General features: G+C 54.9%; 3 protein-coding genes across 7 annotated transcripts in view; 2 read left to right on the top strand and 1 right to left on the bottom strand.

Moving 5' to 3' along the window:
- The window catches only part of CARD11 (caspase recruitment domain family member 11), a 103,224-nt gene extending 90,906 nt beyond the window's left edge, over nt 1–12,318 (top strand). For all 3 annotated transcript variants that reach the window (XM_065920199.1, XM_065920197.1, XM_065920198.1), the window contains exons 15-25: nt 524–656; nt 1,222–1,423; nt 1,821–1,947; nt 4,061–4,301; nt 5,112–5,208; nt 5,561–5,656; nt 7,099–7,234; nt 8,342–8,521; nt 9,018–9,142; nt 10,781–10,896; nt 11,688–12,318. In XM_065920199.1, the coding sequence (XP_065776271.1) occupies nt 524–656; nt 1,222–1,423; nt 1,821–1,947; nt 4,061–4,301; nt 5,112–5,208; nt 5,561–5,656; nt 7,099–7,234; nt 8,342–8,521; nt 9,018–9,142; nt 10,781–10,896; nt 11,688–11,892 (1,658 nt within the window). In that variant the 3' untranslated portion in view covers nt 11,893–12,318. The remainder of the gene's footprint in view (nt 1–523; nt 657–1,221; nt 1,424–1,820; nt 1,948–4,060; nt 4,302–5,111; nt 5,209–5,560; nt 5,657–7,098; nt 7,235–8,341; nt 8,522–9,017; nt 9,143–10,780; nt 10,897–11,687) is intronic.
- A 28,043-nt stretch (nt 12,319–40,361) lies between these two features.
- On the top strand, nt 40,362–111,914 carry GNA12 (G protein subunit alpha 12). Of its 3 annotated transcripts, none has more exons than XM_065923719.1 (4): nt 40,362–40,769; nt 80,256–80,471; nt 108,053–108,103; nt 109,119–111,914. In XM_065923719.1, exons 1-4 carry the CDS (start codon nt 40,458–40,460, stop codon nt 109,686–109,688), a joined length of 1,149 nt encoding a protein of 382 aa, XP_065779791.1. In that variant the 5' UTR covers nt 40,362–40,457; the 3' UTR covers nt 109,689–111,914. The 3 variants fall into 3 exon arrangements, with proteins under 3 accessions (XP_065779791.1, XP_065779792.1, XP_065779793.1); XM_065923721.1 differs by lacking the exon at nt 40,362–40,769 and adding an exon at nt 80,015–80,124; XM_065923720.1 differs by lacking the exon at nt 80,256–80,471.
- Nucleotides 111,915–119,385: 7,471 nt separating this feature from the next.
- On the bottom strand, nt 119,386–128,843 carry AMZ1 (archaelysin family metallopeptidase 1). The gene is made up of 6 exons (XM_065920196.1): nt 128,473–128,843; nt 127,704–127,871; nt 124,767–124,895; nt 124,341–124,510; nt 123,735–123,911; nt 119,386–122,420 (listed from the first exon to the last, which is right to left on the bottom strand). Exons 1-6 carry the CDS (start codon nt 128,804–128,806, stop codon nt 121,875–121,877), a joined length of 1,524 nt encoding a protein of 507 aa, XP_065776268.1. The 5' UTR covers nt 128,807–128,843; the 3' UTR covers nt 119,386–121,874.
- Between the last annotated feature and the right edge of the window lie 11,258 nt (nt 128,844–140,101).

Genomic DNA, 140,101 nt, shown 5'->3' with positions numbered 1-140,101 from the left:
CAGCCAATGCAGGAGACACGAGATAGGCCGGTTTGATCCCTGGGCAGGGAAGATCCCCTGGAGGCAAAAATGGCCACCCACTCCAGTATTCTTGCCTGGTGAATCCCATGGACAGAGGAGCCTGGCGAGTTATGGTCCACAGAGTCTCAAAAGAGTTGGACACGACTGACGCGACTTAGCACACACGCACGCATGCCGATAACAAAAGTCAAACAAGCGCCTGCTGAGAGAGACCCCTTTCCAGAGTCTCCGCCTGGAGACAGGGGAATGGCTGTGCCAAAAAGGCTGCCAGGACTGAACCCTCGATGCCCCGGGACCTCAGGGACCAGCTGACTGAGGCTGCCCCCTCCCCAGGCTCCCTCATCAGTGGTGGGGGGTGGGATTTCCCAGGAGGCAGGCAGGCAGGGGGGAGCAGGGGCAGGAGTGCCCGGCCTGACCCTGGAGGCCATCCCAGCAAGACCAGGGGCCATCCCCCTGCCCCGGGGTCCACTTGGGGGCCTGAGGGTCCATCTGTCCTTCGCAGATGACAGTCACGAGCGGTGCTCCTTTGGACCCCCCTCCATCCACTCCTCCTCCTCCTCCCACCAGTCTGAGGGCTTGGACGCCTATGACCTGGAACAGGTCAACCTCATGTTTAGGAAGTTCTCTCTAGAAAGGTACCGGGGTCGTGGGACAGGGGAGGCTGAGGTGGGGGGCTTGGGGGCTGAGGAGGGGGTGGGGAGGAGGTGAAGGCCACTTGCCCCTGGATCCCTGGATCCCTGCAAAGGGGATCGTCCGCGTTCCTAGACTGGACTCTAGAATCAGGGTCCAGGGATCACAGGGTCCCAGAGTCAGGAATCACTTCCCCTGACCCCTCACCAGACCCAGAGAGGAAGGGGCTTGCCGGAGGTCACACAGCCTGGTAGAGACCAGGAACGGGACTCCAATGTCCCACCGGGCCCAGGCCGTGCGGGTGACCCCCTGAAGCCCCGTGAGCTGTGCCTCTGAGCCTGCCGGTGTGCGAGGAGGGGCGGCCAGCCATCACACCCGATGTGCACGCAGCCAGGGTGTGTGTGATGCCAGGCTCACAGCAGCAGTGTCCCCGGGGCCCCTGTTTCTGGTCTGTGCCGTCACGGTGGGAGCCGCTCTCCAGTTTCTCCTAAGATGTCTGCTCCTGTGACTTGTGCCCCCGCTGGGGGTGCTGACCACAGCTGCCTTACCCCCTCTTCTCTCCTGCCCCAGACCCTTCCGGCCGTCGGTCACGTCCGTGGGGCACGTGCGGGGTCCCGGGCTCTCGGTGCAGCACACCACGCTCAGCGGCGACGGTCTCATCTCCCAGCTCAGCCTGCTCGGGGGCAACGCCAGCGGAAGCTTCGTCCATTTTGTCAAGCCGGGCTCCCTGGCCGAGAAGGCTGGCCTCCGTGAGGGCCACCAGCTGCTGCTGGTGAGGGGGCTAGGGGCCCGGGGAGGCGGCAGCTCTGTTTCCTCTGCATGCCTGCTGCTGACAGTGCAGGGACCCCAGCCCACCTCTGTACTGAGCGGAGAATGCCTGGCCTGGAGCGGGGGGGGGGGGCGCTGAGGACCCCTCTCTGGGCCCGTCTCTTCTCCACTCTTGGCTCGAATGTTTTTAGAGCCTGGGCGCACGCACGCTCACACTCTGGGCGATGGACGGAAGGCACGTGAACCCTTTCAGTGGCGGGCTTCCTGCCCTCGGCAGCACTGAGCCGGTCTTTGCTGGGGACGGGGGCTTCTACTCACGGGTGGGTGGGGCAGCCTCGCCCTCGCAGCTCTGCCCGCCTCGCCGCAGAGCCCGAGCCAGACCGTGTGTCTCTGACATCCAGCTAGAAGGCTGCATCAGAGGCGAGAGGCAGAGCGTCCCCCTGGACGCGTGCACGAAGGAGGAGGCACACTGGACCATCCAGCGGTGCAGCGGCCCCGTCACACTGCACTACAAGGTCAACCAGGAAGGTGAGCTCCCGGCCGGGGCGGGGCCGGGGTCGGCTGGGGCGGGGCCGGGAGTCAGACGGGGCGGGGCCAGGGCCGGCCGGGGCGGGGCTGAGAGTCAGACGGGGTGGGGCCGGGAGTCAGATGGGGCGGGGCAGGGGTCGGATGGGGCGGGGCCAGGAGTCGGACGGGGCGGGGCCGGGGATGTGCGCCGCACCCTCGTCTGCTCTGCGGGAGGTCCGGAGGACGGAGCAGGGCCGCGGGCGGGGAAGGGCGGCTGTGGAGATCCGTGTGCGCACACCCACCGTGACCTGCATGAGCCGCTGACCCGTTTTTAGTGGAAGATAGCATGTCCAGCCCCAAGCAGACTGCTGGCCGACAGCCCCGTCCCTGCCTGGCCGGCTCCCACCATCTCCCTGCCAGGCTGAGGTTTGCTTCTTCTCCCCGGCCTCCCGGCCTTGACGTGGACGCTGAGTCTGGGGTGGCCACTCCAACACCAGCAGGCCCTCTGAGCCACACCGCAGCCAAGACAGCCTGGCCTCGCCCCGCCTCTCGTGTGGCCCGTGGCCCTCCTGGGCAGTGTCTTCTCTCTCCCAAACTCTGGGTTCCCGTTCTCACGTCTGGGTTTTTTTTTTTTTTTTTTTTTTTTTTCCTGCATGATTATCTCTGCAGCTGGATCTTATTTTTAACCGCCAGGGCTCATGAATGTTTCAACAGAGCATAAATAGCCACTCTAGCCGTTCCCCACTGCTGCCTGCCTGCCGGCGCTCCTTCCCGGCAGCGCCGGGTCCGTGCGGAAGATGGTAATGATGCTCTGTCCCCAAACACAGTGTCAGCCTCCTGCTCCCGCGGGCGGGCAGGTAGGCGCGCTGCTCTGCTCTGCCAGGCCTGACGTCTCCGGCCCAGCCCTGCCCGCCGGCCCCAGGGTCACGGGATGCGGGGTGAGGCGCGCCCCTGGCTTTGCGTAGCAGCAGAGCCCTGCAGTGCAAGCATTCCCTCCGGCAGCATCCCGTTCGGAGGGCCTGTCCTCCCAGGTGGGGTTGGTGTTACCTCCGACCAGAGCAGTCGGAAGGGCCGGAGTGGGGGCCCCCGTCTCCCTAGGAGATGCGATCAGAGGCCACCTGGCCTGAGTCTCCCTGCCGTGTGAGGTGCGGGCATTTAGCAAGCTCCTTCAGGGCCTGGCTGTTAGGACTGTTTTAGCTTCTGCTGTGTTCCGGCTCTCTGCGTGTGGGGCCGATTTCGGGATTTATGTTATGGATTTATGCCTTGGACATTGGTTGGAAGTTTACTGTCTTTATTGTATTCATGGCGTTATGCCCTGCTTCCTTCCAAAGCATTCATAAAATTTTACACTAAAGGACAAAGGTGTTAACTAAGGTTTAAAACATGTGCCATGGTCTTACCACTTTGGAAAACCATTTGGCAGTATCTACTCAGGCTAAATGTGGGCTTCCCCGGTGGCCTGATGATAAAGAATCCACCTGCAATGCACCAGAGAAGGGAGGAAGCAGCAGCCCACGGAATAGTTTACAGCAGTGAAAAAGAACACGCAATGCTCCATTGCAGCATCAGACACATCCCACAGGTGTGACGGCGCACGGAGAACGCCAGACACGCAGAAGCATGCCCGCTTCCGCTTCTGTGACATGAGACCGAGCTGACCCATGTGCTGGCAGGCGGCGTGGTGGTTACCCCGCAGGCTTCTGAGCGGTGTTTACCCAGGCGTAGACATTTGTGAAAACCCATCATGCTGAATACTTAAGGACGATGGGGTTTTCTGCATACTCTGCTTCAATTAAAGAAAATATGATAAAACACAAGCCTGGTGTATGGCTGGTGAGGGACATAGAGATCATATGATGCACATCTGAGGGCCCTCCGGGGAGGCCACCCAGTGCCCCACCCCACCAACTTCCTAGGTTTGTTGCAACTTGGGCAGAAAATTTCTCCTTGAGCTTCTTGGCAGCCAAGACAAAGAGGGAATCCCATTAGTGACTCAGCTGCTCACTCATCGGAGAGGACAGACGTTTCCCTAACCATGAACCATAGGAGGACCACACCCCGGGGCGTCTTCTGGGGGTGGCCTGGCAGCAGGAGGCCCTCCGCCGACAGCTTGAACCCCCTCCTCCTCCCGCAGGATACCGGAAGCTGCTAAAGGACATGGAGGAGGGCCTGATCACGTCGGGGGACTCATTTTACATCCGGCTGAACCTGAACATCTCCAGCCAGCTGGATGCCTGCTCCATGTCCCTGAAGTGTGACGATGTCGTGCACGTCCGTGACACCATGTACCAGGACAAGCATGAGTGGCTGTGTGCGCGCGTCGACCCCTTCACGGACCACGACCTAGACATGGGCACCATCCCCAGCTACAGCCGGTGAGGCCGGGACCGGCAGGGCCTAGGGGGCTCACAGGGGAGCCTTTGCCTGCTGACCAGTGACCCCCCTCCCTGCCACAATTCCCTCTTCCTCTTTGAAGCTCTCTGTGCCCCCAGAAGGGCTTCCCTGGTGGCTCAGTGATCAAGAATCCGCCTGTCAATGGAGGAGACGTGGATTTGATCCCTGGCTTGGGACGATCCCCTGAAAAAAGAAATGGCAACCCACTCTAGTATGCTTGCCTGGAGCATCCCATGGACAGAGAAGCCTGGCGGGCTGCAGTCTGTAGGGTCACAAAGAGTCAGGCGTGACTTGGTGACTAAACAACAACTGCCTCGGGGGTCGTTGTTTTCTTAACTCCCATTGCTTCACCAAATCCCAGATCACCCCCTTCCCATCCGTGCTGGACGCTTAGAGCCTGAATTTGTGCTTCTCCGTCCCCCATCTCCCTAGCATCATTCAGTAATTACACAGCAGCAGCCGCCAAGGGCTGAGCATCATCTTCTCCCTGGTCAGACGTCCCAGGCACCTGTAAATGATCAAGAGACTCCAGCCCTGTTGCCCAGGCCAGCCCTGCAAGGCCAGCAAGAGTAGACCCAATTTACAGATGAGGAAACTGAGGCTCAGGGAAGTTAAGTGCCTTTACCCTGGCACCAGGATGAGTCAGTGGCTGAGAGGGTTCAAGCCCAGAAGCTCAGTGCCCAGTCTTCCCTGGGGCTCAGAGCTCACAGCCTGCAGAGAGCCCCCTGCCCCGTCCAGGCCCCCGCCCCGGGCCCAGCCCCTGAGGCTCTGCCCTCCCCTCGCCTCCCCAGGGCCCAGCAGCTCCTCCTGGTCAAGCTGCAGCGCCTGATGCACCGGGGCAGCCGGGAGGAGGCCGACACGGCCCACCACACGCTGCGAGCCCTCCGGGTAGGTCATCCCTCGCCCCGCCTGCGTCACCCCACCTCCTGGGGCCTTTCTGAAGGGAATCCCGGGCAGGAGCCACCAGTCTGGCTGGGATGATGGACCGCAGGGGACCGGTTTCCTCAGGAAAAGGGGGGTCCCCCAGAAGGAGCCCCACGTCCGTGCCCTCGCCCCGCTGAGGTCTCTGCTGGAACAAGTCCCCAGGCCCTCTTATGCCCTGAGCTCCCGCATCCGGGATGCTTTGATCCACGCCGAGCGCCTTCCCACGTGCCCAGGGTGGGGCTGGGCAGGAGAGGAGACTGCCTCCTGCTCTCAGCAGCCCGCAGGCGGCTCTGACCAGTTGATCACCTGATTTCAGAATACCCTGCAGCCCGAAGAACCGCTCCCCACCACGGACCCCCGGGTCAGTCCCCGCCTCTCGCGAGCAAGCTTCCTGTTCGGCCAGCTCCTTCAGGTAAGAGTACTCAGCATCTGCCGACCTCTCGGCACTGCACAGCTGGCCGCGGCCCTGCCCGATCCCTGCCGAGAAGTGGAGGCTGTGTGCCCGCCGCCCCTCGCATCTCCTGCCCGCTTTATCTTCACTCTGATGGGTCGGGGACTACTCTGTGCCTGTAGGAAGCAGACCACGCGTTCATAAAAGATGGAGCACAGTTAGGGCTGAAAGAAGCTTGGACATCTGAGCTGTTCAGATATTCATAGAAAAGTCAGGAGAGACAGACCTTCCAGAGATCCCGGTCAGTTCAGTCCCTCAGATTCAGCAGTAAGTTGATCTCTGAGCATCCCAGTAGTCCATGAGAAAGGGGATTTCCAGCAGATTCTTTAGCTCTTATCTGACACCAAAGCGTTTTAGCTCTTTGTGACCAGAAAGAATTTTTCCCTCGTACTTGATTCTAAAGTTTTTTTCTTTTTTTGGTGGGGGCAGGGGCGGTGGATCATTATACGAGGAACAATGAACAGCCAATGGGTGGCATAGTCTGAAGTGGTCTCACACAAACGTGAGCACCTGTGCAGCCTTTTTGTCTATCGCCGGCCGGCACAGGCCAAGAGTCCTGTTCAGACGTCGTCCGGTGAGGGCGCTCCTGAGTTGGCGCTGTGCTAGTGAGGCCCCAATGGAGCCGGTGTCACTGCACCGCTCCAGCCTCGTGTTGGAACATAGGAAACCCAGAGAAGTGGTTGACGGTGGGACCTCGAAGACCAGGTAGAGGCGGACAGGTAGCAGAAAGACACGGAGGTGGAGGGGCGCCTTGGTGAGGTCAGAGTCAGCCCGGGAGGCCTGACCACGAGAGACCACGCGTTACTGTGCCCGCACATCACACAAGTCCACAACCCTGAGCTTCGGGGCTGACTTGCTCAAAGGCCGGTTAACAAGGGAGCGGGCCTGACAGCCCAACGCCCTGGGCTTTCCTCCCTGCAGAGGGAGGGCGTGAAGGGATTCGGAGCAGGGCCCGCCATGGGGCGTCCCTTCCCGCCCTCCGGGACTCCGTTCTGAGTCATAGCCGGACGCAGGCACCCCCGCAGAAGACTTGGGGACCCCAGGGAGGGAGGTGATGTCCTTGCACCCGCCCTCCAGGTGGGCCGTCTATGGGCGGTCCTGCCAGTGAAGGCTCCCAGACATGGGCCTTAGGCAGCCAGAGCACGCCAGGCCCTGCAGTGCCTGCGGAACCCCCAGGTGTGGTTGGGATTGTGGGGGCCTCCCGTGGGGGCCTGCCTGGGACCACGCCGGGAAAGCAGGCATGGGCATTTATCCACTTACTTGCCCACTGACAGCGTCCCAGACGCCTGCTAGGTGTCCCCTGTCTGTGGCGGGGCCAGGCCCCGGGGCAGAGCTGGGATCTGAGCGGAGGTCTCCCGAGCTCTGAGGGGAGGCCGTACCCACGCCCCTCCCTCTGTCCCCAGTTCGTCAGCAGGTCTGAGAACAAGTACAAGCGGATGAACAGCCACGAGCGGGTACGAATCGTCTCGGGGAGCCCACGGGGCAGCCTGGCCCGGTCCTCGCTGGACGCCACGAAGCTCCTGACCGAGAAGCAGGAAGGTGTGCCGCACATCAGGCAGCCTCGGGATCTGGGTGGGCCAAGTGGGTCCCCGAGAGCGGGGAGGAGCCACTCTGGCGTGGCCGGGAGGACCAACAGCCTCCTGGGCAGCGTCCTGCCGGGCTCCCCACCACTGATGCCCCGCGGTTGGTTGGAGCCCAGTTGTTGTTTAGTCTCCAAGCCCTGACTCTCTGCCACCCCAGGGACTGCAGCGCCAGCCTTCCCGGTCCTTCACCATCTCCCAGACTGTGCTCAAACTCATGTCTGTTGAGTCGGTGATGCCATCCAACCATCTCATCCTCTGTTGTCCCCTTCTCCTCCTGCCCTCAATCTTTCTCAGTATCAGGGTTTTTTCCAATGAATCAGTTCTTCAAGTCAGGTGGCCAAAGTATTGGAGTTTCAGCTTCAGCATCAGTCCTTGCAATGAATATTCAGGACTGATTTCCTTTAGGATGGACTGGTTTGATCTCCTTGCGGTCCAAGGGACTCTCAAGAGTCTTCTTGAGAGCCACAGTTTGAAAGCATCAATTCTTTGGCGCTCTGCCTTCCTTATGGTCCAGAATCTGTACATGATATAACTACTGAAAAGCCATAGCCCAGACACCCATGTTAATTGGAGCTGTTTGCTACGGAGCCTTTACTTACTGATTCCCCTCTGAGTGCCTCCTCCCACTTATCCTAAAGCCCGCAAGAGGTCACTCAGTGTACTGTCCCCCGGGGCAGGCCCTGCTAGGTGGGGCCCAGCCCTCCCAACCGCCTCCTGGGGCCAGGCTGGCCCTGTCGCTGATGCTCCCAAGGGCCGGGGCGCCTCTGCAGTGCAGCCTCAGTCCAAGGCCCTCCCTGGAGAGCTGAGCAGACTGTCTGCCTAGCCCAGCATTGTCACCCCAGCTCCCAAAACAGGGCCCAGCCCCCCGGTCATCCCTAAACTCTCCTGGTGGTGGAAGGCCATCCCAGGCCTCGGGCATACGCCACTGTGTGCAGTGCTTTTAAGAACTACCCCCTGATGTCCCTTCCCCAACCCCCAAATGGTTTTCAAGGCTCTATGAGGCCAGGAGGGCCCCCGGGTGCCCTGGCCCAGCTGTAACCAGCCCTTGCCTGCCCCCTCCCAGAGCTGGACCCAGAGAGCGAGCTGGGCAAGAACCTCAGCCTGATCCCCTACAGCCTGGTGCGTGCCTTCTACTGCGAACGCCGCCGGCCCGTCCTCTTCACGCCCACCATGCTGGCCAAGGCGCTGGTCCAGAAGCTGCTCAACTCCGGGGGCGCGATGGAGTTCACCATGTGCAAGCCGGGTGAGCCCCCGCAGGCAGCCCCGCCCCCCTCCTCCCCACCCACCTCCCTCCCCTCCTCCCCACCCTCCCCGTCCCACCCTCCTCCCCCTACTTTCCCCTCCCCCTCCTCCTCCTCCCGCTCTTCCTCCTCCTGCTCTTCCTCCCACTCTTCCTCCTCCCACCTCCTCCTCCCTCCGCTCCTCCCCACCCTCCTCCCTCCTGTCCCTCCTCCCCTTCCTCCTCCCCTGCTCCCCCTCTACCCTCCTCCCCCTACTTTCCCCTCCCCCTCCCCTCCATCAAGGGCTCCGGGGCAGCTGGAAGGGTGCAGACAGCTGCCATGGAGAGTGTAAAGTGGGGCCGTGACCTTGCCCTCAGTTGAGAAGCCTCAGGCTCTAAATGTGGCAGAAGGGGACACAACGGGCAGCTCCATAGAGTCCAGGAAGCAGGGCAGAGCCCGGAGGGGACAGTGGGCCCGAGACCCCCGAGCGGGCCTCAGGACCGGCCTCTCCTCCCGCAGATGTGGTAACCAGAGATGAGTTCCTCAGGAAGCAGAAGATGGAAACCATCATCCACTCGCGGGAGAAGAACCCCAACACCTTCGAGTGCGTGGTCCCCGCCCACATCGAGGCTGTGGCGGCCAAGGTGAGATGGGCTGGAGGCTGGCGGGGCGGGGGTGCAGACCTGCTCCCCACCCCTGGCCCGGTGCACCCGGTCCTCGCTGCCTCTGCCACGTGCAGGCTTCTCCAAGCCCTGCCCCCCGGCTCTCACAGGCACTTAAGTTTGCAACCTCCTTCTATTTCTTTCTTTTTTTTTTTTTTTAGTAATTTTGTCTTTATTTTCGTTTATTTATTGGCTGTGCTGAGTCTTCATGCCTGTGCAGGCTTTCTATAGTTGTGGTGCTCCAACTTGTCATTGCAGTGACTTCTCTTCTTGCAGAGCACAGGCCCTAGGCACCTGGGCTTCAGTGGTTTCGGTTCCCAGGCTCTAGAGCGCAGGCTCATGTGGGATCCTCCCGGACCAGGGATCGAACCCCTTCTTCTGCGCTGGCAGACAGATTCTTTACCTCTGGGCCACCAGGGAAGCCCTCCCCTGTTTCTGGTGGCTTCCTGGTGCTGGTCCTCTGGTCCACGTTGTTCTGGGATGTGTGCGCACCTGGCTGTGATAACAGGGGCCAGAGGTAGCGAGCGAGCGGGCAACAGGGACCCTGTTCTCCAAACTGGGGAGATGGACCATCAGGAGTGTTCTAGGCAGTGGTGCAGGAAAGCTGTCTATAGGCAGTTTGGAATCTTCTGGACCTGGGCTTCATGACCCTGGCCAGCCCTGAGCACAGAGTTCTTCCTCGATCTGGGTCTGAACAAAAACGGGGCTCTCAGCCTCTCTGGGGCAGCAACCTGGGGGGCGGCAGGAGCAGGCATCCAACCCGGAACTCTGAATTATGCCGTCCAGCCGACGGTCTCTCCCGCACCCTGCCGCCTTGTCACACCAATCAGAGCTCGAGCAGAGCTGTCAGCTAGCCTTAAACAGTTTGTTGGGTATTAAAGTTCAGGGAATTCTGACAGCTGGGGTGGATGGGAAACAGTGGGCAGGGTTGGGACTGAGATCGTTTCAGCTGCAAAGGAGATTGCATTCAAGAATCTGTGCTGTTAGAAGTCCAGGAGCAGCTATACTGTCGAGACGGGAGCAGTGACCAGAAGGGCTTGGGGGCCGGGGGATGGCCATCTCTGCTGCTGGACCTGGGGGCTGGTTCCACCGGCACGCTCAGTTTGTGGCAGTCCACTGAACTGCCGGCGTAGGAACCCATGTGCTTTTCTGTATTCAGATTCTCTTTCGGTGCAAAGGGGTTTTCAAGTGGCACCTTCAGTAAAACAGGGACCATCCTGCAGAAACGATGAGCTCCCAGGCCTCAGGAAGTTGTGCCTGAGAACCCCTCCATCCTCGCGGGACCCTCCAGCCCACCCCACCCTCCAGGTGTCTGACACCCCTGGCCTAGTACCACGAGTGCTTCTGGAGGTGGAATAGAGAAGCAGGTGTCCTCCACGCTGACTTTGATTTTTATTAAGACTCATTCACGCCGCTTGATTCACCCCAGGCTGGGTGCTGGGCTCCACCCATTGCCCGGGCCTGTGCAGGGGAGGCAGGTGTCCAGACGGGTGGGCTTGTCTCTTGGAGGTTGGGTTCCGCTGGTGGCACTCGGGGGCTCTCTCGCCCCATGGAGCCTGGCGCCCAGGTGGGCTGGCAGGGCGGTGGGCCCCTGCTGACCGCCAGCCACTGTACCTGCAGAACAAGCACTGTCTGCTGGAGGCGGGGATCAGCTGCACCAGAGACCTGATCAAGTCCCGAATCTACCCCATCGTGCTCTTCGTCCGCGTGTCAGAGAAGAACATCAAGAAGTTCCGGTAGGGCTCTGGGACCCCAGCCCCAGGTCCTCCACTCCCCAAGCTCTGAGGTCCCCAGGAAGAGCTGCTGGCTGTGTCCAGCACACCCCCACCCCCACCCTGAACATGCCTTTAGTGTCTGTCCCCAGCCCAGGGGGACATGGCCCTAACCCCCAAGACTGAAGACAGTAACACACACACACACACATCCCCAGGAGGGTGAGCACCAGGGGCCCCAGGTGCTCTGGGAAGCCAGCACCTCTGGAGCAGACCCACCACAGCGAGGCCAGGCCCGGACCTGTGTGGGACACCAGGCCGTGCGGGACATGATGTTCAGTGAAATAAGCCAAACACAGAAAGACAGCTGCTGCCACGACTCCACTTGTCCGAGGGCCGTCTGGAAGTCAGATGCACAGAGACGGAAAGTAGAGGGGCGGGTGGGGAGTGATGGCTTAATGCACAGTTTCAGTTTTACATGAAAAAGTTACGGGGATGGAGGCACATCAGTGTGAATCACGCACCGCTGCTGAACCATACCCTTAAAAATAGTCAAGATGAGAGGTTTTGTTTTCTTTGAACTTGATCACAATTAAAAATTAAAATGGACCTTTTTTTAAAAAAAAAATAGTCCGCACCTCTTAGACTTCCCTGATGAAGAGAATAAAAGGGCACAGTAGAAGGTGCAGAACGTGGACACCTGCAGAAACACGGCCGGAAGGCGGCGGGGTGGGCCGGGCCGGGGGTGGGCGCCTCCAAGCCACGCCCCGCAGCCTGGCCCACGCCGCGGTCTCTCCCCGCCCGCCCGTCTGCAGGAAGATGCTGCCCCGGCCCGAGACGGAGGACGAGTTCCTGCGCCTGTGCCGGCTGAAGGAGAAGGAGCTGGAGGCGCTGCCCTGCCTGTACGCCACGGTGGAGGCCGACATGTGGGGCAGCGTGGAGGAGCTGCTGCGCGTCATCAAGGACAAGATCGCCGAGGAGCAGCGCAAGACTGTCTGGGTGGACGAGGACCAGCTGTGAGGCGGGGCCGCCGCGCATCTGAGCGGGACTCGGGGCGGGGTGTCCGGATCCCGAGGGGCGAGGGGCACCCTGCTGCCTCGATGGCCTGGGGCGGGGGCTGCTCCGGCCTCCAGGTTAGAGACCCCTCCAGGGAGCCCCGGGGCAGGTGTGTCTCCGGAGGGAGCAGGAAGGCGTCTCCTCCACCCGGCACTGACCTGCTGAGTCGGCCAGCCCGTGCTGGCCTGAGAGGGGAGGCAGGACCCCCAGGAAGGACGCAGAGCCGGTTGGGAGGCCGGTGGCCCTGGAAGCCAGGACAGCAGTTGAATGTAACGCGTGGAACAGGAGGGCTGCCTGTTGGGCGGGCGCTGAAAGCCAGGCGTCCCCCAGCCCTGGGACACAGGAGAGGCACATTCCCAGGCAGAAGGGGAGCGTGCTGTGCTGTTATTTTTTTTTGCATTAAAATGTCTCTATTTCCTTATTTTCAACCATTTGTTTGATAGTTTGCTTCCTGGGTGGCTCCGCTGGTAAGAGATCCATCTGCGATGCGGGAGACCGGGGTTCCATCCGTGGGTTGGGAATATCCCCTGGAGAAGGGACCGTCTACCTGCTCCGGTATCCTGGACTGGAGAATTCCATGGACTGTATAGTTAGTTCATGGGATCTCAAAGAGTCGGACTCAACTGAGCGACTTTCACTTCCACTTTGAGGGACTTTCAGCTCTTGCAGCCTTCCTAGCTGCAAACCACCCCCAGCAAGCTCAGTTCAGGCCCCGAGTCATGTGCAGGGTGAAGGTGGGGTGACGGTGCACCCGTTTTCCCGGGATTTACACCTGATTTACACCTGGGTTCGGGGTTAATAACTGATGGCACCCTCTGACTAAGATGTGTTCTGATTTGGACGATGCCATCATACCTGGGACGGGCCCCTCTTTCACGGGCTGCCTAGAAGGTCTCACTGTCCACACCCCTAAGTCGGACATTTCTGAGCAGGTGCACGCACAGGGCAAGAGCCAGCAGGCAGTGCTTCCTCCAGCACGAGCCCCAGAACCAGGTTGGATGTGCCGGGTCTGGAGAGACCATGATCGCAGTGGTCCCGCCGAGATTATCCAGGGCCAGATAAGCCGTGTGAGGAGACGGCGAGCTGGAGGGTCTTCCCCTTCCATCTTGTTAGAGCTCTACGAGAAACAGTAAATTTTCCCCAAGCCCGGGCAATCGTGTTTCCACTTAGAAACCATTGCCTCCTCGTAAGTACTTAGAGCCAACGGGGACAGACGTGACTGGAAAAGAGTCCCGGAGTCAACAGCCTGCTGATTTATTTATATTTACTTATTTAACTGCAGAATTCTCAGGCTTGTGCAGAATAATCAAAGCGGCAGCTTGCATATAATTGGGGATGGTGGGGGGGATGTGGACAAAGAGGGGTGAAGACAGGCCACGCTTGAAATACCTTGAGAGAATTTGTAGTGGGTTTTCCCCCCAAGTACTCTTCGGCGGGACGCAGGCTGTAGGGCTGTATGCATGTTAATGACCTGGGACGGGAGGAGAGAAGGCCGAGTTCTGTGGTCACTCCCTGGGTAAAAGCGGACGCCCATGTGTACCACCCATGTGTACACTCACACTTTTCTAGGGAGAATTCCAAGCTTCTTCAGATTCCTAAGTGTCATGTAATTCCTTCCCCCCACGCCAAATTAAGAACAATCGCTCTTGAGTTGGGCAAATATTAGCAACTATTTTTGCGCTCCTGCACTGCACCAAGCACTTTATAAATGTTCTCTTGCTTACTGTCCCCAAACTCTTCTCCATGTTATACAGAAGAAAATTGAGGTTCAGAGAGGTTACATCACTTGGCCGAGGTCTCACGGCTGACGGCCGGAACCCCGCCCAGGCCGGGCTGACCTGCCGCCTGCAGGCCCTTGGCTGGATCTTCCAGCTCAGAGGTCCTGTTCGGGGCCCTGGTGGCTTCTCCCTGCCTGCATGGGGAAGTGGTTGGCATCCAGGGCAGTGTCTGGACCGGGAACAGGTCGCCTAGCGATCGGATCACGAAGACGTGGACTTCCTCTTCTGGACCAAGGCAGCCTTCTGCCCAGCCGTGCCACCTGGGCTGGCCCTGGGTGTCTGCCTCCCCAGGCCGCTGTCTGGGGATGAGAAGGGGGCAGCGCAGGAGGGGAGTGTCTGGGCTCTGGAGCCGTCCCGCTGCACTCGAACGCCGAGGGCCTCGGTCCTCCTGTACACGTGTCCCCCGGCTCCCTCCCCGCCCGGGGTCTGTCTCTGGCGGCCCCCACCATCTCGGCCAGGCCCGCATCCTGGACTCACCAGGCTGTGTGTTGCTGGGGAGAGGCAGCCCAGGAATGACTCCATCCTCAAGAGACTCTGAGCAGCTTCAAGGAGGCCGCAAGTGCAGAGCACCTCCCCGCCCGGCCCGAAGCGGCCGGGGGTCACGGGGACCGTCATCTGCAAGGGACCAGGAGCCTCAGAAGGGAGAGGCTTCAAGAAAGACGTGCGGGTCATCCTCGTTTCCAGTCTGGGATTTTTGTACCTGTTTTTTAATAAGGCATTCAGAGGTCAGAAGCTGCGCCTTCTAAGAGGCCACCCTGTAAAATTCTCAGCCCTGCTGGTCCCCATTCCCTACACACAGGAGCCCCCCCTTCTCAGGTCTGTGAACCTCCCCGGTCCTCCCGCACAGACAGGCAGGACCCGTTCCTAGCCCCTCTCTGTTGCACAACCGTGAACACATTATTCACACTGTTCTCTGCTTGCTTTTTTTTCCCCCCCTTTTTACTGAAGCATGCGTCTGGGGACCCTCACAGCTGTCTAGCATCCCTGTCTGGACCCATCATTTCCTTGGCCACCCACACCAACAACCCCAGGAACAGCTGTGCCCTTCACCCCGATACCCGGAGTCCCCGCAAGACATGCTCCCCAGAGAGGGATTTGCAGGACGGCTTCCCTCCCCCCGCGGTCACATCACCTTCCCCAGAGGTCTTCCGCTGCTGACGCCCGGCCCTCTGCTCCCAGACCCCTCCATTCCTGCTCCCCCACCCCGATCTGCAGGGGCCACTGGCATCTGGAGGACCCTCTCTTCACCACCCTCAACAGTCCCGACACCCTGACATCTGGTGCTGCTCTTGCCTGCAAAAGGATGCATGTGCTTTGTGAACTGTGACCGTTCCCAGGGGCTCAGGGGCGGCCTTTGGTGCTGGGACCCTGGTCCACCTCCACGAGACAGGTGCTGACCCTGCCCCCGTCCTCTCGAGACAGTCGTCCACACAGGCCCCAAACTGAATCCACCCCTCCACCCCACCCTCCCCCTGACACGGCCACTCAGCCAGACACCTGGCTCCCATTCTCTCTCTCTCTCTCTCTCTCTCTCTCTCTCTCACACACACACACACACACACACACACACACACATCACCACGTTCTCATCTTGTTGATTAAACTCTCTGCTCCCTGCCAAACCCATTGGCCTCTCCCATGTCCCACGGCCACCACACGGGTCCAGGTGGACCTCGTCTCTCCTGGGACGACTCCCCACGCAGCACGTACCACACAGGGCCATGTCAGCCCTCCGGCGCTCCCCCTGGATGCTGGGGCCTCACACACTGTTCCTCTTCCCTGAAGTACTTCTTTGCACTCTGCCTGACCAGCTCCCACCCATCCATCAGGTGTCACCGGACCACCTGGGGGAAAGGCATCTCCCTTCCACACCCCGTCACCCTCATCGTCCCGCCTTTGGGCCTTTGGAATGACTCTGTCACCTGTCTTGACCTCTCGACTATGAGCTGCTCAAGGGTAGGGAGCATGCCCGTCTCATTCACCCCTCGCCTCCAATGCCCAGGTGCTGGCCGCCTGCTGGGATTGGACACACAAGAAAGCAAATCATTGCATTCCATCAGAGTTTTCCAGGGACCAGCAGGGATGTGACGGGCTTCTCAGGTGGTGCTAGTAGTAAAGAATCTGCCTGCGATGTAGGAGAGCTGGGTTCAGTGCTTGGGTCGGGAAGATCCCCTGGAGAAGGAAAATGGCAACCCGCTCCAGTATTCTTGCCTGGAGAATCCCATGGACAGAGGAGCCTGGCGGGCTACAGTCCATGGGGTCACAAAGAGTCGGACACGACTGAAACGACTTGACACACGCACAAGCAAGGATGTACAAGAGTGATGTGAGCCAGAGGAAGGCAACAGGTGGGGACCATGGCAACCTGGGAAACACACAATCCATCTGAGAGCGGCCGCTGGAACTCAGTCCCAACTGCTTGGTTCCACTTAGGAAGCAAGCTCTGTCTTGCCAGATCCTCTGGTCACTCAACCAGCGTGACTCCTAAGTTCCTGCAGAGTCTGGACCAGCCTGCGTCAGGCATCCGCCCCTGCTTTGACCAGCCAAGGGTACTGGCCGACCGGGATTGGGGGACCTGCCATTTGTAGAGAAGGGGTCATAAGTGGGGGTCCCTCAAAGACCCTCCCCACTCTGTAATTCCGGCTTTCCTCATGGCCTTAGGCTTTGGAGGAGAAAACAATAATCCAAGAAAGACATCAGAGATCATTTCCCACATGGGCAGCTCAGAGATGCAGCTCGGAGACGAAGCTCAGAGACGACAGTAAGCGGCACACAGCTGATACCCTCCGTGGCCCTCCCTCGGCTCACAGCTAACTTTTCTCTGGATCCAATCGTGTTGTTGAATTTTTATGCATTTTTTTTTAATATAAACTGAAGGCAGATGTCACTTTTGCTCTCGGGGCTCATGGGGGTCTCCAGGGAGCTGGGCCCCCCGTAAGCTTCTCCTAAGGGGCCAAGTCCTGCCCCACAGGCCTGGGTGGGGGCATGGTTGGCTGGCCCAGCAGCTCCTTGGCGCCTTGTTAGCAGAGCTCTGTTGATGGATGAAGCGGCAATGGCCGGGCTGGGGAGCCGCGGCCACGTCGGCCAACCTGCCTGCGCTCACACCGATTCACCACCACCTCCCTTTAGCTATCTGCTCGTGCCCGCCTCCGAGCGCCGCTGCAGGTGAGTCTGGCGGGGATAGCCGCTTTGGGGGGTCCCAGACCTTCCAAACTAGCCAAGCAGCACCTCCCATGGATGAGCACGCCGACTGTGTGCTGGGAACCTTCCCGTACGTCATTTCCAAACCTGGCACACAACTGTGCCCACAGGAAATATCCCCCGTTTAACAGCTGGGGAACCTGAGGCTGGGAGGGGCCTTGCCGCCACCCCCCCAGCCCAGGAAGGGGCAGAGCTGAGACTTGAGAGGGAAACCTCAGGATGTCCCTCACAGTTGCCAGGGGGCTTCCGGGTGTAGACTCACCAGGAGCTGACATCAGGCTCCAATTTAGGGGCAGGGGTCAAGGTCAGACAAAGGTCAGGGAGACCGGCGTGCTCATGGGGGAGCACCGAAGAGGGAGAGGGCTCCCCTCACCCCTGCACAGGTCACAGGGGTCACTGAGATGCAGGCAGCTTTGACTTCATCCGCCCTGGCCCCTCACCGGTCACCCACCCGTGCTGACCCCACACCCCTCACCCCCTGCACAGGCCTTGGTGCCAACAAAGCCTCCCGCACCCAGGAGCGCCCGGGGGCCCGGGTCCCTGGGGCCTGGGCTTGCCCTCCCCGGCTGAACCGTGCAGGCAGGAAGTCTGGGTCTCTCGGGCGTAGGGGAACCACCGTGAGGCTGCTGCCCGGGAAGGGGGGGCGTGCAGGAGAAAGAGGAGAGGAGGGTTTGGGCTTTCTGGTTTGTTTGGATTCTAAAATTAGCCGCTGGAGAGTGAGGGGGCCGAGGGCTCACACCCCACTCTCGGCCCAGGCTGCTGCGAAACCCCAGGTGCTTGGCTAAAAATTGTATTGAAAGTTTCCGAGCCGGTTGGGGTGACTGGAAATGAATCTGTGATACAGGAATTTCTTTCTTTCCTATCACATGTCGTGCTCAGTTCTGATCTTGTTTTGACCGCCGCGGCGTGTCTCCCCCAGCCTTCGTGTCTCTGACTGGACGTGAGTGTGGGTGTGAGGCTGCGAAATCGTGTTTGCCTTGGGGTGGGGGTGGGGGCAGGCGGGGTGGGGGAGGTGGGAAACAGAAAGACAGACAGGCAGAGAGACAGAGCTCGAGGCCCAAAGACTGTCAGCTCCTCCAGAACGAGGGCCGCTCTTCCCCTTGGGTGCCCCCAGCCGAGGTCCAGCGCCGGGCGGGCACCTGGCGTCCCATAGACTGTAGCCCGCCAGGCTCCTCTGTCCATGGGATTCTCCAGGCAAGAATACTGCAGTGGGTTGCCATTTCCTTCTCTAATATGTTTTAAGATACGTTTATGATATGTTTCATATCTTTTATGACATGTTTCAGATATGTTAGTATGAGATGCTGAATATAGTTCCCTGGGCTTACAGTAAATCCTTATTGTTTCCCTGTTTTTATATAGCAGTATATGTTAAACTCTTAATTTGTTCTCCTTCTTTCATCTTTGGTAACCATAAGTTTATTTTCTGCATCTGTGAGTCTGTGTCAGTTTTGTAAATAATTCCGCTGTATTATTTTTCAGATTCTACATATAAGTGATGTCATATAATATTTGTTTTTGTCTGACTTACTTCACTTTGTGTGATAATATGTGGGTCAGATTACCATGATGCTGCAAATGGCAACATTTCATTCTTTTTTACGGCTGACTAGTATTCCATTGTGTATATGCCTCATCTTTTCTAGCCCATTCCTCTGTCGATGGACACTCAGGTTGTCTCCATGTCTTAGCCATTGTGAACGGTGCTTCTATGCACACAGGACTGCATGAATATTTTTTCATTATAGTTCTGTCTGGATATACACGCAGGAGTAAGCTGGCTGGGTCATATGGTAACTCTGTTTTTAGTTTTTAAGGAGCCCCAATACTGTTTTCCATAGTAGCTTCACCAATTCACATTCCCACCAACAGTGTAGGAGGGCTCCCTTTTCTCTACACCCTCTCCAGCATCAAAATAACATTTCTAGATGCATAAAATAAAATTCATAGGCTTGCAAAGGAAGCTGTCTTTGTTGAAATATAGTTATCAAAATATTTAAAGAGCAAACCCATAATTTGGTAACTTATGTGCTTTGCTGAGAAGATGTTAAATAACAATATTCAACAAGAAGACCCAGTGATGGGGCGGACCACTGTCATTATCCCAGGGTCGGGAGGAGCACAGGGGGGTCTCAAGTCTCCTGTGACAGCAGCAGGGGACGCGGGGACCCCGGACTTCTCCATCAGCCAGTCCCAGAGGCTGTGCCCACAGCCCTGAGGCCACCGTGTCCACTCACAGCGGAAGGAGAGACGCGCTTTCAGTCAGGGGTTCAAGAAAATGAAGATGTAATTTTTCCAGTCAAAACTCACAGACCCCGCCCGCACCCCCTCCCCCGGATTCTGTGCACCGACCCAAGTGCAGAACCCCTGGCAGAGGGGGGTCTTCCTGGAACACGACTGGGTCACCTCACTCCCCTGCTGCAGACCTTCCCACTGGGAGGTGCGGGGGGGTGGGGGATGAGAGTGACCGACCCTGGCTTAGCAGCCGGCCCCGTCTGGCCCCATCTGGCACCTTCTCCACATCCAGCCAGGCTGGACGTGCCCCTTGGGGGCATCTCCCCCAAATTCTTCCCATCTCCTCTGCTGGGGGCGTGTCCCCTCAGCCCTCTCTAACCCTCCTTGTCCCCCCCACCGGATATGGTGGAGAGCCAACCCCCATTCACATGCAGGTGACCTTGTTTGGAAACATGGTCTTTGCAGATGAATCCAGTTAAGATGAGCTACAAAGCTTCAGGTACGCGAGACACAGGAGTTCTGGGACCTGACTGACAGCGCAGTGAGACTGGGTGACAACACTGCATCGTATAAGTGAGTTTGCTACGAGGATACATCTTAAATAAAGAGTTCTGGGACTTCCTCGTGCTCCAGTGGTTAAGACTCCACACTTCCAATTCAGGGGGTGAAGATTCCATCGACCCCTCGTTGGGGTCACCAAAGCATAAAACAGAAGTAATAACTGTAACAAATTCAGTCAAGACTTTAAAAATGGTCCACATCACAAAACTCTTTAAGATAAAAAGACTTCTCACCACACACTGGGCTTCCCTGATAGCTCAGTTGGTAAAGAATCCACCTGCAATGCAAGAGACCCCGGTTCGATTCCTGGGTCGGGAAGATCCACTGGAGAAGGGATAGGCTACCCACTCCAGTATTCTTGGGCTTCCCCGGTGGCTCAGCTGGTAAAGAATCCGCCCGCAATGCGAGAGACCTGGGTTTGATCCCTGGGTTAGAAGGATCCTCTAGAGAACAGAAAGGCTACCCACTCCAGTATTCTGGCCTGGAGAATTCCATGGACTGTATAGTCCATGTGGTCACAAAGAGTCGGACACGACTGAGCAGCTTCCACTTTCACTCACCACACGTACGCATGCACACGCGTGCACACACACACACACACACACACACACACACGGGCAGCCACGCAAGGGGATGGATTAGTTAACTTGATTGTGGCAATCTTTTCATGATGAATGCATATATCAAAACATCAAGCAGTACAACTTGGATGTTTATAAATTTTATATGTCAAAGAACTTCTCTGAACACAACAAAGAATCAATGAGGTTGTAGTGGGCCAATGGTGTCTCTAATCCAGTGACCGGAGTCCTCAAAGGAGAAGCAAGGAGGAGAGTTGGACACAGAAACTCAGAAAGAGCATCACTGTGTGAGGACAGAGGCAGGGGCTGGGGTGGTGTGGCCAGAAGCCAAGGAAACTCCGGGGCCGCCAGAGCCGGAAGAGGCGGGAAGGACCCTCCCCTGGAGCCCTGGACGGAGAACCAGCCCTGCGGCCACCTTGATGGTGGACCTCTGGCCTCCAGAACCAGGAGAGAGGACGTTTCTGTTGCTTTAAGTCACATGGCTCAAGGTCATTTGTTACGGAAGCCACAAGAAACAGACCCAGGATATAAACTCCAGCAGAGCAAGGACGTTTTCTTGGTCGCCTAGTCACGCACGCAGTCGGCACTCAGCAAGTGTTCGGAAAGGCTGACTGTGTTCCCAGAGATGTCCAGGTGGGGGCGGCACTTGCGTCCATGGCGGCGCAGGCCCCCAGGTCTCACGCTGACCACCACCCTGGACTCGGACTACCTCCCTGCTGGGTCTGCAGTTGGTGGGGGAGGTGCTCAGACATTCCCCACACCCCTGGGACCTCCTCCTGGGTCTCTTTCATCCTTCTGTCCCCAAACCTGGATCATGCTGGGAGTGCTGGCGAGGAGCCAGAAGCCCTGCCTCCAGGGTGCAGCCCCGGCGGGGGTGGGCCAGGCTCACGGCAGAGGCCCCGCAGCCTCCTTACGATGGCCCTGAGACTGCATCTGACCTTGAAGGTGTGTCTGACCTTGAGCGTAGCTGGACCCCAAAGCAGGAAGGAAGGCAGACCTTCGGACAGAGCTTGGGCCGGGGAGGTCGGGCCCAGAACTCACCCCAAGGAAGTTCATCTCCCACCTGGCCCCGAGGCCCTGACAGCTTAGAGCAAACAACTCCCCAGACGTCATGGTGGCCCCGTGCTCCAGAGGAGAGGGAGGGGGAAAGACAGGCCGCCAGCACGGGTACAGTAAGAGCAGCTCGAGCTGACCCTGGTCCTCCCGGAGCGAGGGCGAGGGGCTGGGGGGGCCTGGCCGCATCCACCCGGGCAGGGAAGTCCCCACGCGGCCACACCTGCAGGAACAACTTCCAGGTCGTGAGCCGGAAGCAGGGTGGCCAGCCTAACCCGTGGGTATTGGCATCTGAAATGCAAGTTCTGATGCCCACCCCCTCCCACAGCTCTTAGTGCTGCAGAGAGAATTGAGGAGGGTGTGGGAAGAAGGTGCCCAGATGCCCCGAGCCTGGAGGAGGGGCTGAGGAAGCCGGTGTGCGCTTCAGGAGACGTCTCAGTGCCATCTACTGATCTGGGTTCTTGTTCTTTAGTCGCTAAGTCATGTCTGATTCCTTTGCGACCCCATGGACTGTAGCCCGCCAGTCTCCTGTGTCCACGGGATTTCCCAGGCAAGAACACTGGAATGGGTTGCACTTCTTTCTCCAGGGCATCTTCCCTGACCCAGGGATTGAACCCGCGTCTCTCGTGTCTGCTGGGTTGGCAGGCGGATTCTTTACAGCTGAGCCACCAGGAGGCCGCTGATCTGGGAGGAAGGCGTTAAACGCGTCTGCTGATCTGGCCCAGCCTTGCTCACGCTGTCATCGTCAGCCTCAGGACTTACAGCCGTCGTCAGCTCGAATTACCATCAACTGGTATATTTTTCCAGACGTTTTCTTTCCTTTTGCTTACTATCCTTTTTGTTGACTGTGTGCATGTGTGTGTGCGCGCGTGCACATACGCGTACATTCATCAGTTTCAGTAAATGAGTTTCTAGGCTGGGAAGACTTCTAGTGCCCTCTAGTGGTGAGAAGGGCTTCCTTACGCTGTGCGTGTGTGTGCAGGTGTGTGTACGTAGTTGTGTGTGTGTGCGGTGTGTGTGTGCGTGCGTGTGTGTGTGGCTGTGTGTGTGTGGTTGTGTGTGTGTGTGGCTGTGTGTGGTTGTGTGTGTGGTTGTGTGTGTGACTGTGTGTGTGGTTGTGTGTGTGTGGTTTGGGTGTGGTTGTGTGTATGTGGCTGTGTGTGTGTGGTTTGGGTGTGGTTGTGTGTGTGTGGCTGTGTGTGTGCAGTTGTGTGTGTGTGGTTGTGTGTGTGTGACTGTGTGTGTGGTTGTGTGTGTGGTTGTGTGTGTGGTTGTGTGTGTGTGTGACTGTGTGTGTAGTTGTGTGTGTGTGGTTTGGGTGTGGTTGTGTGTGTGTGGCTGTGTGTGTGCAGTTGTGTGTGTGTGGTTGTGTGTGTGTGACTGTGTGTGTGGTTGTGTGTGTGGTTGTGTGTGTGGTTGTGTGTGTGTGTGACTGTGTGTGTAGTTGTGTGTGTGTGGTTTCGGTTTGGTTGTGTGTGTGTGGTTGTGTGTGTGGTTGTGTGTGTGTGGTTTGGGTGTGGCTGTGTGGTTGTGTGTGTGGTTGTGTGTGGTTCTGTGTGTGTGTGGTGTGTGTGTGGTGTGTGTGTGGTGTGTGTGTGTGGTTGTGTGTGTGTGGTGGTGTATGTGTGTGGTTGTGTGTGGTTGTGTGTGGTTGTGTGTGTGGCTGTGTGTGGTGTGTGTGGTTGTCTGTGTGTGGTTGTGTGTGTGTGACGTGTGTGGTTGAGTGTGTGTGTGTGTGTGGTGTGTGTGTGTGGTTGTGTGTGGTTGTGTGTGGCTGTGTGTGGTGTGTGTGGTTGTTTGTGTGTGGTTGTGTGTGTGTGAGGTGTGTGGTTGAGTGTGTGTGTGGGGGGTTGTGTGTGGTTGTGTGTGTGTGTGGTTCTGTGTGTGTGTGTGGTGTGTGTGGTGTGTGTGTGTGGTGTGTGTGTGGTTGTGTGTGGTTGCGTGTGGTGTGTGTGGTTGTGTGTGTGTGTGGTTGTGTGTGTGTGAGGTGTGTGGTTGAGTGTGTGTGTGGTGTGTGTGTGGTTGTGTGTGGTGTGTGTGTGGTGTGTGTGGTTGTGTGTGTGTGGTTGTGTGTGTGTGGTTCTGTGTGGTTCTGTGTGTGATGTGTGTGGTTGAGTATGTGTGGCTGTGTGTGCACACGTTTGTGTGCATATGTTTGGGTGCATGTGTGTTTGTGTGTCTGGACACGTGAGCACACGCGTCCCCTCGTGCTGGGTGGGGGGTCTGTTCGGTGGTGGTGGCACACACGTGGGTGCTGGCCCCTCGGTCATAGGTCACACACATGGGTGGAGACCCCGCCCCGGCTTTGCCCCATCACCCCGGCCCCGTTGGTGGCCCAGTTCCCTCCAGGCTGTGGCTGCCACCTGGCCCCCGATGCCCCTCGCCCTCTTCAAAGTCTCCCAAAAAGGCAACTGCCCGCTTGGCAAACCCAGCCCCCCGCAGATCGTCCGCCAGGCCGCGACCCTGCCCTCCATCAGGGCGACACGAGTCTCCCTGCATCCGCAGGGGAGGGGCCCCCCTGAGCAGCTCAGGCTGCAGACCTCCCGCGCGGCTCCTGGAGCGGGAACCAGGGCCTCCCTCCTGGGCAGCAACGCGGAGCAGAAGGGGCGAGCTCATCCCCCTGCAGCCACCTGGGCCCCCGAGGCCTCGTACCGCCCGGGAGGCAGATCCGTCCCGACACATCCCGCGCCCCCATCGCTGGGCCAGGGTGGCCTGTGTGAGAAGGAAATGCTCTCAGACTCCCCGGGGTTACTGACGCCCCGGGAGCAGGGTGGCCCTGAGGACCACGTGAACTCGAGAGCTGTCTCTGTGTTCCCAGTGTGCCCTGGGCACGGATCCATGTGAAACACACCGCATGTCTCATACACGGTCACCAACATACACAGTAACAACGTACATTCGTGCAGCAGAGAGGTAAACGGTCAATGGGGAACGTGGCTCCTTCTTGGGAGGGGGACGGGACACGATCAGGGCAGGGGCTTCACGATCACGGGCGGGGGGCTTCAGCCACACCTGTCAGGGTCCACCTCTTTCATGGAGCCTCAGGGAAGGACCTCCATGGAGCTGGGCAGGGTCCAGGCTCAGGGGCACCAGGCTCACGTGGCATCTCTCGGTGGCCTTCTGTATGCTGGAACTTTTCACGAGAAGGCAGTACAATGAAGTGGGGCATGGAAACCCCTCCGAGAGCTGCTGGGGGATGGACGAAGCCCCCAGCCCAGGGCCGGGGTCTCACTCGATGCCCAGCCCACACCATCCACCCCCGCCCCCCACCACAGCCGACAGCTCCCCACCCGCCAGCCCTGACCCGGGCCGGACTCTCCTCCCCAGCCTCAGGGTCAGCGCGTCCTCGTGAGTGGGTTTGCTTGCTCTTGAGCTGTGAACGTTTTAGCAACATACACAACGACCAGACTCTCGCCTGAAAGAACTCAGCCACCCACTCAGACAATGGGGTGTTTTCAACATGCAACACATTTGATCTGAGACGTATGGGGCTTTTTTTAATAATACAAAATATACTATAACATCATGTATGTGGTATATAGAAATAGCATCTATATACACTTATGCATACATCATATATGTGAGGGACATGACAATACTCAAGATGTGTTGGAGAGACTTATTTTTGTGTTATTGTCTACTTGAGAAAACAGTGCTGGCTTCCCATAAGTCATGACAATGACTTCCTTTTATCATTGATTTGTGTATATTGGGAAAAAAATAGACGATTTAAAGAAAGATGCAAGAACTCCCTTGGTGGTCCAGTGGTTAAAAATCTGCCTTGGAAGGCAGGGGACACAGGTTCGATCCCTGGTGGGAGAACTAAGATCCCACTTGCCTTGGGGCAACTAAGCCTGGAAAACTACTGAGCCTACATGCTCTGGAGCCCAACGAAAGAGCTCACAAAACAAAATGAAGATCCTGCATACAGCAACTAAGAGCTGATGCAGCCAAATAAATGCATATATGAAATATTTTTCTTTAAAAAAGAAAGATGCAGCTGGGGTCAGGATGGTGTGTCTGTGCTGATCAAGACCCTTTGCCCCCCGCCGGGGGTCCATGTGGGGCTGAGGCTCCCGTGCCCACTGACCAGGCCACCCTGGGGTCACCCAGAGGATGGGCATCTTTTTCTGTATCTGAAGGAACTATCCAGGCACCAAAAATTGTGAGGGTGGGAGTTGATCTCTGGAAGAGAAATGCATGGCGGACACTCAGCCTCCTTTCTGCCTGATGACTCAGGAACCACCTGTCTTTTCCACCCTCTCCATTCCATGGGGTCCACAGGCCTGAGGACCCCACAGTCAGTCCATGCCCAGGTGCCCGGGCTGGTGCCAACTCTCCTGCTCCCTTGCTGTGTGCTCTCAAGGACCCCGCCCCGGGCGGGGAAGAGCCCAGCTCCCAGGATGCCCACATGCCCACGCTGCTGTGTGAAGCCCCTTCTCACTGGGTCCAAAAAAGACCCTCTTATCATCTCAGCCACGGGGGTAGGACTGGGGGCACTCACCCTCCAGCCCCAGCCCCCCACCCCAGGGAGACCCGAGCAGCCTCTGGGGAGGCTCCGTGAGAATGCGGCCCCCACGATGAGCCAGACACTTAGGAACACAACCCGCGGAGCCCCCGAGGCCCCTGCAGGGGAGAAGCTCTCATCGCCTCTGGCAGAGGACGGGGGCTTGCGGCCGGCCGGTGCTCAGCGGTCCATGATGACCCAGGACGGGAAGCACGGGCTGGGGTGTGCAGGAAGGCCGGCCTCACTGCACGCGTGTGACCTGTGCACCCCGCAGAGAGGCCAACGCCCCTCAGAACGCAGGTGCCCATGGGGAGGGCACCCTGCGCTTGGCCTTCCAAAATACTGCGTCAACGTGGCAACCAGAGGCAGCACCTGGAAAGTGTCATCTTTGGACACGTGGGACAGGTGAGTTGGGGACCCCCAAAGAGCTCCCGGAATCTGGAACTCTCCTCTCTCCCCAAATCTCATCCCCACCTGGTCTGAGTATTTCATGTGGCTTTCAGCACTCTCCATCACTGAGCCTGCTGGAGGTGGGCACCTGAGCCAGGCAGGTATGCCCAGATGGGAGGAAGCTCAAGGAGGTCCCACAACTTTCCAAAGCGCCCCGGGTGGCAGGCCAGATGCCACCTCAGGTGCCCATCATCCCCTCCTGGAGCATTTGGCTGCAGCCCACCACCCCTCATAAAGAAGCCCCCACCCTGGGGCTGAGCCCACTTCTGACAGGCATGCCCCCCACCCCCACCGTGGGCCGGGATATAAATTAAAATTCAATTTCATTAAGCCAGTGAGCAATCAAGCCCTGGCTCTGGCTGACAATGCCGGGCAGGGGGCCTCGCTTCCTCGGCGGCCGTAATTCACCCGGCCTCCCCCGCTCTTGTTCGCAAACTGCTAGAGCTGCACTTTCCGCCCAAATTTATGGCGCTGGCAGCGTCTGGGCCTGAGTTACAGCTGCAGGTTTGATCGGGGACTGCATTATTCTGCATCTAATCCTCATGCCCTGACAGCTAGGGAACGGCCTGCTGCTCCCCCGGCGCTGGGCATTGTTCTCTGGCCGGCCCGGAGCCGGGGGCGGCCTGGATGCTGGGCCCAGGTCCCAGCCACCTACGCCCAGGCAGAGACCTGAAATCAGAGAGCCCCACCCGCGTGGGAGCAAACAACTGCAGAACACTCGCCCATGTCGTCCCGTAAAGGAGGGCAGGGAGTCCCATTTGTCAGATCAGCAAACCGAGGCACAGAGTTAAGTCACCTGCCCAGGAGATCTGGGCCTCACTGCTCAGCCACCGGAACACCCAGTGTCCATGGGTGCCTGCTGCAACCCTGCTTGTCAATGCCCCCCAAAAGAAGAATTCAGCAGGACAGAGAGAGAAGGGAGCCCACGGAATGCCAGGCTCGTGAAGCGAGCAAGGCAGTCCAGGGTGTCCCGAGGGGCACAGATGGCCAAGATGAGCTGTCACGTGGAAGACGCTGTGTGTGACGCGTGGGCAAAGCACGCAGGCATCCACGTGTGCGGGCTTGTGTGCTCACAGAACACCCGGGGCTGGAGATGCCCCGGTCAACAGGGCTCACCTCTGGGTTTAGGGACAGAGGGAGCAGGGCAGGGCTCGCCTTCCGCCAGGCACAAACCTGAGTGCTGCCATGAGCACATAACACTTCTGTAAGGTAAACACCATAAAGCTTTCCTCAAGGCCCACATCCCTGCCCGCAGAGCATCTGGCTGCATCTGGAAGTTTGCATACCCCCATCTGGGCTTCAGGTGTTCATGCGGATCCGCGGGAGGAGGGCTCAGCAATTCACGCCCCCATGACACTGGAACCCCTGGGCACCTCCCACAAGGACTGGGGCGCCCAGCCGGCCTCCCTGTCCTCTGACCACCCTGGCTGGCTTTGTGGAGGGGAGGGGATGCTGATTCGGGGACTGCAGAGTCTCGGGGGGACGTGGGGATCGGCCAGAGGCGGAAGCCCCATGCGGGCAGGAGGCAAGTGCAGCCCTGAGGGAGCATCTCCCAACCTCTCTCAGAGATGCTGCGAGTCCTTCGTCACCATTTCTGCCCCAGCTGCCCCTCCGGGCCTCCGCCCCTGCCCACAGCCTCTGAGAAGTGGGCTGATGGCTCCCACCACGTCAGGGAATTCTCAGAGCGTTGCATGCCCAACTTTGGCGGTCCATAGCAGGTGGTTCCTTTCCCATTTCCTGTTTTTCTGTTTGGAAAACCTGTATTTAACTAAAGTCTCTTTTGCATCCCTGAGCCCTACAATTTTCAGATAGGATCCCTGCCTCCAGGGACTCAGGGGTCAGAAGAGAAGCAGAACCAAGAGGGTGGAGGGTCATGCCAGGGCGAGCCCATGCCAGCCTGGGAAGAGGTCCAGTCCTCAGTGCCTCGGCCAGGAATGCTCCGAGGAGGGTCTCACGATGGGGGTGCCACGCACCGTCCCTCTCTCTCCATCGTGGCCTCCGCCCGGCTGAGTCCAGGTCACCATCACTTCCGGCTGGACACAACAGGGGTGTCCTGTCCACACCAGCTCCCTCCACCCCGCTCTCCTCTCTGACATCTCCGGGGTCCTGTGTGTCCTTTGAAAGGAGGGGCGAACCTCGTCCTCTCCCTGAGAGAGAAACCCCCCGTAGGGGTCGAGGATGCTCCTCGCTTGCTCACAGGGCTTCTTTGTGAGTTGAAATGTATTTTTCTCATTCCTAATTAACTCCCTGCCACCCCGCTCGCAGGAAAGCCTGATTTATTCCAGCCTTTCTGTATGCAGGGGACGGGTCATTTAATCTCAGCCAGTGCGGACTCCAACACACCGTCTCCATGAAATGCAGATCCCTCATCCCGTTAGCAACCTGCCAGCTCGCTTCCATCTTCCCACTGTCCACAAGCCCGGCTGTCCCAGGCCACGGCGGCTGTAAATCACACAGTCTCTCTTTTCTAATAGCACCCTCTGCCCTTCTGCGCACCTGTCAGCAGGACTCTGAAAGCAGCAGCTGGGTCCTTGCGCCCGTGGGGAGGCCCTGGCGGCTAATCCCCTGGGAAGCCAGGTGTTCTCACAGTCTGGCCCCCACAGCCACGCCCAGAGCCCTCCGCCAGGGAGCCCCAGCACCCAGATCCAGGGCTGGCCAGAGGCGGCTTGGACCCTCAAACAAGGAGCAGCATGAGCAGTGTGGTGAGTTGGTAAGAGAAGGGAAAAAATAAGACTCCTGATTTGAAAGGTTCCCCAATTTCTGTAAGGTCAATACTCCTCTCCTGGGCCAAAGCCAAGCTTGCGCCATGCTGCTGCTGAAGGCCAAGTTGAGAGGAGATACTCCCTGAGCCTCAGAGACTGGTCCAAGCGAGCTCCACTGGGTGGGAGGGGGTGGGGGTACACCCCCAGCCCTCACCTCTGGGGGTACAGTTCTGAGGAATGTTCCAGAAGACTCATCAAGGTCCACCAACAAGCCCGAACCCCCAAAGCCCACAGCCGTGAGCCCCTCGGTTGTGAGTTGAACTGTGTCCCCCCAAAAGATAGGCTGATGTCCTAATTTTCGGAGCCTGTGCTTGTGACCTTATTTGGAAACAAGGTGTTTGCAGGTGGTAGTTAGTTATGATGAGGTCACTCAGGCATAGGGAGGGCCTGAATCCAATGACCAGCATCTTCATAGGAAGGAAACTGGGGCACGCAGAGAGGAAAGCCCCACGTAAAGACACATCCGGTGGCTCATCCAATCCAATGATTGGCATCTTCATAGGGGAGAAACTGGGGCTCACAGAGGACGGCAAGCCACGTAAAGACACATTCATCGGCTCAAGTGGGAGGAAGGGGACATTTGGGCCCGGCGTGAAAGGGTAACTAGGATCCTGGCAGACCGAAGAGGAGGGGGTGGCAGGGCACGTCTCCAGGAGAGCGGGGACAAGCCCAGGAGTGCCAGTAACTTTCACAGCAAGTGTTTAGCTTGTTTCAGAAATTGTATGCAGGGCAGGACAGTCTTGACCAAAGCATGCCGTTACCATAGCACCCAGAGAAGCATCTGGTGTTGCATGAACACCCTCCCCAGACTGCAAACAGATGGATGGATTTCTTTTCTGGAAGAATGAGCCTCTGAGCTCTATGTCGTGATGACAACCACCCAGGTGGTTTTTGACAAGTCCTAAGTTGGGTCCCCCGGACAAAATTTTTTTCCTAGAGGTGTTGAACTACATTGTTCACAGTCCAAAGGCCCTGGTGCACTCAGCCACCCTCCAGAAGGTGAACCCAGACCAAGCCTGTGGACATGAGTCCCCACGCCCGTGAAATGCAGATGCCCTGGGTCAGTGATGTTTCTCTGGGCATGGACTTGACTGGGCATGAATCACCAGGAAAGCCCGAATAATGCCGATCCCCGGACTCTGTCTCCAGGATTCTGATTCCACCATGGGACCTGACATTATGCATTTCTCCTAAGTGCTCAGGTGATGCTGGTTCTGTTACACCACAGATGGCGTTTTGAGTAGCTTTGGACTCCAATCCTACCCCTGGTTCCTGCCTGGATGTCTCCAAACCCCACCCGGAAGAGAAGGTTCTTAGACGTCATCAGTGGCTGCGCCGCCATGCCGTCCTGCCAGCAGGAGGTGAGTCCCGTAGCTCTGCCTCCTGGCATCATCCACACGGTTTCGCGGTTACCATTCTCACAGGTGTGTCTCTCCTGGTGTCTCCATCTGCCTCTCACTAATGGCTAATGACAATGAATGCCTTTTCTTGCACTGACATGACATCCAAATGTCATTTTTAGGAAAATGTCTGCTCAAATCTTCTGCCCACTTTTTGTGAGGTTGTTTGTTTTCTTGTTCATGAGTGTTGAGAGCTCTTTGTATATTCTGGATACAAGTTCTTTATCGGTTAAATGTTTGGCTGCAGCCTCATCTTCAGAGGGTGGTTTTTCCAGTAGTCATATAAGGATGTGACAGCTGGAGAATTGATGCTTTTGACCTGTGGTGCTGGAGAAGATTCCCAAGAGTCTGTTGGATTGCAAAAAGATCCAACCAGTCAATCCTAAAGGAAATCAATCCTGAAAATTCATTGGAAGGACTGATGCTAAAGCTGAAGCTCCAATACTTTAGCCAGCTGATGCAAAGAGCCGACTCACTGGAAAAGGCCCTGATGCTGGGAAAGAGTGAAGGCAAAAGAAGAGGGTGGCAGAGGACGAGATGGTTAGATGGCATCACTGACTCAATGAAAATGAGTTTGAGCAAATTCCGGGAGATGCTGAAGGACAGGGAAGCCTGGCGTGCTGCAGTCCAGAGGGTCGGACATGCAAAGAGTCGGACATGACTGAGCAACTGAACAACATTTTCAGATCAAGGCCCAGGACCCAAGGGTGTGTCTCTGGGTACCTCAAAGTCACAGTCAATTATTTTAAAGCAAATCTGCACTGGTGACCACTCAGTGGTGTGGTCAGAGCACTGAGGCCCGGTCTGGGGAAGAGTCAGTAGGGGGGAAACTTGGGCATCTGAGAGGAGTTGATGAGTCCAGTTTGAAAAGAAAAAGAAAAGAATGTGCTGGGAGGAGAGAACACTGTGGACCCGCTCTGTCCAAGATGGTAGTCGCTGGACCCAGGCAGCTAGTGAGCACGTGACATGTGGCCTGTGAGACAGAAGAACCACGTTTTTTATTTCACTCCATTTTAATTTTAAAACTGACACAGGATTCAATTACTGGGCACCTTTTAAGTATATTTGGCCAACTCGTGCATGCTAACCTACTTTTGAAACTATTTTGTGAAGTCTCAACACAAATCAGATATTGCTGGTTAAAAGGTAATGTTCAGGTTGAGATGTGTTGCACTTGTAAAAGTCTCTGCACTTCAGAGACGTCACAGGAAGAACTTAAGCTATGTCACCTATAACTTTGATACTGATTCCATGTTGAAATGATGATATTTTGCACCTATTTGGTTAAAAGAAATATATTCTTAAAATTCCTTCCACCTGTTTTTATAATAAGGTGAGGAGACAGTTTTAGGTCAGCTACGTGGTTCACAAGGCTTCCCTGATGGCTCAGATGGTTTAGAATCTGCCCACAATGTCTGAAACCCAGGTTCAATCCCTGGGTCGGGAAGATCCCCTGGAGGAGGGCCTGGCAACCTACTTCAGTATTCTTGCCTGGATAATCCCATGGACAGAGGAGCCTGGCGGGCTACAGTGCATGGAGATGCAGAGAGTCAGACGTGACTGAAGCAGCTGGGCATGCACGCACATGGTTCGCGTTAGGGCATCCCGAGTCTGAGGTCAGATCTGCTCTGGGGGCCGGAGCAGAAGCCCAGCATGCTGGCAGCATGGACTCGCGGCCTGGCACACACCTGCCCCAGCCTGGGCATCCAGAGGTTGGGAAGGAGGCCACGCCCAGTCATGTAGAACAGGAGCCATTCGGGCGGACCAGGTGGAAGGACTTGGAGCGTTAACACACGTGATACACACACACACACACGTGCACACACCTCCTTCAGACCCTCCCTGTGGGGCAGGCAGCTGTCCCCTCAAGGCAGAGAATGCAAAATCTTGACCATTATTTTTTTTTTAATGTGGTTCTAGAAAGACGTGGAAAGAAAATCAGATCCTGAGGACACCCCGATTCTCCCTGCTCCCAAATGAGACGGAGCTCCTCCCTCGGGGGATGAGGTGAGGCCCAGGGGAGGATGTGCCCGGGGCTCTGAGAGGGGTCCTGCAGCCCGGCCCCCTCGGGCAGTAAGGGTGCAAGAAGCCCCGAGAGGCTGGACACCCGAGGAGAAATGAGGAGAGATGGAGCCCAGGAGTGGGTATGTGGAGGTTCACGGTGCTGACAGGGAGGAAGCTGGCAGCGAGGCAGAGGTCAGACCGTGCCGGCGAGCCGAGCGACGCAAAGGAAACACTCCCCGCGGAGGACGGGCACCTCGGGGCCGACACCTGGAGCAGAGGGGTCAGGAGTGAGCGCTCCCTTCAGGGGACCCCGGCGCGGGCGTGGGGCGGTGAGCACCAGGTGCCTCCCCAGCGCTAGTCCCCGTCGTTGTTGTTCAGTCACTAAGCCGTGTCCGGGTCTTTGCAGCCCGCCAAGTCCCTCTGCTCTCGGGATTTCCCAGGCAAGGATACTGGAGCAGGTTGCCATTGCCTCCTCCAGGGGATCTTCCCGCCCCAGGGATCCCTGTCTCCTGCATTGGCAGGCAGGTTCTTCACCACTGAGCCACCTAGAAGCCTGTAAGTCCCCACCACCCCCTAGAATGTAGCTGTCACTTCAGGTGGAAGGAAGGTCAAAGGGACACCCCCAAACTGTATGAGTTCCAATGACCATGTTTACCTGGAATTGGCCAAGATGACATTATCTGCCGGCAGTGAGGACGGCTCCGTGGCCACAGGGCTGAGTGTCAGAAGCACACAGGCCTGGTTCTCTTCCCCCGAGTCCGAGCAGTGGGAAATGCATGCCCACTGCCCAGGGGACCACTTCCTCCCCATAAGGCCAGGAAGCTTCCAGATCTCAGCCGTGTGGCTGAAGGCAGGAGTGGCCCACCCCTGGGGCTTAGCACCCCGAGCTAAGACCCTGCAAAGGGAACAGGGCCAGCCACCTTGGAGGTGTGTCGGAGGCTGATCTCATTCCTCGGGGCTGGCTGAGGGTCCAGGGAGGGAGACCGGGGCTGGGGGTGTTGGGCGGCTGATGAGAGCCCTTGCACATGCAGCCTTCCCTGAACGGCCAAGGCCAAGGCTGTGGGCAGGAGCAGTGGGCAGTGGTAAAACTGTAGGATGAACCGAAGTGACGTCACAGACCTCCCAGGCCTGGCTCCAGCACTCCTTCCCCAAAGCCATCCTGCCTCCTCACCTGCAGCTGCCCCAGGCTAGGGACGGAGGCCTCTCAGCCCAGCCCTCGACGCTGGTCACAGATGTCTGGTCCTGGAGGAGGGACTCCGGGCGCTAATGAGGACAAATGGTAGCCTGGAGATGCTGTCTCTGGCTCACTGATGACATTTCCCCCCCGGCCCTCTGTAGCTGCAGTTCTGGAGTCCCACGCTGGGTTTCCTGGTGTGGTGTGAGCGACCCCTGGTGGTGTTAAGTGGGAACTGCAAGTCCTGTTCTCTGGGGTTCCAGGGACACCCCGTCCAGCCAGGACTCCATCCTCTATGCGCCACTGTGAGACCACCCCTGAGCACCTGCCTGAGGACTTTGCAGAGAGGCAGCAAGGTACCGCTACGGGGACCACACCTCCCATTCAGGTGGCATTCATCCTTTCACCCGCCCCAACCCATATTGAGTGTCCTTGCATGCAGGGCATTTGGGGTAGAGGTGTGTGCCTGGCTTCACGGAGCTCACACCACCTTGGGGGAGGTAGAGAAGCATAAAGTCAGGGCTTTTTCACATGCTGTTCCCTCAGCTGCAGTGTCTTTCCCACCTCATCCCCCTGACAAATCCCAGGGACCCTTTACAGCCAAACTCAAGCGTCACCTCTCCCGGGAAGCCTACCCGGATACTCCACGGGCAGAATCGGCCCCCTTGCCCCACCCCATGTTACTCATGCACCTTGTATGGACTCTTCCAGAAGGAAAGCGAGTGGGGTGAGCCTGAGCACTGGACGTGGAGTTTGGGAGACCTCGTGTCTGGCCCCAACCGTCACTTCCTACTTCTGTCACCTTGGGTGCCTTTCCTAGCCTCAGCTTCCTTGCCAGTGAAAAAACGGGACTTGTAGTAGCACGCATCTCCTGGATGTGAACATTTAATGCTTTCATGTCAGTAAATTGCTCAACACCCAAAAACCACGTAAGCTGCAGTTGGCATTGATCTCGCTATTGCTACTGGTATTGGTATTGATACTGGTATTGCGTCCCGAGGCCAGACAAGCGGCTGTTTATTGTCCGGCTTCCCCGAGAGGCTCTGAAAGTCTTACGTGCTTGTCTCATGGAGGGGGGCCTCTAGCTGTTACCCCCTAGCTGTGGCCTGGACCTCCAAGCTGGAGGCAGATACCCCCAGGCAGCGGCAAAGGGGGTGGGAAGTCTTCTCAGGGCTGAAGACGGGGTCAAAATGCCCTCCCGCCCCCCACTCCTCCATCTGCCCCCTCCCTCCACTCCCAGCCCCCCTTCCCACCCCACTCCCCACCCCACCGCTCCACCCCATCCGTCCCCATTCCCTCTCCCCACATCCCTGCCCCCTTGGTCCACGGAGAAGAAGGAGGAGAAGCCCCCTGCAAGCCCAGGGCAAGGCCTGGCTGCTCGGCAGGGTCAGGATGAGCGTGCGACTGGATCTAAGGCTGACGTTCTGGATTCAACCAAACGGGCCTTTTCATTGCTCAGAAGTACCGGAGAATGACCGAGTCTGCCCTAGGAAGGGACAGGAAGGGAGGCTGGAAAGAGCGAGCTGGAGAGGGTGAATCACAGCGGGGAAAGACGGAACCATTTCCTGTCGGGAACCTTCCCGACAGGCGGCGGACAGCTCGGAGCAAGCTGGTGCCCGACCATCTCAGCCGAGGCCGGCTCACACCCCGACCCGGGCCTTCTGTGCTCCAGAGGCGCTCCCCTGAGGCGCTCGGCCGTGGACGCCCCCACCCCCGCCCCCAGGGCCCCTGCACAGAAGGGCTTGGTTTGAAGCTCTGCTGTCCCCTTCCCGAGACTCTGAGGCCTTTGCAAACAAGGGCCCAGCATTGTCCTGTGGCACTGGACCCTGCAAACTGCAGCGCTCCAGAGCCGGCTCCGCCCTCCAAGGTCACAGCCAGTGAATGAACCCACCCCTCCCGCCCCAGGGCCCCCTGCCCGCAGCTCCCCGCGGCACCTTGGTGGGGTGGTCCCTGAGGCAGTAACAAGCAACCCCAGAATCTTCCTTATTGTGATGCAGTTACAAACAAATTGAACACACTGGCTGAGTTTATTTAGACAGTCCATGTCTATGAGTTTGGAGTTTTCAGAAGATGTATTTATGTTAGTGATACCAAATCTCACTGTACTATGATCAGAGCATGTAATCTATATGACACCAAGCCTTCAAAACATAAATGCTGAAACTTATTTTATGGCCTGCTATGTGATCAGTTTTTGAAAGCATAATATTCTCTAATTACTGGATAGATGGATAGATAGATATAGAAAGAGACATATATATAGATAAAGATATGCATGCGCGCATGCTAAGTCACTTCAGTTGCGTCCAACTCTTTGCGACCTCGTGGGCTGTAGCCCACCAGATTTCTCTGTCCATGGGATTTTCCAGGCAAGAGTACGGGAGTGGATTGCCTTGCCCTCCTCCGGGGGATCTTCCCTCCCAGAGACTGAACCTGCTTCTCTTATGTCTCCCGCGTTGGCAGGTGGGTCTTTACCACTATTGCCCCCTGGAAAGCCCAAATGTAGATGTATGTATGTATAATTTTTTTAGGCCAGACTGGTTCCTTGTTGCTTCAATGATCTAATGGTGTATAACAAGGCACTCCACAACTTAGAGGATTAGCACATTTTATTTGGTTGTGATTTTGCAGCCTGGGCGGGTCTCAGCTGGGCAGTCCTCCTTGTCCTTCCAATGGCCGGACTCAGCTGCACGCTACTGAGGGCTTGCCTCGGCTGTGGTGGTAGGAGCTCTTTCCAAGTTGCATGGCCTTGGTCTTTTCCCGTGGCCTCTGCAGCCACCGAAAAAGCAGCTGAGCTTCTAAAATGGCAGCCCAGGACTCCAAAAGCACAAGGACAGAAGGCTTTCTTGAAGCTTAACCCTGGAACTGGTGGGTTATCACCTCTGCCAAACGAGATTCAAGTGGAAGAAGAACCAAGAGAAGCAGTTCATTTAGGGGCTACTAATGTGGTAGTCAGGCTTCCCTGTTGGCTCAGAGGGTAAAGCGTCTGCCTGCAATGAGGGAGACCCGGGTTCGATCCCTGGGTTGGGAAGATCCCCTGGAGAAGGGAATGGCAACCCACTCTAGTATTCTTGCCTGGAGAATCCCCATGGACAGAGGAGCCTGGCGGGCTAGTCCATGGGTCACAAAGAGCTGGATACGACTGAGCAACTAACACACACACACACACACACCATACAACAGATTATCACAACTGTATTCTTCGGCTGCTTCAACCATCAATTACTAAAAGAGGCCTATTTAACCCACACCCGCATCTCAGCAATCATGGTGGATTCCTCAGTTTCTCCTTGAGATTTGGTCAACTTTTTCCCTTACATGTTTGAGGTTGTGCATTTCTTTGCAACATTTGTAAAATAATTTTTATTTATGTGTGCACTTCTTGGGGCTGTGCTGAGTTGAGTCTGTTGCGACGAGCAGGGGCCACTCTCTAGTTGCAGTGCATGGGCCTCTCATTGCGGCGGCTTCTCTTGTCGGGGAGCTCTAGCCCGAGGGTGCTCAGGCTTCAGTAGCTGGGGCTCCCGGGCTCTAGAGCGCAGGCTCAGTAGTTGTCTCACACAGGCTTAGTTGCTCTGAAGGGTGTCAGATCCTCCTGGACCAGGGATCGAACCTGTGTCTCCTGCGTCTCCTGGCAGGTGGATTCTTTACAACTGAGCCACCCCCCTGTTTCCTTTCGTATGGCAGTCCTTCCTTTGGAGGTCATGTTTGCTTCTTCCTGAAGCACATCGTATCAGATAACCAGGGCTGCCATAATAAAATATCACAGACAAGAGGGCTTGACAACAGAAATGAATTTTCTCAAAATTCTGGCGGCCAGAAGCCTGAAATCAAGGTGTCGGCAGAGCTGGTTTCTCCCAGACCTGTCTGCCTGGCTTGTAAATGGCCATCTGCTTCCGGAGCCTTCCTGTGGTCTGCTTCCAGGTTTCCTCGTCTTACAAGGCCCTCAGCCATGTTGGATCAAGGCCCACCCTAAGGACATCATCGTAACCTAATCACTCTTTCAGGCCCCATCTCCAAGTGCAGCCAGCTTCTGAGGTCCAGAGGGTCAGAATCTCAGCATGTGTATTTCAGGGAGGAGACACAATTCAGCCCATAACATACATTTATAGTATAAAATAATCTATTTTTATTTGTTTGAAATGCCCTTATTGTTTCCACTTTCTCAAAAGGTATTTTTACTGACTTTGCAATTCTAGGTTAATGGTTATTTTTCCCCCCTCAATATTTTTAAGATATTATTTCCCATGGGATTTTCACTTAGGTCCTGAGGTATCAACTCTTCATTTATGTTGTTTCTGTGAAGATTCCAAGAGATAGTACATGCAAAGTGCTTAGAACAGTGCCTGGCCACTGGTAACTAGTTTATAAATAGTAGCTATTGGGAATTCCCAGGTAGTCCAGTGGTTGGGACTCCGCAGTTTCATTGCTGAGGGCCCGGGTTCAATCCTTAGTCTGGGAACTGAGATCCTGCAAGTCACGTAAGGTAAGTAAGGGTTATTTGCTCAGTTGGGCCTGATTCTTTGTGACCCCATGGACTGCAGCCCACCAGGCTCCTTGTCCATAGGGTTTTCCAGGCAAGAATGCTGGAGTCACGTGGTGGAGTCAAGAAAAAAAGTAGCTATCATAACTTTCTGGAAGCCTTCAAGATCTTCTCTTTGTCTCTGATATCCTTGAATTGAATTCATGATGGTGTATCTTGGTCTGGATTTCTTTTTATCAAGCTAAGCATTTCATGGCATGTGTCAATTTAAAATTCGCAGCCGTTATCTCTTTAAGTACTGCCTCTTCCTCACTCTCTCTATCCCCTTCCGGGTCTCTAGTTAGGTACATATTCGATATTCTTACTCTGTCTTTCTTGTTTCTCTCTTACCCTCTGTATCTTTGTGTTGGATTCAAGGTAATTTTTTCAGATCTATATTCCAGTTTACTCTCTTCATCTATTTCTTAATCTGCAACTTATCTATTAAGTACCTATTTAAGTCATTATATTTTTTATTTTTAGATGTTTCACTTGGTTCTTTTTCACACCTGCCCAAACATTTTTAATATTCTCTTATTGTTGCTGTTGTTGTTCAGCTGCTAAGTCATGTCCAATTCTCTGCAGCTCCATGGACTGCAGCACACCAGGCTCACTTATCCTTCACTGTCTCCCGGAGTTTTGTCAGATTCATGTCCATTGACTTGGTGATGCTATCTAGCCATCTCATCTCATCAAATCCCCAACTGAGTGTGTGCATGCTAAGCTGCTTCAGTTGTGTTCAACTCTTTGGGGCCCTATGGACCATAGCCTGCCAGGTTCCTCTGTCCATGGGATTCTTCAGGCGAGAATACTGGAGTGGGTTCTGATTTTCTTCTCCAGGGGATCTTCCCAGCCCAGGGATCCAACCCACTGTCTTTATGTCCCCTGCATTGGAGGGCAGGTTCTTTAATGCTAGCACCACCGGAAGTTCACCCCAACTGGGTACCATAAGCTAAAGACAACCAATTACGAACAGCTAACTAGACTTTAAGCTGTAGCCAATCAAACAATTTCTTTGCTTCCCAGTTTCTATGTTTCCCCTGGCTCCCTTATGCAGAGTGCCCCCCACTGGGTTGACACGGCCTTGTTAGAATCGACTTTTGCTCAAATCCTCTCAAAAAATTTTTTTAATATGCCTTCATTTATTTTTTAACAGATCATGGCTCCCAAAGCCCACCAATCACCTGGAGATCAAGAAATACCTGAGCTCCTTCCTGGAGGTTTGACTCACAATAGCTCTGGGACAGGTAAGAATTAGTAATAAGATCAGCTAACACTTAGCAAGAACTTGCTTGGGTCCAGCCACGGTGCTAAGTGCTTTACAAGTTCAAGTTCTCAGCTTACATCTTCACAATCACCCGAGATAGTTGCTATTTAAGGACCCTATTTTTTAGAGGAAGAAATTAAAGCTAAAAATGGAGGGCGGGGCGGGGGGGGGGGGAGCTGCCTAAAATGTTATGTAACTAGTAATGGGTCGACAGGAGATTCCATCTCAGACCCAGCAATTCCAGGCCCCATCACTGTACTACATGGCTTTTTTGGGGTGGGTGGGGGCGTTCCTGGTGATTTTGATTATCAGCCAGTTGTGGAAAAAGCCGCCCCGAGGCCCACGACACTCTTTAAAAGATGCCATCTGTTTGCAAAGTTTGGCCCATCCTCCTCCCCGCCCCCCCGGCCCCAGTGTTTCTGGAATGCATAACCTTCTCTCTAAACCTAAGACGAGCAGCTGGACCTCTTATCGACATTCCCCAGCTTTCGGGCAACGCCGAGTCCGCTTCGCGAGCGTCTGGGTCTCACAGGTTGACCCAGTCTGGGAACCCAAGACACACTCCCTCTGTACACCTGGCACTTCTGGTCCCGCCCCATTTCGCGACATCGCCAATCCTAAGCCCATTCTTTGTGATTGACGTGGCCCCAGAGCAGTTCTAATTGGCCATATCGGGCCGACGCTCCGCCCCCCCGGCGACCCCGCCTCCCTTTCATTCTGAAAGAAAGAACCTCGGTCCCGGGAGCCCAATGAGAAGCGCCCCCACCCCAAAGGTCCCGCCTCTTTGGGCGCCGGCCCCGCCCCCAGGGCCGGGAGATGCCCGCCTCTCGGCGCGCCGCAGTCCAATCGGGAGGCGCACCCGTCCGGACGGACGGCAGCCGGTCCAATCCCCGGGCCTCGGGCCGCGTCGTCCCGCCCCCCCGCCGGGCCGAGCGGCGGGCGAGAGCGGGCCTCGGGGCGGCGGCGGCGGCGGACGCGGCCTGAGGGAGCGGCCGGCTGCCGCCTCGCCCGCCGCGGGGTCCATGGCCTGAGCGGCCATGTCCGGCGTGGTGCGGACCCTCAGCCGCTGCCTGCTGCCGGCCGAGGCCGGTGGGGCCCGCGAGCGCAGGGCGGGCGGCGGCGGGGCCCGCGACGCGGAGCGCGAGGCGCGGCGGCGCAGCCGGGACATCGACGCGGGGCTGGCCCGCGAGCGGCGCGCCGTGCGGCGCCTCGTCAAGATCCTGCTGCTGGGCGCGGGCGAGAGCGGCAAGTCCACCTTCCTCAAGCAGATGCGCATCATCCATGGCCGCGAGTTCGACCAGAAGGCGCTCCTCGAGTTCCGCGACACCATCTTCGACAACATCCTCAAGGTGCGCGCTCCCCGCCCGCACACCTGCGCCCAGGTGCGCGCCGGCGCGGCCCCCGGGCCTCGGCGCCCGGGCGGGGACCCCAGCCCGTCCGCCCGCGGCCCCCAGCTTCTGGGGCGCCGGCCGGGGATGCGCGCCGCGTCTCCCCGACGGCCCGGGGGCCTTCGCCTCTGCTCTCCTGGGGTGGGGGGTTCGGGGGCTCTTGAAAGGGGAAAGCCGGACTCCTTGTGGGGCGTCGGAAGGGCGAGGGCTTCAGAAGCGGGGAAGGCCTTTCCTGGGCTCGGGGTGCCATTCTTGCCCCGCCTTCCCAGTTCGGTTCAGAAGAGCGGTGTAGACGGGGCAGGAAACCGCCGCAAGTCTCTCCTTTTAGACTGTTTATTAGGAAAATTTCCAACATGTGTACAGCGTAGAGAAAAATAGGAGGAACAGTGGGTCCCCAGGCCCCCTCCTCAGAGCTTGAGCAATGTCGATGGGTCAGGGCCCCTCCTGGTTTCACCTGTTGCCCCACCCCCACCCCACCCCGTTGATTTTGAAGCAAATCCCAGACCTTGTATAGGTTCATTAGAAAGGTTTGTTGACAGAGCTCAGACGAGCATCCAGTGGTTGTGTTTGGTTTTTTTTTTTTTAATAGTGTTTTATCAAACTAAAAAGTAAAAACTCGTTAATATGGTCAGATATCCAGCCTGTATGCAGATATCCTACATTACCACAGAACTGTTGTGTTTGTATGAGGATGTAAGTTAAATCCTTGCCTTACACTTATTAAGACATCTCACAGGTGGTGTTTCATCTCCTGGTGCTTCTGTCCCTTGCTGCATTTTTATCGATTGCTATCCGTTTGTGGGGGAAGGGGGGAGTATACAGTTGACCAAGTTTCCCCTTCTAGTTTGTGTTCTGTGTGAACCTGTACTCAAGGCCCCGAAGGAGTTCTGGAGAAAACTGATGACAAGGGGAAAGTAGTCTCTTCTGTGCCTAGAATAGGGTCATTTCCCTTTTATTTTTCTCCCTCATAGTTTCTTACTCTACCCTCTTTTTGCCCCTCGGCCTACCGGTTCCCCAGCCCATTTTGGGAAAACCAAATCACAGGTATGAGGAAAGCTGTCTCAAAACAGAGGTAGAGAGAAACTTGTCCCAGAATCCTCCCTGGAGTCGCCGCCGGGCTCTAAATTTAGCAGAGAACTGTAGAACCAACCCATTGGCACATATCTTTCACTTCATCCACGAGGACGCTCTGGGCCTTGGGGATGAGTGACTCCACACCGAGCCCTGGAACCCGGGGCTCCACGCCTCCAGGCCCGCATCAGTGATCTCTCACCAGTGTTCCCACGTGATAGATTTGTTAGTAAAATGTCTCTTGTGGATAGAAATAGCTCTTTTAGGGTCCTGCCGGGAAGAGAGTCATTTGAATGATAAAACATGCCTCTCCTTTTCACCTCTTTCAAAAGCCTCTCTGTGAGTCAGAGCTCTGGCCCAATACTTCATAAACTTTAAAGGCTAGGTGCCCAGTATGATTCAGGGGATTAACTGTGTTTAAAATTCTCCTCATCTTCTGGGGTAAAGTGCACTTGATTGTCTTTGTCACAGAGCTCGATTTTACTTCTGTGGTTCCTCAGTCCTCTGAACCAAGTAGGTTATAAGATTTGGCTGATCGACTCCCGGTTTCTCTCGGGAGGCAGAGAAACTGCTTAGAAACATAGAATCTTAAAATCTGAATCAGTGTGTTAAGTGTCTTCTAGAAAACTCAGCTTTAGCTTTTCCCACTACATATAAACACTAACTTTTACTGACTTCCTTATCAACAAGAAACAAGATTTGTTAAGCAGTATCCTGTTTTCCTTGTCAAGTTTTTTTTCTAATTGTAGTTCCACATTAAACTTACTTCATCTGTTTTGACCATTTCAGTAAGTAGTTAGCAATTCATCTTTCACTCTAAAACCAGTAATTACCACTACCCCCCCCCATTTTTATTTGGACAGATCACATTGCGAAGGGACTTTTTAAATAAATTGCTTTGTAGAGGCTCTAGTAGCAGATATTTGAACGATAACTCTTCAGAATAATATTTGTGTCTACAAATAGAGTTCATGTTAGCAGGCTATTTTTAAGGCACTAGCCATGTGCTGAGCTTTCTCATATATGGCTTTTAATTTTCATAATGCTTCAAATTGCATTGTCCATTTAGCCAGTGGGGAAACTGAAAACAGAGTTTGAAATCTACATGAATTTGGGTACCTAATTAACAGGTGGCAGAGCTGGGAACTGAACCCTGTCTTTTTAAAATTAAACTTTTAATACTGAGATAATTGCAGCATCCCGTCAATAATAGAGAGCTCCTGCATAACCCTTTAACCAGCTCCCCCAAATGGTGAGGTTTTGTAGAACCAGTACAATAATAGCACAGCCGAGAAACCGATGTTGAGAAAGGGAAGATGCAGAACTTTCCCATCACAGTAAGTCTTCCTCATGTTGTCTGTTCCAGCCACTGCCACCCTTCACCTTCTCCCTGACCTGGCAACAACTGATCTTTTCTCCAATTCTGTGATTTCATTATTTCAAGAATAGGATATAAATGGAACCTTGCAAGACGTGACCTTTTGGAATTGTCTTTCATCACTCAGCATAGTTCCCTAGAGTTCGTGTGTGTCCACAAGTTATCATCTCTGCCTTTTGATTGCTGTGGATGAAGAACCCGCCTGCAGTGCAGGAGACACAGGAGATACCGGTTCGACCCCTGGGTCAGAAAGATCGCCTGGAGAAGGAAATGACAATCCACTCCAGTATTCTTGCCTGGGAGATCCCATGGCCAGAGGGGCCTGGCGGGCTACAGTCCACGGGGGTTGCAAAGAGTCAGACACGAGTGAGCGTGCCCACATTCATGGTGAGGATTTACCACCCTTCACCATTTGACAATCTGCCCTTTGGAGGACATTTGGGTTGTTTCCAGTTTCTGCCTATTATGAATAAATATTCTGTGGACATTCGTATACATGTTTTTTGTAAGCATAAATTTTCATGTATCTGGGATAAATGCCCGAGAGTGCAGTTGCTCAGCTGTGTGGTAGTTGCATGTTTAGTTTTATAAGAAACTGCCAAACCGTTTCTGAACTGGCCGGGTTGTTTTGCGTCCCCACCAGCAGTGTGTGAGAGACTGAGCCAGTTCTTCTGCACCCTTGCCAGCGTTTGGTGTTGTGGTTACTTCTTGTTTCCGCCGTTGTAATAGGTGTGTGAGGGCTGTATAGCTGTCGTTTTAATTTGCGTTTCCCTGATGGCTGACGGTGTTGAACACCTTTCGTGTGCTCATTTGCCTCTGTATATTCTCTCTGGTGAAATGTCTCTTCGTGCATTTTTGTCATTGGTGTTTACTCGCTCCGTTGTGTCTGACTCTTTTGTGACCGGATGGACTGTAGCCCGCTAGGCTCCTCTGTCCATGGGATTTCCCAGGCAGGAATACTGAAATGGGTTGCCATTTCCTCCTCCGGGGGTCTTTCCAACCCAGAGATGGAACCTGCATTTCTTGCATTGGTAGGCAGATTCTTTACTGCTGAGCCACCGTTTTGTAATTAGGTTACTTGTTTCTTTATGGTTGAGTTTTGAGAGTTCTTTTTGTATTCTGGATACTACTCCTTTGTGAAATATGTGATTTGTAAAAAGTTTTTCCCAGCCCATAGCTTGTCCTTTCATCCTTTTTAACAAGGTCTGGGGCTTCCCTGGTGACTCAGAGGTTAAAGCGTCTGCCTCCAATGCGGGAGACCCGGGTTCGATCCCTGGGTTGGGAAGATCACCTGGAGAAGGAAATGGTAACCCACTCCAGTAGTCTTGCCCGGAGAATCCCATGGACAGAGGAGCCTGTTAGGCTACAGTCCACGGGGTCTCAAAGAGTCGGACACGACTGAGCTACTTCACTTTCTTTTCTTTTCTTTCTTCACAGAGTAAAAGGGATCCCCTGGTGGCTCAGTCAGTAAAGAGTCTGTCTGCAGTGCAGGAGACCTGGGTTCAGTCCCTGGGTTGGGAAGATCCCCTGGAGGAGGAAATGGCAACCCACTCCGGTAGTCTTGTCTGGAGAGTTCCATGGACAAAGGAGCCTGGTGGGCTGCAGTCCATGGGGTCGCCAAAAAGTCGGACATGATTGAGTGACTAACACTTTCACTTTTCACAGAGTAAAAGCTTTTAATTTTCATGAGGTCCAGCTTATCAGTTTTTCACATTTATGGATCATGATTGTGGTGTCAAGTCTAAGAACTCTTTACCTAACCCTGGGTCCCAAAGATTTTCTTTTTCTTTTTTTTTTAAATTTTGTAATTGTACATTTTACTTTTAAGTCCCTGATCCATTTCGAGTTAATTTTGGTATAAGATTGAGGTTTAGATTGAGGTTTTTTTGCTCTTTGTTCTTTTCTCTGTGGATGTCCAGTTGTTCTGGGATTGTCTGTTGAAAAGACTGTCTGTCCCTCCTCCACTGAGTTGCTCTTGCTCCCCTGTGAAAAAATCACGTGGGCGTTTTATGTGGGTCTGTTTCTGGGTTTTCCATTCTATCCCATTAATCTGTGTAGTGCCTCTTCTCCCAGCATCACCCCATGCTGATGGCAGTAGCGTATAGAAGACTGAATATCAAAACAATTTTTCCCACCTCATTTTTTTCAAGATTGTTTGAGCTGCTCTAGGATGTGTGCCTTTCCTATAATTCTAGAGTAAGCTTTCCTATGTCTATTAAAAAAACAACAACAACAAAACCTTGCTGTGATTTTGATCGCATTTGCATTAAACCATGCATCAGTTCAGGGAGAATTGACATGTCTCCTGTATTGAGTCTTTCAATTAATGAACATGTTATGTCCTCATTTATTTAGGTTGTCTTTGATTTTTGTTCATCAGTGTTTTGCACTTATCGACAGACATGTCCTATACATGTTTTGTTAACCTTTGTACTTAAGTATTTCATTTTCTTTAGAGCTGTTGTTAGTGATACTGTGCTTTTCAATTTCCACATGCTCACTGTTAGTATATAGAGTAGGATTGATTTTGCGTCTCAATTGTGTGTCTCATGACTTGTTAAATACACTTAGTGATTCTAAGAGCTTTTCTATAGATTATTTGGAATTTTCCATGTAGATCTGCAAGTTATCTGCAAATAGGGGTACTTATTTCTTATTTCCCTATCGGTATGCCTTTATTTCTTTTTCTTGCCTTACTGCAGTGGCTAGAACTTCAAAAGAGGTGAGGGTAGTCATAGCTTCCATTTCTTTCCTGATATTGGTGATTTGTGTCTTCCCTTTATTTTTGTCAGTCTTCTTTCTAGAGGCTTATCACTATTACCAATTCATTTTTCCTCCAAAGAACCAGCTTTTTGCCATTGATTTTTCTTGTTTCCAACCTCATTTATTTCTGCTTTTTAGTGTTTTTTTCTTCTACTTCCTTTGATTTTATTTCGCTCTTTTTTAAAATTTTCTTGTACAGATTTAGATTGTTTGAGACTGCTCCTCTCTGCTAAAGTAAACATTTTAAGTGCTATACATGTCTCCCTCAGCACTGTTAGCTGTATCCACATAGTCTGATATGTGGTTTTTTAATTTTTATTCAGTTTCATGTGTATTTTTCCTCTTTTGGGGGTAGCTTCTTTGGCCCACAAGTTGTTTAGAAGTGTGCTAGTTTCCAAGAGTTTGGAGATTTTCCTGTCAGCTTTCTGTCCTGATCTCTGTGACTCCGTGATGGTCAGAGAACGTACCTTGGATGGTTTCGGCTCTTGTAAGTTTGTCGAGGTGCATTTTATGACCCAGAACGTGGTCTGTCCTGGCGTACGTTCTGCCGGCGCATGTTGGTGAACGGAGCATGGGTCCCTGGGAGCGCAGCGTGCGCTGCAGTGTGGAGTTTTCTGCGCGTATTGATGGCTCGGTTGGCTGATGCGCTGTTGAGCTCTGCATCATTGCTGATGTTTCTTTTTAGTGGTTCTGTCCTTGCAGAGTGTCAGGTGTTCAAGTCGCGAGCTGTTGTTGTCTGTTTCTCTTTTAGTTCTGTTGGTCTTTGCGTCCTGTGTCTTGAGACTCTTGTGTGGTGTATAGACATTTATGATTACTGTGTCCCCCTGATGGACTGGGCTTCTTATTGTGTAAGGTCCCTCTTGGTCTCCAGTAATTTTCTTTGCTCTGCAGTCTGCTTCAACAGCTGTTTTAATGTAGCCACTCTCCTTAATGAATGCTTTCATGGTCTGTGTTTTCCAACCTTTTGCTTGTGTTGCTTGATCATGACTGACTCTTTGTGACCCCCATGGACTGTAGCCCGCCAGGCTTCTTTGTCCATGGGATTCTCCAGGCAAGAATACTGGAGTGGGTTGCCGTCTCCTGCTCCAGGGGATCTTCCCGACCCAGGGATCGAACCCGCGTCTCTTGCACCTCCTGCATTGGCAGGTGGGTTCTTTACCACTAGCACCACCTGGGAAGCCCTTCCGTCCTTTAAACCTAACCTTTTATATTTTGGGTTTTGTTTCTGCCGTTTCTTGCCCTCCTGTGAGTTATTTAAATATGTGTTAGGATTCCATCTTAGTTGATTTTTGAGTGTATCAGTTTTGTATTGCTATCGCTTTCTTGGTGGTTGCTCTAAGCTTACAATATGCACATGTAGCTTACCCTAGTTTACTGGACTCTGCTCTACAGCCGTAAGTGAAGTGTGGGAACTTCATTCCCGTTTAGATCCCTCTGCCCTCCCCCTTGTAGGATATCTGTCTTCTTAAGCGTTTCTTGTACTTTGGGCACCTCATCAGATGGTTTTACTTCATCAGGTATGATTGAAGAAACTCGCGAGAAGTAGAGTTTGTAATATTTACACTTGTTTTTACCTGTTGTGTGTTCTTGCCTTGCTGAAGTCTCCTAAGCCTTCTCCTATTACCCTCTCCTTTCTGTTTGGAGAAATTTCCTTTAGCCATTCTGTAAGCTAATGCAGCTTGCAACATTTGCAACAGTTGCAGGCCTGCAACAAAATCTCTCAGCTTTCTTTGTCCAAGAATGTCTCTATTTCACCTTTAATCTTGAAGAATGTCTTTGCCAGCAATTGGATTCACAGCTGACACTTATTTTCTCTTAGTACTTGAAAAATTTGCGACATTTTTCTGGCTTCCATGGTTTCAGACGAGAAGTCAAGTCTTTCAGGTTGCTGTTCCCCTGTCGGTACACGCCTCACGACTCTCCAGACCATTTTAATAATTTTTCTTTGTCTCTGGTTTCCAGAAGTTTAACTATGATTTGTCTGGACATAGATTTCTTTCAGCTTATTGTATTTAGGGTATGCTCAGCTTCTTAGGGCTTCCCTTGTGGCTCAGTGGGTAAAGAATCTTCCTGCAATGCAGGAGACCCGGGTTCGATCACTGGGCCGGGAAGATCCCCTGAAGGAAATGGCAACCCACTCCAGTATTCTTGTCTGGAGAATCCCATGAACACAGGAGCCTGGTGGACTACATTCCATGGGATGATGAAGAGTTGGACATGATCAGTTGGAGCAACTGATGCTTCCAGCTGCTTGAATCTGTGTATTTATGTCTTTTGCCAAAATTGGGTTGTTTATCATCATTATTTCTTCACATACTTTTGCAGTCTTGCTGTTTCTCCCCTTCCCTCTGGGACTGGGGGATAGGTGTGTTAGCCCTCATTCCTGACCACCAGGTCCCTGAGGCCTTTCTGCCCTGTGGAGTGGGGTTCTGACCTCGCCTCTCCCTAGACCTGGCTGACACCAGGGAAGCGGGGGTCAGTAATGGCCATCGGCCCAGCTCCCCACGGGGACTGGTTGGGGTGGAAGCTTAGCTCCCCACCAGCACTGCCCTGAGCGGGCGGGGATCAGAGCACCTCCTGGGTATCTCGGCAGGGCCGGGGGGTGAGGTCCCGCCTTGGCCCCACCAGCCACTCTTCCTGGTGGCTGCCTGGAATGTTCGCTTGGTTCCCAGGAACTGGAAGGGGATGTGGAAGGTCACTTCCCTCTCAACCTCACTGAAACCCCCGAGGAGGATGTATGCAGTTTTTCTGTTGGTTTCTGCCTGGAGTCAAGTGGGTGTCTTCTGCTGTAAGACCACCCTCTTCCTGGCCCTCTGGCCGGTCACATGGCTGCCCATAGAGCTCTTCCCATCTGCCTCTTGGCTTTTCCAGCTTGGAGGCGCCTGCAGCTGGGTGGGGACAGTAGGGACACCTGGGGCTCCCTGCCACGTCCCTCCTCAAGTCTGGGGCCCCAGGCAGCCTGCCGCCTCCTTCCCACCCTCTTTCCTGTGTTTGATTTCTTGTGTCACGTCTAGAGTGTTTCTTGCAGGTAATGAGTCCCTGTTCCCATGCTACGGGGCAGTGGATGATCTGAACCTACTAGTTGCTTTGACTTCTGTAAATACTACACGTAAGACTTCCTAATCTTTCTTGTTATTTTTATAATCTTTAAGATGCCAATCTGTCACTTCCCAAGTGGGCTGTCCTAAAAGTTCATGTCGTTAGTGTTTCAGAAACTGTGCAGGCACGCCTCTGGTGCTGGCGCGTGCCTCCGTGAGTGTGTGCACGCCCCAGACCAGCATGGCTTTATGTCACTGTGCTTTCCACTCCCGCATCTGTGACTTCAGGAGCCGTTTTTAACTGCCAGCTTTCACATGCAGTTAGAGGTGAATACAGTGTGTTAGCTGTGTGAAGACCCTTTGTTCCGTGGCCTGGGAATCACACACAGAATGACATGGGCATATCATTGACCTGCTCAGAGTGGACCTTTCTTGTATATTTATGTATTGATAGTTTTAAAACCTTCTGAAGAATGGGGTTATTAGAACCTGTGGTCTTTGTTGGCACTGATACAGGAGAATCCGGTTCAGCCAGTGGTTTGGGCTGTGTCGAGGGTGTGTGCCCCACGCTGGTGGGAAGGGAACGTCCAGTGATGTGCTCTGCACAGCCCCCACCCTGCAGGCCCTCTGGAGAGCCGGGGAGGCGGTGCTCTCGTGACTGGCGTGGAGTCCGAGGCACAGGTGGGAGGTGGCCCCGTGGTGAACAGGGCAGGTGAACTCTGGCTGCGGTGTCGGGAAAGCCTGCCACGGAGGCGTGATGTGAGCGGCCCCTGAGAGCCCTGCGGGTTTCCCTCGGGGAGAGCTCACCGCCGAGGCTGTCCGTGAGCGCTCCGTGTGTCCGTGGGTCAAAACGGGGCTCTGGAAAGGCGAGCTGGTAAAGCACGCGTGTGGCAGCGAGTCAGAACCTGCTGGTGCCAAGGACAGTCACAAGGCCAGCTCGCTGGAGACCTGGGGTCACGCAGTAGCTGGGCGCTAAGCCTTCTTGCTGGAGAACTCCTCTGTGTGCATACAGTTTCAGGGAGCCCTCTGCACGCGGCAGGTCCCAGTCCTGGGTCGGCGTTTGCTCTGTGGACTGCAGGTTAAGAACTTCTGCTGTAGAATGCATATCAAGGTTACATTAAGCTTTGTAAATCTCTTCTCCTTATTTCTATTATTAGAAGGGTCTGCTGTGTCATCTTTACCTTTCTGTTCAGGCCGATGGGACTCTGAAGAAGCCTCCACTGCTCTCCTGTATTTTTAAGCTCTTCGAAACTCTGGGCCTGCAGTCTCTGCCTCTCGGCTTTAGAAGCACCACTCGGGCTTGAAGCTGCAGCGGGTCTGTGTGAGAGCAGGAGCACAGATGTGCTTCTGGGGTCTGGAGGAACACTTGGGTTTTATTGCTTTGTTGGCAAACTGCACTTAAGTAAGGAAGTTTACTTCTGCGTGTGGACACACATGGTTGGTCCTTTAGCAATGTCAGAAAAACAAAAATAGCAACATCTTTCTCCATGGGTTAAAAGGAAATCCAGAGATGCCCCTGGCATTGTCGGAGGCTTCAGAGCACATGGACAGTGGCTTTTCCCGCCTGTTTTCAGGATGCAGTGTCTGAGCTTCAGCCATCGGATATGTGCGGTTTGGGAGTCAGCCATACTTGTACCAGATCACGTTCTGTCGGCAGCTCGTCATGATTTTTTGTTGTTGTAGTTGAGAGCAGGGACGTGGATCTTATCGGTTTTATATGGAACCAAAGATCTAAACTGAAGCCTTACCTCGAGATCTAATTATAGGGTGATCTTCAAAGAGGCTAATGTTGTGTAATGGACGTGACGCTTCACTCTCGTTACCTGAAGGGAAGTGCCATCCCTTAAAGACAGGATGGTTGAGTTCATGTTGTAACTACTATAGTTTGCAGTTAAACAAAAGCAACCCAGCTCTCTTCGCATCTTGTCAAGTGTGCTGGAGAAGGGGGACGCAGAGGATGAGATGGATGGCATTACCGACTCAGTGGACGTGAATCTGAGCAAACTCCCGGAGAGAGTGAAGGACAAGGAAGCCTGGCGTGCTGCAGTCCTCGGGGTCGCGAAGAATCGGATCACAGAGAGTGCTGGACCAACCACCGCCTAGTGTCAATGCTTCCTCTTAGAGGAGCGGGACGCGAAGAGCAGGTGCTGCGTGCGAGAGATGCGTCTTTCTGAGTCTGTCTTTTCTGCACTAAGATTTCTTTCTCACATGGGGACACGTGTTCGGTAGGTCCAGCCACCCTGGTCTGTGGAATGGAAGACAACTTGCATCCTGCCTCAGTGTATCAGGTAGAGAAGCCGTTGTTTCTGTGTTGGCATGGTGAACAGAAGCATTGGAACGCGTGCTCCAGAGGTGCGGCGTCAGAGGGCCGTGAAGGAACACTTGTCGGCCCTGAGAGTGCTCGCAGGCGGACCGGACCGAAGGGAGCAGGGAGCAGCCCCGCCCCCGGCGCCAAGGGCAGGGAGTGTTCCCGGCCCTGCTCTGTTCGGGGAGTGCGGGTGGAGCAGACAGCCCCTTTCTCCACCCCCGGGCATCTGCTTTACTGTCCAGTCTGAGCGACACGGCCCCAGCTCTGTCCAGTGGCCCCGTTAGACTCAGCAGTGAACACCAGCCTCGAGGAGTCATCAGCGCACCAGGCCATAGGTGGTCAAATGACTGGGTAACCCTGAGCGGAAGCTCTAAGTCACAGAACCACGCAGACTTGAGAATTTGTGCTAATGCTGTCATTACCGGAGTGTCGTGGTGATGGTGCGTGGTGCAGATTCTGCCGAGCCCTAGAGTGCTGTCAGGGGCTGCCAGTGGAGGTTCCTGCTGGGTCCGGGTAGGTGAGGTCAGAGGTGTGGACCACGGGAAGCCCGCACCCGTCACTCCAGGCCAAGCCCTTTGCGCCATGCTGCGTGCCTGACGGCGAGTCCTCTTTTCATGATGTTTGTCTACCTGGTTGGCATCTGAGGAGATGGGAAGCCCAGGGGAGGGCAGGTCAGGAGAGGGGACATCGCTTCTCAAGTCACGGGAAGGACCTGGAGCCCCAGGCCGTGTGGAGGAGGCCACTGGGACCAGCCGCAGATCGTGTGATGAGATTCGTCTGCACGAGTGTGGTGGGAAGCATCCTGACGCCACGCGGGTGACTTAGACCACAGAGACGCTGCAGCGAGCCCCTACCCCGCCCCGGCCACCCACGCACGCCTGCCGTCCGATCGCGCTCATTTCCAAGGTAAATTTTTGTGCCTCTCTGTACAGTTTTACAAGCAAAAGACTTGACATTTACCAAGAAAGGAAACGGAGTGATTATTTAAAGTCTCACCTTACTGCTGACTTCTGTCACAGGTGACAAAGGACAGCTGCCTCGGGGCTTCCTTTTTGGGATTTTGATAATGCCGATCAGCGGGATTTTTAATCTGTGTTTTCCACTGACACTCAGTTGTCCATCTACGGCTGTCGGCACCCACGCAATGACCCCAGAACTATTTATACTTTTTGTGGCCACTTAATGTGTTGCTGTTGTTTTTTCTTCAAGGAAATGAAGTTCCATAATTTTAAGCTGGGGAAAGGAAATGTTTTCCCCAGGAGTCTGATGACTTGATTAGACCAATGGAGTTTGAAAGCTGTGTTAGAAGTGTGCAGTGACGTGGGACCCGGGGTGGGGGGCTGGGGAGACTCAAGGTGAGCCAGTGAGAACAGTGCAGTGGCAGGCTGGCTGTCCACCTGCTTATCACTACGTATCTGATGCAGCTGTAAAGTGATGGGGCTGTGTTGTTAAACAAACAGGCCGGCACTCCCGGGACACACTCGTTAAAGCCAACGTCTCATTAAGAGTGATCAGCTAGGGCAGCCACGTCACAAATCCTCAGCGTGTGTTTGTGTGCCGGATGCCGTCTCCGCCCGGAGGCTTCTCCGTGTGGGGAGCTTCTGTTCTCTGTTTGCGGCGCTGTCGCTGTGACCTCACTGAACCCTCAGTAGCCTCGCTGGGCTGCTTCTCCGATGGGAGGGACTTTCATTTTCCTGCCGGAGTCATCCTCCCACCACCCCCCACCCCGCCTCCGAGGAGGAGAGACGTGGGGCTCGAGCCTGCTGCCCCGGCGGGCTGGGCCCTGGGCTGCGGGCGTGGCCCCGCCTGTGTTTGTCCAGCTGTGCCAGGGAGCAGAACCTACTTGGCTGCAAATCGCAAGCCAGACTCTCCCATCTGGCTTTTATTAGTAACAGAGCCGGTGTTTTTGATCTCCACCTATCTATCTGACTCCTGTTTTGATCTCCATGCTGATTCTGGACTTGGGAGCGGAAGAGGAGAGGCTTACCGAGTGTGCGCTTGTCCGGGGTCACCCACTGGGCCGAAGCTCCCTTGTCCGTGCGTCCGTGTGGGTCTTTTTCTGCCAAGAGGAAATAGCAAAGTGATCGTCACTTTAGGAAGAAATGTCACTGAACCAGGAGGACACCATCACTTTCTGTTTCCTGGTAGACGCTCGCTGGGATCCCTGGTTTATGTGAGGAGTTAGAATTTGACAGATGGAGGAGAAGCTGCGTTTCTAACCTCGCATACCTCACGTCGGGGAACTTGCCTCCCAGAAGATGCTTCGGTGACTCAGGTGTTTAGGAGACGGACACCCTGGGACCCCCTTGACACCACGGTCTATGGAGCAGCGTGAAATACAGACCCTCCTTCTGCAGGGATTAGTTCACCTTCCTTGAGTGAGTTCATTTAGTCAGCCGGGACCAATACAGTGAGACTTCCGCATCCCCGCGGGGAGAGCTGCCATCAGCCCCTGTCAGGTTCTAGTGGGGTGATTCGTAACCTGCAACTGAGGACTTCCAGAGTCCTGAGCAGGCGAGAAGGCGCATCCCAGTGGGGAGAAGGGTGGGCGGGGAGGTGGGAGAGTGACCCTGATCAGGCCCGGGTGATTCCAGTGGCAGCAGGAGACAGGATTGAAGGGCTTCCAGCAGAGGATTGCCTTGATCTCCGTTTCTAAAAGATCCATCTGGGAAAATACGTTAGAGCAGGGTCAGAGGACCTTCTCCCATCCCCTCGTGGGATAGCTGTGTATACATATGTGTTTTAAAAATAACCTTACACATGAGTGTAAAAAATGTTCAGCAGAAGTCATCAAGGAAGGAGAAAGAACACTATTCCATGTGTAGGTTGAGCTGTGTAAAGTTCTGATACTTGTCCCTTTTTGATTAACAAAAATGGCAGGTTTTATATGGTCCCCCCTGAAATTTCAGAAACACTGCAGCCACGGACAAAAAGAGAAGATTCTAGGCCTCCTCCTCGCCATGTGTAATCATAGGGACTGCTTCCGGGCCAGGCGGGGCGCTCAGGCTCACACTCTTAAGAGAGGGGAGAGTTGCTTACGGGTGATGGCGTCCCCAGTTTCTCCTGTGGGCACTCGGCCAGCGGAGCAGTGGCTGGCACAGGAGAGCCCGGCCACGCTGCCTCTCACGGGGGACGTGGTGCAGTGCTCAGAGGGAGGCGGGCTCCCTCACACACTCACACCGTCAGACAGTACCGTAAAATACACCAGGAGCATGGCAAAATAAGGGCTTATTTCTATGAAACATGAACTTTTAAAAAAAATATACTTTCTATAGTAAATGTTATTTTAAAGGCTGCCTTGGTAATAGTCATTTTACGAGTCCTTAGGAATATGATTTAACAGTCCAGGAGTGATGGTTTAATGCCTTCTTACATACTTTTCTGCAATTACCAGTACGTTTTCATTTTGAATTGTAGATGTGTTTTTGGTTTCTTTTTTTTTTTTTTTAACTTAATTTGTGGTTTGAATCTTGCTTTAGAATTTTTGTAATCTTGAATATTTTCAGAATGTGTAAATATTTGCTGAGGAGACCACGGCGTCTGTAGCATTTTAAGTGGGAACTTGTTTCCTAATTCTTCGTAATTTTAGGAAAAGAGCCACCAGGTTGCCTGAGCTCTCTTTTATCTAGTACAAATTAAAACTCTTGTGACAGTAAATTACCCTTTCCTAGTCTTTCACGAATTTTTGAATAATAACATTTCTAAATAAAGTACTGGAAATAAGGAGAATGTTGTAAATGTAGGCGTTTTTGAAGGAGATTAAAAGACAGGTCTTTATTTTATTGACATAGAGTTGATTTACAATGTGCTAATTTCTGGTGCTCAGCAAATTGATTCTATATATATGTGTGTGTGTGTGTATATTCCGTTTCATACTCTTTTCCATTATGGTTTATCACAGGATATTGAATGGCATTCCCTGAGCTATACCCAGCAGAACCTTGGCGCTCATCCGTCCTGTGTATAATAGTTCGAGTCTGCTCATCCCAACCTCCCACCCCATCCCTCCCCTGCCTCACCCCCCCCCCCCCCCTGTCAACTGCATGTCTGTCCTCTGTTTCTGTGAGTTTGTTTCAGAGATAAGTCCATTTGTGTCATATTTTACATTACACATATAAGTGACATCATACGTATTGATTTGTCTTTCTCCTGACTTACTTCCCTTGGTATGATAATCTCTAGGTCCGTCTCTGTACCTGTAAATGGCATGTCATTCTTTCTCATGGTTGAGGAATATTCCATTGTATATACCTATCACATCTTTAAAGACTTAAATCTTGAACCTTCTAAAACAACTTCGTCTAATGTTGGAAGTTAGTGATATAATAAATATAGCTAAATTATTTTCTTTTGTGTTGTTTTTATAATTACTACTCGGGCAACCGTTTCCTTGAATGTCATCTTTTTTCCCCCAGATGGTTTTGACTGTTGGTCCTGTCATCTGACTATATAAATGACATGAAGAGGACATCATTTAGTGCTCTGTTATAGATAACAGGTCGAATATCTAGCAGTTAGAGTGCCTGAATTTGTCTGGGGGACTGAGAAAAAGTTATCCTCTGTGAAGAGACATTCTAATTTCAGACTAGATTGAGTCGAGACTGCCAGCAGCTAATCTAATAACTCGGTGGTGTTCTGGAGATTCTAGTCAGTTAAAAGACAAAAGAAAGTAGGTATATCTACTGGAAAGGAAGGAACAAAATTAGCATTAGAAATAGTAGATCCAAAAGATCATCCAAAAAGTTACTAGAATTAAAAATAGTTACAGGAGTGACTGGACACAAAATAAATGTCTGTGGGTGAACTGTGTGTACACATAGGTGCTTTCCTGTAATAGAAAAATATCCCATTCCTAACGCCAGCGAAAAGGATGACACACCTAGGAATAAGCAAGACGTGCTCACACACAGTCTATATGGAGAGAGTCCTAAAACTTCACTGAAGAACGTAAAAATTCTGGAAAAGTTGCTTCTTTTGGTGGGGATAGGAATTGTTGCCGTTGTAAAAATGCCAATTTAGGAATTGAACACAACCAGTCAAATCCCAATTTATTTTTCTTGGAACTTGACAGAGCCATGCTGAGGTTTGTGTGATGAGTAAATGTGTGATGATAAGTAATACAATTCTGAGAAAACGCACTGTTTGGGATAGTTATCATGAGAAACACTGTGTTCCCACCAGCAGCCTGTGAGGGCTCCAGCTTCTGCGCACCCTCAGTGGCACTTGCTGTTGCCTTTTTGTTTCTTTTATGGCCACTGTGGTTTGAGTGTGAATGTCTTGATGGCCTGAAGATCTTTTTCATGTGTTTATTCGTTGCTTTTGTTCTGTGTCTGGTGAAGCTCTTTCTTTTGACTTCTTGACTTCTTCCTATTTATAATCAAACCTATGTGAGGATTTATCTTAGTTTTTATAATGATCCTATGAGGGCTAATGACCGTTTTTGCCACGCAGATGTCAGAGAATTGCAAATACCAGTGATTTTCAAAGAGTTTTCAAGAGCATGTTGGGAATGTGACATTGGAATGACAGCACATCAGAAGTCCGGTTCCTTCCGGAACCTGGTGCTGATTTCTCTGCCTTCCGCGTTTCCTCCCCTGCATCCTACCCGTGACTCCAGCTAAAGGTATCTCAGCCGTTTTCCCATAAGATGTTTTTCGTCATCCAGCTTTCCTTAATCTCCCGTCCAGATCAAATGATCTCCAAGCCAGGAGTGACCACCACAGCTGTGTGTTGGCCCAGAGCCCTCCCGCTACTGCTGAGAGGGGTACCTTAGGTCGTGTTTTACGTTCCTCCCCACTCGGCATCTGAATACCATCACACAGAGTGAAAACGCCCACACGCTGCACCCTCCTCGCCCCGCCCCCTGACCCTCTCCTCGCCCCGCCCTCTGATGGGGGTGGCAGGGGGCCGGTGGCAGGGCAGGCTTTGTGCCCTGCCCTCTGCTGAGACCAGGCCGTTTGTCCTCTCCTTGGTCGCACCCCTGACCCAGGGGAGCCTGCGTGTGTCTCCTTTCCGGAACGGGGTTGACTTAGGGCATGGACGGGCATGCTCTCTCTGCTGAGGGCTGCCCAGTGACTGAAGATGGCCGTGAGAGCCCCTGCCCCCTGCAGGGGCAGGCACGGCTCCGGTGCCCCGGGGCGGGGGTAGCCTCCTGGGCGTGTGCTGGGCTCGCTGGCCATAGCCTCCTGGTCCAGACCCCCTCCCCGTGTATGCCGAAGTGCCTGGCAGCCGTGGGAGATTGCAGATGCCGGCTCAGTAGGCCAGAGGGGGCCTGGGATTGTGCATTTCTCATCAGCCCCGGGGAGGGGGTGGTGGTGTGGCACAGGTCAGACTCTGAATAGTGAGGGCAGGCGTCACAGTGTGGTTCTTGGTGTTGCCAGCACCCTGACAGCCTGCAGCTGATGGCAGCGGTGGTGGGCAGCTCACGGCCAGGATCGGCTGAGGTCCCAGAGCCCACCCTCCCGCATGCAGCTGCTCAGAGACCCTCTCGTCCTGCCAGAGCTTGCCTTCTATGTGGGAAACAGACAGGTGGGGTGGCTTCTCCAAAACATCAGAGGGTGCGCAGTGCCTGTGGGAAAGAAAAGCGGCAGAGGGAGGGGACAGCTGGCTGTCAGGTGGCGTCCGAGTGGAGGAGGGGGCCGCTCGGGCCAGCACTTCCCAGGGAGGGGCTCCGGGAACCAGGGCTCTGCCGGAGGTTAGAAGCTGGGACTTGGGCTCCGTCTGGGGCTGCAGTGACCCTGCTTACCTGGACGCTTGGGGTTACTGGTGCCCCCACTGGAGGGAGACCAGGATGTCCGAGTCTGGAAATGCTTGGAGGATACTCATGTTGAAAGTAATATTTCTGAGACCTGGAAGCATGGTTGTCCTGTGTTTAATTAAAAAAGAAGTAAGTTTGATTTTGGTTTTAGATCCAAATTTTGAGTGTAAAAAAATAAATGGGGTCAGGGGCATGGTAATGATTTTCACCAAAATGTAATAAGCACTTATCTCTAATTAAAAGGGATTTATTTTTATTTTCCTACTTATGTAAACACGTACACGACTTTTGTATAAAATAAAAACTTTTCCCTGTTTCTCTGTGTGGTTTTACTGCATGTCCTTTATTCCATCAAGATCATTCATTTGCACTGCATTTTATAGTTAATAATATACAGTTTGTAGTTTACTATGTCCACAAAATGCCTCTTCACTGTGTCCTTTTAGTTAATTGTATGTCCAGTCAGTGAGAACACAAGATCCTTTCAAGTCCAGGATTCATTTTGGTTTTCTCTCTGCTCCATCTTGTAGCAGATGCTTCCTGAGTCTTATTAAGTTGTTCTGATTTTTTCGAGCAGTGACTGGGCCTCCTTCAACACAGTTTCCCTGCGCTAAGCCTGCAGAGACTGATCACTAGCACGACCGAAACACCAGGAATGTCTGTCTTTCAGGTCCCGTGTCGTCTTCGTCGCGTTCTCTGCTATTGTTCCCTTCCCAGATACGGTCCCTCTTGGACCATCAGAAAGTTCCCAGTCTGAGCTCGTAGAAGCTGTAATCGCAGAACTCACTTTTACCCTTACTGCTGCCAGTATTTCAGTTAGATAAGCAGCCTTGTACGTAAACAGTTCCCTCTTGTCTCTGCATAGTGGTAGGAAGGCGGATCCCTTGGGGTTGATTGTGTGTTGTGTGTGGTTGGGGGAGGGGGAGGACCCATCCACGTTGGGGCTGCCTCTGGGCTGTGTGGGAGACGCCCCTCCAACAAAGCCTGCTGTGGGTGCCTCAGACCCGAGTTGTTGTTGTTAGAAGTGTGTCTGAGTAGTCCATAAGAATTAGTTAGGATTTATAGCAGTGATGTGCAACAGCAGTGTTCCTTAAAGGCGTGTTGTTTTTAATCTCTTAAACCACATTAAGTTCAGGTAAGTACGAGGCCAGGAAATGGATGTTAGGAGCCCTGATGATAAATTCCTGTAGCATCCTTTAAGTCCATGCCTTCAGGAATATCTTTAGCAGACCATCTTAGAGGTTAAGAAGGTTGAGAATGTTAGTTTTGCTCCGCTCCTTGGCAAGTCTCTGTCTCTGACCTTCACTAGGGACTTCCTAAGGTGCATTCCTGGACTCGGGAGGTAGAGGGTGCCAGGCAGGGCTCAGGCCCCGTGATTCAGAATTACACTCTTGGCTCCTGGGCACCCTGCAGGTGCTGGTTGGGCAGGTGGATTGCCTGAACTCTGAGAATGTTGTCCGGGTGGAATCTGGGACGGAAACAAGCCCACGCAGGAGAACATCTCGAAGGAGAAGTAGCTTCAGAATTCGTTCTTTAAGTACAGGGTCCTCAGAACAGAGAACAGGAAAGCTGAGTGAACGCATTCTAACCTTTTTCAACTAAGTTGGGAAATCTGTGTCAGTGTGAATCTTCCCGTGTGTGTTCCATTTGTACAAGGTTCTGGTGGGTGCACCTGGACGGGCGTGCGGGGACCCAGGCTCGCTCTCAGGCTGGGGCATAGCACCGGCGCATAGTAAGATTTCAGATATAGGCCCTTTAACAGGAAAAACGTCTAAAAGAACTTGGAAACTAAATGTTAATTTTGATGATCTTGTAAAACAAAAGGTTTTTCATGTTCTAAGAACAGGAAGGTCAGGATTCTCCTGAGCAGGAAGATAATCTAACCCTGTGTTTCCTGGCACCCATCCCCGGGCCAGGAGGCGTGCCAGGGGAAGACAGACAGGCCACCTGGTGCCAAGGTGGAGCAGAGGGCTCAGGAAATAGAGTAATTGGAGGACTTGCCATTATCCGCGGGGGAAGTGCTTCGGGCTGAATGGTCCTGTTAGGGCCACCCACTTAGTCAGTCAGGAGTTGCAACACTGTTTCCTTGTGTGGAGTCATTCACACAATCTGGGAGTTCCCTGGGGAGCAGGTCTCCAGTCATTCTTCTCTGTAACTGGAAACACGTGCGCCCTAACTTCTCCCTGGGCACCGCTGGAGCCTGACTCCCATTTTCTCACACTAGCGTGTTTAGGGCTCCGAGCCGGCTGGTTGGTTGGTTGGTTCATTCACATGATTGTCCTGCCTGGAGGCAACACACACACACACACACACACACACACACACACACACACACACACACACTCACCTGATTGTCCTGCCTGGAGGCGGCGCGCGCACGCGCACACACACACACACACATTCATGTGATTGTCCTGCCTGGAGGCGGCACACACACACACACACACACACACACTCACCTGATTGTCCTGCCTGGAGGCGGCGCGCACACACACACACACACATATTCATGTGATTGTCCTGCCTGGAGGCGGCACACACACACACACACACTCACCTGATTGTCCTGCCTGGAGGCGGTACACACACATACACACATGCACACTCACATGATCATCCTGCATGGAGGTGGTGCACACACATACACACACATACTCACCTGATTGTCCTGCCTGGAGGCGGTGCACACACATACACACACGCACACTCACATGATCGTCCTGCATGGAGGTGGTGCACACACATACACACACACACTCACATGATTGTCCTGCATGGAGGCGGTGCACACACACACACACACACACACACACACACTCACGTGATCGTCCTGCCTGGAGGTGGCGCACACACACGCACGCACACACACACACACACTCACCTGATTGTCCTGCCTGGAGGCAGTGCACACACATACACACACACACACTCACATGATTGTCCTGCATGGAGGCGGTGCACACACATACACACACGCACACTCACATGATTATCCTGCATGGAGATGGTGCACACACATACACACACACACACACTCACGTGATCATCCTGCCTGGAGGCGGTGCACACACATACACACACACGTGATCATCCTGCATGGAGGCGGTGCACACACATACACACACACACGTGATCGTCCTGCATGGAGGCGGTGCACACACATACACACACACACTCACATGATCGTCCTGCATGGAGATGGTGCACACACATACACACACGCACACTCACATGATCGTCCTGCATGGAGGCGGTGCACACACATACACTCACTTGATCGTCCTGCCTGGAGGTGGCGCACACGCGCACGCACGCACACACACACACACACTCACCTGATTGTCCTGCCTGGAGGCGATGCACACACATACACACATGCACACTCACATGATCGTCCTGCATGGAGGCGGTGCACACACATACACACACACACTCACGTGATCGTCCTGCATGGAGGCGGTGCACACACATACACACACTCACGTGATCGTCCTGCATGGAGATGGTGCACACACATACACACACGCACACTCACATGATCATCCTGCATGGAGGCGGTGCACACACATACACACACACACTCGATCGTCCTGCCTGGAGGTGGCGCACACACGCGCACGCACACACACACACACTCACCTGATTGTCCTGCCTGGAGGCGGTGCACACACATACACACACGCACACTCACATGATTGTCCTGCTTGGAGGCGGTGCACACACATACACATACACACTCACGTGATCGTCCTGCCTGGAGATGGCGCACGCACACACACACACACTCACCTGATTGTCCTGCCTGGAGGCCACACACCTACACACACACAAACCCCCCTCCCCGGAAGCAGTGGGTTTCCCATTGTCAAAGGGAGTCTCTTCTCTGAAACACAGTCGGAGTGATCAGAGTCATTTTATTTTTCATCCTGTCCTTGCAGAACTTCCGTAATCTAAGAATCTTCACAAAAATTCTCAAGTCTACCATAAACAGACTGTTACTCAGAGAGTCGATCAGCATCTTTCACTTACATGATGTTTCTGTAGAATTCGAGTGGGCCCCATGGGGTTTTGTCTGTGGATTAAAATGTGCCTACGACTCCCTCTTTATAAAGTTGTAACGAAGAGGCAGTGGTGGCCCCCCGCACCGGGAGATCACAACTAAGCGTGGGAGCAGGTCTGGACATGAAGCAGCTGGCAGAGACCCCCAGAGGAAGTGCGTCGCCCACCCGCCTTCCAGGGAGAGAGCACTGAGGGCAGAGGGAACCAGACCTGGGGGTCCCTGAGACTGGGGTGTGCCCGGGGTCAGCGTGGGCGGGGTGGCGGGGAGGGGGAGATGTCACCGCGTCCTGTCGGCTGTGCTGAAGGTGTGCAGTGAGAAGCGAAACCATCCAACTCAAGGTTTTAGAAGGCTGGCTCTGGGGCTACGTGGGAACACGGTCGGGGCTGGGGCGGTGGGGGATGGGCTAGAGTGGGAGCAGGGGGTCCCCGGGAGGACCGCAGGCATCCAGCATGTTCTGTCGGATGTGAAGGGGAGGTAGTTGTGCCAGCTCACAGTTGTCCTAAGACCCGGAGGCTGGGTGCCCACCAGGTTTGTGCCCAACGCAATGAGGGCTCAGCTCACACTCGCCCCGTTTTTGCTTCGACGCCTGTTGCTGCCTTTCTCCTGAGGCAACCGCTGTCATGAATTTCGTATGTGTTTAATCTGCAGTTTTATAGTTTTACTACCTGTGTTTATATCCATAATGAGTACATAGAGTTCATGTGTTTAAGAGTCTATTTAAACGGTGCCATTTTTGGGTGTATCGTTGAAAACACTGGCTTGCTCCGCAGCGTCTAGTTGGGTTCTGTGCGTGTTGGCACCTGCACGTTCAGCTGGTTCACTGCAGCCCTCGCAGTCATGACCGAGGTCTGTAGCCCGCCCCCTCCCAGCGCACGCTCGGTGGTTTCTTGCTTCCACCGCAACTGGCAGTGCCCGTCTGGCCCGCGTCAGCAGAGCCCAGCAGCCGGAGTGTGTGCTTGGGTTTGGACTGGTGGGGTCACTCGTATGCTTCCCCGCTGGACTTCGTTTATCCCAGCGTTACTGGAGCATTGCTTCTCAAATGTGTCCAGTATTGCTTCTCACGGGAAGTCTTCCTGAACCGGGAAACTGTGGTCCTTCCTTCAGATGATGACAAACCGCCGTGTGTGTGTCTGAGTAGACGGGTTAGTGGGACCCACTGAGTGCGTGCCTCAGATGGGAGCAGAGGTGGCAGAGGCACACGCCCAGGGTTTGCTTTCATCAGGAATCTATAGAACAACCACTGTGAAGGAAGATGTCTGTCCTGACAGACACCCAGGAGCAGGGGGCTCTGCCCAGGGTCCGGGGAGCACCAGGGTCCGTCCGGAGGGGGAGAGAGCAGGAGAAGCCTGGTGGAGCCTCTCCAGGGTTCTGCGGGAAGAAGGGGCGAGGCAGGGCAGCAGCCTTGGCTGCAGGGTGTGCTGGGCACCCGCCATGGGCCGTCCTGCTCGGAACCAGTCCAGACCAGAGGGCTCCTGCCGCCTGGAGGGTAGGAGCGGAGGGGGAGCTGGTTCCGAGCTGCTGGGTTTGCCCCTGAGGGGGACTGGGTTCACCCGGGAGTGGCGGTCTCTCCAGCATCAGCACAGCTCCCGAGATGTCAGAGCACCGCCATGCAGAAGGTGGGAGACATGGGCGACACGGGAAGTCATCCAGCAGGGACTGGGCGTGCCGAGACGGTGCACCCGGGCACCCCTCCCCGCTCAGGCCGGCAGCCTGCAGCGGGGCCTTCAGAGGTGCCACGTCGTACTCCTCCCCGGAGGCCCTGAGTGCAGGGGTGGGACCAACCTGGGCATCAGGACGTGCATGGGCCCGGGTGACGGACAGCAGGTGAGCCTGAGAAGCAGGGATGTGGGAGGGAGGACTCTGATCCCCGCTCGGTTCTCAGCGTCAGACGCAGGGCCTTTGGCGGGGGGGGTGGGGCACCAAAGCCAGAGGAGTTGACCAGAGACTGGAGCCCCGGGGTCAGGGCCAGGGACGTCACGTAGGTACCCACACAGCGAGAGAGCGGGCGTCCACAGATGTCGTTGATAATCTCACAGTCCTAGAACAGCGACGGTCGAGTATAATTCTTACAACACAGGTTAACTGTTGAAAAGAATGAGATTCCTTTGTGGGGAATACATTTCACTTAATAGGGGTTCAGGGTTGTGTTCTCACCGTTGAATCAAATGCAGATACTCGTCTCTGAGAGCCACACTTAGCTCACAGGCCAGACGCAGTCAGGAGACAGGACGGATCTGGGCTGCAGGCCTTAATGTGCCGACCTGCCCCCACACCCCCCAGCTCGCGTGGACACGCAGGCCGGGTGTCTGCCTCGTCCTGCCCCGGGCCAGGGGTCCGCACCCGGGCTGGGCAGCAGTGCCCCCCCAGGGGCTCTCAGATGTGGGAGGAGCTGTGGTCTCACCCCTCGGGCCTGTGACACGCAGGCTGCTCTCCAGAGTGCGTCTCCCAAGAGGCTCCAGGGGCCTCGGATAAAGGTGAACGCCGGAGCGCTCCGTTTGCAGCAGGTACAAACAGTTTTCTGAAGTCTGTCTGCTCTCTCTGCTGCGTGATGAGGCGCGTGTTAGCAGTCCTCCAGGCCATTTTCTTCTGGACCGACTGTGACGGAGCCTCGCCTTTAAGCATGGGTGAACTAACCACCCAGAAAACCACAGTCCCAGACAGGCCATTTTCGAGTTGACCCTGGAAGATTTTCAAAGATTGTTTGATAAAAAGTTACACTCGGACATTAAATTTCTCCTGCTTCTGAACTATATTTTATAATCAAACTATAGTCAAGGAAAAAACCCAACCAAGCGACCCCCATGAAGCCTCCCTGCCCCGCTCATGACGGACCTAACCCCCTCGGCCCCAGCCTGCCCCTCGCTCACCACGCTCCGCGTCCCTCTGATGTCCAGTTTCTCACAACTGCGCCGCTCAGGGCCCCCGCGTCGTGTCCACTCGGCACGCTCACCCTGCCGCTTAGCGCGTGGCCGGCCCATCCCTGTGGTCAGGTCAGCGTACATGGCTCCTCAGCCGCCCTCCCCGTCGACCCGGCTGACACAGCCTCCTTCCCCTTCTCTCCACGGAGAATTTCTTTCCTTTAGAGCCCAGATGGCGGGGTTTTTTCACTTCTCTTTCTGCAGGAAGCATTTTAGGAGACTCCTCGGCTCACAGGAAGCTTCACACGGGCGGGGGCCCAGCCGTCCCATCTCCGCCGTGCCCTCAGTCACCCCCACGGTGTGGGCACCCAGTGTCTCGGGATGAACTGAACGGGGCTGACGGGCCGGCTTTAGCTTTCCTGGCGGAGGGCAGGCTGTTCACTGTGTGTTCGGCCCCGGAAGTAAAAAATCACAGAGTCACGGGCTGTGCTCGGCCTCCCGGGGCCGCCTGAGCTGCGGCTGAGCCCCCTTGGGGACACGGGAAGGGTGAGTCGGGGACCCCTCCCAAAAGCGCGTCACACAGCCTGACAACCACGTGGGGCTGGAAGGCTGTTCATCACAAGGGCAGCGCGTCTGCAGGGTGCCTGACGCAGCCCCCTGAGTTTGTTCCAGCTCCGACCCTGAAATTCGGGACCATGAAAGCGGCAGAAGAGGAATTGAGTTTTGCGGTGGGGGCTGTGCTTCTGAGCAGGGTGGTCGAGTGAAGCCTCACTGGGAAGGTGACCCTTGGGTATTAAAGACTTTCTGTTTGCAGAAGTCCCCTGGAAGTTTCAGGCTGTAACTTCTGAAGCTTCTTACCTGTGAACCTGGACACAGTCGCAAGAGGGCTTTCTTCTGCACCGCGGATCGTCTTTAACGCAGGAACACGGGGCTCCTGAAGCCCAGTGCTGGCTCACGCTTGGTGCCGCAGAGGGAGCTGCCGGTCTGTGGGTTCTGAGCGCAGGCTCACCGCCAGCCTGGGTGCCCCCCTCAGGCCCGCTCCCAGCCACTGTCCTCCACCTTCCAACCGAGGAGTCCGCGGATGGGCAGGGGCAGCCGGGGCCTCGCCCCCGGATCGACTGCCTCCCCTCCATGTCCAGTTCTCCAGCTCTGTGCCACCGCCAGGCTCCGTCTGCCCTGCCCACCCTGCCCGCCTGGCCCGCCCACCTCTGCCTCCGCGGTCTCTCCATCCAGCCGGGTTCTCTGCAGGCGCAGCAGGCCTGCTGGTCTCTGGGACCCGTGTGCTCCGCGTGCACCCGACCGGGGGCTCCTTGGTGCCTGTGACCGCCAGCACGCTTCGCGGACCTGGGTGGCCGTGTCCTCTGCAATATAAAGCGTCATCCTGTTGAACAAGGGCATTCTCTTTCACCAAAGCTGGTAAATCTTTGTAACTTTAAAACCTCATTTCATCTTAGAGCTGTACCCTCTTCTTACTTGGGACGAAGCAATTATACATTTTTTGTTGTTTTGGGTTTTTTAATTGGAGTACAATTGCTTTACCGCGCTGTGTTGGCTTCTGCCGTCCACCAGCGTAAGTGGGTCATAATTATATGTGTGCGTCTCCTCCCTCGCGCCTCCTTCCCGCCCCGCCGTCCCACCCCGTTCGGCCGTCACAGCGCGGCAGACCCGCCCCCTGTGTTCTACAGCAGCGCCCACTCGCTAGCCGTTGACACGCGGTCGTGGACAGATGTCCCCGCTGCTCAGTTCCTCCTACCATCTCCTTCCCCGGCTGCGTCCACCGGACTTCTCTACGTCTGCGTCTCCGTTTCTTCACTGTAAATAGGTTCATCAGTCCTATTTCTAGATTCCATATAGATGCATTAATATACAGTATTTATCTTTCTCTTTCTGACTTGATTCACTCAGTATAAGGGGCCCTAGGTTCATCCACCTCACTACAGCTGACTCAGATGTGTTCCTTTCATGGCCGAGTACTGTTCCATCGTACACACGTTCCCTGCCTTCTTGACCCACTCATCTGTCGATGGACATCTAGGTTGCTTCCGTGTCCTAGCTGTTGAATGCTGCCGCAGTGAGCGCCGGGATGCGTGTGTCTGTCCGGATCATGGTGCATGCAGGTGTGTGCCCAGCAGGGGGACTGCTGGGTCACGTGACAGGTTTATTCCAAGCTTGTTAAAGAGTCTCCATACTATTCTCCATGGTGGCAATACCGAGTTTGCATCCCTACCTACGGCGTGGTGGGATTTCCATTTCTCCACACGTTGTCCAGCACTTACTGTTCGTAGTTTCTCTTTCACCTTTCCTTATTTGGCTGCTCTGGGTCACATTTGTGGCAGGAGGGACGTTTGTGGCCTCACGTGGGCGCTTCCCTCGCGGTGCAGGAATTCCCCAGCTATGGCGACGTGGCTCAGCCACGGCACTAGGGCCGTGTTGCTCCGAGGCGTGTGGGAGGGACCTTAGTCCCCACCAGGGATGGAACTTGCATTGCAAGGCAGGTTCTTAGCAGCTGGACCGCCAGGCAAGTCTCTCTTGTTTTTCAACGATGGCCATTCTGGTTGGTGTGAGGTGATACCTCCCTGTAGTTTTGATTGTAACGAGCAAAGTTGAATATCTTTTTCATGCGTTTACTGGCCATCACAGTTATACTGTAAAGGTACTAAGTTCTTTTGATTTTTATGCATGTTATTTGTCCTTAAACCCACATAAAAATGTTGAGTGACTGCTTCATTTGCCAACTTTGCCTTTCGTTAAGAGGAGAGATTTTGTGGGCGTTTGTCTTTCTCTGTCCTCCCCGCACATGATCAGGGTGGAGCTTGATGCTCATGATGAATGCCTGTACGTTCATGTGACTTCAGTGGAGGTGGTCGACACTGGGAGTGACTGATTGGGGGCATGAGGTTCCCTGGTCTTAGCCAGTTACCGAGGGCTGAAGACTCTCTTATAGTATCTAAGCAGCTTTACACGAAAAAGAAAGTAAGCTAAGAAAAACACCGCCTGAATGATTTATCGTAATTCTGAGGAAAAGCAGATGTGGGTCCTTAAGGAAGTATTCTTCCTTGAAAACTGAAAATAGGTTTTTTCCCAGAATTAGTAACAGAGGGATTATTGATTCAGCTTGCAGGTTTCTGGCAAAGAATGCTCCAAAGTGCTGGTCCCCTTGGGTGCTCGGGAGCCTTTTTGTTTTCTCACAAAATGGAGGTGTCGCACTGCTGGGGAAACTTCCCGGAGGTTCCGTCCCACTCTAAGTAACCGGTGCTCTAGGGGTTAAACGTCAGATCGCCTTTGCTTTTTCATGTGGAAGCAAAATGTGATGTCGCCTGGTTCTGCATGGAAGGCGCTTTTTAGGAAGTGGGCCCTGGTGTCGGTGTGACCTGCAGGACTGTCTTTGAACCGTCAGCAGAGCCCCCGTGACAGAGCACCTGTTTTGTGCGTGTACTTTTTTGACCAGAGTTAGACACCCGCGTTGCAGCCCTCAGTGAGGGCTGGCGGAACAGAATCGAATCAAGTGTGGCTCCTTGGGAGCCCATCAAAAGAAGTGAAGCCTCAGTTTACAGTCTTCTTTGCTTCTTTAGAACGTGGAGTGCGGGCAGCACACATTCAGGTACATGCACTGTGGTTGGAGGTCTCGTCTCAAATGGCGTTTTAAGAAGTCTGTGTAGTAAACAGAAGTCTGCTAATTGTCACTCTTCACCGTCGTCTGTAGTTTGAGCGCTGTGCAGCTGCCCTTGAGTGCTGAGTGGGGGCCCAGGCTGTGTCCCTGAAGGGTGTGTGATTCACCCCTGAGCACCCTGTGGGCCGGGGGATGGAACGCAGCGCCCGTGGGAGCTGGGCCTCCCTTGCAGGGTCCATCGGTACCGCCCGGCCTGGGAACTTGGGCTGCGCGCTCCTCCAGTTCTGACCTCCTGCGGCTGTGGCGCGGGGAGCCCTCTCTCGCCTGCACGAGCAGCCCGTCTCTCCAGTTCCGCACCTGCTGTTGACGCAGGCTGAGCTGCCGCCCCGTGTCCCAGTGCGTGGCGTCCTCCCGGCCCGCCGCCCCGGTTTTTTTTATTTTTTCCTCACTGTCTTTCTCGTGATCGCTAGGATCTGTCAGTGTCAGCTGCAGATTCTTCTTATTGTCCATAGAACCCTGAACCAGGTTCTTCTTAAAGGAGGTGACGTGGTTATTATTATCACTTCTACCGTTTGACCTTCGCAGCAAACCCTGAAATTGTAAGCTCCGTGTTTCACGAGGGATCCCCTCCACTTCTGGGGGTTGGTCCCTTTCTGAGGTTAGAACGTCTCCCTGCAAGGACGGGATGCTGTTCATCACGCCTGCTGAGGGAGCTGGCCTCGTGCTGGAGGCTGCTCCAGATCCAGTGAGCTTTTAGAGACTTGCTTGTGCCTTATCATAACAGCGTCCGTGCGCTTTTAAGAAAGGTGATACACACACGGGGGAAACGTGTGCTTCTATTTAAACTGTCACTCTGCGGATTTCATTGACTTGTTACAGTCATTTAGGCTGTTGCTTTGGTTGAACTTTTCCATTAAACAGGATTTTCTTTTTATCTTTGACATACCAAAAGAAGATAGTTTTAAAAGGAACTTTCGAGACCCATTTTGTAACTAAATTGCTTTCAAATAAAGAATGGGCCAATATTAATTTATTAATCTCAATGTTGATTGCTCACGTGTGAGATTTCCAGTGAGAAAGGACTTAGAATGACTAGTGACGTTCCGGTTGCATCGTTTTTAGACCAGCTTTGGCACAAGGCGAATCTGACTGTTGGCATCCAGTACCTTTTGCCTCAGGTACTCCTTGCTGCAGCCTGAGCGGTAGGAACGGTTGTTCTTCCTGGTTTAGCAGGCGAGGAGCCTGAGACCGCTGAGCTCATCCCGTCGACAGCCGTAGATCTGTGTGCAGCCTGGGGCGTCGGGGTGAGCGAACCAGAGAGAGGGGCCTGTCCTCAGGGGCCGCTTGTTCCAGTGAGGGAGACGGAGCGGACCAGATGACAAGTGACTGTCGGCCCGTTCGCCGGGCAGCCATGAGCACTCGAGTGACTGTCGGGCTGTTCTCCGGGCAGCCGTGAGCGCTCAAGTGACTGTCAGGCCGTTTGCCGGGCAGCCGTGAGCGCTCGAGTGACTGTCGGGCCGTTCGCCGGGCAACCGTGAGTGCTCGAGAAAGAGAAAGCAGGGGAGGGCGGTAAGAGTGGGTGCCAGGTGGCTGCAGGCAGTGGTTAAGGCGGCTGGGGTTGGCCTTGCTGAGCTGACCCCTGAGTAGAGGCTCGGAGGAGACAGGAGCGGGCCCTGCACGTGTCTGGGGCAGGAGGGTCTCGGGCATTGAGACCCAGAGGTGCTCAGGCCGCGCGGCGTGGAGCAGGACGAAGAGGGGTCAGGCCTTCTGGGCTTTTCTTGTGATAAGAAAGGGCCCCATGGGGTTGGGGCAGAGGGTGCCGTGACCTTATTTTGAGAAGAGACTGATGGGGACACGTGTAGACATGAGGACCAATCGGAAGGTTTGCCATGATCCAGGTGAGAAATGCTGGCAGCTGGACTGGAGCCATCGCCGAGGGAGTGGCAGGGAGCGGTGGGGGTGTGGGCCTGTTTTGAAGGCAGCACCAGGGCGCCTGCTGACAGCGGGGCGGGTGTTTATTCCTCCCGCTGGAGGCCGGGATTCCAGCTTGTCCAATGCACCCCCTCTGGACCCCTTGTGAATGTGGGCCTACCGGGGCGGGTGCCAGCCTACAGGGGGAGGCACGGGCTCTGGGGGCAGGCCAGTCTCTTGGTCCTGGCCTTATCCCCTCAGAGGGAACTGAAGCCACTTTTCAAAGGCACCCAGCTGGCAGACCCCGCGTCCCGCCAAGTCTGCTACCGGTCTGTGCCGCTGCGCGTGCTCTCTGTACCATGTCAGAGGCCACGGCGGGTCCTGTCCACGTCTGCATGAGGGAGAAGGAGGTGCATGAACATGTAGTGCAAATCAGTTTAGTTCCAGCACGTGCCCACAAACAGTGCTGTCCAACTACTATAACACGAACCACGTATGTACTTTAGATTAGCCACATAAGGAAGGTAAAGAAACATAGAAGTAATTTTATAGTAGCACTTTAGTAACTTGAACTATCCAAAATATTACAATTTCAGGAGGTTCGTAACTTCCAGCTGTATAATTTCAATGTGAAATCAGGATTAAAAGACAAAATACATGTATCTTTCGTATTGAGTCTCTGAAGTCCAGTCTCTGAACTAACACACCTCAGTTCAGACTGGCCACGAGCCTCTGCTCAGCGGCCACGGGTGCCTGGGGGCACCTGCGCTGGGCAGGACAGCCCCGGGCTGCTTCTAGGACAATGTGTGTGAGGGTTTTCACTGGTTAGAGATTAAAGGAGAATCTGAACTTACTCAGTGTCCTCTAGTTTACCCAGGCATGTGGCATATCCCATGCTTCTAGCTTAATTATGGCTTTAAAAAAAACAAAGTTCTGGAGAGCACCAGAAACGGTGGGTCATGGAAGGTCAATTCAGATGGTTCTGGCCTCGGTGCCTGCTGTCAGCTGCGTGAAAGGGCAACAAACAGAAACAACTTCTCCCTCGTGCCTCTTTTGCGCCCTTATCTCCCCAGACACACCCGTAGAGGAAGAGAACAGAGGTGAAAAAACACGCTTTAGAGTCCGCGAGTCCCCCTCGACGGCTGGGTGGCTGAGCTTCCATTCTCCCATCTGTAAAGAGGGCGCAATCCTGCTCACCTCGCACTGTCACGAAGAGGAAATGAGCTCACACACGTGCCCATCCGTGTGTCTCTCCGTGTATACGCACATCTGTCTTGACTGAACTCGGGATTCTATGAAGCATTAACCTTTCCTGTGTACAATTTATTCAGGTATTTACCACTCTATTTTATTTTTAAAATTCTCACTAAATCATTCCATCCACAGTGTTGAGTCCCAACTTGACTCTAGATAACCCCAGACACAGCATATTAAGGCATGTTACCTGTCTGTAATGTTTTCAGGCCTTTTTCCTCTTGGAATGACATTTAGTATTTATTTAGTCTTAAGTTTATTTAATATTTTCAGCAAGAAGGCTTCGCTCCCCGCCGCACACGTCTGTTTGTCTTTGTAACATTTAGTGAGACGTTTAGTTGAGTAGCTTCTGGCTCACACGCCTGGACGAGTGGATGAGACACAGTGGCAGGTGATCGGCGTATGGCTCCAGGAGTCGATTTCACAACCCCTTACATCCTGAGGTCTGAAGTTTAGCTTGGCTTTTCACGTTCCAGTTTAGAAGACCCGCGGTATTCTGCACTGGTGTGGAACTCCTTTCTTTTTCTTTTCTTTGTTTAAACTCACAGAGGAACCAGCCTTTTACAGGCAGCAAAAAAAAAAGCCAGTGGTGCTATTTTACTTCTCTGTGTACTTCGTACAGCTGGAGTTTTCCTTACAACTCATCTGTTTCCTGAAAACGTGGTCTTGGATTCCCCTCTGCCCTGTTCAATTTAGTTTGTCGTAAACTTGCCCAAACCTCACCCCTCCTGAGCTGTCAGTGCTCTCTGCCTTTGGAGCGCATCTCACTGTGTCATCTCCACGCAGGAGAGCCTGGCCACCCCTCCTGACCGCCCTCCGCACCTGCACTTGCTCCTTCCCTTCTCCGAGTCTGGAGTCTGGAGGCAGAGCCCTGAGCTTGTCCCGCTCCTTCCCAGAGCCTTGATTGCTCCCAGTGTCTCCAGAGAAAATTCCAGATGTCTTAAAACTCGCCGCAGTCTGGCTTAACCTGCTCCCCTCGCTGCCGTGACTGTCCTGCGGCCCTTCTCTCCCCCTGATGGTGGAGGTGATCTCTGGCCCACTTCTGTGGCGGTGCTGTGAGCTCGGGCAGGCACCGCACGGAGCACCCTTCTGGCCTGTCCCCGTTCCCTGGCAGGGCTCTCTGCCGGGCAGCCCTCCTGAGGTAGGACCATGGCGAGGGACAGGCCAGGCCATGAGGGCAGCGGGTCCGTTCCCAGAGCTCACGGAGGATGGGTGTGGTGGGGACGGGGCCTGGCCCCAGAGGTCCGCCAGCTCTGTGTCCGGGACTGAGGGTGCTCTGATGACCCGCTGCCTGCAGGCCCCTCCCCTCCCTCGCGTCTTCTCCGACCTCTAAATTAGAAGGTAGCCTCCACTCCAGCCTCAGAGAAGGCTAAGAGGAGCCATCTGCCTCTGCTTGCTGGGCTCATTAACTTAAAGAAATGCATCCTGTTTACATTGCTGGCAGCGTTTCTTTTATTTGGATGCTGGCCAAAGGCAAACAACTCTGCCCAGTGGGTTTAAAAAAACAACAACACAAAAATAGAGCTTGGCAAGTACTTACGCTTCTTCCTAGTTGGGCAAACATGCAAAACCTTCACCTTTTCTTCATGTAGCTTTATCCTATAGAGAAAGCTCATTGGCTCTACTAGCGTTTAATGTCTTTTTGAGCTTTAGTATTTATTGTGGGAAGATTTTAGTAAGGAATGACTAATCTAAAAAGTTTTGGTTTGATTAGGGGCTAAACTAACAAAATCTGTTTTGAAACAAGATAACAGGATTTGCGATTTTTGGTCTTCTTCCAGTAAAACCGAAACCCCCCCCAAATCTACATCTCCAGCAGACAGGGGAGCTGTTCTTTGACTAGAAGCTGAAATTGCTGGATTTATAAGTTGTTTTAAAAATGTGTTCTTTGAACAGTTTAAAGTGTCATATAGTATTGAGATGAAGTCATCAATCTGCTTAGGACTTTAACTGTTTATATTTGGGTGAGTGAATAAAATGCATGGTTATTGAACAAATTAATACTTCAGTAACACTGTTACTGAAAGAAGAACTTCTTAAGTAGCTAGTAATGAGACTCAAGTAAATTGTCTTCTGCCTTGTTTTTTGCTTGTGAGTGTACATAGGCTTTAGAATTGTCCTAGCCTTTGTGTTTTAGGAAACTGGCCTTTTACTGGAGAAGGTTAGGGCAAGATATTTTATATTCAGTTATGCCTGCTCTATTAGTGTCTTTTAAGACTTAGCAACTCTATGTCATGACAGGGAGATACATATATATAAATAAAATTATCATTTCTGCAAAATAGAGTGTATATAACATTTCCAAAGGCCCTAAGCTCTTACTAAAAAGGAAGGAAAACTGGACTCAGATTTTAAGCAGATGTCCCACAGTAGAAAACTTCCCTAGAACTTGGTTTTGCAGATTCAGAACAAAGTTAGTAGAGTGGTTTTTGACTGGAATAATTCAAAATAAGAACAAAAGAAAGCTGTCTTTTTTTGTTTTCCCCCTTGATGTCTTTCCCCTCCAAATGAAGTAAATAAGATACAGAAAATGGACTATAGCTCACTGGTAGCATTCTAAGTTTGTCGGCAGTTTTGCCAATTTCCCTGGATTTCTAAAAAGAGAAATAAGGGGCCTTTTCTTCGAGTTTGGGTGAAGTTAATTTGGACTGGTTCCAGCTTGCCTGGGTGGCAGCGTGCAGTGGGAACACAGGCCGCTTTTGGATACACCAGGTTTTTTTTTAAAGCCAAACCTACGTTCACCCCGATAATTAGGGCAGGCCTGGTCTGTGCAGCGCTGAAAGCAGTCTTGGTAAAGGAGCCCTCAGGCTTCTGAGGCCTGTCTGGTTCCCTGCCTTCGCCTCCGACATCAGCTCCCGAGGGAGCAGAGGCTCAGTTGAACCCGCGAGTGGGGCCGTGCTCCTCGGGGAGTCGGAGCCCCGAGCAGACACCTCGTGGTCAGAGCGCATGTGCCGCGTGGGAGTCGTGTGGGCAGGGCCATCGGGGTGGTGGGCGGCATGGCCGCCTGGCTCGGGGCGGGTGGGAGCTGCGGTCCCGACCCAGCCTGTTGCCGGCCTGGGAGAGGCGTTCTCTGACTCACCCCTGAGGAGCCTGACCCTTTGCCTGGAACCTCACCAGTGAAATCCCTGCTCCCCGCTCAGGTGCTTGCTGTAGCTGTGAAGCGTCTGTGTCTCTGCAGGCGGTGGGGAGTTTGGGTGATGTCTCAGAGAGTGCAGGAACGGGGCAGGCAGAAAGGCCAGTGGGGGCCTGAGTCCTGTCCCCCTCCGGATGAGTGGGCTCAGATGAGCTGAGGGCACTAGTTGAAAGAACCGGGGCCTCAGAAGCTCATCCCAGGTTAGTGTTTTCCAGCCTCACCTCTTCCTTTGGCCTCTAGTAACCTTCCATTCTGACGCCGTGTAATTGGAACACATATCGCTCTAATTGCTGGTTAACTTTTTTCCTTTGCTTTTTATTTTGAAATACAGATTCGCAGGAAATTGCAAAGACTGCACAGAGAGGTATCTCCTTTGAGTTTCCCCAGGGGTTACATTTTGCTTAACTATAGGGCAGCATCAAAACCAGGAGACTGAGGTTCGTCCAATGTGTGTGTGTGACTCTGACACATAGGATCACCTGTGTCCTCAGGACAGAGACCTGCCCCCAAACCGCAGGGAACTCCCTGCCGCTGCGCGCCGCAGTCCCAGCCACCCCCTTCCTCTACCAGGCCTCGCCCCCAGGAGCCCTAGTTTGTCTTCCATCCCTGTGATTTTATCATTCCAAGAATGTCATATGAACGGAATCACATAGTATGCTCTTTTGAGATCCGTCTAAGTTGCACACATTAGTGACGCGTTCTTTTCATCCTTAAATCGTATTCCGTGGTACGGAGGTGGAGCAGTTGAACAATTTGTTCATTAAAGTATCAACACACCTAGGCTGTTTCTAGTTTGTGGCTGTTGTGAACAAAGCTGCTGTGAACATCCCTGCAGAGGGTTTTGTGTGGACATAAATTTTCATTTCTCTGGGATAAATGTCCAGGAGTGAGTGTGCGGTATGCTGCATTGTATGTTAAGTGTAGGCTTAATTTTTCTTTTGTATTTTTTTAAGAAACTGAAAAACTTTTCTAGAGTGACTGTCTCATTTTACATCCCCACCAACAGTGAGTGTATTAGATATCGCATATCTCTACCTCCTCATCGCCATTTAGCATTGTCGCTGATTTTTTTGTTTTCGCTGTTTTCATAGATGTGTAGTGACGTCTTGCTATCAGAGCCTTGGTCTGCTGCTCCCTGGTGGCCGGTGAACTTGGACACCTTGTCTCTGGTTATTTGCTGTCTGTGTGCTCGCTGGTGAAACAGCTTTCCATGTCTTTGCCCACTTCCCAACTGGACTGTTTTGTTTCTTTAAACTGTTGAGTTTTGAGCAGTCTTCAGTTCAGTTCAGTTCAGTTGTTCAGTCATGTCTGACTCTTTGCGACCCCATGAACCGCAGCACGCCAGGCCTCCCTGTCCATCACCAACTCCCGGAGTTTACTCAAACTCATGTCCACCGAGTCGGTGATGCCTTCCAACCATCTCATCCTCTGTCGTCCCCTTCTCCTCCTGCCCCCAATCCCTCCCAGCATCAGGGTCTTTTCCAATGAGTCAACTCTTCGCATGAGGTGGCCAAAGTACTGGACTTTCAGCTTCAGCATCAGTCCTTCCAATGAACAACCAGGACTGATCTCCTTTAGGATGGACTGGTTGGATCTCCTTGCAGCCCAAGGGACTCTCAAGAGTCTTCTCCAACACCACAGTTCAAAAGTATCAATTTTTCGGCTCTTAGCTTTCCTCACAGTCCAACTCTCACATCCATACATGACCACTGGAAAAGCTATAGGCTTGACTAGATGGGCCTTTGTTGGCAAAGTAATGTCTCTGCTTTTTAATATGCTATCTAGGTTGGTCATAACTTCCCTTCCAAGGAGTAAGCGTCTTTTAAGTTCATGACTGCAATCACCATCTGCAGTGATTTTGGAGCCCCAAAAATAAAGTCTGACACTGTTTCCACTGTTTCCCCATCTATTTCCCATGAGCATTCTTTGTATATTCTAAATATGAGTCGTTTGTCAGTTATGTGGTTGGCAAATATTTTCTACCAGTTCCAAGCTTGTCTTCTTATTCTCTTAAAGTCTTTTGGAGAGCAAAAGCTTTAACTTTCATGAAGTCCAGTTTATCAATGTATGCTGTGTGTGTGAGTCAGTCGTGTCCGACTCTTTGTGACCCCACAGACTGCAGCCCACCAGGCTCCTCCATCCATGGGATTCTCCAGGCAGGAATACTGGAGTGGGTTGCCATGCCCTCCTTCAAGGGATCTTGCCAACCCAGGGGTCAAACCGTGGTCTCCTGCACTGCAGGCAGATTCTTTACTATCTGAGCCACCAAAGAAGAGCCATTTTTCTTTTATGAGCCATGCATTTTGTGTCATGTCTAAGGACTGTTCGCCAAGTTGTGGACCCTGAAGATTTCCTACTATGCTGTACTTTTATGTTTTGAGTCAGTTCTGTATAAGGTGTGAGGTTTAGATCAAGGTTTTTTTTGATTTTGTTTTTTCTTTGCCTATGGATGTCCAGTTGCTTCAATATCACTTATTAAAAAGGCTATTCTTCCTCTTCTTAATTGCTTTTGGATCTTCCAGAAAAAAAGCAGTTGACCATAGTACTTATGTCTGGGTTTTCTGTTATGTCCTGTTGATCTCTGTGCCTAGTCCATCGCCAGTACCACACAGTCTTACTTATGGTAGCTATGTAATAATGAGTCTGGAAATTAGATTTCTCCCACTTAATTTTTCTGTTTGAAAATTGTTTTAGTTAATCTAGTGCTTTTCATATAAATTTTATAATAGTTCTATCTATATCCATAAAAGATCTTGCTGGGATTTTATAGAAATTGTTCAATCTGTACATCAGTTTAGAGAGCATGTCATTATTATGTTGACACTTCCAATCCATGAACATGGTATGCCCCACCATTTGTTAGATTTTTTATTTCTTTCATCAACATTTTATAGTTTTCAGCATACAAGTCCTATGCATGTTTTATTAGATTTATACCTAAGTGTTTACTTTCTGTGCTTGTGATTGTTAATAGTAAGTATTGCATTTTAAATTTCAGCTTCTGGGACAGTCCAGGAGCTAAGACTCCATGCTTCCACTGCAGGGGGTGCAGATTTGACCCCTGGTCACGGAACTGAGGTCCTGCATGCCGCATAGCACGTCTAAAGATTTTACAATTTTAGATTTCAGTTTCCACATGTAAATTTCTAGTATATAGAAAGACATTTTACTTTTGTCACTTTTCACATCCAGCAACCTTGCTGAATTCACTTGAATTCTAGGAGGTTTTCTTTGATAGATTCCTTGGGATTTTGTACATAGACCATTGTTTCATCTGCAAATAGGCTTAGTTTTGCTTTTTTCTGTCTAATCCGTGCACCTTACGTTTCTTTCCTTCACCTCACCGTGGAGCCATGTTGAACAGCAGTGATGAAAGGGGATGGTCTGGTCTTGTTCCCATTCTTGCCTGAAGCACTCAGTCTTCTACTGTTGATTTTTGGTGTTCGCTGCAGAGGTTTTTGTCAGTGTTCCTTATCAAGTTAAAGGATTCTCTATTCCTAGTTTTCTGACAGTTTGTATTATTGATAATTGCTCAGTCATGTTCAACTCTTGGCAACCCCATGGACTGTAGCCCGCCAGGCTCCTCTGTCCACAGGATTCTCCAGGAAATAATACAGGAGTGGATTGCCATTCCCTTCTTCAGGGGATCTCTCCACCCCCGACCCAAGGATCAAACCTGGGTCTCCTGCATTGCAGGCAGCTTCTCTACCATCTGAACCACGAGAGAAGCCCTAGTTTTCTTATTAATGGGTGTTAACTGTTTAAATCCACATGTCTGTGTCTCCCGGGCCAGCTTCTGAGTTTCAGGAGCTCAGACACTGCTTCGTCAGCATTTTGTTTTCCTGCAGTGTGTACCTCAGTGCTCTGCCCCCAGTAAGCACTAAACGCGTTTATGGGTCAGAGAGACTGGGCGTGGACCCCGAGGCAGGAGCTCGCAGGGGCGTTTCTAGCCCGGCAGTGCTGGGCCCGGGTCTGGAGGGGAGGCTGCAGCTGCGCTCTGGGTCACCGTTCCCCTTCACCTCTTACCTCACCTTTGGTTACCTTTCGCCTCTGTGGCTCACAGCAGATGCTCCAGCAGAGATCTGCAGAAGGCAGAACTCGTTGTCTCCTTTGCCCCAGGTTTTTAGGATAACTGCCAGCTGAAAGCCGCTGAGCTCTGCACAGTCAATGGGGGATTGTATGTTATGTGACCTGTGCTCCAGTAAAGCTCTTCTTTTCTCAGAGAAGTGCCAGCTGGGCAGTGACATCCTGCTGTCCTCTGTGCTGGGTCCTGGTTCCCCCAGACCGCTCTGAGCCAGCCAAGGCCTTTCCCAATGGCGGGGTGGGAGTGGGGGTGACCATGCTGCCGCTCCCCGGCTCACCAGTGCTGCTGCTGCAGGGAGCGTTCAGCGGGTCCCCCAGCAGAGCCCAGAAGCTTCCGTAGGCCACGCGCCAGCACGGAGCCGAGGGTGAGGGACGGGCCTGCTTCCCACCCAGGGGGAGTTCTCACTGCGGCAGTTCTTCCAGTTTGGCCCCCTCCCTCATCCTGTTTTAGTTCAGGCCGTTTCTGCACCTCCTGGACTCTGTCAGTGAGGTGAGGAAAAAGCGGGAAATCCCGACTTTATTTTTAACCAGGAGGAAATCAGCACAACAATGAGACCAGTTCCCCATCCTCCCAGGCAGGACTGAAGCGTGACCCGCTCCCGCCCGCTCCCCCCTCAGTCTCTGGCTCTGACCCCTGTGTGTTTACTCCTGCGGGCCCGGGCAGGCCGGGCAGGGCGTCCTCTGGCTGGAGGAGCTGCCAGGGCCCAGTGGTGACAGGGCAGCGGGGCTGCTGCCGGAGTTGTCCTCAAACCGGGCTCTTCCGGCGCCGCGGCTCCTGCTGTTTTCCCGCGTCACCTGGCGTGTTTGTGGCCGCTGCTCCCCCGACCTGTCGTCTCCCTCCCGGGGCCTTTCCAAATGAGTGACCTGCGATGTGGTCTGTGCAAGCCTCCAGCTTGCCAGTCGCGTCGCGGAAGCGCAGGGACAAACGCTGGCTGCAGGCCTGACGGCTCCTGAGCCTCCTGCGCTAGGACTGTCTGTGCCCACGCCGTGTTCTCCGCCTCAGCTCAGCCTTCGCAGCACCGTGAACCCTCTGTGTTATTTCTTTCCATTCCCAGGGCTCGAGGGCTCTGGTCGATGCACGAGACAAGCTCGGTATTCCTCAGCAGTGCTCTGAAAGTCTTGTTTCTTTTCTTTCCCAGGGTGCGAGGGTTCTGGTCGATGCACGAGACAAGCTCAGGATTCCTCGGCAGTGCTCTGAAAGTCTTGTTTCTTTTCTTTCCCAGGGTGCGAGGGTTCTGGTCGATGCACGAGACAAGCTTGGTATCCCCTGGCAGTACTCTGAGAATGAGAAGCACGGCATGTTCCTCATGGCTTTCGAGAACAAGGCAGGGCTGCCCGTGGACCCCGCCACCTTCCAGCTCTACGTGCCCGCCCTGAGCGCGCTCTGGGGGGACTCCGGCATCAGGGAGGCGTTCAGCCGCAGGAGCGAGTTCCAGCTGGTGAGTGAGCCCTCTCCTGGGCCGCACGGGCTTAGACCTCGTGGGATTCCCCTTTACAAACCCTGAAAGCACAAACGAACCGTAAATTGCTCTAAATCCTGACATTGAAGATCAGAAATACCCAGTGCTAATTAAGCCATGTAAATGGTTCGAGAAGGAACGATATTAATTCATTCAGGCTAGATAAATGTTTCTGTTCAAGGAATATGAAGGATTTTTAAAATACTAAGTGTTGGCGTAATTCAAGGAGCTCAAATTTTCTAAGTATCGTTCTCCGTAGGAAATCAACGCCTCCTTAAGAGAACATCCCAGCCGTGCCGTATGGGTCCTGCCCGGCGGACCGTGAATGGCCCAAATCTGTGCCTGGGAAGCCCGCGTGAACCCTTCAGGCTGTCCCCCTGGGTTCTCCCCTTTCATCTTAAAGCTGAAAGTTTCAGAAAGCCTAGTCTTCTTCGTCACTTAGCTTCATCTAGGATGTGAGTCTGTAAGCAGAAAGTGTGGGGTGTTTAGCCTGTCTGCATTCCCGTTTTTTTCCTAAGTTTCCTTCAACGTTAACTGCCTACAGAGATGGGCCTGAGATTTCTCCTCTAACTGGAACACCAGCTGATGTGAATGCCCCCTCCCTGGGGTGTCTGGAAGTCTCCCTGCCCTCCACACCCTTCTGCCCCCTGAGAACTGGGATCCCGAGTTTCACATCACCGGTCCCTTGCCTGTCCCTATGGTGTTGCCATAATATATACTTATTTTTTAAAAACAGAGTCTTGAGTTTTCCCCATTTTCACCCTTCACATAAGCGGTTTCTTGCTATGTGTATTTTTCTGGCTCCTGCAGTGTTGTGACATGTATTTAGGCGGCGTGCGTGGCTGTGGTCCTTGTTCTTTCACGGCCGTCTTCTCTTCCACTGCGTGGGTGCACCGGATGCACCCGTTCCTCGTGGGTGTACTCTGGGGTGTTTTGCTGTTAGAAACGAATGCCCCTCAACCTCTCCCGTGCGTCCCCAGATGCCCATGTCCAGGGGTCTCCAGGACGTGCACCGAGGAGGGGAACCGGCCGGTGGTGGGGCGGTTGCGCCTGCAGACGGACAGACAGTGTGTCCAGTCATCGTCCGGAGCAGCTGCACCGGCTGGGCCTGTGTCGGCAGCAGAAGCCCCCGTCGCCCTGCCTTAGGTGCTGTCCGACTTCAGAGGCACGTCAGAACCCCCTTAGCCGGGGGAGATGAGGCACACTGTTTTCCCATAGTGTCTCGGGCTTAGCTGACACCTCCCTGAACTATCGGCTCTATGTGCTTCCTTTCCCGGGAAATGCCCGTTTATGTCTCGTGCTAGTTTTTGCTCGTGAGTTCTGTGCATCTTCCTCCTGTATTTGAGGTGTTCTGCACAGTGTGCCGGATAGTCCTTTCAGTTCAGCATCCGTGTGCTTTTCATCTGATCCCCCCCACCCTCTCGTCTTACACAGTCGTCTACGTCTCGGCACAGCTGGGAAGTTGATAGTGGCACACTGCTCTGAAATAAACTGGAGACCTCACTCAGATTCAACTGCTTTTCCTCAAATGTCCTCCTCACGAGCCAGGATCGGGCCCTGGAGCCCACCTGTACTTAGCCCTCGCGTCTCCTGAGTCTGCATCAGGGACAGCCCCTCGGTCTCTCCTGGGTCTTCATGGCCTCGACACTGTGAGAGAGCACTGGTCAGTCATTTTGTAGAACATCCGTCTTTGGGTCTGTCTGGTGTTTTCTCATCATTAGGATGAGCAAGAAAACCTCTTCCTTTTTGGCAAGAAAACCACTGAAGTCACGCGGTGTCCTCTGAGCATCCTGTCGGAGGTATGAGCTAGCGATGTGTCCGGTTCCTGGTGGCGGGGGCCTTGATTGCTCGGTCAGTGGGCTGTTTGCCACGTGTCTCCACTGTGAGATCACTGCTGTCCTCTGTAATTAATAAATATTGGGGGGAGGCGCTTTGCAACTTTGCAAATATCCTGTTTCTCTTCAGGCTTTCACCCACGGATTTTAATATCCATCGGTGGATCTGAGGGATGGCATTTGTATAACTTTCATTTTCACATTCATTCTCAAGTTTAAAGATTAAAGTGAAACAGTCAGATGAACTAGGAGATACAGTTGCCGTAGAAAAGAATTCTTAATATTCTAAAGGGCGTGACTATCAGAAACAGCTGGAGAATGCACAAACTCTAAGTCCCCCCACCATGCGAGTGTGCTCGCCGTGTCCAACTCTTTGTGACCCCGTGAACTGTAGCCCGCCAGGCTCCTCTGTCCATGGGATTCTCCAGGCAAGAACACTGGAGTGGGTTGCCACTTCTTTCTCCAGGGGATCTTCCCGACCCAGAAGTCAAACCTGTGTCTCTTGCGTCTCCTGCATTGGCAGGTAGGTTCTTGACCACTGTGCCCCCGGGAAGCCCTGAGGCTCCCCCTCCACATAAATCCACAAACTGAAATGGTCTGGGAAAGAATAGTCTCTTCAGAGCGTGGGTGGAAATTGCCATTAGCAATTGAGAATCTACCCCAGAAGGAAATATAAACTGCAGAGCTGAGTATCTACAAGCAGCGTTTAACAAGTGCTCCATCCAGGGTGTGAGTGTGGTGGAGTGGCTTGTCAGGCTCCTGTCCGTCCTCCTCGCCGGGCACTCTGGTGGGCGCTCTTTCACTGAGCCTCTCCTGTGAGCTGGGCACTCGGCTGAGGTCAAGTTTGGCTTCCTCAGAAAGCTGGTAAGACAGATACCCAAGCAAGTAATCGCCATAAAATATGCTGAGAAGTGTGACTGAGGAGCATCCAGCTACGCTGTGCATAAAGGGAGGAGGTAAGCGGTTCCACCCGGCAGGACAGCGCGGGGAGGTGTTTGGGGGCAGACTGTCTCAGGATGAGGGGGGATGAACTGGGCCCTGTTAGGTGGGGGGGGGCGGGGGGGGGGTCTCTGCAAGAGTGTGGGCCTGCGCGGGCGGGCGGAGGGGGGCCAGAGAGGCGCCGCTGCCGCAGCAGAGGTCGCCCCACTTGGGGGCTCCGAGTGCAGGCCCCCGGTCCCGCCTCCAGCTGCCGTACCGGTAAAAGAACTCAGCTGGCTCAGAACGAAGTTCAGGGGTGGAGGATGAGTGGGCGCCCTGCTGTGTGGCTGGCACTGCTTATCGGGTCTGCCCCATCCCTCGGCGCTGGGTCAGTTCTGGCCCGGCTTCCCCCACACAAGGCTGCAGCCACCTGTGGCCCGGGTGACGTCCAGCCCGTGCGCTCTGCTGGGGGACGGGGGCGGCAAGCCATCCGCAGGTGGCACAGTGGGGGCGGGGGTGAGGGTGGCCCGGGCACTCGCTGTGGCCACACCAGCAGCTCTGCTCCCTGTCACCGAGGAGCCGCTGAGGTGTGGCAAGCAGGCGTGTCTCCAGAAGTCAGCAGTGCCATGCATCGGATGGGCCGAAGGGGAGCAGACGGGAGGCCCAGGCCGTGGGGGCTCCTGTAGAAGCAGTCGCTAGGAGACGGCGAACGTGAACCGGGGCAGGAGGGTTCTGATTCCTGGCCCCAGTGTTAGCACTTAGCACCACTGGGTTTTTGCATAACTCTTTGCTCTTGTCCAGGTAGCTGCCCTCTTCGTCATCATCTGCCCTCTAAAGGTGCGTGTGAGCCGGGGAAATCAGTAGGCAAAACTGCCCCAATGAACGGAACCAGTTTTTGCTTTTATCAGCTGTGCTCCTGAGATCACAGCCCGCGAGCTGCGTATAGTGACTTGCTGTTCCGATGGATTCGGTGCTTCTTTTCTTAGAGGACTGGGCAGCTGCGGGGCAGTTTGGTACCTCTGCTGGAGTCCTCACCGAAATCCTCTTGACCGACTCTGACCCCAACGTTTACTTGTTCAGATGTCTGGGGGGCTTTACACGGCTGAGTGTCCAGCGCACACAGAGACCATGGGCTCTTCTCTCTGATGCCTTTTGCTTCACACTCTTGGATGTTTAAAAAAAAAAAAAAAAAAGTTCACTGTATTATGAATCATTTTTTTTCCTTCTTCCATTTCCTGTTTCACAGTGGCAGGGCATGGTGCTTCCTTGAAAATGTCTTCATCTCTTCAGCTTTGGAAGATGGAATTGGAGATTCAGTTCAGAGGAGGGAAGTCTGTTTCTTGATTTCTGAAAGTCAAGTGATTCTGCTAATTACAGACTTTTCTTTTTCCTGTGGTGTTTAGAATTGAGTCTTTGTAACCTTGTCAGTGAGTGCTGGCTTGCTAGAAAAGGCCCCCTCTGGGGCTGAATTGTAGAGCGAGAGGAGAGTAGGGGGTGCATCTCTGTTGTGTGTGTGTATGCTGCTGCCTTAGAAGCAGATGGGTATGAGGTTTTAGGAGGGAAATTACTCTGTGACTGAGTGAGTAACATGCTGAGAATAAGAAGAATCGAATCACCCGTCTCACTTCTGACATAAAGTCCACATGTGCTGTGCTCAGGTTTTGTGACATCTGGGGCTTCGATTACCCCAGGGTCACCACTTCAGCGCACAGGGTCCCCGTGGTCCTCGCCCACCCCTCACCCTATGGATATACTCTGTAAGGGCCAGAGAAACACGATTTGGAGTTCTCAGGCTTGGAGCACTTCTTCGGTGAGGCTCTGGGATTAAAGCAGTGCCCAGAATTCTCCTTTGCATCCCTGAAACAGACATCAACTTGTGCTGTGTGGTGGTTACATCTTTTTAGAAAAACCAGTCACTTTGCAGAAGGGCTTGACCCCACGGTTGCTGTTCCCTTGGAAAGATGCCTGTGCGTTTGCTTAGTTCAGTCACTCAGTCATGTGCAACTCTGCAACCCCATGAACCGCAGCCCGCCAGGCCTCCCTGTCCGTCACCAACTCCTGGAGCTCACTCAAACTCCTGTCCATCAAGTCAGTGATGCCATCCAACCATCTCATCCTCTGTCGTCCCCTTCTCCTCCCGCCTTCAACCTTTCCCAGCATCAGGGTCTTTTCAAATGAATCGATTCTTTGCATCAGGTGGCCCAAGTATTGGAGTTTCAGCTTCAGCATCAGTCCTTGCAGTGAACACCCAGGACTGATTTCCTTTAGGATGGACTGGCTGGATCTCCTTGCAGTTCAAGGGACCCAAGACTCTTCTCCAGCACCACAGTTCAAAAGCATCAATTCTTCGACACTCAGCTTTCCTTATGGTCCAACTCTCACATCTATACATGACTACTGGAAAAACCACAGCTTTGACTAGATGGACCTTTGTTGGCAAAGTAATGTCTCTGCTTTTTAATATGCTATGTTGGTCTTAGCTTTTCTTCCAAGGATCCAAGCATTTTTTAATTTCATGGCTGCAGTCACCGTCTGCAGTGATTTTGGAGACCAAGAAAATAAAGTCTTACTGTTTCCATTGTTTCCCCATCTATTTCCCATGAGGTGATGGGACCAGATGCCATGATCTTAGTTTTCTGAATGTTGAATTGTAAGCCAGCTTTTTCACTCTCTTCTTTCACTTTCATCAAGAGGCTCCTCAGTTCCTCTTTGCTTTCTGCCATAAGGGTGGTGTCATCTGCATATCTGAGGTTATCGATATTTTTCCCAGCAATCTTGATTCTAGCTTGTGCCTCATCCAGCCTAGCATTTTGCATGATGTCCTCTGCATGTAAGTTAAATAAGCAGGGTAACAATATACAGCCTTGATGTATTCCTTTCCCGATTTGGAACCAGTCTGTTGTTCCATGTCCGGTTCTAACTGTTGCTTCCTGACCTGCATATAGATTATCAGGAGGCAGGTCAGGTGGTCTGGTATTCCCATCTCTTTAAGAATTTTCCAGTTTGTTGTGATCCACACATTCAAAGGCTTTGGTGTAGTCAATGAAGCAGAAGTAGATGTTTTTCTGGAACTCTCTTTTTCTTTGATCCAACGGATCACTACTCTACACATGGACATCACCAGATGGTCAATACTGAAATCAGATTGATTATTTTCTTTGCAGTCAAAGATAGAGAAGCTCTATACAGTCAGCAAAAATAAGACTGGGAGCTGACTGTGGCTCAAATCATGAACTTCTTATTGCCAAATTCAGACTTAAACTGAAGAAAGTGGGGAAAACCACTAGACCATTCAGGTATGACCTGAATCAAATCCCTTACAATTATACGGTGGAAGTGGCAAATAGATTCAAAGGATTAATACAGGCACACTGATAGAGAGCCTGAAGAACTATGGACGGTGGTTCATGACATTGTACAGGAGGCAGTGACCAAGATCACCCTCAAGAAGAAGAAATGCAGAAAGGTAGATGGTTGTCTTTGTGAGGAGGCCTTACAGATAGCTGAGAAAAGACGAGAATCTGAAGACAGAGGAGGAAAGGAAACATATACCCATCTGAATGCAGAGTTCCCAAGAATAACAAGAGGAGATAAGAAAGCCTTCCTCAGTGATCAATGCAAAGAAATAGAGGAAAACAATAGAATGGGAAAGACTAGAGATCTCTTCAAGAAAATTAGATCAAGGGAACATTTTGTGCAAAGGTGGGCACAATAAAGGACAGAAATGGTATGGACCTAACAGAAGCAGAAGATATTAAGAAGAGGTGGCAAAAATACACAGAAGAATTATACAAAAAAGATCTTAGTGACCCAGATAACCTTGATGGTGTGATCACTCACCTAGAGCCAGACATCCTGGAGTCTGAAGTCAAGTGGGCCTTAGGAAGCATCACTAAAAACAAAGCTAGTGGAGGTGATGGAATTCCTGCTGAGCTGTTTGAAATCCTAAAAGATGATGCTGTTAAAGTGCCGCACTCAATATGCTTTTGCTGGTGTGATTTTAATTGGGTTTCGGAATTCTTTCCCTGAGCTTTCTTAGGAAGCAGGCTTTTGAGGCACTGGAGGATGAATAAATGGAAGATGAGGTGATTTGATTTGTAGCCATGCTAACTTTCTGTAACTTTGAGGCCACATGAAGCAAAGTGACATATACTGAATGGGCAGTTTGGGGCGTTTTCTGCGCCCAGTACCTTATCCTTCTAGGAAAGAAATCCACTCTATCACGGTTCGGCGGTTACTTTCAACCACTTGAGGAACAGTGTCATGGTAGCTGGTTGATTGGGAATAAGTCCTGGGAACTGGTTGTCCAGTGGTTAAGACTTAGCCTTCCAATGATGGGTGGGGGGTGTGAGTTCGATCCTGCTCTGGGAGCTGAGATCCCACATGCCTCCGGCCAAAAAAAACAAAACAGAACAGAAACAATGTTGTAATCAATTCAATAAAGACAAAAGAGAAAGAAAGAAGTCCCGAAGTCACAGCTTGTTTGAGTGGCAGGCGATGCGCGCAGGCTCTTCGGGGCTGTTTCCCGGCTCCTCTGAAGGGGTGGAGTCCAGGGGTCTCTATGCCAGACTCAGCCGTCCCCTGGACCCCTCTCTGTCTCTTCCTCTTTTCTCCACTGTCAAGATACCCTGCCTGCTCGATGTTTTTTCTTAATGCTGTAATCTAAGGTTTACATCAGAGGAAGACAAGAGAACCCCCAGAAAGTGCTGTGGGGGGCCGTGCCTTTTCCCTGGAGTCGCCCGTGGTACTGTCCGGAACATCTCAGAGAATCTTTCCCACTTCGGAACGGTGGTGGGCCCTGCTGTCCGCGGCAGGCGCGAGACTCCCGGGTGTCTGCAGTGTTCCCCTGAAGCCGGAGCAGCGGGGACCCTCCCTTTGTCTGTCACCTGAAGGAAGGGCTGGCGGGGCGGGTGTCTGTCCAGACCCTTGCCCTGACCTGCCTTGTGGCTCTTGTCCTCAGACGTGGCCGCCAGGCAGGAGCGAGCGGAGGGGGCAGAAGGGGAGCCCAGCCGCTCCTCGCAGGACATGACGCAGGCTCCCTCCGTGCCGTCTGCCCCCTCAGAGGCCACCCCCTGGGGAGGCGGCCGAGCATGACTCTCGGCTGCGGAGCCCCTTGGGGACCTTCTCCCTCTGGGGTGCTGGCGGCGGGGGGCTGGTGCGCAGCGTGGACCGCAGGGAAGGCCGAGGCGGGGGGCTGTTCTCGCGGCATTACACGCGGGCCCTGCCTCGCAGCTGTGCCTCCAGTCTTGTGCATCTATTTTAGTTTCATGGAATTCATTCATTCAGCACATTTTTGTGGAGCCGCCACCACGCGTCAGGCCCTCATAAATCCTGGGAAAGCACAGCGAACAAGCAGGAAGATCCCAGAGCGTGTGGGGCTGACTTTCTGACAAGGGGAGGCAGACAGTAAATATGTCCGTGATAGGCGATGTGCATGTGTGTGCACCCATGCACGAGCTTACCTGTTGCGTGTATTAGGAGAAAATAAAGCAGGGAACTGGGTGGAGAATGTGGAGGGGCCTCGAGGGAGAAGCAGGGGCCACGGGGCGTTTCCATGGGGGCTCTCGGTCCTCCCCACCTTTCGTTTTCCCTTCCATCGTGCTGGCCGAGCTGAGCGTGCGGCCACAGCCAGGCTGCAAGTCCTGCTCGTCCTGGTTGGATGTCGCCATGGAAACAAGGTCTGAGACTGGCCGTCTGAATGACCAGGCAGTCCGCCCGGGCCTCTCCTTCCAACAAGCCATCAGCGTCGAGAACCCAGACGGTCAGCACCAACCACAGAGGACACAGCATACACTGCGCGGCCAGGGCCCACAGCCACACTGTTTAAGCCTCTGTTCCTCGGCTCAAGGTTCAAGCTGATGGAGCGCCCCAAGGGGCATCTGAGACCGCTCTGAAGGGGACAGGAAAGCACGCCCTGGGCTGAGGGGAGCGTGTTCTGGCCCAGGAGAGGAACAAGTGCAAAGGCCCTGGGGTTGGGGCCGCCGTGTGCCCCAGGGTGCAGATGGGGTGGGGGGCGGGTCTGCAGGGCAGAGGGGCTTACGGAGGCCTTGCAGGGGGCCGCTGGAAGGACTCGGGGCAGAGGAGTGGGACGGCTTGATTCCATTTTAGTCGGGTCCCTGTGTGGATGATGTGAAAAGGAGGCCCGACTGAGGGTTTTGTGGGGATCTCGGTGACAGGTGTTGGGGGTGACGAGGGGTGAGCACCTCAGACCTGGAGAGGAATGTGCAGGTCACCTAGTCTCACTGCCCACCCTCTCCGTCAGACCTGACGGTAATGGTGAGCCTCACGAGCCTGGCACTGTATTTTCTCCTTCGCATTCAGGACTCGGGTGGAGAGCGCGTCTTCCTTTGTGAGTGACTCCCAGGCTGCTGCTCGGGTCTGGACCAGCCCTCCGAGCACAAAACATGTGCAGCCCCACCCGTCAGGACGCGTCAGGCACCTTCTCAAGGTCCGAGCTCTCCGCCAGGACACGGGTGTTGGACCAAGTGACCCAGTCGTTCTGTGAAGACCAGTTACCCTTCACTTCCTTGGGCCTTCTCTTGAGGAGCGCCAGGTCTGCTGGAGCTGAGCAGGGCAGAGTTAGAGCACCTCCGGGGCCCCACGCCCTCCTTGGGGGGGTCCGCCCCGTCCTGTGCCTCGAGGGGACCAGCTGAGTTCTCAGGCTCCGGGGACGGGTTGGTTAGTGTCTGACTGGTGAAAAGCGAAGTCAGCACACCGGCCTGGTTTCCCATCCGGCCAGCCGCGCCTTCTCCACTGCTGAGAGGATGTTCTTCCACGCCCTCGTGTGTGTGTTCTATTCTTCAATTTTGACCAGCCTGATAAGTGAGAATTCCCGTGATTACTAGTTCTCTTCATGGGCTTAGTCACTCAGTCGTGTCCAGTGTAGTCGCGACCCCGTGGACTTAGCCCACCAGGCTTCTCCATCCATGGGATTTCCCAGGCAGGCATGCTGGAGTGGGCCGCCATCCCCTTCTCCAGGGGACCTTCCCTACCCAGGGATCAAACCCAGGTCTCCTGCACGGCAGGCGGACTCTTTGCCGTCTGAGCCACGGGGAGCCGAGTGTCTGCCAGCCGTGTGTGTCATTCACTGGTGAGTTGCTGCCTATCCTCTGCTTCTTTTTGCTTGTTGGACGCAGCGTTCTCTTGGTTTGTACCAGTCTCCCACTAGATGCTCATTTTTTCTGACACTTTTTTTGGTTTGTTTTGAAGTAATTACAGATTCACAGGACATAACAGTACCAAGAGGTCCCCACCTCCTTCAGCCAAATTCCCCTAACGGTCCGGTTGCACCTTCCGTGACTGCGGGCTGATATCTGAACAGTGAGTGTCGTGGCTCAGTCATGCTATGTGTCACGCAAGGGGCTGGCGTAACCACCAACCACGGTCAAGATGCACCGCCCCGTCCCCACGGAGATGAGCTTCCTGCTGCCCCGAGTCACCCTCCTTCCCCACCGTCCCTCATCCCTGGGGACCACCTGTTTGTCCTCTGTCTCTAAAATGTTACTTGGGGAGTATCGTACAAATGGAATTGTGCAGAATGGGACCTTCTGAGGCTGACACTGGTCACTCGTCCTAAGGCCGCTGAGCTCCACCCAGGCTGCTCCCAGGGCAGTAGACATCTGTTCATTTCTGAGTCGCACTCCATGCTGTGGAGGCACCGTAGCTTTTTAATCTAATTATACTCAGATGTACAGATACACGGGCTTCCCAGGCAGCACTAGTGGTAGAACCTGCCTGTTAATGCAGGAGACAAGAGGCGTGGGTTCCATCCCGGGTCAGGAGGATCCCCTGGAGGAGGGCATGGCCACCCACTCCAGGATTCTTGCCTGAAGAATCCCATGGACAGAGGAGCCTGGTGGGCTACAGTCCGCGGGGTCGCACAGAGTTGGACACAACTGAAGTGACTTAGCACACGTATATATGCATAGACATGAAGAAATGAATCGATGCATCATTTTTTATCTTACACTGTCAGAAATGTCAGAAGTTAGTGAATAATTTCTTGAGAAGGTGGAATTATCAGAGATTACTTTCTTAGTTTTGGTTTGATACTGTGCATGTGTGTGTTGCTTCCCTGATAGCTCAGCTGTTAAAGAATCCACCTGCCATGAAGGAGACCCTGGTTCGATTCCTGGGTTGGAAAGATCCACTGGAGAAGGAATAAGCTACCCACTCCAGTATTCTGGCTGAAGAGTCCCATGTATAGTCCATGCAGTCGCAAAGAGTGGGACACGACTGAGTGGCTTCCACTTTCATGTGCCTGTGAGTTTTTCCACCTTTCACGCTAAATTAGCTTTGCCAGCACGATCTATATGGGGAAATCTCAGCCTTCCTAAAACTTACTGTTAAAGTCAGCGGGACTTGAGAAATCCTCTCACCAAATCCGTTAGATACTGCAACAGTTCGCGGCCTGGGGGTTGAAGCTGATGAGCGGCCCAGCCGAGGTTAGGACGCGTCGGTGGAGTGTTCAGGTCCTGGCCCCGGCTCCAGGGAGGGTGGCACTCTTAATTTTCCCTCTGGGGTGGCTCAGGGCTGAGGGCGCAGAAGCGAGAAGCAGGGGGATTTGCTATTCTTGGATCCTGTGCTGGTGAGAAACTTCGTGTTCCTGCTTGTGACGCTGGCCTTTCCCCTCCGTCTCATTCATCACAATGAGTATTATATACTTACAGACCTCAGAAAACCTCTTTTAATATAGGTCTTTGTGAAAGATGTTGCTATAAGCCTTATTTCTGGAGGGTCTGTAAGCCAGTGACGTAACAGCCCAGGATGGAAATGCGATCCACAGTAGATTTAAAAATGCAAGATGCTGCATGATAACAAGGCCAGAAACCCCAAAGGAAAAGAATAATGGTTTTGACTAAGTAAACATTTTTAACTTTCGTATGGGAAAAGTCAGCATAAAGTAAGGCAAAAGGCAAATGACAAATTAGAAGAAAAACAATCCTCAGCATAAAACAAAGGTGTTTTTTATATGTTGAGCGCATCAAACAGCGTCAGCCTGTGTGAGCAAGCTCTTGTTTGTCGACAGAAGACCAAGCGAAGGAAGACATAGGATTACCAGCCTTGCTACTAACCACAGAAATGCAAAGAGAAGCAGGGACAGGGTAACTTTTGTCAGATCGGCGGTGATTAATAATGTTCTGGTTGATTGGGGTCTCAGGAAGTAGGTCCTGTCACTCACACACGCACAGGGGACAGGAGTATAAAGTGATTCAGCTTCTTGGTGTGTGTGTTGAAACGTAAAGTGCTGAATCCTCCAGCAGTAGTTCAGCTCCCAGGGAATTTATCCTAAAGCAGTAATTGCAAGATTTCCGGCTTCTAATTACAGTGGACTAGTTATCTAGAGACTTCTGCTGAAAATAATTTAAAATCCTAGATAAAATGTTAAAAATAACTTTATGAAAGCATCTAAGCGCTGACAAGACCGTGAAGAATGACCAGGCCAAACCCTAAGACAGTTGAACCTTAAGAGATAAGCCGCCCCGAGCAGCGGTTTCTCCCCGAGAGCGCTGGGGATCTAAACGGCCAGCCCCTGCTGTGACGTTTGGCAGACCTCTCAGGGTCTCACCCTGAGGTAGAGACGTAAGACTGCCAACACTGAGGAGTCTATAGGAGCCTCTTCCATCATAAGCTGGGACCCCAGAGGGGAGGCCAAAGTAAACCCACAGAAGGAGGGGAGCAGAGAGAGCTGGGCTGGGCTGCCGAGCCAGAGCAGGGAAGGGGCGAAACGATCCCCGTGTCCACCCGGAACCCCGGTGCTCTGGATGCAGGTTCAAGGGCCTGCAGACAGGTCGTGTGCCCAAGGAGCACGTGGAAACTCTCTGGAAAAGACAGCCTAATCCTAAGCCTTCGAGATGCCCCACAAATGACGTTTTTAAGGACAGCAGGCATCATGGAGTCAGCCGGAGTCGCAAGGAAACAGCCCACAATTCTGGAACCAGAAGAGAAGACAGATAGCAGAAACAGACCCACCATCTTCAGGCCTTAAACTCGCCACACACAGATTGTGAAGCAGCTGTACTTCATACCCCCGTAAAGTTGTGTGTATAAAGTATGTTATAAACAGCTCTTCTTTCTACATATATAATGTTATATGTGTATAAAATCCAGGAAAAACTGGAAACTTACTAAAAAAGAGCAAACTAGAACTTGTAGCATTGAAGAATACAGAAAGCAAAAATAAAAACTTGGCAGTTTGTACCTCATAAAAGAGTATTAATAGCGTAGAAGAAATACTGGAAAAAGTTTAGGGTTAGAGGATCTTTTCCAGAGAGGATTTCCATTTGCCGCTTGGGCCCAGAAACAGATCAGAATGTAAAAGAGAGAGACAAAAACAGGGAAAACACGAAAGAGGTTGAGAGGTACGGAGGATGGAGTGAGAAGGTCTGCTCTCCATTTAAGCAGGACGTACTGAAAGAAGGCTGGGGCAGAGACCGCATCGAAACAGGTAACGGCTAAGAAAGTACCTCCGATCAAAAGGTCAAGAATTCCAGTGAATCCCAAGTAAGATTAATAGTAAAGCCCATAAGCAGATAAATCATAACAGAACTGCAGAAAACCAAAGGCAGAAAAGTCTTAAAAGTAACTACAGAAAAAGGTAGAGATAGCTTTCAATGAGTGACATTCTGACAAATTTCTTCCTCAAAGTTACAACAGAAGCCAGAAAGAGTAAACAATGCTCTGAGGTGGTGCCTATGAGAAAACACAACTCCTAATCCAGAATTCTGTAAAATTGAGGGCGGAAAAGGGACCCTTTCAGATGAAGTTTATCATCAGCAAATCCACTCTAAAGGAACTGTAGACTACAAGCAAGAACTGTGGTGTTGAAGACTCTTGAGAGTCCCTTGGACTGCCCGGAGATCAAACCAGTCCATCCTAAAGGAATTCAGTCCTGAATATTCATTGGAAGGACTGATGCTGAAGCTGAAACTCCAATGCTTTGGCCACCTGATGCAAAGAGCTGACTCATTGGAAAAGACCCTGATGCTGGGAAAGATTGAAGGTGAGAGGAGAAGGGGATGATAGAGGATGAGATGCTTGGATGGCATCACCAAAGCGATGGACATGAGTTTGAGTAAACTCCGGGAGTTGGTGATGGACAGGGAGGATTGGCGTGCTGCAGTCCATGGGGTCACAAAGAGTTGGGCACGGCTGAGTGACTGAACTGAACTGAACCAGCAAGAGGGAAGGGATCCCAGATGGAGGGCGGAAACCTAAGAAACAACGGAGACTAACTTGTCCAGTTTTTCCTTTTTTCGGTCATATTTTTGGCATCAAATCCAAGAACTCGCTGCCAAATCCAAGATCTGGAGGGCTCACCCCCGTGTTTGCTTCCTGTGTTTAGGTTGTTGGACACACTGCGGCGTCGGTGCATTCCGGGTGAGTGTCTGCATGTGGAGTGAGACACAAGGCCAGCCTCCTCCTGCACGTGGACGTTCGTCGTTCCAACACCACTCTCTGAACCTCTGTTCTTTCCCCACCGAGTGGCCTTGGCACCCCTGACGAATGTCAGCTGGTCGTGCGTGTCTGGCTCCTCGGTTCTGCTCCATTGGCCTGTGTGTCTGTCCTATGCCAGTAACACACCGTTTTGACTGCTGTAGCTTTGTGGCGGGCTCTGAAATCTGGAAGCGTGAGTCCCGCAGCCTTGTTTCGTTTTTCTTGCTGTGGTTTTGGTTTGCATTCTCCTGAGGACGGGTGATGTCAGACCACTTTGGAAGAAGAGTAAAGTGGGACGGATTTGTTCTTCATGGAGATCAGCAGGCTACTGCCCGCAGGCTAACTTTCTTTTGTCTTATTTTTATTTGGACCCCTAGTTTAACTTTTGTTTGTTTTGCATTTAAAGAAGAAGAATATTCAGTAAAGATGACTGTATGAAGTCCCTATAACCTAAGACCTTTACCACCTGAATCTTTACAGAAAAGATTTGTTAACCCCTTCTCTAATAAAATGGGCTTCCCTAGGGGCTCAGATGGTAAAGAATCCACCTGCATTGTGGGAGACCTGGGTCTGATCCCTGGGTCAGAAATATCCCCTTTTGAAGGGAATGACAACCCACTTCAGTATTCTTGCCTGGAGAATTCCATGAACAGAGGAGCCATGAGGTCACAAAGAGTCGGGCATGACTGAGCAACTAATACTTTTGACTTTCACTAACAAAACAGATACTAAGCTTTATTTTTTAAAACAATTTAATAACCATTACAGTGGAGGTACTGGTATAGAATAAGATATTGTGAATTCCTGCAACTGTCAAATGTCTTAGTTTTTGAAATCTGGTGAGCATGTAATATCATTTCCTCTTCTCAAAAATGCCTTTTCAAACTTTGGGCCCATTTTTCTATTGAATTGTCAAATCCGATAAGATAAGTAAGTTGGTGGAACCACACAGAGATGGTGATCCTTGTATACACACCCAGTTTTAACTGGATTAGAGACCTACATGCAAAAAGCAAAACTGTATCTCTTTTAGGAGGTAACATAGAAAAATCTTCATGATCTTGGGGGTAGGGAAGAACTGAAGTCATTAACAATGCCCAAGGAAAAGATGAAGACTTTGACTATCATCTGGTGAAGAAGTTTGTTCATCCAGAGAACATCTTCACCACCTCTAACCTGCAAGAAAAAAAAATCGTGTCCAGAATATTTATAGAACCTCTACACCTGTAAGAAATAGGCAATTCAATAGAAAAACGGGCCCCCGGCTTGAAAAGGCATTTCTGAGAAGAGGAAATGACGTTGTACACTCACCAGATTTCAGAAACTGAGACATTGATAGTTCACTCCACATGGAGTGACCGGAGCTCTCCTATAGCCCAGTGCTGGGTGCCAGGGGTGGTTGTAGACTGGGGCCCCCAGTTTAGAAGACAGTCTGAGAAAAAGCAAGAGAATTCCTTCATAGTGTACGTGTATCAGCGTTTCCGTGGGTGTTGTCATTGAGCAGTGTTCCAGCATGTAGGCGAGCGTTTCCTTAATCTGTTCATCAGTTGTGTGATGGGCATTTGAGTTGTTTCCTCTCTTTGGCTCTGAGAATAATGCTTCTGTGAACGTTCTTATGCATCATTCTTCGTGTTAGTCGCTCAGTCATGTCTGACTCTTTGCGACCCCATGGACTGTGACCCGCCAGGCTCCTCTGTCCATGGGTATCTCCAGGCAGGAATACTGGAGTGAGTTGCCATTCCCTTCTCCAGGGGTACCTTCTCGACCCAGGGATCGAACCTGGGTGTCCTGCATTGAAGTCTTAAAGGAAATATAAATATACCAAGGAAAAATAAACATATGCTACTTACAAGAGGGAGGAAACTTGACTCTCTTGGGGCGATTTTCACAGAAAGTGATATTTCGTTTTTTTCTCCCATCTTTCCTTCTTACCCAACATTATGTAAGACATTAGGAGGCTCTGTTAATGATGGTGAGCTCGATGATTCCTCTGGTGAAAGGACAGAGTGAGTCTGTCTTTCCCAGTAAACTGAGCAGCGCTGCGCGTCACAGCAGTGACCCCGTGTTGGAGGCATCCCCCTGCTCTCATTGCTGCTCGCCGTGGCCCCACTGAGGCTGGAACACCTCTTCATCCCCGCGTTGCGGGCAGGCCATACAGATCTCTCCTTTGGCTTCTCGATAAATATTGCCTCTTAAAAAGGCACTAGGTCTGCTCACCCTTGGTGCTGAACGTGATAAAATGTGTCTTCCCCAGGTTCCAAGAAGCAAGATTTTGAAATAACCTACAATTCACCCTCTTATTTACTGAGTTTAAAAAAAATTTTTTTTTTTTTTTTTTTTTTTTTTTTTCCGGAAATATCAAGCAAAATTCCCCATTTGAGACGCTGGAAAACATGTTGTTTTGAGAAGCAATTTATTGACACCTTTCAAATGTCCCCTTTGTCCAGGAGGTCCCTGCTTGCCCAGGCTGCGGGTGGCTTACGTTTCATTTGGCTCTGCTCCTGAGCAAATCCCCGATGTTGTTCTAAGGAGGAACCCCGAGAGTGGCCGGGACTGGGGTTTCCACACCTTCGTGGCCGCCCCACGGCAGCGCCCTCTGGGACGTGGCACTTGGCTCACAGGGGCCCCGGGTCGAAGCTCTCTCTGGCCGGCTCCGGTTCTGGAGGGAAGAGAGCCAACTGGATGTCTGGTTCACATCCCAGTTCCCACCGCAGGGGAAAGAGGCGGGAGCCGACCGGGAAGCAACCGACAGTGACCACAGCCTGGTGCGGGCCGAGGGTGGGTCTCCACCGCGCCCGGCGAGTCGGCTCACAGCGGAGTGTCTGAAGACTCCTCCTCTGTCTTAAACTGCACGTCAGCCTCATAGGTGGTTTTGACAGGCTGATCTGGTATTGAATCATCTCCTCTGAATCATTCACCAGAACCTGAATAAAACAAGATCATTGATTCAGCCTGATTTGTTTTGTAACATAACCTTTTTAACGTCAGAGGTTTACCAATGCAGTTTTTTTTTTTTTTTTTTTTTTAGGTTAAGAGTAGTTAGTCAAAGTGCTGAATTTTGAAATAGCACGACATGACCCAATAATAACTACATCACAGGAGCAGTCAGGGCCCGCTTCCAGAATCTTCTTTACGACACTTCTCTTTGGGAAACGGACATGTTTTTGTGGCAGCTGTCTCCAGGTGTCTGGGAGCAGTCCTGTCCGTCGAGCTAGCCTTAGGTCACGGGTCCATGTAGGGTTGAAGAAAAAGCGCACGTCTGCAGAGCATCACCCCCCTCTGCAGCCGAGGGAGTGCAGAGAAGCTTTTCCAGACGAGGCGTTTGCTCAGACAGTCGGCACGGCCAAAGGAAGAAGCCCTTGTGGGCTCCCTGTGCTGGACGCCGCGTGTTGTCTGCCAGATAAAGCAAATAAACGTAGGTGATGAGCGCACGTTGACTGGGCCCCCGTCATCAAGCCGAGCAGGGCACACCCCCACGGTTCCCGTCCCGCAGTCCCATCCTGTCCCGCGTTGCAGGCCGCGTCTCTCCTGTGAACCTCCTTTGGCACTTGGGCCGCTCTGTGTGATCAGACGGGGGCGTCTCTCCCGAGATGCTGCTCGCTTCTGCTCAGCAGAAAGCTAGAGGCTCAGCTGAGGGCAGAGAGGCGGCCCCCAGGAACTCTGGTCCAGACGACCTGCAGAGTCGGGGTCCCGGGGCCAGACCTGCCGGCCACCGATGGGGCACAATGGCCCCTTGTGAGGAGCTGGGCGGCCCGGGAGCGTCCGGGGCGCCTCGCCTCTGGCCTCCCGGCCTCCCTGCCGGCCGCAGCCCGGGCTCCCTGCGCAGAGCTTGCCTTTTCCTGCTTCCCAGCGCCAAGCGGCGAGCCCATGGGTGAGTCAGGCTTTGGCAGACAGAGGGCTGCTTTGAGCCCTTCTCTTCCCCTTTTGTTCCACCGAGGAGGGGGAGGATGCGAGTGTCCAGCTGCAGGCGCCCTGACCCTGGTGCGGGGGCCAGGGGCTCCACATGACGTCGTCCCCTCTGCCCTGCCTCCATCTCCCCAGTGTTCGTGTTGGGAGTGGGATTCCCATCCCTGTGTTAACTTGATTCGTGGCAAGTGCACTTGAGCTCAGCCCCGCAGGCTGGTCAGTTATAGCACAGCCTTGTGCAGGAGACAGAGCCCCGCCTGGGGGCTGAGCGACTGCTTTGATTTCGAGCAAGTTAATCTCAGAGTTTCGGTTTCTTCACCTGGAGAATGGGAATAATGCTGCTGTTTTGCATCAGATCATAGGTGCTGACATGCACAGGCACTGAGGGCCTGTTACCAACCTTGAGGTCCAGCTGGGTGAGTGGTTTGTGCCGATCCAGCCTCCTGCCTGTCTGCCACGGCCGACACGCCAAACACCCGAGCCGTGTTAGCCAGCACCACGCAGGCCCTGGGGCTCCTCCCAGGAGTGGATGCTGTGTTCAGAGCACAGCTCTGTGGCGCCCAGATCAGTTTTTTGGCAGGTCTGGATTTCCTGGGTTTCTCCGCTGCTTTCCCTTTGTCGTCAGGGTGGTGGGGTGAGGGCAGGCCCAGCTCCTCGCAGGAGGGTGAGGCGGTCAGCAGCGCGGGCTCCGGGAGTGGCCACACTGCTGGCAGCTGGACAGCCCCTGTTGCTCTCACATCCTGGCACTTTGTCTGCTGACAGACGGGACAAGGTGGACTCAGTTGGAGCTGAATTTTAAGTGGTCGTCCGGCCATGACCGAGCAACTGAACCAAACTGAAGAGCTGGTCGGTACCAACCACTCCAGAAAGTATGTGTGCAGTCCTAGCTGCTGTCTGTCCACATTTTATCACAACCCTGCTGGTGGTTTGTTTTCCAGAAGTCCATTTTGGCAGCTATCCATGGTTTTTTTTTTTTAAGCAAATTTATGTAAACAGGAAAGAAGAACCAATAGTATCCAGATTGTAAATCAAGTGAAGTTTGATTTGGGTTTCAGATCGACAGGCTTGTCTCGGAAGCACACGCGCTGTAGAGTGGGGATCGTCTGTCCTTAGGCGTTAGATGACCCCGGGGAGTCACACGGTCACTTCCGTTAGCTGAGGGGGGCACGCGGCCCTTTAAGCCTCCCCTTTCCTGCAGCCTGGACACCATCAGACAGGAAAGCCCCCGGGTTCTCTCCTTTGCTCTCACTCCTGTGAAGTCTCACCTGTCACCAGCTCAGCCGTCCTGCGGGGGGCTGGGCTCAGCCAGGGGACCACTCCTGGGGGCCTGAACTTCACGTGAACTCATGAGCAGGTACTCTTTCTTTCCTTCCCAAAGCAGAGCTCGGAAAGGATTCCCACGGTTGATATCCAGGTGATGGGGGAAGCCAGTTGGGTCTCGTGAGGTCTGTGCCGCACTGTGACTCCATCTGAATTTTATAGCTTTGAGTCGAAACTGAGAAGTTGTCCCGAGACGAGACGTGAACCATGAGGACTGCCTGGGCTAAGCTTGTTGAGACCGTGGACATGGTGGGACAAGCCGGAGTGAGGGGCAGTTTGGCCAGAAGATGCCCCCTCCCTCCCAGCCCCCCTTCCTACCAGGATCTGGCAGCTGCTCCCCTTTGATTCTTCCCAAAGCCCCTCCTGCAAAGACATGGGCTGTCCCTGGAGGAAAGATTAGCATTTGGTAGCTAAACTTAGCTCCCTGGATAAGCTGCCTGTAGAAGGAAGTGGAGATGGATTTGGAGGAGGGGGGTTGGGAAGACTTAAAGGGACAGCGTCAGGCTCTGAAAGATGATTCCGGGGGACTCGTGGGACGTGTGTGCTGGGAGGGCCCCTCCCAGGCTCTCACGTGGCGTCTGTGAGCGCGGTCACCCACCTGCCATCATGGCAGAGGGGTGTCTCTGGAGCAGAGAAGTGAGGAAAACCAGTGTGGACTTCTGGGTGGAGAAGCTCTTGTACTTCCCATCATGTCTGGGAAAGACCAACAGGATTGATTACCCATAGGATTAGATTTATCAGCGAACGCATGCTGATAAGCACTCCGAGAGGCTCAGCTCGAGTCCCATTGTGTGCCAGCAGAGCTGGGCTTGACCAGGGATGTTTCAGTCCAGTCCAGTCGCTCAGTCGCGTCCGACTCTGCGACCCCTGGCATTCGGGGATGTCACAAAAGGCAGCGCCACTCAGAGGTAAACCTGGATGATGTGGGTAAAAGTGACATCTCTTTCACTAGGAAATCCTGACTAATTCGCCATTTACTATCGTCTTAGTCATCTCTCAACGGTTCTCGGGGCAGAGCACAGACCGCAGGGAAGAGCAGGGACGGCCCCTCAGGAAACACACGGACCTCACCCCGTGCTGCTTCCCAGCCTCGTGTTCCCGCTGCGGTGATGGCTGTGCGGTGTGCAGCGACACCTGTGTTCACACTCCACATGAGCAACTCGTCTCTTCACCCCATCTCATCTGGAGACTCACCGTGCTGAGGCCCATGGCGGTGGTCCGTTCCTGCAGATTCTCCCGGGGTTTCTCTTCTTCCACAATGCTGCGGTTTGCGTGCGCGACTGTCTGTGGCGTTGGCGATTGTGCCTGAGAGCACCGTGGCTGGTACACCGCACCAGGGCTTTAGGGCCCCGGCTCTCAGTGTGGTCCAGGGTCCCTCCAAGGGCTCCATGAGGTCAAAGCCTCCTTCATGGTAATCCTGAGATGTGACTCGCCTTTCTCACCCTGCTTCTCCCAGGGTGTGGGGCAGGGTTCTCCAGAGGCCCGGTGACACCGTGACAGTTGTCACGGCAGCTCACCGTGTGGGTGCTCCCATATCTTTGTATTTTTAAGTTCTCTCAGGTTTAATTTCTAATATGGTAAATATCGGTAGTTTGGGAGCTATTGTGTTTTGGAGACTTTTTTTTTTTTTTTTTTTTTTTTTTTGACTTTTTTCACTGGGGTTATTTGAATAAGTTAGTGAAAATACAGGGCTTTCCATAAAAAGCCTGAAGAAACCAGATTCTGACTCATCTCATTTGTTTTGAGTTAGCTAAGGACTAATGCCTAAGCAAGAGATTTTTCAGACATTTATTAGGTTTTTAATGCTTCTATTTTATGTTGATGAGGCAGCTCCATTGCAAGGAGAAGGAGGAATCATTTCTTAGTAGTGCCATCCTGATGGCAGAGGAGGGAGGAGCAGGCTTTGCTATAGGCCCTCGATAGTAGACAGAGGTCAGGAATGCACTGAGTTTTTAAAGGAAATAATGTTTAAGCTCATGGTAGGTTTCAGCTTTGAAAAAATGCACATCTTCATTCACCGGCAGGCATTCAGTACCTGCTAATGCAAGCATACCCACTGGGGATGTGGCCTTCCCTTTGACGGCTTACGGGGCTTTGCCCGAAGAAATGAATCATTAATGGTTTACCTGCTGGGTGACAAGTGGTTACAGCAGCAGCCTCAGACAACAGCACCCATGCACTGCCTCACGAGTGTGCACCAGGACCCCTACCGCCCAGAGCACACGGGGCCCTGGGAGCACCGCCGCCTGGAGCATGCAGGGCCCCGGGAGCACTGCTGCTCAAGAGTATGCAGGGCCCGGGGAGCACTACCAGCCAAGAGCATGTGGGGCACCAGGAGCACACAGGGCCCCGGGAGCATCACCGCCCAGAGCATGCAGGGCCCCGGGAGCCCTGCTGCTCAAGAGTACGCAGGGCCCGGGGAGCACTACCAACCAAGAGCATGTGGGGCACCAGGAGCACCACCCCCAGGAGCACACGGGGCCCCAGGAGCACCGCCGCCCCGCCCAAGAGCACACGGGGCCCCAGGAGCACTGCCGCCCAAGAGCACACGGGGCCCCGGGAGCACTCCCGCCCAAGAGCACACGGGGCCCCGGGAGCACTGCTGCCAGGAGCACACGGGGCCCCGGGAGCACTGCTGCCACGAGCACACGGGGCCCGGGGAGCACTGCTGCCCAGGAGCACACGGGGCCCCAGGAGCACTGCTGGCCTTCTCCAATGCATGAAAGGAAAAGTGAAAGTGAAGTCGTGTCCGACTCTTCGCAGCCCCATGGACTGCAGCCCCCCAGGCTCCTCCGTCCAGGGGATTTTCCAGGTGAAAGTACCAGAGTGGGGTGCCGTTGCCTTCTCTCCTCCCGTCTCTGGCAGGATGCATTTCCTCACAGCCGCTGGACCGTGATCTTTTTTTTGCTAGTTGGCCAGGGACCGCACCCGGCTCCCAGGACTGCCCTCAGCTCCCGGCCGCGCAGCCCTCTCCTCTCACAGCACGGCCGCGTGCTCCTCGAGCCGAGTGGCCCGAGTGTGGAATGTCTCTTCGTGTGCTTGCCTGCCATCTGTATGTCCCCTGAGACAGATCCTGCTGGTTGAAGCATTCATAGATATGACACCACAGTCAATTTTGGTTTTATCAAAATCCAAAACTTTTGCTCTGCAAAAGGCCCTCTTACAAGGATGGAAAGAGAAGCTGCAGATGAGAGAAGGTACTCACCAGCCACATGTCTAACAGAGGACTCATGTCTGGGGTGTCCAAGGAACGCGTACAATTAATAGGAATAAAACAACCCAAGTAGAAAATGGACCAAAGATACAAAGAAATTTCACCTAAGAGGAAATACAGATGGCAAACAAGCACATGAAGATGTTCAACATCGTGACCCATTGGATCATCGCAGAGTAAGGGACACACAAATTACCGATAAAGCCTTGTTGAGACAGCTCTTAGACGAGGAACACCAGCATCAATACCGAAGGCCAGTGAGGGTGTGGAGAAACTAGACCCCTGTACATCACTGATGGGAATGCACAGTGATACAGCCATGCTGGAAAAGAGTTTGGGAGTTTCTTTTAAAAAAAAACAAAACTATACTTACTGTAAACCCAGAGAGCCCGATCCTGGGCATTCATCCCAGAGAAATCAGAACTGTGTCCACACATCTGTGCGTGAATGCCGATAGCATCTTCATTTGTAATTCCCAAAATGTGGAAACAACCGAAATGTCTCCAGATCCGTGAGTGGTTAAATAAGCCATGGCTCACCCATACCAGACGTCACTGCTCAGGAGTAAAGACGACAGACTGTCGATTCACACAGCAGCTGGCTGGATCTCCAGGCATTTTGCTGAGTTTAAAAACAAAACAAAACCACACTTCAAAAGGTCACTTGCTGCCTGATTCCACTTAAAGTACATTCTAGAAAAGGCAAAACTATACGGAAAGCAAGCCAATGACTGTAAACCGTGGAGATGACCTGAGATCCGAGAGTCTGCCAGCAATGAGGACTGGCAGAGGAGGGGAGGGGCACCTCTGTTTTGATGGATCAGATCTCTGTCTGGATTGTGGGGAGCAGGGTGAGGTGGTTGGGGCATCACAGGAATCCACAGTTGTGCACAGAACCACACGCACACGCGCGCGAACCCGAGTCAGTCCCTGACTGTGCTGTGTTGTAATCACATGAGGGGAGCCACTGGGAAATGGGGTGACGGGTGCACTAGACCTCTCTCTGCCATCTTTGCAACTTTCTGTGCATCTGTGGTTATTTCAACATACAAAACATATCCTGCAACACAAAAAAAAATTTCTTAAATATGTTAGTACCAAATGAAATTTTTTTTACATTTTAAATTCCACTTATTTAAGGTTCACATATAAAACACACTTGGTTTTGTATGTTGACCTTGTATCTTGTGAATTTTCTGAACTCATTTCTTGACTCAAGTGTTAGCTTTTTTTATAGATACTTGAGGACTTTGTGTGCAGTTCTATGATCTGCAAATTCAAACAGTCCTTATGACTTTGCAGATTGCAAATCTTGAGAAATAAAAGCATCTGTGAGTCCATGTGGATAACAGATAAACAGGGGAGAAGGGAGGGCTCTCGTTTACAGTAGAAGGTCCGCTAGACCAGTGGTTGCTGTGCTGACTGGAAAACCATTTTGGTAAAGACTGGAAATGTCACAAACGCCACCTCCTGAGGGGAGCCGCTGCATTCTTCAGAAAGATCAGTGTTTCAGATTAAAGGAGGCGGGAGAGTGGACAGGTACATGCACCCCTCGATTCCAGACTGAAGCCAGTGCTGGAGGAGGACGGGCTGCTGGGTGAGAGCACCGCGTCCACATCACTCCCCCCGGGGTTGCTGTGGGCATGGACGCAGGTGCCCTGCTGCTGGGGCGTGTCCGCTGAAGCTTTGGGGTAAACGGACAGCCTCCTCTGTAAAAAAGTGGTTTTAAAAAAGAAGTATATGCAGTTAATCCTTGAACAGCTTGGGGGTTGAGGTGCTGACCCCACGCAGTCAAAGATCCAAGTGTAACTTGACAGTCGGCCGAACTCAGAGCATGCAGCAGGTGTTTGTTTAAAAAAAAAAACGCGTGTCAGTGAACCCGTGCCGTTCAGACCCACGTTGTTCAGGGCTCAGCCGTGAACTGGGAGGAAGGGAGCAGGGCACACAGCAGGTGGACCGGACGTTGGCGACGGGCGTCTTGGTGTTCATCCTGCTCTGCGTGTACCTTCTTCACATGCGCGTCTCATGGCCCTGCTATGACTTGGGATTTGGGTTCTGGCTGCTGCGTTGCAGAGGCTACAGTCCCGATGTGAATTCCCCAAAATGTAGAAAGGCGATAGGCAGCCATGTTCCATTAAATGGAAGTTAAGTCTTAAATTCAGTGTCTGTTAAGTAACAGAAATAAAAATCTGACCTTTAGAATAGTTGTTTTTATGGGTCTTTCCCAGGTGGCTCAGTGGTTAAAGAACCTGCCTGCTGACGCAGGAGACTTAAGAGACGCAGGTCCGATCCCTGGGTCAGGAAGATCCCCTGGAAGAGGGCATGGCCCCCTACTCCAGTATACTGGCCTGGAGAATCCCGTGGACAGAGGAGCCTGGCAGGCTGCAGTCACATGGGGTTGTTTTTAATATTCAGCTGTTTTAAAATTTTGTCTTTCCCATTTGTGTCTAAATGAATGAGCTAAATTTTCGAATCCTCACACTCACCATTGACAAGCCCTGTGTTAGAATTTAAGAATTAATTCCGCCGAGTACAGGAGCGTAGGAACGGCTCGGGTGTGGACAGAGGACCGGGAACTGGAGAGCCGCCCGGCCCGAAGTGGACGTTGGTGGCCGTTCCCCTGGTGATCACGTGTGGCTTGCTTCCCACGGCCTCCATCTTCATGCCTGGACCCCGCCTAGCCCGCCCTCCCTGCCCTCGTTCTGCGCCCTGCACAGCCTCTGCCAGCAGTTCTTGACCCCGGGGGGCCCTCTTCCGTACACACACCTCTCCTGTGATCCTGACGGAAAAGACCAGAACTCAGCCAAGCGTGGGAGACTGGGTCAGATCACGGGCAGACAGAGGGGTCGTGAAAAGCCCACTTGCCATTTATTCCTTTTTGTTAGCTCATGTTACCCCAGCAGCCATCCAGAGAAGGCCTGGCATCCTCCCGCCTCACCTAACGCTGTGTTCCCATAAAGGTGCTCATCCTGGTCCCTTCATCCTGTGGTTCACAGGCGTGAACAGTCGCCCCCTTTGAGGCAGTGAGGCAAGCTGCCAAGAGGACCAAGCCGACCGTCCTGGTGGGAAAAGAAGCCACAAAGTTCCTTTCACATTAGCGTTCAGGGTGTTGTAAGGTCTGCTGAGATGACCCTGATTTCAAGCTCAGTAGTTGAAAGTGTTCAAAGTCAGACTGGGGGAGTGATTCCCTTTCTTCCTTAGCACATGCTTGCTCATGAGCACTGGGCGTTTCCATGTCGCACCCCTGTGTTGGGGTTCCGCCCTTGCACCCACATCACAGCTTCCCGGGGCATCGGTGTTGCCAGGACACTTTGTGGCCAGGCAGGCTGAGACACCCCGACCCTGGCCTGACTCAGGCAGGAGCGGCTGCACCGTGAGCCGCCCGCCGCCCGCCGCCCCGCCTGGACGGATGCGGGTTGGGGGACTCTCGTCGCGCCCCGAAGGCCCCGAGTGAGCAGTGGCAGGAGGAGAGAGACGGGGGTTTCAGGGAGGAAGACGCCCTGGACCAGGTGCACAGGCCGTCCGCTCTCGCTCCGGCTGCTTCCTGTCTGCCCGGGAGGCGGTGGGACGTGCAGACGGAGCAGGAGCTCGCCCAGCGAAGGGGTGCCCGGCCTGCCCCCGAGGAGGAGCCGTGTGCGGGGGAGGTGGGGCCAGGCTGGCACATGGGTGCCCACCCCGGCTCCCAGGCAGAGCCTGCCTGTGCCCCGGCCGCCATGCCGCCAGGGGCGCGAGCCCCGGTCTGTGCTGTCCTGGGAGAAGCGTCCGTCCCTTAAGCACGTGCTCTCCTCCGCGCGGCCACAGGCCTCCTCGAAACCAGAGGTGGGCTCTTCACTAGAGGAAGTCCACCCCGGTTCCTTCCTTTCACCATCGGAGACCATGGTGGGGGAGGGCCCAGGGGCTTCCGCACGACGCCATACCAGCTCACGCTGTCGTCCGGAGCCTTCCCGATGAGCTTCCTCCTTCCGAGTCCAGGATGTCCGCGCCGTGCACGTGTGTGTGTGCGCCGCGCGTCCGCTGTTGTGAGTGCGCGGCTGGCGTGGCTTCCCGGGGAGGGCCCCGCCCCCGCCATCCTCGCTGGGCCCTGTCTGCACAGTGGGGCGCAGGGCGAATCCTGCAGGAAGTTGAGTCCTCTGGGCACGCGGGGTGTAATTGTCAGCGTCCCACTTTATAAGGGGAGTTTTTGCCCGTTCACTCACCACTTCCTCTGTTTGCTTCGTTTAATCGACACTGGAGGTCCTCTGAACCTTCCTTACGCCCCCGAGAGCCACAGTGTCAGCTGGCTCACTCCTCCGAGAACAGGACAGTGACCAATTCGCACGGTCACTTTTAGCTAGCGATCGGTCAGTTTGTGTCGACGTGCAGTCCAGAGAAATGCCCAGGGGCTGGAGAAAGACTGGCCATCCATCCACGGAAATCCAGCCCAGAGTCTCCTGGTCCTGCCCCGTAAGTCAGGTGGTGCTGACGTGACGTCATAACAGAACTTCAGCTTGTTTCTAGAAGCTGGAACGTGTTCTGTCGTGTGCAGCTTCTCAAATAACAGATGAGCCTGGAGCGCACCCGGCCGACCCTGCCGGGAGCAAAACCACCCACAGGAGCCGAGTCTCACGACTGGCTCCCGTCTGCAAAGGGAGGGACCCGCCTGGTCAGAGAGTCCGCGTTCTCGCCGTAGCTTTGAAAAACACAGTCTGGGGGGAAAAAAAGAAAAACACAGTCTGAATTTGAACCAGGGCATCAGAGCTAGAGAAACTGCATTTTTTAAATGCTTTTGTCTTTTGTTTTGAAAAACACATCCACGCTGTTAGTCTTTTCAGTCGGCCTTCCTGTCTACACGCAGGCAGAGCATCACACGCGTCACCTGATTGAGTTCTCCCGTTCACCACCTCAGGGTCCTCAGTCCAGACTGAGCCGTGACTTTTCTTTCCTCCACGACAGGGCGAATCGGTGAAGTACTTCCTGGATAACTTGGACCGGATTGGCCAGCTGGTGAGTGAAACCCCCCCACGCCCAGAGCCTGTGACCCGCACATGCAGCCCAGAGCAGCCCCCCGGGGCAAGGGCTCCCGCTGCCCTCCCAAGCCCTGCCTGGTGTCCAGAGACCGCAGCGCCGTTACCGCGCTCATTCCTTAACCTCAGCCAGCTCCAGGCGGTTTCGAGACCTTCCCCGTCGTCCCACTAGGGTTCTCTTGCGGATGCCGCTGTACTTTAGCTGTCTCGAGTCCATCCGGCACAGCCGGTCCACGGCGCTTGGCCTTCTTTTAACCCGGAGCTTTCTCCTTCCGTCTGTTTGTTGCTTTCAGCCTGTCTGTTGGGCTGGTTGGAGCATCTCCCCTGTGGGGTTTCTCCTGTCTCCAGCGCTGTTGGAGACGTTCCCCTCTCCCCCGTTTACCTTGTGGATGTGTCGTTGGGCCGAGAGGCTGCCTCCCTGCTGGGGTTTCTGGCAGAGGGGCTGCCTGGGAGCTGGCGTGCAGGAGCCATTGGAGGATTGGACCAGGGCGGCATCACAGGGCTTCCAGTGACCGCTGCTGCCCGTGTGCCGCTGAAGGCTTAGAAGGTTTCTCCAAGAATAACATACTAAATATACTGCAGGCTAAATTTAAGCAGCATTGCAAAACCTAAGTTAAGTCAGTTCAGAGTCAGGGTTTGGAATGCATGTGCCCTGGAAGTTAGAAAAATAGAAAGATAGCTAAGATGCAGGAGGAGACGTTTCCTCCTTCTCCGTTTCACATGGAGAAGAACGGAGACGAGATCTCAGGTTGGGGCCTGACCTGAGGGTCCTGCTCATTCTTCCTCAGCCTGGTGAGCCCCCCATTCATTCTGAAATGAGCCACTTGGTTACTTCACTCTGTTTCATGGTGAATTTACATTCTTGTAAATGAAAGTCGCTTCTGGTATCTGGTTCAACTTCTTGCAGAAGTCCCCGTAAGTTTCCTTCCACTGCGTCTGTTCATCCCCGTCTTCTCACGCCCTTCTCCCCAACGCCTCCTGACCTTATCTTACAGAACTACTTCCCGAGCAAGCAGGACATCCTGCTGGCAAGGAAGGCCACCAAGGGCATCGTGGAGCACGACTTCGTCATCAAGAAGATCCCCTTCAAGATGGTGGACGTGGGCGGCCAGCGGTCCCAGCGCCAGAAGTGGTTCCAATGCTTCGACGGGATCACATCCATCCTGTTCATGGTCTCGTCCAGTGAGTACGACCAGGTCCTCATGGAGGACAGGCGCACGAACCGCCTGGTGGAGTCCATGAACATCTTTGAGACCATCGTCAACAACAAGCTCTTCTTCAACGTCTCCATCATCCTGTTCCTCAACAAGATGGACCTGCTGGTGGAGAAAGTGAAGACCGTCAGCATCAAGAAGCACTTCCCCGACTTCAAGGGCGACCCGCACAGGCTGGAGGACGTCCAGCGCTTCCTGGTCCAGTGTTTCGACCGGAAGAGACGGAACCGCAGCAAGCCTCTCTTCCACCACTTCACCACCGCCATCGACACCGAGAACATCCGCTTCGTGTTCCACGCTGTGAAGGACACCATTCTGCAGGAGAACCTGAAGGACATCATGCTGCAGTGACGGGGCCGCCTCGCGCCTGCGGGCCGCGGGCCGGGCCTGCCATCTGTGCGGCCCCACCCCGAGCCCCGGACGCCCGGCTCGGGGTGCGAGGCCCACCAGGCCCGCGCTCGGCCGCGGGACGGACACGTGGACGCAGCTACTGAATCCCGGGGACTCGTGAAACTACTGAAAGTCCAGCAGTCACTTTGATGTTAACGTGTGACACCTGATAACACAGCTTTCTCTTTTTCAGAAACTGTTCCTTTTCTGACACAGTTCAGTCAGGGACTGCGTGTGTGTGCATGCACACTCTGTCTTTAGTGACTGAGACGCAAACGCTGACGTCTCTGAGGGTGGCTCTTCTCTCCAGCTCGTGAGTCCTCGGCGGGGGCGCTGCCTGGCGGGGTCCTGGGGGTTTGGAGGTGGGGGAGTGCGGGCTGAGTTCAGGGGGACCCCACCACTACCTCCCCGAGGGAGCGCATGGCCTTTTCAGTCTCTGGTGCCAACTTCCCGAGAGGCCCCGGCTGTCAGGTTGGAGGGTGGGAGTGAGCGCCCACGGGGGGACCTGCCTTAACGCCCCCACACCTGTGCCTTCCGCCCATCCGATCGGCCACGGCCCACGGTGGGAGGTGTGGGCCGGGCGCTGCCTTGATTCCCCCTCCCTCTGCACGGGGAGGCGGGCGGTGCTTGCCCTGTGCCCACCCCGCCGCCCAGCAGAGCCCTCACACCAGCTGGCCTCGCGGACTGCCCTCCCCCTCCCAGTCGTCTCCCACACGTGTGGTCAGCTCGGGGAGCCTGTGGTCGGCTCGGGGAGCCTGCCGTCTCTGGAGGAGGCCGAGCGCCCCCTCCTCTCGGGGCCCGGTAAGAGCGGACAGCAGGGCCCGCAGTGCCTGCCTGAACACCCCAGGCTCTCCTGCCTCCCTGGATGCCAGGCGCCCGTCACGGCCCCTCGCTCCCACTGACACGCACAGCTAGCAGAAAGCACTGTTGGGCGCGGCCTCCTCCGGGGGCCGCTGCGGAGGCTGAGTGGTGACGGGCACCCGCGAACCCGACCGTCGGCGAGCGTGTCCGGCTGCCCCGTCCAGGTGTCTCTCACTGGGTTTAAAAACACATCGCATTCCAAACCAGTCCCCGCCGTGTGTGGCTCTGCTCGCCGGTGTCCAGCGCGTTGAGGACTTGTCCAGCGTTTGAAAGGGGAAAAGCCTTCCTGTGCCAGCGGCCCAGCACGCGCCTGTGGTTCAGGGCCCATCCCCAGGCCCCGCGTTCCCGCCCATGGCTCCGCAGGGGTCCTGCTCACCTTCACCAGCAGACAGACACTGATCGAGCTCGCGGCAGATGCTGGCCCAGGAGGAAGGGGAGGGCAAACCCACTTCTGAGTCATCTGTGTTATCCCAGTGTCTGATGAGGAGACAGCATGAAGCCCTGTTTCTCTCTGGGCCCTCAAGGCTTCCTGTCCATGTTTGCCGGGGTTTGGTCTCTTTGGCTGGAGAAAAGTTGCTGTTTTTGTCCTGCTTCCTGTGGCTCTTCGCAAACCGAGAGGACTTGCCCGGGATCGGGGCCAGTGACCAAGGTTTGAAGGAGACAGAACCCTCTGGATGGACTGCATCTGGGCATCCTGAGACCCCGCTGTCCTCGGGCCTCACGCCCCTCGCCCGCGGGCTCCCGTCGCACATGCATGTCCGGATCCACGCTCTTCCCACCAACCTGGAAACCCCTCGCACTGGCAGAGGCGGCGGCCCCCGAGGTCGGTATGGCTGGTGGAGGGTCTGTGAACGGCTTGCTGGCTAATTGGAGTCCACCCGGTCAGCGAGCGCGGTTTGTCCTTCAGACCATCTGTCGTGGCTGCCGGCTCGCTCTCAGACCTGAGAGCAAGTTCGTATTGAGGGGCCGTGACTGTGCTGAGTGGCCTGGCAGCCAGGGCCCGGCCCAGACCCGACCCACGTCCTCCCCTGCAGCCAGGAGCCGTCCTTGTGCTGAGCCGAGCAGGCGTGACGGCACTCGGCCCTCCATTCCAGGATCCGTGCTCGTCAGAGACACGGACGGCTCCGCAGGCTCACCTGAAACCATCTGCAGTCTTTCCACACATAGGTTATAGTCACTTCTCTCCCAAACCTTAGGCCTTTGTATTGTTTTAATCTCACTGTTACCCGTGATTTGCTGTCTTTTATTTTGAGATGTTGGAGCAGCAGGGGATAGTCTGCCTCATCTATTATTGCAAAAATGTAACAATAAACTTCCTCGAACTAAGACTTTCTCCTTGTAGTCACACTGTTCACACATAAGGACACATGTGCATTTTTTTTACTATTTTTTTTTAACTTCAGTTTGTAGAGAAATTGTCTCAAAGATACTGCATTATAGCTTTGTAATTTATAGAGATCTCTAGACTCCTTATTCTTGTAATTTTTTTACTTCTTTGATAAAAATGAGTCAGGTTATTTCAATTCTTAAGATCAGGAAATCATCTTAAAACAAGATTCTTAGTTCTGACCGACTAACTCGGGCATCCTGGGAACAGACGCTTGTTGACTTGACACCACAGGCAAAAGCAATGTTGGGACAAGAGTGGTCGGAATGAACTGCTCATGGCTTGCGCCATGCACGGCATTTTAGCATCGGCAGGAGGGGCTGGTTTGACGATCTGACCACCTTCAATCTCTGGATATTTATTAAAATAAATCCTTAGTTTTTGTTAATGGAAAGTATCACTCGGCATTCAAAGCCAACATGAAATTTTTCAGTCCCCAAGATCAGAGCCCATGGATAACGAGCCCAGACGGTCCTTGAAGGTTCGTTACCTGTTGACCACAGTTCTTGTTTCCACTCTTGGGACACGAGGCGACCAGGAGAGCTGCCACCAACGCGGTTCTGTGTGGACGTCTCTGGAGCCCGACGTCAGGACAGGGGGGGCGGCAGGAACACACACACGCGTGTGCGCGAGGGAGGCCCTGAGCCCACCTGCCGGCGGAGACCTGGGATGGACGTGGACGTGCCCAGAGATGGGAGGCCGGAGGAGCCCAGGGAAGGTGCGGCTCCTTCTCTGGACCCTGTGGGGTCAGCGTGCCGCCAGGAAACGGGAATCCAGCGACGCAGTGAGCACAACTTGCGGCACCCGGATTCTTTTCCAGAAAAGGAACGTGCGCAGTGTCCGTGGCCGTCACCTGGCGAGGCGCTGTGTGCATCCATGTGTGGGGCCTCAGCGGCCCACGGTGGGCAAGGCAGCCCCCTGCCCGCCCCTGCAGAGAAGCTTGTGCTCCTCACCACGTGCCTGGGGGCCTGGCACTTTGGGTCCCAGTTTCCCCATGTGTAGAGGTTGGACCGCAGGGTGACGCAGGCGCCCTGGGTCCGCAGCCCTGGATTCCTAGGTGGTCTCTCTGCAGCTGGGGTCGCAAGCCAGGGAGCAGAGCCGTGGAGGCCCCCCAGGCCCACGCTCACTGTGCCCATCAGCCACCTCAGGATGACGGTGCCGCGGGTGCTCCATGTGGTTCAGGAGTCGGGCGGGGCTGACAGCTCACCCCGTCTCTTTGGCACCAGCTTCTCCCTGAGGTCCGTCAGATGCGCTCTGCAGCCTCCTGAGTGATGCCTGGAAGTTCGGGGAGCTCCGTGCAAACGAAAAGATAGGGCCCTGCTGCGAGGTTGGTGCTGGGCCTGCCGTGGGCTGGGTGTTGGCGGGGGCTCCACGTGGCCCCGGTGTCCGCGCTGTGCTGGTGTCTCCCGGGTGAAAACCTGCTTCAAGGGACAACAGGTTGCATACTGCCTGAAGCACCCGCGGTGCCTGCCTCGGCCTGCCGACCCTGACGGTGGTCCTGAGCCTGGACATCCCACGGCCCTGCTCCACATGGGGGCTCCCCGTGTGAAGGCTCCCGGCCCCGAGATAGCAGGAGCACGGTGTCACCAGAACTCGGGAGTCCTCGGGTATCCCAGCAGGAAGGACCTTCCAAGGAGTCCATGTCTGAGTAGCAGGGGCGGGAAAGTGGGGCGACCCAGACCACAAGATCCCTGCCCCGAAACAGCCCTCGCAGGGTGGCAGGGCCCTCCCCGGCTGACTGGGGCGTGGGACTCTTCCTACAGGGACCCAAAGGCTGCGTCTGGGCCGTAAACGTGGCTCGTGGCTCGCCTCACAGAAGCGCACGCCTGGCTCCACCTGGAACTGGCAGCCCTGCCTCTGAGCGGGTTAGGGAGGTACGGGTTTTCTTGTGGGGGGCTGGGGAGGGTAACACCCGAGTGACACGCTGGGGCAGCTTCTGGGCTACTGAGCCGGTCTGCGTCTCGTCGGCCGGCAGCGAGCGGCCGGGCTGAGCCGCACGGGTCCTGCCGTCCTGGTCTATCCGTCGGTTCCAGGCTTGTCACTCGGGCGCCCTTTTATCAGTCGTGGATGCCCCTTCTCCTGTGCTTTCAAAAGCCAATCCCTGCAGTGAGCACAGCCCAGCTGTTCAGTCTAGGAGGCATCCTTCAGGCACGGGGGTGTGGGCTGCGTGTGCCCCCGGGAGCCGGCAGGAGTCCACGTTGGGGCGGCTGAGAGCGCAACCCCGGGGTCGGGGTAGACAGGCCCTCCCCTCCCTGCCCTGGTGCTCCCGGGGCCGTGCAGGTGCTCACCCCTCCAGCTGGCTCCAGAATCCCGCTGCTCGGGCGGAGACTGGGAGCGCGGTGCCCGTTGTGCAGCGTGCAGCCTCAGCCCTGACCGGGGACAGGCGGGGGCCCCACGGCCGCCTGAGCGCTTCGAGGCGGCTTCAGGGGTGAACCACGTGGGTGAACCCTCTGGCCCGGGGCCCCACCCACTCTGTTCAGTGCCTGGACCCCAGGGAAGCCTCCCGCTGCCTTGGGGTGATCCAGGAGGTCTCCCCACCCCCGGCTGTCAAGGTGCCCTGGAAGAGGTTGGCACCCACAGTGGGCAGAGGGCTGTCACCCAGGTGGAGAGAATTCGGATCACAGGCTTGACCCGACAGCCAGGTTGACCAAGCCCGTCCTCCACGCTTCCCCGCCCGCCCCAGCCGCCTGCTGAGCCTGGGCACCTTTTCCAGGTTCACCTGCAGGCAGGTGGCCGGGGCCTGCGGCGAGTCTGGAAGCTGGAGCCAAGGGCGTGAGGGCAGCCTGTGATGCCGGGCCACTCCCCGTCTCCTTAACTGTCAGACTCTTCCACCGGCCTCGGTATCGAGCAATTTAAAATAGATCTCTGTTGAGTCTCTGAAATCTTATGGCATTACCTTTCGACCTGTTAACACAAATCACAAAACATTCCGAATATCTTTTTCATCGGTCCATTCTAGCCAGCTGAAAACGGGCCGGTGTGGTGGTCTCTGTTGACACGAGAGCAGCCAGGAGGTTCCTGTCGTGCGCCCGCCCCCCGCCCCCGGCCCCAGCGGTGGGGACAGGCCTCTGCTCACGCTGTGTCCCGGCTTGAGAGACACGCGATGCAGTGTAAAAAGTGTACTGTACACCCACAGTGGGTAGTTGAACGTGTTTTGTATATATGACTTTTATAAAACGATTAAAACTCGCCTTAAACGACCTTCTCCTGGTGTGTCTCGTCTCTGCCGCGGTGAGCGAGGCCCCGGGTCCTTGGTCCGAGTGCAGAGTCTCGCCTGCGGGCCTCCTGGGTGCAGCCCCGCCCCGGCTCGGCGGGGGCCCCGGCGGGAGAGGGTTGCGGGGTCTGGGCCTCAGGCTCTGCTCCCCCGCCCCATCCCCAGCGTGCCCCCCACCCGTTCAATGCCCCTCCCGGGTGGGGACCCCACACCCCGCAGTGTGCAAATAGCCGGGTCAGAACTGCAGTCACGGCAGAGAAAACGTCTAGGTCATGTTAGTACAAATAGAAATAATGACCCCCCCCCCCAAAAAAAAAACCTTTTCATTATATCACATCAGAAGCATTAGCCTTGACCCTGGGAGGCGTGGACATGGGGAACAAGCATCTATGAGGTGACCCAGGTGGCGGATGAGGTTTCTTTTAACTTTGGGCAGAGCGACGGAACAGAAGGTATCTAGTGGGTGTGTGTTGGGTGGACGTGTCATGGATGACTAAATAAAGACTTGCGGTCTGTCCTCATCAACGACGGTCCAGGTTTCCCGAGAGGAAACCCTTCTGAGGAGAGTAGGACGTCCCATTTCTAGAAAGCGCTGGCAACTTTTCTAATCAGTAGATCCCCACGGGCGCTGAGCATCATTCCCAATGGGAGGGAACTTCTTATCACATTCAAGTGACAGATTCTTTTCAGTTAGACTTCTGGAATTGCATCCTCTCCCCTGGAGATTCAGATTGTATAGTGTTAATTTGGAGAATGAAAATGTGATGTGTAAGCATTAAAAACGTGAATGACAGAACTTACTCTGCACATCAAAGCCATCTGTAATCCCCGTGTGAAGATGCCTGAAAGAAAGTGAAAGTGGCTCAGTCGTGTCCAACTCCGCGACCCCATGCACTATACAGTCCACGGAATTCTCCAGGCCAGAATACTGGAGTGGGTAGCCATTCCCTTCTCCAGGGGATCTTCCCAACCCAGGAAATGAACTGGGGTCTCCTGCATTGCAGGCAGATTCTTCACCAACTGAGCTATCAGGGAAGCCCCAGTGAAGAGGTCTACGTGTAGCTATATTTCCACTTGGCCTCTCTACTTTTAAATGTAAGGACAAGGCTGATCAAATTGTTTGACCAAGTTGTGACTAAAGCTCACGGGGACCCTCCACTGAAGGGGACTCCCCAAACGGACGTTCAAGGGAACGGCCCTGGTCCTTCCCACGGGGCAGGGATGGACGACGGCTCCGCACCTTTTCCAGCTGGTGGGGCCCCTCTCTGCCGGGTTGCTGCTGGCCCAGGTGGATGCATCTCCCCGCTTCCTGCCTGTGTCAGGAGTGCTGACCTCGGAGGAGCTCCTTCCCACACCCGTGGCCCCACGGGGCTCCCCCTTTCCTTCGAGGAACCCCTTTGCCACCAGCTGCAAACCCCCTTTAACCACGAGGGCAGGAGGGCTGTCCCAGCAGCAGAGCCTCCCCAGGGGTGTCTGCGTCCCCGCTGACCGCCAAGACAGCAGGACAGGGGCAGACGCAGCCCGCTCTCCCCGCCCGCCCCCTACCGCTGGCTTCGGAAAGGCCACCCAGTGTAGACGGTCGGTGACCCCCATTTGAAATCCACTCTTACTGTGGACAGGTGTTGGGAGACACAGGGTAAAGACACCTCCTTTTGTGGCTCAAGGCCGCAGGAGAGAAAGAGACGGGGAGGGGGCTCCGGCCGCCCTGGGGCCTCCCGCCGGGGGTCCCCTGCCCCGTCCACGTGGCGGGTGAGTGGGGGCCTGACTGGTTCCCCAAGGGCCACAGGCCAGTGAGAGGCCCTTAGACGTACCCCTGGTGACTGCAGAGAGTCACAAAGAACAGCGCGTAGTGTCGCTGGACTATCAGGGGCCCCTGGGGAAGCCACGGGGGCCTGAGGGGCCTTCCAGCTGTGCGGCGGCGGGCGGCTGTGCGGGGTGGGGGCGGGACGGGGCAGCCGTGCGGGGCAGGGAGGACGCTCCCAGGAGGCCCAGGCGGCCAGGCCCAGCACAGAGAGAGCGCTGATGGACGCGCGGGCTCGCAGCACCTGCAGAGGCCTCATGTGGAGTCTGGCTTCGCTTCTGGCCAGTCTGTTGAGAGCTGGGGTCGTCCGGGAGGCCGTGCAAGGTGGACCGGCCCTGAGGGTCCTCTCTGGTGGCCCAGGGGGTGGGGGGCTGCTGCGTCCCCTCACCTCTTTGCCCAGCATGTCCTCAGTCACCCTGGGTCATCACTGAGGTGCGGGGACTGGACCAAACATGCCGTGGCCCCAGGACACTTCTTGGAAATTGCTTTTTAAAATAAACCCCTGACATAAGCTTGTTTTCATTTGCCTCTTGACCCAAGAAGCCGAGTTCAAAAATAAACCTCGGTTATTCTGGGTTCTCCCCGACGACGGAGGTGCCGGAGAAGGCAAGGCGCTGGGGGGCTCCCCCGGGGGCCCCTCCCCACAGCATGGTGTTCACAGCCTATCGTTCTGGGGCCCTAAACCCACTGCTTCCTGGGGCTCATGGGGTCCTCTGTGCAGTCACCCCATAGCCGTCAGGACAGGGCAGGCCCCTCTGGAGACCCTGGGAGCGGGCGGGGGTCCCCGGCGCCTGCTGCCCTCTGCAGCCAGGCCACGGCGGCCGGAGCCGGCCTGGACGAGGCCTCTGTCCACCGCCCTGGCACACGGGCTCCAGCTCAGGTCAGGAGCGGCCCAGAGGAGCCCCGGTCCTCCCGGCCTTCACGAGGGTAAAAATACTCCTGCAGGGCCTCACCCTCTCTGTACAAACAAGTCAGCAAGGCCCCGAGACTCTGGGCTTTGTTTAAGTTGGCATCTTTGCCCAAGAGAGCCGGCCACCCACCCAGGCCGCTCCCCGCCCTAAAGGGCTGCGGCTGTCGAACGGCTTCCGGGTCGTCTTCGAACTTGGGGCGGCGGAGCAAGGGCTGCCACTGCGTGGGTAGGAGTCCGGGCGCAGCTCCCCTGCCCTTTGCTTCCTTCCTGACTCTTCCTGCACAGACTTTCCTGAGAACGCCCTGGGACACGGAGGGTCAGGTCAGAGCAGACCTGGTCAGAATTTCAGCCCCAGCTTTGCGGCCTCAGGCAGTGACCACACACACCTCTCCACTCCCTAAACCTTCAGATGCAATCTGAGTATCTGCCTCGCAGGACGAAGGAATCCCCTGGTGCCCACAAGGGCCGGCTCAAAGAGGGGGTTATCTGCAGGGACGAGTTGCCTCGCTTTCCCCAAAGGGATGTGGGTCTACCCGGCCCTGCCCAGCAGGCCTACAGAGCAATTCGTGGCCCCGCTGGTGGTGTGTGTGTCTGTGCATTGGAGATCAGCTCCTTGTGGCCCTGCCAGTAGAGTGTGTGTGTGTGTGTGTGTGTACATGTGTGTGTGTGTACGTGTGTGTATGTGTGTGTGTGTGTGCGTGCGCCCACCCCTGGAATGCTACAGCCGCTCCTTTGAACTTGGTGGGATCTAAATTTGGAGTCTTTGCTTTAATATTAACTGCTTGGCTAAGCTATTGTGTGTTTATTTTCTTAAGCCCTTTCGGAGATTGCCTCCCTCCCAGAAAGGTCTGAATCAGACGTCCTGCGGGACGGTATTAACACGCTCTGGAAACGCGGCGGCCGCGGAGGGGCTCGTGGTGGGGGGAGGAGGGAGGTCAAGACGACTCGGGTCCCTCAGCTGATGACGAGCCTGAGCTTCCAAAAGGACAAGGGGCCTGCCACCCCTCTCGGCCCCCTCCACCAAGGCAGGAGGCCCGCATGAGCTGAGGCTACACCCCTCCCCGTGTCCCACCGGAGCGATGACACGCACGTAACCTCACGACCCCGACGTATCTTCAGCTCCATCGAGCCCCTCCACCCGGGCTCATGGGGGGGGACACTCGGAGAGGGTCCGTGGGAAAGCTCAGACCCTCTTCTCTGACTCACAGGGCCTTTGACAGATAAGGAGATGACACTGACTTCATGCATCAGCAGAAATAAAAGCCAGGGCCCTCGTTTCTCAGAAACCACTATCTGTGGCTGTGTCAACTCAGCCCGTTAAGGTGCCCAGCCGTCCAGCGTCTCAAGCCTGGACTTGGCGACCTAAGACTGATTCAAGAGATGAGGCTGGTTACGCCCCTCCCCCGCCAAAGCCACTTCCTGGGGGCCGTCCCCAGCTGCTCCCCACTCCCCACCGGGGCAGGACCTGGGCTGATACTGGAGCAGAGGAAGGAAGCTGTAATCTCTGCTCCTAGAGATTTATTTTCAAAACATCCCTCCCAGCCGCTATTTTCAAAGTGTACTCTGTCTGTAGCTGGTGCAGACCGAGAAGGAAGTGACTTGTCCCTCCCCGTCTCAGGATGCTTCCTGGGGCCACTGATCACGGCTGGGAGCCAGAGGCCACGGGTGCAGATGGACGGTGCTGAGAACTTGGTAATGACCCCCCTGAGCCCCTGGCCCCAGTCTGAGCCAGGCTCGTCTCTCCTCATCAGTCGCGTGTGTTCTTACGTTACTCCAGTCATTATTTTTGTGTGTGTGAAGCTTCGTCGGGACTTTGCTGCGGCACACGGGACATTTGTTGCGTCATGGGGGAGTTTTCATCACAGCACCCAGACTCTAGTTGTGGGTTCTAGAGCACTCGAGCTTAGTTGCCCTGTGGAAGGTGGGATCTTTGTTCCCCGACCAGGGAGCAAACCCGCGTCCCCTGCATTGCAAAGAGTGAAAGTGAAGTAGCTCAGTCATTTCCGACTCTTTGCGACCCCATGGACTGTAGCCTACTAGGCTCCTCCATCCCCAGGATTCTCCAGGCAAGAATGCTGGAGTGGGTTGCCATTTCCTTCTCCAGGGGATCTTCCCGACCCAGGGATCGAACTCCAGTCTCCCTCATTGTAGGCAGACGCTTTACCCTCTGAGTTACCAGAGAAGGCATTGCATTGCAAGGCAGATTCTTAACCACTGGAAGACTAGGGAAGTCCCTCCAGCTGTAACCCCCTGCAGAAGGAAAGCAGGTGAGATTGTGTGGTGGGTGTGACGGCCGATCTGGGCCGTGTGTGCTTACAGCGGCAGGTTTCCACAAGTGTTTTCCCACCGCCCATGCTCCTCCAGAACCTCGCCACTCCCCCGTGAAGAGGCGTGAGCCCTATTGGACCCGGCTGTCCTGAGAGGACACACCTGTCCCACGGGGCTCCAGGAAGTCCCGCCTTTGACAGCCAGCCGCTAGGCTACAGGGACCCCGGCCCTGGCCCTCAGCTGCCACAAGGCAGCTCCCCGCACCGCCCCGCAAAGTGGGCCGTCCTCAAGCCGGACTCTCCAGCCCAGGACCGGAGCACACCTTCCCAGCTCTCTGCCCACACAGAGCCTCCTGAGCGGACAGCTGTTGTGGCTTTAAGCCCTCGGGTGTGAGTGGTCTGCTCGCTGTTCTTGTGCCGTGCTGTCTGCGGGGTCTGCCCCAGCTCACTTCCCGCGAGCCTGGCTCATCCTGTCTCCCCATCAGGGGCCTCCAGGTCCTTGTGCAAAACAGAATGGGGGTCTGAAGAGCTGCGGCCTTGCTGCTCTGCACGATGGTCTCACCCCTCTTATGTCTCCCTGGTCTGGGACTCGCCTGGTCAGGTTACAAAGAGGCTGCGGGATTCTGTGCTTGTGGGACCACCCTCCTGATTCTGTATTTGTATTTTGTACTATTGTTCTTAGAAGGCTTCCCCAAACTAAGCTCTGTGAAAAATGTGGGAGCTGCCCCGTTCTCGTCTCTCCCCAGATGGGAAGATAGCTGCCCCGGCCCTCCGGGCCCCCCAACGCTCCCCTCTACCCATCACACCACAAGGCCCCTGCTGTCAGGACCAGAAGCATCTCTGCAGGACTCATGAGCCACAGCCCAGGGCGTGTGAGAAGGAAAACAGGGTTAATCTGTCATGAAAACATATCAAACGTGTGTGTACATGAAGGAGCCTCGAAGAGCCAGGAGCAATATCTGACAGAGTTAAAGGCATACAGATGCTTCTACTGGGGTGGTGGATGTTTTAACATCTAAATCGCTTGTTCTCTCAGCAGCTGGCAGAACTAGACCAAAAAACAGACATGGATGTTCTGAACAAAACCCTAACCCCCCCTACCCTCGTGGATATGGGGATCAGCCCTCCTGTGTCCAGCTGTCCCGAGGAGGAGCTGCGGTCTGCTCTCACCGCTGCAGGCCCCAGCCGTCCCGCCACACCTGTGACCTCCCCCACCCAAGAGTCGTCAGGGGAAATGGCAGGTCTGTGGGCACAAGGTCCCTTAGAGGTGGTGGCCACCCCAAGCTTCAGGGAGATGCCCGCGGCAAGTCCCAAGGGTCAGGACGCGGTTGGACCGCAGCAGAGGATCCTTTCTATGGGGCTCATGGTAGAGAGAAACGCAACCACCGTGACTTGCCCTCTGAGTGGAGACCCCGCATGCGGGCTCTGGAAGCTGAGCCTGCAGTAGCGGAGACCCCGGGCTGCAGGAGAAGCGGGCACCTGCCCCACCACCTATATCGGGAGGGCCCGAGGGCGGCCCTCTGGGTGCCTGGGATGCCCTCCCCACCGGCCGCGTCACAAGGCCACGGTCAGGACTGGGGGTGCAGCTGCGTCACCCTCTGCTTCCCGAGACACTCTCCCCCCGGCCCCTGCACCCCGAGGTGCCCCGGAGGCCGGGCAGCTGGTATCTGGGGACAGACCGGCGCCAGATGAGTCACACCGGCCGTGCTAGTCGTCCTCCGCCTTCTGGCGCCGGGGAGACGACTCGGCCCTGGACGGCCTGCGAGCGCTCAGCTTCCTCCGGAGGGAGGAGAACGTGTCCCCCAGGACCCTGCGCAGCCCCACGTCATCGCGGCCACAGGGCAGGTCCTGCCGGGGGGCCGGGAGCTGCCCCGTGAACAGGTCCCAGGGGGCCAGCGCGTCCACAGCGCCGTCCACCTGCTCCAGCTCCCCCTCGCTCACGTCCCTCTCCAGGGCCTGGATGCAGGCCGCCAGCCAGCGCCCGTGCTCTGCCAGGGCCTCCCCTGAACCCTCCGTGGCTGCCAGGGAGCCCAGCCCGTCCTCGGGCTCCAGCTCAAGACCCGCAGGGAAGGCCTGGCTCCAGGCGTCGGGCGACAGGGGCTCCGACAGGCTGCTGCCCGGCTCCGAGTCACTCTCACAACACAGCCCCGAGTCTGCGCTGCAGGGCAGGGTGTCCTCCGACACGGACGGCTCCCCCGCCGCCGCTGGGCCCGGCTGTGTCTCCGCTGCCGATTGTGTCCAGGCGTAGAGTCTCTACGAGGGAGAGACACAGGCTGAGCCGGCCTGATCGGCCACGTCCCTCACCAGGGAGCTGCCAGGGGACCCAGCCACCCACTCGAGGAGACCCCACCATGCCCGTGACCCCAGGCAGATGTCAGACTAGAAGCTCTATAGACAGCAAACTTGCAGGAGCTTTGCAAGCCTGACATATTATTCATGGTTTTCATGAAGATAAGGATGTGGCACATATATACAATGGAATATTACTCATACAGTGGAATATTACTCGGCCTTTAAAAAAAAGAATGCCATTTGTAGCAACATGGATGCAATTAGATTATCACACTAAGTGAAGTCAGAAAGAGAAAGGACAGATACCATAGGATATCACTTGTATGTGGACTCTAAAATATGGCACTAGTGAGCCTATCTATGAAACGGACTCACAGAGAACAGATTTTCCATTGCCAAGGGGTAGAGGGTGGGGCAGGGAAGGAATGGGGGTTTGGGATCAGCAGATGCAACTATATATAGGATGGATAAGCAAGGTCCTGCTGGTCAGTGTGCTGGGATAAAGCCTAATGGAAAAGAATATGAAAAAGTGTACATATGTATATAACTGAATCACTCTATGACTCAGAAATTAACCTTGTAAATAAACTATACTTCAATAAAAGAGGAGAAAAAGAAAAGGAACCGCCACCTGCCTGTGACCTGTGAACTCAGAGCCCCGTCCCCGGGTCTGCAGTGGGGCCGATGGACCTGGCTCCCTGGGCCCCTCCCGGCCCTGCTCCCCGCGGCTCCTCGCGCGGGCGGCAGAGGGCAGCACCGCCCACCGGCTCGGCCGCTGCCCGCCTCCACGGCTGCTCTGGCTTTCTCCGCTCCCGTCTCCTCCTCCCAAGGGGCCGAGGCCCAAGCAGGGAGAAAACGATGCTGCGCGGCCCCTCGGTGAGGCCGGCGCCGCCCGCGGACAGCCGCGCTAGGACAGGTCTAGCACGCGGTCAGTGCCGGGTAGAGACTGGCTCTAATTAGGGTTGCTGCGAAACAGAGGAGCCGGGAGCCCCCGAGCCCCCTCCGCCGCGGGACAGCTACCAGCACCCGGCCAGGCGCCCGGCCGAGGACTCAGCCCGAGTGACAGCGCGGGCGTCCTGCCCCTCACCGCGTACCCGCCCCACGCCCCGCCCACTCACCTTGTACCCAGCCCCGCCCACTCACTTCGTACCCGCCCACTCACTTCGTACCCTCCCTAGCCCCGCCCACCCACCGCGTACCCGCCCCACGCCCCGCCCACTCATCATACCCTCCCCGCCCACTCACCTCGTGCCTGCCCAGGCCCCGCCCACTCACCTTGTACCTGTCCACCAGCCTGAAGCCTAGCAGGTGCTGCAGCTTGCGCAGGCAGATGGGGCAGAGGTCCAGGGGCCGGCGCAGGGCCTCATCCACGCGCAGCGCGCCCTGCATGAGGCAGCGGAGCCAGCGGCAGTTCCCCAGGCCCAGGAGGTGACACAGCTCGTGGCACGTGACCTGAGGGAGACGGGGCCACCGCCTTGCAGCCTGGAGCCCACCGCCCACCAGAACCCCGGGACCCTGGAGAGGGGGACACGCCGGGCTCCAGGCAGAAAAGCCCAGCTCTGGGGGGGCCTGGCAGCATGGGGGTTTGGATATCAGAGAGACAAGGGTTCAAGTCCCAGCCCCGCCTCTTGAGAGCTGTGTGACCGTGGACAGAGGACTTGGCGTCTCTGGGCCTCAGTGTCCATACTCCCTAAAGTGATGGGTGGTTACCACATTGTGCGGACTGGACAGCGTAACTGACCGTCCACGCACGTCCTGCTGTGCGACTCCACCTCCCAGCCTCTCCCGGGAGCTTGCCCAAGCCCCCAGCCCTTCCCCCGTCCCGTCCCCCATCTTCTCCCACCACCGGAGCGGCACCTGGAACCCCGGCTCCACACCCACCTTGCAGCACTGGACCATCCCCAGAGCGCTGAAGCACACGGCCTGGCCCCCATCCTGCAGGGGCGCCTCGGGGCCACCTGCGGCTACCTCCACCTCTGCCAGGTCAGGCATGCTGGGCCCCCGCGGCAGGAACTCCCCCGAGAACCGGGCAAAGCTGCAGACGCCCACTTCTGGGGGAAGGCAGAGAGGCGGGGGCGCCAGGCGTGGCCTCAGCTCAGAGAGACCACGGGCAGAGCCCCGCCCCCCCAGGGTGCACAGGTCCTGAAGGCCCCGCCCCGCCAGGTGTCCCCATGAAGGCGGCCTGGGGCAGACACCCCCGCCCCGGGAGGGGCCCTGGGAGCCACAGCGAGAAGCCAACGTCCCCGGGCACTCCAGGCCTGTGCCCAAGCCCCAGGGCGGGGGCAGGGTCCCTGGGCGCTGGCTCACCGTGCCCCGGAAGGAACGTGCCGAAGGTGAAGGTCCAGGCCTCGCGGGGGTACAGGTCGGACAGTGTGAGGCCCAGCACACACAGCGCATCCCCTGGCTTGCTGCTCTTCAGGAAGGACAGGATGCCGTCTGTGGGGACAGGGCCAGAGGACACAGTGAGGCGGCCACTGGGTGCCCCCTGCCCCCGGCTCGTTCCCTTCTTCCCCTGCCTGGAACCAGCTCATCCCAAAGTCAGACACACCAGTGACATCCCGTGAGGAACTGTCAGAGCTCAGAGCAGCCAAGCTCCACGACGTGAAAGGAGCCAGGGGCCTGGGCTCCTTGGGGACAATAGAGCGCTCAGGGTCTCTGTTCTCAAAAGTGCTTCACGGGAAGAGCCGCGGCAGCCCCGCACAGCTGACGGATGGCCCCAGAGACGCCACCTCTCGCCCCCAGGACCGGTGCACGTGGCCCTCATGTGGCAGAAGGAACTTGGCAGATGTGACTAAATGAAAGGTCTCCCAGTGGGAAGGTGATCCTAGATTATCCAGCTGGACCCGATGTAAGCACCAGGGTCCTCATGGGAGCAGCAGGAAGGTCAGAGAGAGACCGGGAGGGGCTGCGGGGTGATGAAGCTGACCTTGATTTTAATTCAGGGAGACTCTGATCCTTGGAGCTGTTAAGAGAATGCGTGTCATTTAAGCTGTTAAATTACTGCTGAGTAACTGCCCAGAGTGGGTGTAGACAGATGAGACGCCAGGGATGGAGCCGGGACCGGCGGGAACATGGAGGAGCCCAGAGACATCGGGCAGAGCAGCGGCGAGTCTACAACTAGGAGAGGGTCTCGGAGTGATCAGAGGGAGAGGGAGAGAAAGACCCTTTCCAAGAGGTGTGGCTATAAAAAGGGGCAGAGAAGGGGGTCAGCGGTGTGTCAACAGGATAAGTAGCAGCAGCTCCTGTCTGGGAGCGGGCGGAGGGCTCGGGCAGGGCCGTGATGTGGAGCTGGGCATCCACCCGTGGACAGGGGGCTCAGGGCCTGCGGGTGAGCAGCCGCGTCGTAGAGGCGTGGAAGTTCCCCTCTGCCTGCATTTCCTCCGCCCGAAAAGCAAGGTCAGAAAGAAGACGAAGGCGGAGATGTGAGGGCCCTGGGCTCACAGTCCCGTGTTACAAGGGGGCCACGCAAGCAGGCTCTTTCCTTCAGTCCGTTCAGCTGCCAGGAGGTAGGAGCGGGAGTCACGCTCGTGTGGACAGGCCGGAGGGCTGGGCGGGGTGGTGGACTGAGCGTGGGAGGCAGATCTCGACAGCCAGAGGGGGCCCGGAACAGCAGGCTGGGCCTGACAACCTGGGGCCCGTCAGCCAGGCAACGGGACACGGAGCGGGGAACGCCGGCGGAGGCGCTGCGAGGGGGCTGCTTGCAGCCCCAGCTACAGAGACGACCCTGCTGTCGGTCCTGCGAGGCCTAGCCCGGCGCTGTCCCTAGAAACAGTGTGAGCTGAACATGTAGCTAAGACTTAACGTTTTACTAATTTTAAAGTCGATCAGGGCTTCCCTGGTGGTCCGGTGGTTAAAAATCCACCTTGCAATACAAGGGACGCCGGTTCAATCCCTGATCCAACTGCATGCTTCAGTGCAAGGGAGCCCATGTGCCCCAACTACCAAGCCCAAGTGCTGCAAATACTGATGCTCACGCGCCCAGAGCCCGTACTCCACACGGAGAGAGCAGTCCTCACTCGCCAGGACTAGAGAAAGCCTGCACACGGCAGTGTGCAGAAGACCCAGCAATGCCAAAAAAATAAAATAAATCTTTAAAAAATAAAAGATCAAATGGATTTTAGCATAGGGATTTTAACCTAACATATGCAAAAATTTAATATATCAAATACTAAAAAGTTAGACCATTTACGTTGTTTTTCACACCGAGTCGTCAACGCAGGTGTGCGTCTGTCTGCTCAGCAGCTACACGTGGCCAGTGGCCACTGTCTGGACCGCCCAGGTCCAGGTATGACCTGGAACGAGTGGCTGAGGTCTTGGAGGAGAGACCGAGGGATGTCAGGTCCCAGGATGGTGCTGACGGTGATGCCTCTTAGAGGTTCAGCTGTGACCCCCAGAACATGACGCGGAAGTCCTGACACCTGGTACCTGAAATGTGACTTTATCTGGGCCCTGGGTTTGCGGACGTGATCAAGTTAAGAAGAAGTCGGCGGGGTGGGTCTGATGCAGTTTGCCCCGGGTCCTTATTAGACGAGGAGAGACAGACACACAGAGGCCGTGAGGCAGCTTCAGGCGAGGGACCCCAGGAGTGCGGCCACCACCGGGAGTGAGCAGGCAGGGGTGGTCCTGGAGCTGTCAGAGGGGGCAGGACCCACCGACCCAGGCCAGGATTCTGGCCTCCAGGCCCTGAGATGATGCAGGGCTGCTGTTCTAAGCCCCCCGGTGCTATGCTTTGTCACCGCATCCCCAGGAAACGAACGCAGCCGTGAAACCACGGAATCTGACCACAGGAGTTCAACCCCTCACAAGCTCTGCGCCCCACCTGCCCCAAGCCTTCTCAGGTCCCCTTCGTTCCCTGTGGTCCATGCAGTGTGGGGCTGGGGACGGTCTGTTCACCAAGCAGAGGGCGGACCCCTGGGCCCCCTGCATCTCGATGCTGGGGTCTCCAAGGCCCCTGGGGCAAGTGGGTGGATGCTGGGTTCCCCCCAAGTGGGGCAGAAGCAGCCGCAGGCATGATGATGTCGTATGGGGCAGGGAGAGGCTGGGCCAAGGTCAGTCAGTGCTCCACAGGCCCCACTCAGACCCTCGGTGGCGGGGGAGGCTGTGCCCAGGAAGGGGCTGAAGCTGCAGCCGGAACACAGAAAGGAACATGCCCCTCAGGGTGGCACCCGCCCTGGACGCCAGCTGCAAGCGACCCCACGTGCCACTAGAAGACGGCGGAACAAGCTGGGCGGCACACGCACTCACCAGTGTGGAGCTGGAGCCTGCCGGGGTCCTGACTGGGGCGGGATGAGCAGTGGATGGAGGCAGCTGCCACCGAAGGCAGGCATCTGACCTGCAGGCCCAGGAAGAAGGCCTCCGTGCAGCTCCGCAGCTGGTCCAGAAGCGCGCTGCCCGCCGGCCCCTCGCTCAGATCTGGGGGCGGAACAGCACTGTCAGCCCCTCCAGGCCCCTTGCCCCCTCCTCGGAGCCCCCACCCGGGACAGTGACGCAGGGTGGGAGCCAGGAGACCTGCGAGAAAGCAGCCGCGGGTACCCAGGGGTTGCAGGTTCCCACGGGCCGTAGGTTCCCAGGGGTTGCAGGTTCCCACGGGCACAGGTTCTCACGGGCGCAGGTTCCCACGGGCGCAGGTACCCAGGGGCCACAGGTTCCCACTGTTGCAGGTACCCAGGGGCCGCAGGTTCCCACAGGCACAGGTTCCCACGGCCCGCAGGTTCCCACGGTCGCAGGTACCCAGGGGCCGCAGGTTCCCACGGGCTGCAGGTTCCCACGGGCCGCAGGTTTCCAGGGGGCACAGGTTCCCACGGGCCGCAGGTTCCCACAGACGTAGGTACCCAGGGGCCACAGGTTCCCACGGGCCGCAGGTTCCCACAGACGTAGGTACCCAGGGGCCACAGGTTCCCATGGGCCGCAGGTTTCCAGGGGCCGCAGGTTCCCACGGGCGCAGGTTCCCACGGGCCGCAGGTTCCCACAGGTGCAAGTACCCACGGGCACAGGTTCCCACGGGCGCAGGTACCTATGGGCTGCAGGTAAATGTGCTTCCGAGCAAGACTCTGCTTCCGGGGCGGCAGGGCGGCATGGAAGGTCTGGAAGTCCTCGGGGGCCTCCGGGCGGCTGAGGAGCCAATCAAAGGCCGTTCGGATGAGCAGCGTGCCAAAGAGCGTCCTCTGGGGGTTGTAGGCCTCAGCCAGGAAGAGCCTCTCGGCCGGGGTGAAGGTGGCTGTGTAGAGCTGCCGCAGGGCGGGGTCGGTGGACAGCAGCGCGTCCTTCAGGGCCCGGGGCCCAAAGCTGAACTCCTCGGCCGGCCGGCACTGCAGCATGACGGGCCTGGCCTCGCCGGGGCGGCCCATGCACCGCCCAGGACCCGGCCACTGGCTCGTCCACAGCCTTCCTGGGGGCCGAGCGTGGTGGCCGCGCGGGCTCCCAGCACACAGACCAGGAGTCGAGGACCCGCGAGGCCCGGCTCCACCTGGCGCTGGGCCTCCCGGCCTGTTGGCACCTGCAGGGAAAGGGACGGTCTCCACTGAGCCCCCCGAAGTTCCCCAGCACCGTGCCAGCAGGGCAGCCCCCCCAGGGGGAGGGAGGCCCTGAGCCACTGCGGAGGCCGGGGGGACGGGCGGCAGGGAGGCCGGTGACCGATCACCGCACTGAGAGGGTTTCCCCCAGACCAGAGGCATGGGCCGGCATCTTCGTGTGGATCAGAACACCGCCCCCTCCACCGCACACCCTGCAGAGCGGCCAGGAAGGGCCCGGACGTCCGGGCTTGACTGAGTCTCCCCAGAGATGCGGGGGTGGGGCGGGGGGAGCCTCGCCGACAGAGATGGAGAGGGAGGTGATGGAGAGAATGAGCCGGAGGAGACGCGCAGAGAACAGATCGGGACCGAGGCCAGAACAGCGGATCCCTGATTTAGAAAGTCAGGCAGCTAGGCAAACCCTCAAACCCTTCTCTATGGAGCACAGTGGTGAGGCCTACCAGCCCGCGCTGGAGAAGCAGCAGCAGCCTTGCTTTTGTGGGAAGAAAGAAGAAAGGAGCCTGACATCACTTTACTGTGTGTGCGTGCTCAGTCGTGTCCCACACTGGGCGACCCCGTGGACTGCAGCCCGCCAGGCTCCTCTGTCCCTGGGATGCTCCAGGCAGGAATCCTGGAGGGGGTTGCCGTCTCCTCCTCTGGGGGATCTTCCCCCCTCCCAGGGGTCGTCTCCTCCACCTCCTGCACCGGCAGGTGGATTCTTTATCACGGAGCCACCTGGGACGCCCACCCAGCTTGTCAACCCCTGGTTAAAGTGCTGATCCAGAAAATAAACTCACCTGTATCCACTCATATATGCATATACGTGTGTGTGCATATATGTACAAATAAATATATATACATGTATTCACATAGAGATGAAAACTAGGTGTATATATAATTTATAAATCTTTGGCTGGAAAATTATATATGTATGATTTTTTCCAGGGATGTTATACACATATGTGCATATATACACACATGCTACACATAGGGGTGTATTTTTTTCAGAGTTACTTGCTGGCTTAGAAGAGGGGAAGGGAGCCAAGAGAAGGCTTACTGAGATCCCTGCCAGTAGACAGCATTACGTATTTCTCTTTGCACATATATTTCACAAATGTAACATCCAATTGTGTGTGCAATCTTAAATCCTCTTGACTTAGTATATGATGAGTGCTTTCCCAAATCCTTAAACAGCCTATTTTTTTTAAATGTCATTTTAATGACTGGCTAAAAACTCCGCAATTTGTGCATGAGTCTGTTTCCATTTCCTCAGGAGCGGTTCCCGCAGGTGCTTGTGTGTGGATGTTTAAGGACTCTCAATTTGTATCGCCAAACTGTTTTCCAGAAAGGTCAGCCTCCCCACAGAAGTGAAAACGGGACGAAGGCCCCCAACAGAGGACACCCCTCCTCACAGCTCCACCGTCCTGCAAACCGCAAGCTCACTTCTGGACACAACACCTCCTCTGAACCCACTGCTTCCTGAAACGGAGCTATTAGTAGTCACACGGCTTATGGGCGAGGAGACGAAGGCTCAGAGAGGGGAGGCCACTTAAGTGCCCAGGGTTGCACAGTTCATAAGACATGGCACTCCAGACTCCGATAGAGATGTAAGGCAGACAATAAAAGGCAATAAATATTGTCCCTGTCATTCCAGGCCTCCCTGGCAGGACCACCTCCCCTGAAGGGTCTTTCCTGCAGCACCCACTGCCCATCACCATCCGCGGACCCCGCTCAAGGGCTTCAGTGCCAGGGAACTCCGCAAAGCCTCAGGCATGAAAACCACCTGCTTTTCACCAGAAGGTCAAGGGCTGGGAATGACCTGGGCCCACACTGTAAAGCCCAGGCCCCTCCCAGTTATGCAGAGGGGACCAGGTCGTGTGGCCCACAGCGACCCGAGGCACAAGCAGAGTTTCCCCAGGAATCGGCTACACCGTCACACCCCGCGGGGGATCCCGAGAAGGTTGGCTCATGCGGTCACATCAACCATCTTCTGCATCTGAACTTAAAACCAAGAACCGTGTCAAATACAGGAACGCAGCATCCTGCCTCCATCGGCAGCACACACCTGACACATCTCTGCGCTGTCGTGAAGACGGTTTTGACCTGAGGGTCCCCTGCAGGGTCCCCGGAATGCAGTTTGAGAACCACTGGCTCACTGTGAGTTCTCTCCCTGGGACAGCTGATCACAATCCATAAGAACCATGTGGGTACGCCTGTGCCTGGAGCATCCACATGTGAAAACCGGGCCTGACATGGGTCAGAGACACCCCCACAACACACCCCGCGGCAGAGCCGCTGGCCCGCCAGCCACGTAGAAGAGCCTGGAAGAAACGGCCCCTTAGCTGCAGGCCAGTGCGGGCTGGGGGGTCCAGGGGACAGGAGGCTCCAGGTCGGGCCCCAGGGTGTGTGAGATCCTATCCACCCCTTGGGTCCCACTCTCTCTGAGGTTCAGCCATCGTCTGCCCAGACAGCGCTTCCTCTCAAGAGCCCCGGGCGGCCACATTCCCTTCCTGGGTCGCTAAGAGAAACCCTCGTGGGACTCTTCAGTCCTGCCGGGTCATCTCTGCACAAGACCACCCCTCGTGCAGAGGCAGAAGCTGGGCGTGGGCAGAGATGCAGCTGCAGGGCATCGACAGAGGGAGCCCCACCAGAGCAGGTGCTTCCCCGCCCTCCCCGCTACCTGCACCCCGTTAATCTTGGCAACAGTGAACGTTCTGGAAGGGAGACCTCCAGAAACACCGGCTGTCTTTCCTGCTCTGCAACATCCAAGACTCTCCTCTGTACACACCATCGCACCGGACCCCAGCCACATGCCTGAGCCCCGCCCGCATCCATCTCACTCAAGCTGCACAACCCGGGACCGCCGGGGTGCTGTTATGGTGCCCATGTCTCAGATGGGGAAACTGAGGCCAGGCTCGATTTCAGAGCCATGCTTCACACTGGAGCTGAAACTCTTTTTTTTTTTTAAACCCCAAGTCAATAACCTTTAATTTTAAAAAGTAACATGCTCAAATCAGCAAACTTAGGAAAGAGCCAGAACTCTTAACCATCAACACAGGGTGGGATGTCTCTGCCCAGCCCCTGTTAACACTGGGACGGTGGGCACACTTCTCAGCCCGCCTCCCCTCTCCCTGGGGCGCCCACATCCCCCTCACCTGTCCACGGTCCTGCTCAGAGGCCGGGGAAGGACGTATGTTGGTTCCACTCCCAGAGGAAGGTCTGCCCCAACGCCCTCAGCCCGGCACCCACTCCCGGCAATGCCTCAGAGTCAGAGGCAAGAAAGCACGCTCTGGTTCTTGCTATTCTGAATACGCTTTGCAAAACATCCCGGCAGCTGCAGAGAGCTATTCATCACCACCTGCCTTCCGAGCAGCCCCGCGCTGGAGCCATGTAAAGGCTTTGGGGTTTCACACTTCTCAGAGGCTCCCGCCTGCTAGAAGGGGCGCCGAGGGCTTCGACCACAGGGGCCCGGCTAGGCGGCAGACCCCTGCTTCCTGCAGCAGCCCCAACCCCCCGACCACCTGGCCACCAGGCTGACGGGCTTCCTCCCTGTGACAGCGGGCAGGACCTGTCCTCCCCCTCCCGGCCCGGCGGCATTCCCCAGTTCGGCATCTCCATGGGACTCCATGCCCCACTTTTCCAGCAGGAGGTGTTGCCTGCTCTCCTGGGGAGCAGCCACTGAGCCTCCTCCCCACCAACACTGCTCGGTTTAGGGGGCCTCTCCCCGCACCCCCAGGCTCAGGGAGGCACTCCATGCCCACGTGGGCCGGCCAGGCAATGCCCTCTTCCCGTGCCTGGCCGCGGACTCTCCCACAGCCTGTGAGCCCCCATCACCAGGACGGAAGATCGCCCGCGGGTCGCCCTCCCCCAGGGAGTGGAAGGCCGGGAGGGGCACTCCAAGCCCCTTCTTTCCACCGGCTCCCCTCTGCAGGGACCAGGCCGGAAAGTTCCCAGGCAGGCGCGGAGCACAGAGCGCAGCGCTGCGCCAAACCCTCCTGGGCGCCCCGGTCCGCGCCTCACCTCCCGCGGGCCCGGCGGACCCCGCGGACCCCGCGCAGGAGCGCGCCCGCCGCCGCCAGGCCGTCCTCGGGGCTTGCGCGGCTGGGCCCGGCGCTGCGCGCTCCCGCCCGCCCCGGCGGTCTCCTCTCGGTCCTCGGGCTCCCCGCCGCGCCCCGACCACGCAGTCTGGCGCGGGGTCCTCCCGCCGCGCCCCTACCTCGCTGCCGGCCCTGCTGAGGGCGCGTGGGCCACCGGAATGGGGAGGGAGGCCTCGTGACGTCAGCACCGAGGGGCCGCCGTGGGTGCCGCTCCCCTCCCGCCGCTCTGGGGCATCACGCGCGGGCCACAGTGGGCAGGGTGCTGGCAGGGGCCCCTGGGCTCAGAGTGCGCTTGCAGGCGCTGCCCTCTGCTGATCCGCGTGGAGCCCGCCAGGGACGCCCCGCCACGGACGCCCCGCCACTTGCAGAAACAGCGGAGGCGGGGCGGGGCCTGAGATCTTAGGGCCACAGAGGTGAGCGGGGTAAGCCAGGCCTGCGCAGGTAAGGCGCTGGCATCAGGGTTACCCCAGCGCTGCCAGCCCATGGCTCCAACCAATGACTCACAGCCTAGCCCCGTCGTCACTGCCCCACCCCACCCAGGAACCTTGTCTGGTCGCCTCCCCATTAAGGTGTAATAATGATTTTTTTTTTAGTATATATAAGCCAGGCATAATATCTATACTAAATGCTTTAGATGTATTATCTCGGTTTGTGAGATAACTATCCTTTTTGTCTCCCTTTTATAGATGAAAAACTGAGAAAAAAAAACGGAGGGGAGGGCAGGGGAAGGGTCAGGCCCACCCAGAGGGCAGGGCAGCAGGTTGAGCACCCCCAGCGCTGGGGGGACACCCAGCCAGCAGCCCGGGCTCCGTGTTCAGTGCCCATTTACAGCGTGAGCGCCGTGGGCCCCCGACAAGGTCCAGGGGGTGTTTGTCCTGGGGGCTGAGAGGCAGGGCACCCCGTGTCATCCCCAGGTAACCCGGGTGGCCAGGAAGAACCCCCCACCTCCTGGAGAAGCTTCCCCCTGCATTTTGGGAGGCGAGGAACCCCCTTGCCCAGCTTCCATAGAGCCTCTGTCCGCACAGGGGTCCTGTCTCTGGGGGCAGGCCCCCCGAGGGAGGGGCTCGGGCCTCAGGAAACGCACCTTGAGTGAGGGTGGCCGTCTGTGCCGTCTCCGGGCCATCGTGGCTGGCCAGCGGCCCCCTTTCTAGTCCCCAGAGCTGCCCAGGGCCACCACCCCAAGGTGAGAGAGGACCCCCCGGACAGGGGAGTAGACTGGCCCCGGCCCCAAGGGGGAGACGCTCCCTCCTGCTGCCCTTTATCTCTGGAAATGTTTACGATAAGGGCTTCCTTTGAGGCGAATGTTGCCCCGGCTCTGGACTGCCAGCTCCCAGGACTTCCCGGCAGCCCGCCCACTCCCGCCTGCCCGGCCTCATTCTGGAGAAATGCCCCACGCGTGGCTGAGGGCTGTGTCACTGTCGTCCCCAGCATTGCTGGGGAATTTTGTTTAAGCCTTAAGAAACGATCCCACAACAATAGACATCCATTGTAGAAGATTTGGAAAGTTCTAAAAAATTTAAGAAACAGAAAAGACCCCATAATCCAACCATCAAGAGGTGACTTCTCTTAACTTTCTGTTAGACATCCTTCAAATAATTTTTCTCTCAGCATTTACACAGAATTTTTAAGGAATGCACTCTGCATATTTTGCTCTGCTGGAGGCTTTATCACATGATACCTTTCCCTGTCAACTGCCAGAAATCAGAGCTTCCTCAAAAAAACTAAAGGTGGCTCAGATGGTAAAGAATCTGCCGCAATGCAGAAGACCAGGGTTCAATCCCTAGGTTGGGAAGATCCCCAGAGAAGTGAATGGCAACCCACTCTAGTATTGTTGCCTGGAAAAATCCCATGGACAGAGTAACCTGTCAGGCTACAGTTGATGGGATTGCAAAGAGTCGGACATGACTGAGCAGCTAAAACTTTCACTTTTTCCCCCCAACAAACGAAGAGTTGTCATATGATCCAGCAATCCCACTCCCAAAAATAGATCCAGACAAAACGCTAATCCAGAAAGACACACGCAACCCTACGTTCACAGCAGCACGATCCCCAATAGACGAAATGTGGAGACAGCTAAGTGTCTGTTGACAGATGAGCGGGTACCGTAGATGCGGTACATGCATACAATGGGATACTACCCAGCCATGAAAAGGATGACATAATGCCATCCCCAGCAACAGGGACACAGTCAGACATATCATACGAAGTGCAGTCAGTCAGAAGGTCAAACTCCATAGGATATCACTTATACGTGGAATCTAAAATATGGCCCAAATGAACTTATCTACAAAACAAAAACAGACGCACAAACATAGAGAATAGGCTTGTGGTTGCCAAGTGGAAGTGGGAGTGGGAGAGGGAAGGATTGAGAGTTCGGGATTAGCGGATGCAGACTATTATATACAGGATGGTAAACAAGGTCCTCTTGTATAGCCCGGGGAACTCTATTCAATATTCTGATAAACCATGATGGGAAAGGATGTGAAAAAGAATTTATATGTATAACTGACTCACTTTGCTGCACAGCAGAAATCAGAACACTATAAATCAACTACACTTCAATAAAATTGTTTTAAAAGATACAAGTTTAAACATACTAAAGTAAATAATAAACCCAGTGGCAGGAATCCTCCTAAGAAATAGAAGAGGAGAGACACAGAGGGAAGAAGGCCAGTGACACCAGAGGCAGAGATGAAGGATGAGGCCATGAACCAGGGGCCCCAAAGCCGCCTGAACCTGGAAGATCCAGGAAGGGTCCCCCCCCACCCAAAGCCTCTGGAAGGAGGCCCTACCCATGCCTTGACTTTGGACCTCCATTTAAGAAAATTAATTTCTGCTATTTTTCAAACATTTATTTGGCTTCCCGGGGGCTCCTTTATTGAGCTGCATGGACTCTCTCGTTGTGGCACGCTGGCACCCCATGACACATGGGCTCTTAATTCCCTGACCAATGATCGAGCCCCTTCCTCTGCACTGCCAGGCAGATTCTTAACCACTGGGCCACCAGGGAAGACCCCACGCGGCCCTGTTTATGGTCATTTGTTACAGCGACCTCGGGAAAGGAACGTGTGTGTGCGCGCACTCAGTCGTGTCCGACCCTGCAACCCCAGAGACGGTAGCTCGCCAGGCTCCTCTGTCCACGGGATTCTCCAGGCAAGAACACTGAAGTGGGTTGCCATGCCCTCCTCCAGGGGATCTTCCCAACCCAGGGATTGAACCCATGTCTCTTACATTGGCAGGAGGATTCTTTACCACCACGCCGTAGGAAACGAATGGAATTGGAGAATAAGATGCTTCCCATGGTTGTCGGAGGGTCAGGAAAACTTCCAGAATGCTCTCGGCACTCAGTGGCCCCTTGCAGCACTCGTCTGGCCGAGGCGTGGACACCCGCTGTGCTTTGGGGGGCGGGGACCGGGTGCTTCCCTCTGTCCCCGGGCAGTAGACAAGGGCGAAGGCGGACGTCCAGGGGGCACAGACAGGGACGGAGGGGCCGAGGGGCTTGTGCCACGTGTGATGGGCAAGATGAGCTGAGACAGCGTCCTGCCGGCCAGAGGGACAGCACGGGCCAAGGCCTGGACGTCAGGGCGGGCAGGGCCTTTGGGGAGTGGGGTCTTGGTGGTTTGGAGTAAAGCAGGTGGGATCCAGGGGGTGGAGCTATGTGGGGAGGTGAGAGCCGGGAGGGTGAGGGGCAGGGACCTGGAATAAGGGTCTCACTAGGGCTCCAGGAGTGGGTTGGGAGGGGTAGGCAGGTGATGTCCAGGCGGCTGGCGATGGGGGCTGAATCAGGGTCCAGGTCAGGGGATGTGGGGAGCACCTTGGGTTGAGGCCCACCTGAATGGGGAGCAGAGATGTGGTGCCCACCTCCTCTGGGTCGTGGGCGCCCTGCTCGGGCCTCAGTTTCCCCAGGCCTCCTGGGGAAGCGCCCAGTGGCCATGCTAAAGTGACTGTTTCCTGAGTACACACCCCATGCCAGTGCACACGGGGTGCCCTGCGACCTCCCCCCGGAGCTCAGGGCTGGATGGGGCTCCCCGCAGCTTGGGGACTCGGAGGTCCCCCGCATTAGAAGCAGGGTGAGTGGACCTGACCTGCAGCCCAGGCCAGGAAGTTCCCCGTGGGTGTGGCGGGGCAGAGCGGGCAGGGCCTCCAGCCCTCGCACCCTGCCTGTGAGGACGCCCTCGGAGCTCAGGGTCAGCATTCGTTCGGGGTGCCCAGGTCTGGAATCCCGTGTCCCGCAGGGAGCAGCCGGGCCAGCTGGGCTGCGGGATGGGCTCACCTCAGGTACCCCAACACACACTCACATGCATACACATGTGCATACACATACACACATACACACTCACACACACATACACACACGCATACACATACACACGCACATACATACTCATGCACATACACCATACACACACATACACACACACACATACACACTCACACACATACACACATGCATACACATACACGTGCATACACTCATACACATACACCACACACACACACTCACACACACATATACACATATAAACATACACATACACACACTCACACGCATACACACTCATACACACTCACACACACATACACTCACACACATACACACACATTCACACTCATACACTCACACACGCATACATATACACACACATACACACTCATACACATACACCATACACACACATACACACACACACACACTCACACACGCATACACATATACACATACACACATACACATACACACACTCACACACATACACACATATACATACACACACATACACACATACACATATACACACACATACACATATATACATACACACACGTATACATATACACACACACAGACACATGTGCATACACACTCATACACACACATACACATACACACATGTACACCTGTACGCACACATACACACACGCATACACTCACACATGAATACACATACACACATGCATACACATGCATACACACGCATACACACATACACATACACCATATACACACATACACACACATACACATATACACATACACACACATTCACATTCACACATACACTCACACACATACACATACACACATGTACACACACGTACACACACATGAATACACATACACACATACACACATGCATACACACATACACCATATACACACATACACACGTACACACACATACACACATGTACACACTCACACACACATACACACTCACACATACACAAGTGCATACACACATACACATACACGCACGCACGTACACACACATATACACTCACACACATGCACACACACATACATACACACACTCACACACATACACATGTGTACATACAGATACACACATGTACAGACACACACATACACGCATATACACATACACAAGTGCATGCACACATACATGCATGCACGTACATACATGTACACTCACACATACACAAGTGCATACACACAGACACACATACACACATGTATACACTCACACACACACATACACACACCAGTGACCCCGCCCCTCCTGGTGGCAGCAGCGGTCCCTTCCCAGCATCCACAGGCTCAGCAAAGGCGAGGGAAGAGCGTGGGGGTCCTTGGCCTCCAGAGGGCAGGACCCCCCCCCCGTGTCTGCGTCTGCCCCTCCTCCTAGGCCTCTTGCCCCCAACCCCCGCCTCCTCGCCCATCGGAGGTCCCTGCAGGCGGGGGGCCCAGAGGCACCCCACAGAGGCAGAGCAGGGGGCGGAGCACGCGCGCCCCCTCGGAAGTGGCCCCCCGCCTGGCGACATGGTCCCGGCAGGCCAGTCTGGACTCCGGACACCGGGCAGTGCTTCCCTTGGATCTGAATGTCGCCTGTGAGGGCTCTGGGCAAGTTCGGCCCCTGCATTTGGTCCCCAAGAACGACAGCTCCGTCCTGGGTGCCCAGGGCAGGGCAGGCGCGGGGGCTCCAAGGACCGAGGCCACATCCTGCTCAGCCGGGACAGGGCTGACTCCAGGCAGATGGCGGCCTCCCTTCCGCGCCTCCCACCCACCAGGTCCTCACTATAGGACGCAGCCATCCAACTCCCACCTGGGTGGTCCAAGGGCTGATGGAACAGCCGGGACGTGGGCATCACAGAGAGGAACGCCAACCACACTCTGATGGTTTCTGACCCGAGACCCCTGCCCAGCGCAAGGGGCCCAGTGCATGTTTGGTGGACACAGGGGGCTCAGGGTGTGGGGAATCTGGCCAGGGGCCCCCTCCTGAGGCCACCCCCTGGGATTTGGGGTGCCCCCACCCCCAGAGATGACCTGAGCCCCAATGCCCCACAGGGAGACGCGGGAGGCCCAGCGTCCAGTAGGAGAAGACCTTGAGGCCGTGGGGTCCCCGGGCCGGCCTGTGGGGACCCGGGGCCCTGGACACACGGAGCCCTGCCTAAGGGGGTCCCAGCTTTGTGGCCAGTTTGAGTCCTCAGAGCCCATGGTCCAGAAGCTTCTCCAGGCAGGCACGGGAGGGGCAGGGGTGACTGGGGAAGGCGATTAGGGGAAGGTCCCAGGTGAAGGCAGAGGCAGCCTGAGGCCAGGCTGCATCTGGCCGACCTCCAGGACACCCTTTCACGGCCCCCGACCCCAGGCCAGGCCTCCCAGGGCCCGTCCAGCCACACACACAGAGCCAGATGAAGCCACGTTGCCACAGAGCCTTTCAAGGACTTCCCATGATCTGAGGATGAAGCTCAGCCTTCCCCACGAGCTATGAGTGTCCTGGCCACCCAGCCCACCACGTCCCAGGCTTACCGGCTCTGTCTGACCCAGACATCACCCTCTTTCTCCCTTTGGGGTCCCTCTGCCTACAAGGTACCCAGGACCCTGCAACCCTGGCAGGGATTCCCGAGTCAGGGTGAGCCCCGACCTGGTGGGGTGCCACGGAGCCCTGGCTGCCACTCCTAGTGGCCCCCCCATCTGCCCCAGCCCTTTCTCTCCCACCGGTCTCACCTCTGGGTCTCTGCCTGCAGCCCTGCCCCCTAGCCCTCACAGGAAGGACCCCCACCCCTCACTTAGGTG

The sequence above is a fragment of the Muntiacus reevesi genome, chromosome 2 (assembly GCF_963930625.1).
Source record: "Muntiacus reevesi chromosome 2, mMunRee1.1, whole genome shotgun sequence".
Classification (NCBI taxonomy): Eukaryota; Metazoa; Chordata; class Mammalia; order Artiodactyla; family Cervidae; genus Muntiacus; species Muntiacus reevesi.
This window is presented reverse-complemented; position numbering and strand designations above follow the sequence as displayed.

Coding starts and splice junctions, on each gene's coding strand:
- GNA12 (XM_065923719.1), top strand. CDS start 40,458: ATGTCCGGCGTGGTGCGGACCCTCAGCCGCTGCCTGCTGCCGGCCGAG. Junction 40,770..80,255: donor TCTTCGACAACATCCTCAAG/GTGCGCGCTCCC, acceptor TTTCTTTCCCAG/GGTGCGAGGGTTCTGGTCGA. Junction 80,472..108,052: donor GCAGGAGCGAGTTCCAGCTG/GTGAGTGAGCCC, acceptor CCTCCACGACAG/GGCGAATCGGTGAAGTACTT.
- AMZ1 (XM_065920196.1), bottom strand. CDS start 128,806: ATGGGCCGCCCCGGCGAGGCCAGGCCCGTCATGCTGCAGTGCCGGCCG. Junction 124,896..127,703: donor CAGGCTCCAGCTCCACACTG/GTGAGTGCGTGT, acceptor CTGTCCCCACAG/ACGGCATCCTGTCCTTCCTG. Junction 122,421..123,734: donor GGCTGGTGGACAGGTACAAG/GTGAGTGGGCGG, acceptor TCTCCCTCGTAG/AGACTCTACGCCTGGACACA.